Source organism: Plodia interpunctella, chromosome 6 (assembly GCF_027563975.2).
Source record: "Plodia interpunctella isolate USDA-ARS_2022_Savannah chromosome 6, ilPloInte3.2, whole genome shotgun sequence".
In the NCBI taxonomy this organism is placed as follows: domain Eukaryota; kingdom Metazoa; phylum Arthropoda; class Insecta; order Lepidoptera; family Pyralidae; genus Plodia; species Plodia interpunctella.
The window spans coordinates 1,022,032-1,157,843 of NC_071299.1; the positions used below are offsets into that span (position 1 = coordinate 1,022,032).

General features: G+C 33.8%; 1 protein-coding gene and 1 long non-coding RNA gene across 4 annotated transcripts; one reads left to right on the plus strand and one right to left on the minus strand.

Annotated features, from left to right (window-relative positions):
* Nucleotides 1–46,916: 46,916 nt before the first annotated feature.
* On the minus strand, nucleotides 46,917–48,653 carry LOC128671001 (uncharacterized). The gene is made up of 2 exons (XR_008404805.2): nucleotides 48,103–48,653; nucleotides 46,917–47,783 (listed from the first exon to the last, which is right to left on the minus strand). It is a non-coding gene; the product is annotated as an uncharacterized LOC128671001 (long non-coding RNA).
* Nucleotides 48,654–54,708: 6,055 nt separating this feature from the next.
* Nucleotides 54,709–113,164, plus strand: LOC128670661 (netrin receptor UNC5C-like). Of its 3 annotated transcripts, none has more exons than XM_053746500.2 (13): nucleotides 54,798–54,937; nucleotides 63,153–63,232; nucleotides 68,127–68,693; nucleotides 77,977–78,176; nucleotides 84,353–84,431; nucleotides 95,758–95,931; nucleotides 96,404–96,439; nucleotides 100,570–100,728; nucleotides 107,341–107,478; nucleotides 108,137–108,284; nucleotides 108,589–108,710; nucleotides 110,527–110,760; nucleotides 111,394–112,713. In XM_053746500.2, exons 2-13 carry the CDS (start codon nucleotides 63,172–63,174, stop codon nucleotides 112,569–112,571), a joined length of 3,096 nt encoding a protein of 1,031 aa, XP_053602475.1. In that variant the 5' UTR covers nucleotides 54,798–54,937; nucleotides 63,153–63,171; the 3' UTR covers nucleotides 112,572–112,713. The 3 variants fall into 3 exon arrangements, with proteins under 3 accessions (XP_053602477.1, XP_053602475.1, XP_053602476.1); XM_053746501.2 differs by having other exon boundaries at nucleotides 107,344–107,478; XM_053746502.2 differs by lacking the exon at nucleotides 96,404–96,439 and having other exon boundaries at nucleotides 54,709–54,937; nucleotides 111,394–113,164.
* Nucleotides 113,165–135,812: the final 22,648 nt, after the last annotated feature.

Genomic DNA, 135,812 nt, shown 5'->3' on the forward strand with positions numbered 1-135,812 from the left:
GATAGAAACGTAAGTATCTATAACGGTCTACTATTATACTTATTTTTATTTATATTTAAAAAATGGTAAGCCCTTCTGGCATAATAGGGACCAACACTGTTTGAATGAGTTTCTTTCGGCATTTTTCTTCTCAGCAGTGGTCGTTCCGATATGCTAGTAGTTTGTAGCTTTGGTAAACATCATTTAATTTAGAATATGACGTGAAAAAGTGCCTGTGAAGGCCAAATTTCTGAATAAATGATTTGATTTTGATTTTGGTTATTGTTGATCTGATTCCAAAAAATATTAATGGAGCTATCCATTACCAATCCAAATCTTGTCTTCATTCGGAAATATTTATCTTTAAAAATACAGTGCGTTTGACGCATTAACTATATGTTCAAAATCAGTATTAACATTTTAAGCTAATATACTTTCCATATATAGTTTCCCGTTCTTATTGCGCTAAAAGCCATGTCATATATAATTGAATGCAAAGTTTTAACAGATTTTAACTATATATTTTGTAATATTATTATCAAAAATATTTAAAACAAAACACGTGTTACTATCGTAGTCTGTAACTTCTTCTACGCATAGGCCCCCCGCAACTAAATTTATTCCATTCCGATAGAGAGGATCACAAATCGATAAAAAGATGTAACAAATCGGACCTTGTCGATCTTATCATGTATCGAGTAAATACGCCTTTCCACTACTACGCTAAGCTATGCGTAAATAATGATAAGGTACTTCGTTTTGTTAAGTCTATTTGTGTTGATATATGGAACTTTATCATTTCAGCTTATACGTTAACGACTAGAATGAGCCATTAACACGACTCTTTTAAAGATACGAGATTCCTTATTTTATACGAGTAAGTACATTTGTTTTAAGTGGACAAACCTTAGGATTTTTGGATTTTCGACGACCTCGGTGGCGCAGTGGTAAGGTTCTTGCCACTGAACCGAGAGGTCCCGGGTTCGATCCCCAGTAGGGTCATGAAAATGATCTTTTTCTGATTGGCCCGGGTCTTGGATATTTATCTATATATGTATTTGTTATAAAATATAGTATCGTTGAGTTAGTATCCCATAACACAAGTCTCGAACTTACTTTGGGGCTAGCTCAATCTGTGTGATTTATCCTTATATATTTATTTATTATATTTATTTATTTTGTAACAATGTTCTCAATGTACTCGCAAGATTGATACAACTTTCCTTCTTTTGTTTAAAAAAAAACATAGAAATACACAGTAAAGCGATTCAACAGTATAGCCAACGTAGTATAACTTATTCCGTACGCAGCGATGGAATACCTACGTAATATTTATTTAAATCACATCCTCCATACATCGTCTTCAAATATTGATTCTGGTCAAAGAACAGATTATTTGATTTACACTTGATATGTATACTTTCTGAGAAAGATTCTGATCAAACAAAATCTGTTATTTTTATTCGCTAAAGGAACATATTTGAATTTAAAAAGTACCTAGGTAGAAACGAGTTACTTTATTAATCGGCGGCGTGCACGTTAAAGTTAACATCAAATTTGACTGGTGCAACTGAAACTAAAAAACTTTGAAGATTTGGTTTTGTGACCGTCAATTGGGAATGCTGTTGTTTCCTCTCTGCTATTAATAGGTACATTTATTCCCTTAGTCAATATAAATAAATAAAGAGGAGCGTGCTATCCACTACAAATCCAAAACAAAAAAAGAATTATAATGTACTTATACTAGCCCTAAATTCTATCAGAGTCTAACATTAAAGAAATCATTTAAAGTATAATATTTATTAGTTAATAAAGACTTGACTTCATTTATCAGTTAATAAAGACTTGAGGTGCTTTTTAAATAGATTTAAATTTAAGCTTTTATATTGATTTGGAATTTTGTTGTAAATTTTCGGTGCCATACATACTATGCTATTACCGAAAAGATTCGCAAAGACGGATACCACGTATATTTGTACAGAGCTGGAAAAAAGTAAAAGATTACACTAGAGATACCACAGAAACACCGCCATCTGTCCTTTGATCGTGATTGGAAGTAAAACAACACGAATTTGTTTATAGTTCTGACGTGTGTTGTTGAAATAACGGGAATACTCTCAGTCGTAATTGTGCCGAAGGCATTTTAATTCATGACTTGTTGTTTATATTTTACTGTATTTTTTTTTTTTCTAAAATAAACCTTTGCCCATAATTTAAACGTTACAATGTTTTGATTTAGTTATATCGGTTTCCATTGTCAGTATTTCATGGAACTTTATTTTTTATATGTCATAAACCCATTTTTATAAATGGGTCTTAAAAACAATTCTATATAGTAGCTGATGGAATGGGAAAATCTTCGGAAACTTGAATTTGCATCATTAGTATTAATAAGATATTAGGTTGAAAAAAAAAAACTCAAAAAACGCATAATGTTGGTGAGATATTGAGTCGAAAACTCCTTTTTGTAGCCAAGTAAGACTCGAAAGTAATATTTTTTCAGAAAAAAATAAATAAAAACGTAATTTAGACTACTACCTACTATCGAAACTTGAAATTTTTTGAGAAAATAACTAACGTAAGTATGAAGAATTTGAGTATAGGTTACATTTCTACTCGATGACGGGTGACTCTTGAAACTTATACTTAAATCGGCTTAATATTTAGGCCAAGAAATTAATAAATAAGTCAATAAACCCAAGAACAAGACAAATGATAACTGACAAGCCGGAATTAACTTGACATGTTATTTAGTGAAGCAATTGTTAATTTCCTTCGAACTAATGGGCCAAATCCTCTTTGTAAGTTAGTAATTGGTTGATTGGTAGCACGAAAGTTAAACGGGTAATGTTGTGTGATGTGACCTGTATATAGACACGCAATGAGTTGCTTCAAATCCTTTGTGATTTAGAGGTTACACTCATCATAAAATCGGAACCTTTAGCCATTTTGATGTCCTCCTTCTGGGACACTGTCTCCTTCTTCCTTATGGATGGATAAAGATAACAGTAGCAGTGATCTATCACAAAGACTTACGGATCTAAAGTTTTCTGTTAGAAGTAGTAAAATAAAATCAAAGCCATGAATTTAACATAGGTTACGACGCCCGTCTGTGGATCGAAAGGTTTCAGGTTCGTATTCTACTACTCGTACTATATGAGTTTGTATACCAATGTGAATTATATATAAGTATAGTAGTTTTCATAGACCACTGCTTACTTCCGGTGAAGGAAAACATCGTGAAGAAACAGTGGTTGACAGTAGGCACACTATGTAGTCGAGAAAGTCATGTCAGATGCCTTTAGGCGACTAAATAAAAACTGACACTAGTGTTAGCAAAAACACACTCGATACGACGACGAGAATTTAACTATTTTTTCGTTAAAATTCATAGTAACTGGAAAGAGCAGGAAACAAACATTTTGATATCTAACAACGTAACTATAGACAATGTAACTCTGTGTACAAGAGGTGAATTTATAATGTATTATGTGATCATGCAGTAAATATTGCAGCAAATACTTGCAACTGGACTCAATAGCACCTTATCGTAAACAGAACAGGTGGATGTTAGGAATCTTACACATTATTTCGATTATTAAATTTATGGCGAACATGTGTTTTTATGGAACAAACGTGTTTGTTCATCACTATGACTACTATTACATATACCAGTGAAGCATACTTCTACCAGTAAATCTTAACAGATATAGTAAGATAAATCTGGAGCATAATCATATCATAATAAAAATATGCAAAGAACAGAGATTAATGTATACATTCGGGTTCTTGAATCAGACCAGACAATAGACCTATCATTTCATTACTTTGAATGCAAAATCCAAGCTCTGTCAAAATCAAAGCAGTGGATAACATTTTTTATGAATAAATATTTTACACTCAATTATATATACGTAAAATGTAAGTCAGGCCTGCAGGGACCCTAAGATACAGATCGTAAAATCATTGATAGTTTGTCTGTGGTGTCAGCTGCAATACTACCTTCGCTTTTATTGCAAACATATGCTGTGAATATTATATATGGTATTTTCTATAACAAGTTGAAAGTTTGGAAATAATTCTAGATGTTTATGATACGAAGTAGTGCAATGGATATATTCTAACATATTATTAAATCTTGTACCTACCTAATGCAGGCGGTAAATAGTTTAATGATCGGGATCAAAAGCATCTCTTTAAAAGATGTAACGTTCAAATACTGATTATAATGTAATGAATCAATAATAAATGGTAGTTAATAAAGTTCTGTTATACTAAACATAGAAAATATATAGTGATCTTGTGGCTCGTATGAGAAATATCTGAAGTTTTGGGCAAGGCTATTGATTTTATTGAACGTAAGGTGGAGACATATTAAGACAAAGCAGTGTAGAAGATTGACATTTTTGTAGAACACTACACAAAGACCATCTTTCACAATGATTCTCAACCATCATCAATCGACAAAAGTACCCTGCTTAATAAAGTAGAACAAAACAATAAGGAAAATACTTGAAAGCAAAGGAATACATTTGCTTTTCAGCATTTTCCTTATTGTTCTTAGTGAATAAAACTAAATTTCGAACCAACCCTTGATTTTCAATACACCAAGTACTTATTCCGTTGCTAGTCTCATTACACGCAAGATTAACAGTTCGGAAACCGTTCCGTTCGGTTCAAGAACTCTTTTATACGCCTCACTTGATGCCTTTTACGGTTCTTTTCTACAATGGGGCACTCATTAGTAGGATATGTCTATACCATCTACAACCTTATAGCAATTTTATCAGTTGCAAGGACAATCGATCAGCATTTTCACATCACATACTTCACAAAAGTGAGTCATCATCTTAAAAGTAAGTAACATTGAATATCATGTTGAATCTGAGTGTTTATTAACTGACGACCTCCGTGGCTTAATGGTCATCATGCCGGACTGCTACAGTGGAGGTCCCGGGTTCGAATCCCGGTCTGGTCAACATGAAAAATTATCATTTTCAGATTGACTTGGGTCTTGGATGTTTATCTATATATGTATATATTATAGAATATATAATCGTTGAGTTAGTATCCCATAACACAAGTTTCGAACTTACTTTGGGGCTAACTCAATCTGTGTCATTTGTCCCTATTTATTTATTATTTATTTATTAACTGTTTCTGTATGCGAAGTGGGCCCAAGGCTTAAACGCTTGTAAATCATAGTTCTATGACAAAAACATGTGAACATATTCCTTGTTCTTTTTATCGAGAGCTTCATCACTTACTGGTGATCTGATTGAGCTGCAATTTCGTCAAGTTTGGGCTTGTTTCAGTCTTCATAACAAGGTCTCCATTTTAGATAATGTTATGACAAAACAAAATTCCAACACTGTAATGTTTCTACAGCTTAGTTCTGAAGTTATCTCAATGAGTTCAAAAAGTTTCTAGAGTTTTTCAAAGCAGTTTCTCAGCGATCAAGATACGAAGACTTTAGGATCTCGTAAATCTCAGATCGGTCCTGAATCGAGCAACTATGTTGATTCATTGGCTACTCAAATTCTTACCTTTGTAGTTGCAAATAAAATCCCTAAGGATCACATAGACATATAAGAAAATGGACTAGTTTGCGATGATTTTGATTAAGACACCACAGACATAGCCAAGTTAATAGGTTATATTTACAAAACGACTCAAATAAAAATACATTACGTAAATATCTCTTTCTGTCTCTAATTATAGTGCTTCGGCGGTTGAATCCTCAAGCTGAGCCTATTATTATAGGTCAAATATAGAAATGTCACATTGTTCAACAGTAGCGACGCAGAACTAGACCAGGGAAGATGTAAGTGGTCCATAGCTAAGAAAAGATCAGCTGCTGTCTATATGTGTCTGAAAGTCTACGGGTACACATTGTAGTGAGCTATAAATATAAACTCCCATTGAACAGAGTTAGTGGAAACACCATCAGGAAACACTGTTGCAAATGTTTTTAAACATTGTATCCGATCGCGGAAATAAATATTAATACGGGAACGAAATTCCACTAATGTATTATTTAATGTTATAAACACGATACTCGATCGAAAAAGAAAATAACAGCCAATCCGACTCGATAAAATCAATATTATAAATGCGAAAGTTTAAGTGAGTGACACCGATTCTACTGAACAGATTTCCAGGAATAGAAAACTATATTATGACGACTTTATAACGTACTAGATGCGCCACGGAGCTTCTTACGGAACCTATGTGTTATTCTAGGTTACTTTCTACCCGTGTACCAAATTTCATAACAATCGGTCCAGTAGATAATGCGTGAAGAGGCAACAAACAAACTCACTTTCGAATTTGTAATATTAGTTGGGATACGTACGTCCTAGAACCAGCAGGTAACCTAGAAAAGCACTTTTAGGGAGCAAAGCCAGGAGGCGTAGCTAGTTGATTATAAAGTATACAACTGGATGTCAAATTTGTTATAAGATGTTAGTATTATGAGAACAAACCTGTTATTCACATAATGATACTGTTCTCAGTATTGGATGGTCAATTGAAGGTATTCTTATTGGTTTTCTCAAAACAATAATGTTTTGTAACAATAAAAGTATATCGTACTATTTCTAGTCATTATATAGATTTATATCGTCAAAGATTAAAATTATAGAAAGGTGTTTTTGTCATGATCTAGTTTCGATAAATATTTTGTAACAAGTTATTGGTTAGTAAGTCATGGAACAGAGTATACAATACTTACAGTAGACACGGTAACTGATATATTGCTAAAGTGTGGAATTATATTTGAAATTAAAACAATAACAAAACAATGTGTGGAATATTATCTTTTAGAAGAACACATACATCAAAAATTATCTCTATATAATTCTGTATTATGGTGCTATTTACATCAACCTACCAAAAATATTGTATTCGCTGTCATTAAAGCCTAAAATCCTTTGGAAATATATTATAAATAACTTTTTATTACATCACTTATAAAAGAAAGATAAATTATGATTGACGGGTGTTCATAATATGAACAAGAATTTATTAATTCAAAAGATAAACAAAAATTTCATACCTACTAATGAAACTCGATTTGACAGTGATTACCATAAAAACTTATTACAAAACGGAATAATAGACCTTGGCCTCGTGGAATAAATATTGAATATGAACCGGGAATTTTCATGTAAAGTGGAGTAATCCCGAGGAGTTATGTCAAAACTCGTCAGCCCGCTCGAATTCTCGATGCAATTGCCTTTTGGATCACAGAATAAAGGAAATATGTTTGTAAATTGAGTACTTACTTTAATATAGAATTTCTATTTTTATAATTTCTGATAAAAACAGTGGCACCGAATGGCACCGAACTTATTATTATTCATCCGGTGAAGGAAAACATCGTGAGGAAACCTGTACACTGGTTGATTAATAACTTGTGTGTGAAATGGAGAAGGCAATGGCAAACCACTCCATTACTAATGCCAAGAAAGTTGTTGTGTGTGTTTAATTCCACGTAATGACCACGACCCTCAGCCATGAGGAATACGACTATGAAGAAGATATTATGAAATCACGATAATGCAAATAACTAGAGCAAAACTTGTCACTATATTTCATCATTCATCAATTGTATATGTCCAAAATGTTTTATAAAGTTGTCAAAAGTTTTATGTTACTCTTTGTTTATTATATAACTAAATGTTGCCCGGGGCTTCGCTTCCGTAGAAATTATGAGATAAAATAAAACCTATAGCAATCTTGGATAATGTACCTTTCTAACGGTGAAAGATTTTTTTCAATCGGTTCGGTAGTTTCGGAGATTATCTGCATCAAACATAAAAACATATAAACTCACAAACCTCTTTATAAGAATAGTATAGATTATCTTACATTATTTATCTAGGCATTTTGCCGTTATGCGCTCTACTAAGTAATTGAATTCTAAATTGGAAAAGCTACTCTCGTTACTCACGAGAGTCATTTATTAACTTAACCATAAAAAAGTGCACTATCTCCTCCCTGCTTTTATCTAGGCTTCGCATCCAGGCTCCTAAGGTCACATGTATTATGCATTCTGGGGTCCAAATCAATCCGGGAACGTTGTATAATGCGACCAAAACAAAAAGTGCCTACATAATGAGACCAGGGTAAATCTTGTTTGGATCTTTGATGTCGTGTTTTGTGTCCTTCTCTGAATCTGTTTCGTCTGAAGTATTTACAATTAGATAAGTATATCTTTTGTTCTAGAGACGAAGTTGTTTTCCTGCAAAATATTTTACTCTATTCTCTTTTCACTAGTTTTTTTTAATGTACTGTAACCAAATATATAATTAACAATTATTTAATTTATATTTAAAAAATGGTAAGCCCTTCTGGCATAATAGGGACCAACACTGTTTGAATGAGTTTCTTTCGGCATTTCTTCTCAGCAGTGGTCGTTCCGAAATGCTAGTAGTTTGTAGCTTTGATAAACATAATTTAATTTAGATTATGACGTGAAAAAGTGCCTGTGAAGGCCTAATTTCTGAATAAATGATTTGATTTTGATTTTGATTTTGATTTTTGACAATTGATTATTGTGAGTAGTCCCAATAAGAACTTGTGTGTAGATTCGACTACGTCAATACAGATCTATGTGTGAAAACACATGGAAAACAACGGACAATAACGGAGCGGCACGACGGGGCCGGATTCTTGATTAATTTTCAAAATTAGAAAAAAGTTTCAATGTCTCATTAATACATCCTATTATATCCATATCAAAATAAAAAAATGTTAGAAATTACATTTATCATATTTTAAAATGGATTTAATAGGATATACTTTAGATCCCGTTATATCCATTTTAAAATATGATAAAACTTAAAATAACTTTAACCACTGACTGTTTCCTCGCTTATTATTCCTAAATCTCCATTCAGAGGCCACTGGTATTGTTAAATATAGGGTTAAAATGGTACGTGTGGGGCAGGACAATTAAATAAAATGGTTGAACGATCCCAACGGCACACGGTTCAAATCGATTAGATGTGTGATGATAATGTTCTTAGAGTATACCAATTTTTGTTAACAGATTTGGGAATTTCAAAAGACTTATATATTTGTTCTATTTTATATTTTAAGATCTCGATCTCTGCATTTTTCTAGTTATTAAACTTCGGAGTCCAGGATAGGTGAAATTTTAGTTTGGAAGATTTGATTACAGAGAAACAGGTGAAAACTAAATACAAGTTTTTAAAAAAGCTTGTAATAATATCATGAAAATATTTAATGGTCAGATCTATATACAACGCGATAGTTTATTTAACAATTCATTTTAAAATTCAAAACAACTAATTTCAATTCAGAAACACATTTTTTTTTTACCACCAATCTGAAACATAAAATAAATCAAAATACAACTATATTAACTGACCATAAAATTATGTTTGACAACACGCTCGATTTAAAAATTGTATGGAGTGTTAAAATAAATCATTCATAGCATTGAACTCTCCGAATCGATTCGAAAACTACGTTCATTGAATCGCTAACAATAAAAAATCGCTATAACAAAGCATTTGAATATAAGTTTCAAGCGATAAACTGAGAGAGGTTACTTGGAAAAATTATACGTGCTATATACCATTAGGTAAAAGCTATAAAACATATCTGAAGATCTATAAATGTAAATTAATGTTTTTAGTGTCGACATTATTTCTGTGCTGAAATAAATTATAATCCGAAATATTAAATTTGGTTTTGACTGATGTTTATTATTAAAGACCTTTATTATTATTATTATTCTTGAAACGTTTGAAAAATATATTTTTGGTTATTTACTAGTGGTTTACAATCGTATATGGCATCTATCTATTTATTAAAAAATAAAAGATTTTTAATATTGATATGATAATAACTTACGTAATAACTTAAGACAGAAGGTCCCTTCTTTAAGTAGGGACTAAATAAATTAAACGACTTGGTCTTGATCTCACAACTTTTTACGGTAGAAAAACTGAGCTGCGGGACTTGGTTTTTTTTACAGCATGTTTTTGGCATTATTTAGTCTCGCGGTTACTTCCAACGCCATTGAGCATCTCCTCCATTTGCGTGGTCTTTAGCATCGTTAGTTGTTGACATTATTTATTGCGAGTTAATATATTTGAATACCCATTTTATTGTTGTCCAAGTTTATTCTGTACAAAACAATGTTTACCCTCGTGTATAAAATTGGCGTACGTACAAACCAAACTTGTGTAACAATTTTAAGACCTCCAAGTGTATTGCTGCCAAAACAACACTTGGCATTAGTAATAAATTATCCAAAGACCAATTTATAAGTGTAATAATAATTATTATAATTATATATTTCAATTTAAAGGAAAATAACAGTATTTTGTCTTTATCAAAATCGCTTCATCTTTCAACTTGCACCACATAATAACAATGAAATCGTCATAACAAAGCGTGGCTTTGTGAGCTTAAAATAAAAACACTGCAACTCAATACACTATTGTTTTTTTTATGCAACGAGTGCAAGCGAATAATTTGACAGTTAATTATAACTGTAATGTTTGGTCTTTGGTATTTATCCGTATTTAATAATTAACTTTGTAATGAACCTTATTTGTATTCCAATAAGACATGACGACCTCGGTGGCGCAGTGATATATACTTGTCACTGAACCGAGAGGTCCTGGGTTCGATCCCTGGTCGGGTCATGATGGAAAATGATCTTTTTCTGATTGATCTGGGTCTTGGATGTTTATCTATATATGTATTTATTATAAATATTATATCGTTGAGTGTCCCATAACACAAGTCACGAACTTACTTTGGGGCTAGCTCAATCTGTGTGATTTGTCCTAATATATTTATTTGTTTATATATACACGTTTGTTTATATATATGGTAAGCCGATCTGGCATGATAGGGACCAACACTGTTCAAATGAGTTTCTTTCGGCATTTCTTCTCAGCAGTGGCCGTTCCGATATGCCAGTAGTTTGTAGCTTGTGAGAAATAACTATAAATATAAAAATTGACGAGAAAAAGTGCCTGTGAAGGTCTAATTTCTGAATAAATGATTTGATTTTGAATTTGAATTTACACACATGCATACAAAGAATCATATCTGGTAATCAAAGATCATTTACGAACATGGATTAAAAAAAGCAATTTATCTAAAGGTATAAGTATAACATTTAAGATATTAATTATACAACATTGTCATGTGTATCTTATATCATTCAGAACTTCATACATACTGAGAAAGGAAATTACTCGAATTTTACGATCATTGTGAAAATCCGTCACTTAAAAAAAAAATAAAGAAATGACACTGAAAAATACATAAAATAATATACTTAAAATGAGCAGAAGTTTACCGGTTCAGTTGTCCTTATATACTTAGTATAAAACAAAGTCCTCTGCTGCCTCTGTGTGTCTGTTTTTCTCAAAAACTCAAAAACTATTCTATGTATTTTCATGAGGTTTTTGCCAGTCTAAGTATAATATTATGTTTTTACTCGAGCGAAGCAGGGTCGGGCCGCTAGTTCTAGTTTCTCATCTAGAACCGAATGATATTTAAATTATTTAAAAAATACACAAAAAACACAGATTAATTCTTCCCCTACTATTTTCCATACAACATTCATTATATTATTTTTAATCGCTCCACTCTAAATCAACCAATCAAGGTCCCCTTACGTTGTATCTCTATAACTTATTTAAGCAGATCGGCAAATTGCCCCGAATCTCCCTAGATCCGGATACTGTAAAACCCTTATGTGATTATCGTATCGGTACATCTAGAGAGTAAAGCGGTGTGGCGATTAGCGAATGCTCGACGGTGCGTACAGTCGCGGAGATAAGCGCTTGATACTACATAATGCAGTTGGCGTTGCGTGCGTACTCACTGATATTCATAGAAATAGATGTATGCAATATGAAAATAAAGAGTAAAGTCTTTAAAGGGTCGTAAACAGTTTATTAATGATTTTTTGCCACTAACAATAACGAAAGATTGGTTGGTTAACATCATTGGTGGAAGGAAGGAAGGAAGGAAGGAAGGAAGGAAGGAGTACAAATAGTCAAAATGAATTAGACCTACACGTTTTACCGAATATAGGTATGCAAATATAAATAAATAAAGAGGAGCATGCTATCCACTACAAATCCAAAACAAAAAAAAGAATTATAATGTACTTATACTAGCCCTAAATTCTATCCGAGTCTATCATTAACACATTAATGACACAGGGCCTTCGTTTATGTACTACTTTTTCTAGATATGCTTTTTAGGTACGCGGGTCTACAGTCACATTTAGCCTAAAAAAAACGCAAAAATGTGACCACTTAAGCTGCATATATTTTTGTTGCGATTATAACAAAGACATGAATTGGTTTTTCCATCTGACTATAAAATAATTGATCTGAACAGTGGTCATGGTCATATAAATTTTATGGATGTTTGATTTTGGAAATGATTCCTTCCGCAAGAAAATTGACGGATCGTAATGACAGCGCGGCCGCAGCGGTCGAAACGCTCTGAGAACCACCCTTATACAGATAAAAAAACGAACACCATGAAATTAAACTCTCACTTAACCGGTTTTTTAATCTATATTTAATCAGTACTATTGATTTTTTACAAGAGTTTTATTTTCGTCTATTTCTATAACTTGTCATTACTAGCGCCGCTATTATTTCGTCTCGTGCAACAATCCTGAGTTGTGAATCGTTCATTGCTGCTTCGTCTCTGATAAGCGAGGCATGTAAACGACTGAGCACATTAATGTACTTCCGTGGTGAAGTACCATCGCGTGATTCAGTCTATGCAAATCGTATACGAATAATTATTTGCCCTTATTGCCTTATGTCATAAAATAAAAGTCATTACAGAAGTGTAACTTATGTAAATGGTCGATCTCACCCTGGGTTCTATCAGAGACATAAGTATTGCAGCACGGCCAGTTTATTTGCGACTTTTGTTGAGATTAGATTTTTTTTAATTTGTTGTACACGTAGGGTACAGTCCACAGCACATCAAGTTATACATTAAGTTTGCAATGAATTTGGGTAGATTGATATGCTGTTGACTGTATAAAACATATATTCGTAGAAGTTCAAGTAGTGGGCCTTCAGACCACACGCACATTTTATCGTCAACAATAATGTACAAGCACATCGTGAACCTATAAATGAATATAAAGTATGCGAAAAAAAGCTTTAGAATTTTAGAAGCTTTATGATATTAAAGCTTTATGATATAAAATAAAAATCGATCTCCTTTTAAATGTTTGTGCTGTGAAAATTCTATGTATTTTTCAATTTTAGTGTTGCTCATGTTGACCTGAAGACAAATACTTTTGCAACCATGTAAATGTTAGCTGAGGTTCTTCGCAATGGAATAAAACGACAAAAGGAATATTTAACATGTAAACACAGGTGTTTTCTCTGTAAACTTTTTAAATGTGGACAAAAAGGTATTAAAAGTCCCATAATAAGTTTTACCATATAAGCAATTTGAAATGAGTGATTCAACGAAACTTTTTTTTATTCTACATTTGATTTTTTATATTTTTTATTTCTTTTGGTAACCAGTGGCATGGGCGTTCAAATCTTCATCACGTGTTCCTAAATTCTTTCAGGGTTGCTTAATTAGGAGTTAAGAGAGTTTAAAATTTCACATCGCTCTTTTCCATAACTATTTTTTATGGAAAAGAGCGATGTGAATGTCATTATTATGATAAGCATGTCCTGATAGTGAACCCAGGATCGGCTCTACGAGAGAACACCTCCAGGATTTACTTCACGGATATAATTTTGTTGTGACGCATTTAATGCAATAGGATCTCTCTAACAATAATAAAAGCTTATGGTAAAAATGTCATGTTTGACAAAAACATTATTTATTTTTGAATTATCAATAGTTATGGATATCTTATTAAAAGACTCGGTTGCATCTGCCAACTATGTCGTTAACTTTAACCTGTGCGTCGTCACTATTTCGATAAAATGTCGAACTTTGTGTTGATCTGTGTAGGTTAAAAAGTTAACGTCAGAGTTGACAGGTGCCACCCATCCTAAGTCTTTTGAAATTTCTGTTTAAGTTGACGATATTCTTATTGAGTTTCGGTTTTGTCAATGCGTTTTTAAAATAACAAGTTAACAAGTAAATTTAACAAGTAAACACGAACAGGTGTTTTTTTCTGTAAAGAAATATGGAAAGTCAGTTTTTTGGTCAGTTTTCTCATTTGGCTAACCTTTGTGAAAGACAAAATACGGACGCTAATTTTCCGTGTGAAAGTACATGTGAATGTGTGACAATTTTCGTGTCTTTTTGTTTCATTACCTGTTTCATACAAACTTTTGAGTGAAATTTATAGTAGGGTATCTTTAGCCGGAACATTTACATACGATGCGATAGCTAAATTCCTTTAATTTCTAGATACTTCTTGCCGCGTACCACAAATCTATGAAATCAACTTTTTGCAGCGGTTTTTCAAAATAGATACGATATACCTTAAAAAAACAAGTCTTATATTTGTCTTCTTGATGTAAGTACTAACAGTAGGCAGTAACATTATAAAGTTAATCCATATACCCACCTATACCTACAAATTATAAATGAAACTATCCCTGTGACGTTGTCACGTCCATACCGCTGAATGGGTAAAACACACTAGACACGCTTTTTTCTACAGACAAAGTCGCGAGCATCGGCTAGTATAGAGTGAATAAAAATAATGTTGTGATCAATGCAACCCTCAAAACTACTTCAGGGGTCACATGACGTCATCTTTGTTAATTTTGAAAATGGAATGGCAATGACGTTTAAAAAATAGGGACCCGTTCCCACGACTAATTGTTTGCGTCAAATATTATCTGAGGATCAATTACCTATGACAATAATTCATCACAGTTAGTTTAGGGGAAGCGTGGTCGTATTAGTCATACCTCTGGATTAAACTAAACGTTTGAATTTAATGTTTTATTATGCTAAATGGGTTTATACGCTCCATTAGTATCATCATTTCGAAAATGCCATCCAAAATAGAGTTTTAGTTATTTTAATTATACTTACCAACTGGAAATACTTTTTGTTAGGAACGAAAGACATTGTCTTCTATTTTTCAATTAAAATAAGATTAGATATAATAGTAATACATCCAATAAATAAGTAAATAATACAATAATAAACAAGTATCTCAAAAAAATTTATAATACAAATTGCCATAACGCTGACAAAGTCAGATACAACTGCGGCTGAAAATCATTAAGAACAGACACCGTTTAAAATCAGCGCTCGCATAAGATCGCACGCAAACGGGACCAAGATAAATTAGCATCCACCCAGTCATTAAAAAAAAAGGGCATGTACCCAGCAGGAGGCATTTTAAACGTGGAACTATTATTTTTATTTTAATAAAACTGGCTCTCGCGTCATGGCCAGAAAAAATCCGCTGATAATAAAATTATCGGGGAACCGCCGAGCTATTAAATGCAGACCGCCCGTGAAATATACGGACAGGCCCCTAGCGTTAACGTTGGAGGATAAACTGCTAGTATTTTGGAAAGAGAAGCGATATTCAAACGCTTGGTTTCCAGTAACTTACCTGGTCGATTATTATTTACATCTACTGTAGACTGTACACCGATATAAGAAAGTAACAGAGTCTAACGAGCGTGTATGTTGAGGGCCTCAATTCATGTAAAAACATTTTGGCATTTAGATTTGACAATGCATAAGTTGGAGTGGTAATTTTGATATTATTAGATAAATTTGATGAATGAATATATATATATGATGAATTTTGATATTATTAGGTAAATTTGATGAAACACTCAATTATTTATTGATAAATATTATATTTTTCAAAATGTCCGCTAACTTCTTACACCATAGACAAGCCCCTATCGATAGAGCGCGTGATATTTATGCTTACTTTATGCAGAGAGGCTAGAATGTTCTGAGCTGCGGAATTTCGCGCGTAACTCATTTAGCCTCGGAAAAACTATACTATAAACTTGGGCATACTAAAATTTATGTGGATGTAGGCTGAAAAGCTTTATGGCGTGTGGTTCCGAATAGGACCACTGCCATTGTCATCTTCCCGCGATTGTCGTACGAGGCGTGTAAGGGACACAGCCTCGGCAACAATAGCATTCCCAAGGAGGGTTGAAGTCAGGCAGGCGGCAGGTTGTAAAATCATAGGCGAATCGTCGATATTTAAAGATTTTTAATTACGCAGATCCCGGGCTTCGCGGCTTAACAACCCTGAACGCAACCAAGATGGCATCCATGCAAGCTGACAAAGACGATGATAAGGTAAGGGGAAAAGCTACTCATAGTGTCGATCTGTATTCGAACACTAAGACAATCAGTTACATAGCATTCAATTAAATAAAAATTTGCCAGTTATAATAATATATCTCTTTCTTTAAGCATAATATGACTGTTATCCATCTTTTAAATCACGTACATACGTATTTAGGTTTTATAAAACTTTTCTCGCCATTAAAGCCATGAACAAAAGCTTTTATATAGCCATCTTAAAACTTATAATATTAAATTTTCATTAAGAAATTCTTGATATCTTTTCTCATGATCGAGCTGACTGCCTCTCCTCCTGCACCATAAAAGATATTTCGATAACAAGGTCATTAGTACGGTTACTTTACTTGTCTGCTGTTTAAATTTGAAAATAAACAACTATAAACTATAAAGAACTACATACTATTTCACTAAACCATTTGTCAGACTTAATTTTCATTTCAAGTTCATTCTTTTTTTAAATCTAGTGCGAATCCAAAATGGCTGCCGTGAATTTGCCGTGTCTGAAGCGCTTAGAAAGATTTATGTTGTTCGTGCTAGCACTAGATTTTGTATAGGATTTTAGATTTTTGTTTTTTTGTTAGGTTTATGTTTTATTGACCCGGAAAATGTTAGGTGTATACTCAGAAGGTTATATGTTAAAAGATTATTCGTCCTTTAGTTATTAAGCAATTAAAACTTTAAAACGGTAGTTGACCAAATCAAAAAATTGTAAAAAATATGTATGCTCTAGATAAATTCATACATTTAAGATTATAATGATAATTCATAGACTGTACAATGGCACTAAATTATTATTATACGAAGATTTAAAGTTGGTTCGAAAGTCCATTTAAAAAAAATAAAAAATAAACTTAACCATCGTATTAAACAAAAAAATTGAAAGTATATTTATTATACCATAAACGCAACATTTAGTGGTAGGTAGTTATCGAACAAACATAGCTTTTTTCGCTTATCATGACGTCATGTTAGAGTATCATTTAGCATGGAGCGTTTGGACGAGTCCAAAAATGTGTTATTTTATTTATGTCATATCTTTGAAAGCACTCTCTTTATCACTATAATTTTTCTTCCAAATACAAAATCTTCACAAAAGACAATCCTCTTATTTTCGTCTCCTTACATTTGCGGCTGTGATGCCCCGATGTTAAAGGTCAAGGGTTCCCTTTGTGTGTTCGAAGCTTCATACTGCGATTTATATATATCGAACACCTTATGTAGTTTATCCCATTTAGTAATATCTATTCTAAAACACCACAAATTCCCGTAAATTTGTACAAAATTAGTTTCGGATAAAGGTGTTAAAATAAAAGAAAAAAAACATTTTTAATCGCTCCACGAGCAGATGAAAGGAAAATAACACATCACACTGAATTGGCCGAATTTCTCCCTACTTCGACGATTCTCTTTGTGCCGGTTCTCACGGCCATCGCCGCAAGGGCTCCTACCATAGATTTATATAAAACTAGAAATCGCAAGTTAATGCAGTACTGACACTGCAAAGTGGAGACTATCGTCTCCACTTAACAGAGCGGACCTTGAGATACAAGGCTGCAACTGAGATAGCAACCGGAAAAAAGGCTTCAAAGAAATAGAGAGAGATCTTAAGATGAAAGAGAGAGATCACAGTTAAAGCAGTGATGGTCAATGTTTAATGGTTAAGACACATGCTTGACATTGAGGGGAGGTTCGAATTCCATTTGAGCCACATATTTATTCATATTTAATGCCATAGACAGAATTTCCTTCCTTTTCAAGAAAGTCGTTGTGTCAATTTCATTCCGCATTCGTATGTTTGTATTAAATCTTTGCACGTCCCAAGCGCTAACTTAGGCACACTGCGCAAGAATCTATGATGTGACACAACCCCAGGACTCCTGTAAAAAACCAACCTTTAGCGATTTTAAAATTACAACACGCTAATTTTGCAATCTAATCTATGAACAATCTAAAAAGAAAATTAATTGCAAAAAATCGATACATTGGAATTTTTTTTTTTTTAATGAAATATCTAGCCTGATATAAATCTATGGTTGCTGCTAATTGAAGCCGACTTTTCATTTGTCCCACTGTTTTATTACGAGCTGCTGGGGTGTCGTTAAAAATTGTATTCGAGGGTGGTAATACGATATCGTGGGTACAGGCACCGTGGTACGGGCCAGTGCTGTTTAGATTCAATAATTAGCGCTTTATTTATTTATTTTTATAACCTGTATTATGTGTCCCACAGCTGGGCAAAGGCCTCCCCTTTTGTCTTCCAAAGGTCTTTATCTTGAGCCGTTTATTAACGTTTATTAAAACTGAATAATTTGCGCGAGAGACACTTCCAAAGTGGTTAAATGTGTGTAACTTCTAAAATAAGAGGAAAATAAACCTAAAAAAAATATATTATGTACATTATTACCATGTAAACATCCACCGAAAATTGGCTTGAGCGAGATCTATTACGTAGTTTTTTTTTATACGTCATAAATCGTAAACCGCTATTCATGTTATGTTACTTATGAATAATGTTACTTAGCAAGTAACATGACATGAATAGCAGTTTACGATTTTATTTATTTTATTTTTTTAGTCCGACTCGCAGTTGGCCGCTTTTTTATATTAGAACAACACTTTGGAAAATGTATACTGATGTAATTAATTTCTAGATAAATTTTAATCATAAAGTACCAAACACTTCGCCAATAAATCGCTCCGTTCGGGACTAAGGCAGGCCATTCGTCCAGGCTTTGACAAAAGGTCAAATTTGAGCCTTATTTACATGCATAGGACTGTAACTAAAAGTCCAGAATTTCCCGGACCGTTGCCCATATTGCACGGAACCCTTGAAAACTTTTTAATGAACTCATTAAGAGTTCGCTCCTTCAAAGATAATAGTATTGATAAATTTTTGATTGGGCTTTGTCAAACTTTCCATGAGTTCGACGTGAAATTTTCAATTGGGCTATGTTTTACGATTTAAAATTAATTTTGTATCACCTACCGACTTTCCAAGCTGATGAAAAAGGATTTTTTTTTTATTAAAGCAGAAACAATACAGTCACTAGTTTCATAATTACAACCAATTATATTGAACCATATATTTAAGTTATTACATGTCAATTTAGGTTAAATAAGTATGTAAAAAATCACACACTCTACACTCAGAAATCCTGAAACTATTTACAAATAAACCTGATAAGCTTTTACCCGCGGCTTAACCTGCGTGATTTTCTCTCTGGGACAGTATTTCAAGTATTGATATCGCATTATAACTGTGCATTACTTATATAGGTACTTACGTATTTGATAAAAGTTAAATTCTATGTATTCGGAATAGACCATCGTAATTATTTTTCAAGACCTAAATGAATAATATCAATTCTAATGCCAATTGGTATCGGTTAAACGGTTCGATTTCATTCAGAACTAGTTAAAAAGACAGTTGATAGCCGACGTGACGTGGACGTGACAACTCACTAAATAGCATCTGTCCCCTTTTTGATTAGAATCTTTTCTTGGAACGAGTAATTTTGGTGACGCGGACGCCAGTTGGGGACTATATTTTTTATATGGCTATGCTATAAAGGAAATGCAAATATAATCAGCCCTCCAGTTTTTAAAGTATTTCATTACAATTTCACATTTATCACCGAATCTACATGTATGGTCAACTCAAAACAAAAGACTTAATTAGAAAATGTAATTGGAAAAAAATGCGCTATTTGATAGTCGTATTGTGAGTCATTTCAAATAAGTATGTACTGTTAAAGGATAATTATATATTACTGCTGTTATCATAAAAAATATTCAAGATTAACATATTACAAGGCATAGACTCAGTCATACACTAATGTTAATTTAATAAGTTTCATTCCCAAATTGTCTGTTAAATTTTATTACGCATGAAATTTCCACTACAGCAAGCGGATAAAAATAAATACCCATTTCACACGCATCAAGAACAGATAACAAATAGCGGAAGAAAGCTAAATGCAAATAATTGACACGAGCGCCGTTGGAGCTGTCAAAAAATGGAGTTTGCACAAATTCGTCACGTCTCGACTCGACGCGTGTCACCCGCACGTGTTTAACAAGCACGCTCTATTTAGAACGCCAGCGAACATTTCTTAATTTCAAGTGACTTTTTAGAACGTGTGTTTGAATTTAAATAATTGAAAATTATAAGGTTTATTCTTCTTTTGTCATACATTTTGCTGCCTGTTATAAATTGACATGGAATGGAAAACGGAAAGTTGAAGAACGGAAACTTCCGTGTATTTGTTTGTGTTATACATTTATCTAAACATTTAATATACGAAATTGAGCGAAAAAAAAAACGCTTGCATAAAATTCCCTATACCTATTTGGAAATTAAGCAATATTTTAAAGCTGCTAGTAAATTACATAGATCCAAAAGATTAGCTCTTTGTACTCACTATTACACGGTGGTGTATCGTAAAATCAGCGGTGTTCGGGCGTTATCATCAATCAACCTTATCGTGTAATCTTCACCTGCCCGAATTAATGTTTGATGTAATGGGCCGGTGTAAATGTGAATTGACGTTGACGTGAAGTGTTAATTTGTAATACATAGTTAGTTATATAGTAGTTAATTCAATGCCAAAAATTAGTAATAAACAATAATATAACTACAAAAAAACATACCAGCTGTGTAAAGCGTAATTGTTATGAAGGCTGCGTAAATATTTACAAAATATTAATAAAAATTGCTCAAAAAAGTAAACTTAAATGAAATACACGCACTGTTCTTGAAACATAGATAGATGGTCGGTAAGTGATAAATCAACTGGAATCTTATGACATTTTATATCTCAAACTAAGTAATATAACTTACTTTTACGTTTAAATTTAAATAAATAAATAAATATATTAGGACAAATCACACGGATTGAGCTAGTCCCAAAGTAAGTTTGAGACTTGTGTTATGTTATTATGCAACGATACCATATTTTATAACAAATACATATATAGATAAACATCCAAGATCCGGGTCAATCAGAAAAATATCATTTTCCATCATGACCCGACCGAGGATCGAACCCGGTACCTCTCGGTTCAGAGACAAGAACTTTACCATTGCGCCACCGAAATCCTCAAACTTTTAAAACAAAAAAGTGATGCATTTGTGTACATCACACATTGGTCTATTTAAAAAACATCAACATTTGTATGTCGACTATCAATTTTCATATCCATTGATGGTCAACAAAAATAACAGAATCCAGTCACATGTGCGCCATTTTTCCATATGCAAATCAGCTTGTCCCCTGTTTTAGAATGTTTGTTTTGTTGTCTGTATATTTGAGTTACGTGTGGATATATATGGTCGCCATTAAACATTGTTCGAAGCTCAATTGTTTATATTAATTTTATTTTTGTTTTGGGCTTCAAATGCATCATCTCCTATTTACTTGTGAAAAATGCCAGTTTATAAAGGAAAGTGTATTTATTGAAGTGTTTTCAAGTTATGTAGACTTTTTTGCATACTTCTAATAAGGCGTCTAATAGGTATTTACCGTCAAATTGGCTGATAGATTAATTTCGAGTTCGAGAAAGGTAACATAATTTTGGTCAATTATTAACTACTTGGCTAGCAAAATAGCTTAGCCACCTAGGGTGATTCAGAAGTCTCAGGTGTTCTACATTACCCCATCCTATTTAACACATAAGTACATATTGACTCATTGCCATAATTCAAACAAGGCATAAAATAATCCTCTCTTAATGGAACATAGAACACATCTGCATATTAGAAGAATGTTCGTAGTTTTTTTTTTTTTGCTTCACTTTATCGATTTTAAATGTTGATTCTATTAATTATTTTTGCTTAAATTATATTTAATAATTAGCAACTACTACGTCAAAAATGCTATTAATTATGGCAAAAATCAAAAAGTACTCAGATTTCAGTTACAATGTCTGTATATTTGTCACTAGATAGAGTCGTAAAAGTTGTGTCAGGCGACTTCAGGCGACTTTAATAAAAATCACCAGTGTTAGCAATAACACACTCGATTAGAAAGAAAGTTGTATATTATTACTATTTATGATAGCATTTATAGGAATTGAGATGCAGTTTGCAGCATGCCTGATTATTTGTGTAAATTTGTGTATTTGTGTGTATAAAAAATTTCATAATCTCCATCATGGCGACCATTCTTGGATTTTCGTCTACGTGCAAGAGTTAAAATAGAAACACCAATTAGGAAGGACAAAAAGCACCGTTGTGTCACGCTCGAAATAAGCCATCACGCTGTATCAAATCTAGTGTCGAGACGTGACAGAGCAATTTGGGCGCCTCGACGTGACATTTCCATTTTTTTTTATGTAAGAATTGTGTGGTTGGCAATTATCTGTTAGCTTTTGGTACACTAAAAAAGGTGACGTGTGAGAAGATTATTTCAATCGAGTTTAAAAATAATAACGTCCAAAATTAGTCCACACATCATTTCAAGCCACTGAATGTTCTGCTAAAAGTTGTGTTCTATCTAATATTTTATTTTAAATATAGTCTTGGACCAATCAAACTATATCAATTAGTTTGACAAGATCATTTAGTATAATATTGTAGACTGCGGCTCCACACGCGGTAAAAAGTATATTGTGTTTTTTTTACATATAAAGTTACTCCCATTTGCTTCACAGTCATTAAATAAATAAATAAATATATTAGGACAAATCACACAGATTGAGCTAGCCCCAAAGTAAGTTCGAGACTTGTGTTATGGGATACTAACTCAACGATAATATATTTTATAACAATATATAGATAAACATCCAAGACCCGAGCCAATCAGAAAAAGATCATTTTCTATCATGACCCGACCGGGGAGCGAATCCGGGACCTCTCGGTTCTGTGGCAAGAACCTTACCACCGAGGCCATTGTTATCTTGAAATGTTGGAGCGTGGACGGCTCTCTCTCTCACTAGGTAAGTGAACTCGGCCGCTGAATAATTAAAAATATATAATTATTTTAATTCAGCGTGGAAATGCAGCTAAGCGTGTTTGGCACCACTGCATCAGAAAATTTAATTTCTAGCGGTTTAAAACAGTTTTAATTTTATTTATTAGTTTGTTTTTTTTTTTGTTTTTACATACAATTCTGATAGAATAATGCAGAAATTGATATTTCAAAGTCAACAATATTTAATTAACAACGTTTCAATAACAGTGGCCATGTCAAAATCGCACGCACATTGCAGCGTGTCCTGTACCGCGTGACACGTGACAGTTTATTACCGACGTGACACCGCGCTAATTCGCTGCTGATATTTTGTTTCGATCCTTACATTCGCTTTTAAAAAGTAAAAAGAGTAAAATTTCCAAAATTCAAGTGCGTGATAATAAAATAAGATTTCTGTGAGCGAATCCCGTGTGGTCATTAAATTTATTATGACAAAAATATGTCTGTTTTCAAATAAAAATAAAAATATTTTTGTTTACTAAAATCTATGTTTTCATAGAAATTACTTTTTATAACATTTAAATTATAATGTGAAATAGTTGATTACAAATGTGACGCTCTGCAAATATGTATGTGTTATTGTTATCAACTATATTATGTACATGTATGTACTCCTTTCCTTTATTATATTAGCGATTCCAATATCTACACGCGACACAGGAACGTCCTACCCGATCCGTCTGCACCCTGTGACTCACTTTTCCCATTCTTCTGCAAAATACTCGAAATCGTTTACAGTACAGGCTATTCGACTTTGGAATGCCCTGCCCCTCGGTGTGCGCACCGCTCAAACTTTAGACACCTTCAAAAAACGTCTCAAGGAGACTTCGATCTTTCATGTTGATTCATTATTTATTTCATTATTAAGTATTATTGTCTTGTTCATTTGTTTAAATCTTCATATTTCTGTTTGTATAAGTGTTTATGTCTATGTATGTTTAGTTATATTGTATTTATTTGTTTATGTAAGTAAATGTATGTATATTTATCATTATGTTAAATATACATACATTACCCTGCTAATTTGTTCCTCTTCTCGACCCAAAGGTTGGCTGGAAGAGATTGCTGAGCAATAAGTCCGCCTTTGCTCCATATGTACCTAATCTCTATTCTTTGTATACCTAATGTGTGCAATAAAGTTCATTTATTATTATTATTATGTATCTCCTTTTATAAATTCACGGCACTAAGTCCGGTCCTTTGAGAGGCTTGCGTGGGGATATGGATCCAACACGGCCCTTTGGAGAGTTTTAATGTTATTATTATTTAGGTACATAGTTTCTGTGTAACTCAATTTTTTTTCATCCTTTTTTTGTATTATTTTGAATTTTTCCTTCTTTTCATTTTCAGATGGTAAGATCTATTTTTAAAACATCGGTAAGTTTTTCAGAACTACGCCATGTAACTTATAAAATCATACGGATTTGTCTATAAAATCATTCTAAGCGAAGTTGCACTGAAATACTCATAAACAAGCAAAGAATTTAATATCCACATTACAAATACCGATATCGAATAGTTTGGCATTTTCCGTAACTTAGGCACGTCTAGAATATATTTGGCGGGAATTAAGATAAGAACATACCCGGGACAAAATATACTAAGGTAATCTGTGTGTGAAATAAAGAAAGCATACGGGAAAACTATCAATACTATTTTGAAATCCAATGATTTTATATACAAGTTATACACAATAATATTATATAATAATAACAAACCAAAATACAACATTCATAAAACATGTTTTATTTATAAAAACAGGAAAAATTATTATATATAATAAGACCCGTATATAACTTGTATTATTTAAATAAATAAAATAAAAGCTACACACACCACTTACAGTCGCACAACACATGCTGTGAGCCAAGGAACATAACTACATATTAGACAAAACATAACACTTATACGACTATTTAACCTATACCTAACTATTTAACGTAGTCACACAAACACAGTGTTGCAAAAAATAAATCTTGCATTTGTTCAACGCACACGCGCGGTAAGTCATCACCTTTATATACAAGTCTCACTAGAATTCGCCTGTGTTTATGTTAGTGCTTTTAGGCATTTCATTCTGTAGTCCAGGCACACCCTGTTTCGGTAGCATTAAACCAATAGATTCGGAATCGATACATACGTGAGCCAAATACGGCGTTACAGGTTTTAGACGTGAATTAGAAATAGCATTTATTTTGCAACAAAATTTTGCATAGATTGTACCCGAGGACTGCCAGAAAATAGAAAAGTTAAAGACTAGATGGTTATATAACTTTAAGAAAATAAATGGCAATAGTTATGTAATGTATTTGTCGAATAGAAGTGGTCCAGGAAGAACGAGAGGAAGCAGGCTCCATGTGGCTATCGAGACCTTAAAAATTAAGCCGCGGAAGAAAAAGTATTCGACGATTGAACAAAGATTTGTTGTCTAAGGAAAGGCGGGACTCGAGATGTTGGTTGATAGTAAGCAGTCTGCCAATTTTGTTGACAATGTAGAGTATGTCTCCAGGAGAAGCTTCGACCGACCTCGTCATTTTACCAAATCACCACGCCGCGCCGGACTTCTTTGGGGTAGAAATATAATAAATTACACATTTGAATCTTACAAAAGTCATCCCACTATCCACTGGTGAATACTATTAAAAAATCCGTTTGATTTGATTTCGCGTTCATACTTCATTATGCAAAGATTGCACTGAATACATTTTCCATTGTCCGCATCAGTCGTGTATACAAAATTAACCCTTTGATTTTGCACAAAACCGATCAATAATACTCCAACATCCCGCCTACACTACATGTATAATTACTAAAAGTATAACAATTTAAACCCAATTCGTTATACCGAAGTCAAAATCATTGGGGTGTCGTACAAAAGCAACACTTCATATTTGTTAGAGGCTCGCGGGAGGGTGCCATTCATATTCAAATCAGACTCAAATCTACAACTATTATTATGCCCAGAGCATTGTGTTACTCCTTAGGGACCTATATCATTATTCCTGGGCGTCCTTCAAATCGCTCTGTCTGTTCTCGCTATGCCCCAAAGTTTGTCCCTACATGGAAAACGAGATTAGAGTCCGCAATTCTAGTTCTAATAAAACAATGCATGATTACTTTTATTATTTCTTACTATGAGCGTGAAGAAGACCTTGTGAAGTGCCATCAAAATATCAGACGCCCTCAATATCTTAATCATCAAATATCATTTAAGCTGCGTAGAGTTCACTATTAGACGCTGAGGCCTTGTAAATACTTAGAATAAATACATCCAATTAGTTACATGAATATGTGTATCTACAACGTAACCAGATAGAACAGATGTACCTCAAGGATATGACCGATTAGAAGCGACGTTTATCCAGCGACGTTTATCACCCATGATGGGCGAAGTGCGGGTTTGCATTTTACTTCTCACCATCGAATCTATTAAGTGAGATGCAGCGAACCAATCATATTGCGCCATTATGACGCATGGACAACCATAGTGCAATGTGATTGGTTCGCTGTGTCTCACTTCGAATCGATTCAATAGTGAGAAGTGAATTGCAAACCCCCACTAACCCCTCTGGATGTCATACGACGTGCTTCTCTATAGATACATTCTTTTAGAAGAAAAAAGTCATTACAACGAGTCTGAAACGGTTCTCCGACAATTGCTTCGTCTACGAACGTTTCGTCAGAATGTCTCCTCTATTCTGTCGGCGAATCGTTCGTAGATGAAGGGTTCTGTCGTTCAAACGCCCGATGTCGAAACATTCTGTCGACGAAACGTTCGTAGACCAAGCAATTGTCGGAGAACCGTTTCAGCTCCATTACAACTTATTTTTTTAAATATTTTTTTTTCTTCATTTTGGCATCAAACAGTCATTACAAACAGTATTACTAGAACTGATGACTTACATCTAAAGGCAACAACAAATGAGTGCCGAAAAGAAAACTGTCCATGGAAATTAGTTTCTAGAGAAGGTCCTCTAGAAGATGCAAAGCCGAAGGGACAACGGGATTCAACAAATCTGTCCCGATGTAAAAAGTATTGTTACGTTTAGGACTGCACGAAGCGTGGGCCAAAATGTTGTCGCGAGGGTTATTCCCAAACGCTTTATATCACTTTACTACATATTTAGTGTCCTATACATTCACCCTGTCGCTATTAATACACGTTTTACATTTTATTAGTATATTGTCGACGTGAATGGAAATTAAAGTCCGTTAAGAAAAGTTTAGAACCTCATAAGAGCTTCACGTCGTGATATACCGACGTTTGAGAATCCGAATTACAAATAGCATAGAGTTTGAAAGAGAAGGAATGGTCACGACAAAACGTTAAAGTGACTTTAAATGGTATGCTATGGTATATTTTGTTGTTTAACCGTACATTGTTGCTGGTACTTTTGTCGCTACACTTTCTCTGAGACTTTCTTCGTGGAATAATTAAAGGGATATGTTTCTTTGCATACACATGGGACAATCAATATAGCTTTTTTGCCCTCATCTCAGATTGGTTAAATACTGATGGTTTAATACCGTCTGTAACCGCGCTTCAAATTATCCTACATGTATCTATGTGCGGCGGTAATAGAGACGAATTTGCAAAGATTTTGAGTAGCTTGCTGTACAGAAATTTAATTACATATGAATTGTTTGATTCATATGTAATTAAATGTCTGTGTTATTTATGAGATGGTTTTGTCGATCTTGTTAATATGTATATCAAACTTTAGACCAAACATTATAATTCACAGATTTTTTTAACATATCAGAAACTATATCGTATATTTTACATAGTCAGAAGCGATCTATCCTTTGAGAAATCTGTGCCTCACCGCTAATAAATAAAACGGAATTATAAAGTCCATAAAAGCCATTAGTAATAAAACATTGGTGTTTTAGAAACGAGAATTCATCGGTTCCTTTAGAAATTAATTTATGTGACGGTAAACATTTTTATGTTCCATTAAAGTTCGATTCGATTCTGCTATCGGATTGTCTGACTTGCTGTCGTAGGTGAGCGATGGAACGCTGCATGATTCGATGCGACGCTGGGGGCTCGCATTTCTTATTTGTTATTAGTTCATACTACCAAGCGTTCCTACTAGCATTTCGAACGCCGCGGCTGCGCTGCCATTCGTCGTTACATTTTGTCATTCACCTAAAGCTTTACAATTACTACTATACACAAAAGATTTACGATATTTAACTTCACCGATTAGAAGTAGTGGTAACTGCAGAACGATGGGTAAAACTTGTTTTGAAATGTGCATACTTGGGTCAAATTGATAGGCAAAATCACATGAGTCTGTCTATGGATTCTTGTGATAGAAAGGTTTTTAATCACAATCACAATCGGATGTTTTGACCACTCGACCATTAACACAAAGCCGCGCCGCATCACTACATTTATCGCTCACCTGGGACGCTGAATAATGGTACTGGCGCCTAGATTCCGTCGTCAGCGGACATCCCTGATAATAAAGTTGTGTCCCGAACAAACATTCAACTTTTAGCACCCGCCGGCTTTGTTTTTTAAATAAGCAAGTTTTGTTTTCACAGGATTAAGTTCGGTAGTTCCGAAATATTGACTCGGGTTACAAATGTCGGGATTATTAACTTTATGTAAAACTTTTTGCCAAACCATGTCGTAAATCTACCTTCTTATTCATAAAAAAAGTTAATACATTCTTTATGTTAAATTACGTTTTGTTTTATTCTGTCAATGTCAAATATTATACAGTGCGATTAGCAACTATTTTTTGCAGTTTGTATAGGTCTAATTCTCTCTTTTCTATTTTTGAAAATCGTCGAAATAATAATATTTGAATCAAAAACTATATCTGATTTTTAGTCAACCCGGGACCTCTCGGTTCAGAGGCAAGCACTTTACCACTGCGCCACCGAGGTCGTCAATATTCTTATTAGATGAGATAGCAATGTGTCACGTCTTTGTTCCACCAATAAGCCCATTATAATAATAATAATAATAAGCCCGCAGGGCAGCTTGTGGCGAGCTGTTGGGGAGTAGCGACCCCACGGACCTGAGTGCTCCCAGGGGAGGCCCCTGTTCCTCACCTCCGCCTTCCTTCCCCAAGGTCGGAGTGGAAACCGAGAGGTAACAGGACCCCTACCTCTGGCTCGCCTTCATCGGCCGGCCAGAGTGGAGTCGCGAGAGCTATATGCTCGAAGGGTGGAAGTGTAAAATGTCATAACGCCGGGGGTGTCTGACTGGATCACCACGATTTCGCGCCCCGCAGACTCACCTCTCTACACCCTTAGCCGCCCACGTCAATGTTGCCCCTTTGTCGCCAATCACGGCGACTGATTTGAGGGGCCCATCCAGTGAGCGGCGAGTCACCACCTGCCACTGAATAGTCAGTTATCATGATTATGGCAGGTGACCGCACTCTTTGCAATAGCCCATTCTCAGTCCATCCAAATTTCATTCTATAGACCAGTACTTCTATCCATTATTCTGCAATAGTTCACACTCCCGCCGAGACCTGCTCATGGGCATATCATTTCATTGGTATATCCGGGAGTGGGTCTTGGCGGGAGACCTACACAACATCAAAATTCTCCAAAGGGCCTCTACGTGTTGGATCCATATCCCCACGCAAGCCTCTCAAAGGACCGGACTATGTGCCGTGAATCCCAAAAGGAGATACAAATAATAATAATAATAAATAAATATATTAGGACAAATCACACAGATTGAGCTAGCCCCAAAGTAAGTTCGAGGCTTGTGTTATGGGATACTAACTCAACGATACTAAATTTATATAACAAATACATATATAGATAAACATCCAAGACACGGGCCAATCAGAAGAAGACATTTTCCATCATGACCCGACCGGGATCGAACCCGGGACCTCTCGGTTCAGTGGCAAGCACTTTACCATCGCGCCATCGAAGTCGTCATCATTCAGTTGAAGATGGCTATGAAAGCTATGTTTAATGTTCCTCTCCCATAGAACAAGTTAATTTTCAAAGATGAAACGTGTATTTCGAAATTTATTGAAATACATTACAAATTATTTTAAACGCTTATACAGTTATCGCACTACTAAATAAAATAACAGACTACTTAACACTCAATTAAAATTAATTAATACCCAAAGCATCGACAGTTGAAGTGATAAAAATGTTTGTGAAGTCGAAGAGTGAAATTGAATTTTGGCTTTTATGGCGCAACCGGCCTAATTTTACGAATTCGCTGGGTGGCTTTTAGCTGATAACGTCAACACTGACGTCGACTTTGATAAGGCACGTTCTGAAAGGGTGTTACTGCGAATTCATCGTGCAAACTTGATTTAAAAAAGTCGCAACAAAAACATATTCGTCCGATGACTTTTCTTAGCAAAAATATTTCTCTGGTTTTATGTGATTTTTATGCCCCGACGCAAAAAGTGGGATGTGTCTGCGTACGGGTCACCGTAGCTCATCAACGGGTGAACCGATAACCGTTCTAAGATATGTTTGATCAAAATCGGTTTAGCCGTTCAAAAATTGTAGTGAAATATTGAAGTAAGTCGGGGGATTTTTTAATGTGTCTAACAAATTAACTTGTCATATACATTATCACGTCTTTCTTCAGGATTAGATTGTCGCTACATTTGACTCTATTTGGCGGTATCACGCGCATGTGGTTCCGCCCTGGATTAGAATCGCTCCCATCCTCCCGTGGAGGCGAATAAGACACATTATCTTTAGTAGAATAAAGGTAATACTAGCATTTCCAAGGAGGGTTGTTGTTAGGTTGTTGGTCGATTGTAAAATGCCCCAGACTTTACAGCATTACAGCCCTGAATTTCGAGAACATACGAAGTTGAGAGGAAGATTGAACATAGCCCAAACTTGAGTCTCAAAGCCACCTTCAATTGAATGATCGTCTTATTGGTGGAACAAGCATGACATATTGCTATAGACTAATATAAAAATTGACGACCTCGGTGGCGCAGTGGTAAAGTGTCTGCCTCGGAACTGAGAGTTCCCGGGTTCGATCCGCGGTCGGGTCATGATGGAAAATGATCTTTTTTTTGGCCCGGGTCTTGGATGTTTATCTATATATTTATTTATTATGAAATATAGTATCGTTTAGTTAGTATCCCATAACATAATTCTCGAATTTACTTTGGGGCTAGCTCAATCTGTGTTTTAACTCTTTATGTAAACAGTTGTCAAATTTGTCGCAGTACTAGTAAATAAACGTTTTATCTATCTGTGTGATTTGCCCTGATATATTTATATTTATTTATTTATAATCGCCAAATTAAACACCCCCATGATTGCACAGAATAGCAAATTTTTTCTTTGTTTAACTTAATTCCTATATTATTTTCACGCAATATCAGCTTCGTTTATAAATTTGGGATGTAGAAAAACATGTTTTGATGCAAAATTTAAACTGACGAGATTAAATTAAATTTTGTTTTGAGCCTGTACAATAATTTTGTAACCAAACACCTATCTCGAGGGTATTTCGACCAAATTCAACATTTCAATGGCCTCTCTGGCTGAGTTTTGAATTAAAATTGATGTTTTGACAAAGCATGTCGTTATTGACCGTGTTTCGCGTCAGTTTATTTGGGGTTTGTAGAACATTGTTTGTATTAAGTTGTAACTGTTTGTTGATTTGTTTGTAATAAACTTTACGAAATTATTTTACGAAAAATAACACAAATTAATACAATGCTGAAGAATTCTTACAGTCAGTTATGTATGTTGAGTTTGTGTTCAAAAATGGTTACTTTAAATCCTTCGACTTCTTGTGATTTTTGTTAAAATTGTAAATTTAGTTTTCAAATTATTAGCTACAGTTCGTTGATCATTGAAAATTGAAGATAACAGTATCTAAGTATATTAAAATAGAAAGGTTCATCCATTTGACGACCTCGATGGCGCAGTGGTAAAGTGCTTGCCTCTGAACCAAGAGGTCCCGGGTTCGATCCCCGGTCGGGTCATGATGGAAAATGATATTTTTCTGATTGGCCCGGGTCTTGGATGTTTATCTATATATGTATTTGTTATAAAATATAGTATCGTTGAGTTAGTATCCCATAACACAAGTCTCGAACTTACTTTGGGGCTAGCTCAATCTGTGTGATTTGTCCGTATATCTTTATTTATTCATTAAAAACAAGCTATGAAGTTGTTTAGACATTTGGACTTTTATTGTATATTTATATATGTTACAGCTAAACCTTGAAGTTCGGCTACCTTCACCTAAGTCTCATTTATCTAAATTTAAGTGTGGCTTGCTTACGTTCGTCTTGACCTAGGCTTCACTACGTCTGACCTTAGGTAGTGTTCATCATTTTGGTTAGATCTAAGTGCAACCGATATTCATTGGTAATATCTAAGTGTATCGTGCTAATCTTCGGCTAAATCTAAGCAACTAAGACACCTAGGTCTAGCCGGCTAAACCTAAATATAGCCGAACTTCGGAGTTTAGCCGTAACATATACATTTAAATAAGCTGAAATCCCGAGACTAGTTTTAAATGCGATTAAGATTTATTCATGTTTCATCATTTTTTGTCTCCTCTCATTGTCTTTGGAACAATAGACGAGGCACTGTCGTATCCGGAATTTATCATTCTATCACCATCAACGGAAACAGTATATATGAGCTTATAATGTGTCATCATTGCCTTTTTACTCTGTAACTGTTAGTATGGCCCTTAAGCACGATATAAGCGCCCTTTGGGTATGCACATTGCATACGAAATATAGTAATTATTCGTTCAAACGTGTGGTCTTTGTATTTTTATCTGGAATTGAAATTTAATCTGAAACATTTTATTTTTTTGTTTATTCACCAATTAAGTTAATGTATTGGTAAGAATGAAGTTAAACTGAAGTGTTTATAACATTATTTATTTTAAGCCGTATTACTGGATTAGATCGCCTGAAGAGAACTCATATTTATTTTGTTTTTCTTTTACTCTTTCACGCAATCGTTCTCCAAAACCCAAAACCCGAAGTCCACGTAAAAATAGAATTAAAAATGTCTGCTATGATATCACGACTGCCTGCCGTGTATAGAGTGGTCCTATTCTAGGGCTGAAACCACAAGCCTTAACTAAAGTAACTTAGTATGTCAGAAATTCTGAAATTTTGGATCATTTTCCAATGCTATATTAAAAATTTAAAATCTTCAAGTAAAAAAAATCACTTATCAATGAATGTATTTATTAAGCTTATTGAAATAAATTAATTTCCAAAAATTCACTTCACTTATTACTTTCACCTCCAACAGAAAACAATTTAACACTGCAAAATAATTTACTTTGATTGTAACTAACAATGAGAATGTATTAGCTACTAGTTTCACAACCATTATCTGGAAGCCGAACATTTAACCTATCAGAACAACTAGCGACGTGTCAACACAATCTTGACAATTGATAAATTGCTTTTCATCTCTCTCTATTTATCAACCTTTGTGTTGCCGCTTGGTCTGAATGCAGCATTAAGTTGACTCGTAAAACGTTTGAGTTTCAACTGTCACTCATTAAATTTTATTTTGATCCAATGTCGCGCAATTAGATTAAGGTCAGGAGATAATTTTCCAATTTATAACTGTCATTCTAATCTTGGTCATATTTTTGATATTATTAGAGTGATAAAAATGATCAATGTTTACAGTTCAGTCCAAAATCAGTATTTTCTCTACTCTCTAATCCATCTAAAATAATCCAGTAGATTATCTGGATATAACTAGTATTAACCATCATATAAATAACCAATCATCTGTACCCAATTAGATTTTTGTTTTTTGTTCGCTATATACCATAATGTCTCATCTTTTATCGTGAGATAAAACGTATCATGAGACATTTTTACGCGTTGAAAGGTATACATATCTAGGGTGAATTTCACGCGGCGTTTCATTAGTGTCGCACTTTTTTTATTAAATAAAACCTTTTTTTTTTTTTAATTAATCATTTATAAAATTAACATTGCACCAGTACTTTATTTATTTACAAAATAAGATAAATTAAATTACTGTGTATGGTACAATTTAATAAACACTAATTAAGCCCGTGGCGGAGTTTAAACGCTAGTGAAATTCACCCATTCTATTTCTGCTGTCAAACAGCAGTGTTATTGTCGCATATCCTGGATCACAAAGTAGGGATCACGCCTGTGGCACCCTGTTGCAGGTATTAATGAGTGACTACTTATCATCAGGTGGGACGGACGCCTGTTTGCCTACTTGGTAGTTTAAAAAAGACATACTTAACTATACCTTATACCTGTATATAAATATGGCAATACATACATAAAAAAAGAGAGATTAGCCTCCAGAAGGAAGAAATAGCTTTAGTATGTACTTTGCATATATAAGTTCCTAGCGGTGAGGGTTCAAGTATTATTTTAGCTTCATCGTCTGATCTAACCCGTCTGCGAGCACTTACAATTTCGTTATCGGCCCATCGCCGGGCGCCGACAACTTTTTACGCCCCTGCCGCCGCTATCTATTATTTTATTTTAGTCTTATTGTTATTTTATTATCGACAGGGGATTTGATGATTTTTACATTTGGTCCTTTGACGCCATTAGATACTTACTTAAAACACTTTTTTTGTCAATGTTTATTGATTTACAAAAATATTCAAATAATCTTGTAATTACGTATTAATTGAATATACGATAAATACAAGTTTTCTTTTTTGTCCAGTTTATTTGGCTAATATGTTATTCCTAAACATGTGTTCCTCAACTCTATGGTACCTAATGTCTCATACAAGATGCAAATTGTTTTAGTATAACCATTTAATCGCACATGTATAGCTGTTTCGTCCAATGGCGAAAACTCCAAATACATTCCTTCATACATTCATTCCATTCATCAGAAAATTTAAACACAAAATTTAATCCCGATATAACTAATAAAGAATTCCCAAACCCCACAGATAAAACTCTCACACACTATCATGATCAAACAAGTGTTGTTTATGGCGCACCTGACACTGTTATGGTACAGCTTCCTGTACTCGTTAGTCTAATTGTTGGCGTGAAATATGAAGGCATCAGTCAACGGAATATGAGCCCGGGTTAGTGTGTTGAACTCTGGTGGGGAGAGATAAAAGGTGATGGGTTATGGTGTAACTGAAGACGGTGTAACTCTCTGTGTGATCCTAAAGTTACTGTTGGATAATGCTTTTAGACAGACATAACTCATGTAATAGTAAAACTCAAGACCATAAGAAATGGCGTGTTTATGGGACCTATACTCAGTAGTGGACAATGGTTGAAGAAGAAGAATCCTTACATGTTAATCCTCTGCTGCGTCTCTTTGACTGTTCGCGATATACTCAAAAACTACTGCACGGATTTTCATGCGATTTTCAATCTTTCCTGAGGAAGGTTTAGGTTAGGTTAATTTATTATGTTTTTACCCGAGCGAAGCCGGGACGGGGCGCTAATTATGTATAAATTACTTATCGTGAGTTCAGTTGAGGGTATACGTTTTATTTTAGTTTCTTTAAGATGTATGTTAGTCAATTTGATTGTATCCAAAAATATTGTAATTATCTACTTAATCGTAATAAATGAATGTGGTAACTTTACTGATGTATGTGTTATTGTATGTATGTTTCCCAAGTTTCATGACTGATTACAAAATTTAACTTTACATGTCGTCATTGTCTATTCTTAATTGTTATAACAAATAATTCACCTATATTTTAGAACAAAGAACAATTTAGAAAATCCCACATCAAGAAGATTCCATTCTGTGAAAACACCGCAAATTTCCTCATAATACATGTTGGAGAATTTCATAAATTTCCAAGAAATATATCCAGAGGAATACCTCGCGTTATTTATCATTGAGTAATCTCATCCATTCAGCGTGCATTCATCAGACCCCGCATTTTACGCTACCAAATAAAAATTGTGATTTCTTTCCTCTTTGATAAACGCCATTTTTCTAGAGACACGTAGGAACGTATACGTACATTGCATCTTTTCAATGGGGGCTTTACATAGACACGAAACAAAACTGCGTAATGTAAACGTCGATTGAGTGTTACGTTGCTCGGTTAATGCACATAGAACTTCCCCACCCTTACTTTTGGAATGAATATTTATAACGGTCGAGCATTTTTATCGTTTCCGAACGCATACCTGTGCCATGGGTATTTGAGAGGAGACAAAAAAGTCATCCATATAGGAGTTTCATTAGATATATTTTACAATTCGTGTGAGGATGCCGTCGGAATAAAACCAGACAGGCTAAACGTATTTTTGTACATTATACTTTCAAATGGAGAAATTCTCCAAACTGCCAAAGGGGCCTTTTTAAATCGAGATCATTATACTGACGAGTTTTTATGTGCTCATGGCTATAATAGTCTGGTTGTGAGCCAAATTGTGTATTTACCAATGTAGTTCATAAGCTGGCGTGAGGCGGTTCTTATATATTTTTTTTAAATTATATTCGAATGATCACTATTATGATTACGATAAATATTAATAAAACGAACGCTTAATTGAAACCAAAAGCCAAAAAGCAAAATTATTTTTATGAATTTGAAAACAAGAAGTAGGAAATTTTCATGATATTTTACAGCATTGTAATATCAGTTTTTTGATTGATCTTAATATTGCAAAAGTATACAATTCAACTTACTATTATTGTAATAATAAAATCAATATCTAATAAAATTACTCACTATCTACTAAATAACTATGCCTACTAAAATTTACTGCTAATAAGTAGAAAGAATCCATGTTTTATTCCAAAATAATAATAGAAGCAATGCAACCGTGCTCTAAATAGTCCTCAAAACAATTCCCGTCTGGGGCCACAAAAAATATACAAGCCTAAGTTTTTTTCAATCTCCAGTTTACGTGGGTCGTGTGCACCTTTTTATTTTTAAGGACATTGATTGATTGAACTTTATGGCTCATCTATGGGAGACTTAGCGGGATCGGCCTTTTTTTGTTACTCAAAAAATTTGGTTTATTGTATCTTCATTTAGATAATTTTCGGGGGTTTCATCACTGTCTGTTAGTTGTGGCTTGAATTCTTGGCTTTTATCGTGATAATTATTTCACTTTCAGTTTTTATAGATTGGTTATCTTTTTGGAATCAAAACGATAGAAAAAGTAAGTAGTGTTTTTTGCTCTCATGAAATAGAATTAATTAGTTGTTGTAAGAGCAATATTTTAAACATTGATATTGATCATCGAATATACTTACCACATATAAGATTTTGTGAACTTTGAAATATTTATGTATATATGAATTAAGGTTTAGTTTAGAATTATGTGAATGAAGGTTTCTATTATCTTTGTTGTTTATCAATCTTACTCTAGCGTGAAAAGGACTAATTGTGAACCAAACAATAATGAAAAGAAATTTCTCTCAATTAAAATTCTAATCGTGGTTAATGACTATAAAATGCATGAGAATGGCGTTAATTAAGTCGTTTCTCAGGAACTTTTGGATATATTGCCTAGATTCATTATGGTAGATCAATTGTTAGATATACTTCAGAACATAAATCAACAATACTTAAATCAGATAATGCTACCAATTTGCATCCAAGATTTATCTAAGATTCCTAAGATAAGATTTTCCTTCTATTTGCGATAAGCTAATAACTGAAAAGGCTTTCAAATAGTACCGTATATAACATTTATGTGACACAAATATAGCATCTTACAAACAAAGAAAAGAACTGCTAAACCCGTCAAATCAGAAACCCTTGTGCCCACACAATCGCGATACTACTGCATAATATGTATGTTGCCGGGGGCTACGCGAAACAAATTGCCTGCCCTACAATACGTTACATATATGATAGCAGCCCTTGATGCCGATACCCATGTAGGAAGTGATATGAATCATACAAATCATTCTTATTTAATACAGTTTCTCCTAAGTTTAGTATTACTGATTATAATACTTTTTTTAAATCAAAGTGCCCTGATACCTATGATTTCTCCTCGCCCCTTTTCCACAATGATCCGTGATAAAAATTACACGCTAGTTTGCTTCTAAAAATTTATCAAGAAATATCCAAACTACTGTTTTCCAATTACTTTCAATATCATGGATAGGTATATTGATAAATCAAGAAGCAGCTCAAAGTTCTATTGAAATAATTAAAATATATATATTTTTTGCGATTTCACCTTACCAGATTTTAAAACTACTAGGGTAAAAAACAAGCTACAAAAAAAAAACAAGTAAGCATAAAAAGGAAACAAGCAACAAAAGTGGCAATAACTCAAGAGGAAGCAACAAAAATGTTTGAGCCAGTGAAAAATGTGAACATAACAGGACAGTACGTGACACAGGTTGCCCCAAGGGCTGCCCTTTTCGATCTGAAAAGGGCAAAATACAGGCGAAAATAGGACCTTTTCAAGTTATCGACCAATAAAAAGGCTGCAATGAACAATCAACTCCAAAGAACTAATAAACCTATGATACTTCTAATATGAGACAGAATAGAGGAGACATTCTGTCGGCGATTCGTTCGTAGATGAAGGGTTTTGTCGTTCAAACGCCCGATGTCGAAACATTCTGTCGACGAAACGTACGTAGACGAAACAATTGTGGGGGAACTGTTTCAGACTCTTCTAATATACAATGGGTTAGTTAGCTAATTCCCAACGTGTATCCTGCTGCAAATACAAAAAGAGTTTGCTAGTTAATGTCGAAGATATCGTGACAATGGTCAACTGGTCACAACTAAGGATGCCGAAGACCATGCTAAGTGACAGAGAAAAAATAGAAAATTGGATCTTAGTATTTAACGGCTACTAATATAATTGCAAACAACATAAATGAGAAAAAGAGATGCACATTGTTCACTCTTGTCCTCTTCTATCAAAGGGATACATTGTACGGTATTTTAAACTATATTATATTACTATAAGTACTATTTTTCTTCACCGAGAAATTTTTCAAACCTACAGGTTGCCTAGAATGCTAACAGCTATAAGGCTGTCTTTATATGTCTTGGAAAGATATTTAAGTTTGTCACACCAACTTTTATGCAATGAAGAATTCTGTATTGTATACTTTATTTACAGTCCATTTAAGTCCGTTTTTCTCAGAGTCTGGACGTATAAGGCTGTCTTTATATGTCTTGGAAAGATATTTAAGTTTGTCACACCAACTTTTATGCAATGAAGAATTCTGTATTGTATACTTTATTTACAGTCCATTTTAGTCCGTTTTTCTCAGAGTCTGGACGTTATCCAATCTCTTTTTGAGATGGGCCACTCTGTCAAGACAAGCATGGGTGCGTTCGTGTACAAGATTTTGTTTTGTTTTGGTGTCATGATACATTATTGTCACATGAAGTTGGTGACCATGTTCCTTGACGGACACGATTATATGAGAAATTAAGTAGATTAATTTTATAATTTTTCAAACGTGTCATGACATATTATGACGACGTCGGTGGCGCAGTGGTAAAGTTCTTGACAGGGTATCGAACCCGGGACCTCTCGCTTCTGAACCGAGAGGTCCCGGGTTCGATCCCCTGTCGGGTCATGATGGACATCATGATCTTTTTCTGATTGGCCCGGGTCTTGGACATTTATCTATATATGTATTTGTTATAAAATATAGTATCGTTGAGTTAGTATCCCATAACACAAGTCTCGAACTTACTTTGGGACTAGCTCAATCTGTGTGATTTGTCCTAATACATTTATTTATTTATTTATTTTTGGATGCGTTTTATAATCCAATGTTTAACGTTAGACTAAGTTTCGTACGTCTAACTTCGGTGAATACAATTTATTTTGAAATAAATTTGCATAAATATAAGAGAAGGTATTGCTCAAATTAGTGTGTAATTTTTACTATATATATATATATATATATATATATATATATATATATATATATATATATATATATATATATATGACCTTTTACGTCTAGTGGCAAATTGTAGTATACACAATAGTAAAATAATTGTCAACCAGTGTGCAAACGTACGTCAGTTTTAACTAGTTACGAATGGATGCGAAACTCATTTCCATCGTTCCCAATTCGAAAAACCTGTTATGCTATTATGTAAATAAATCATCTTAAGTTGCAACAAATTCTTGATTAGAAATATGACACAGGTAATTATTGAGCAATTAAATTTTTAAAAAGGAATATAAAAAATATATAACCAACAAAAAATCCTCCCTTTCCATAGACTATAGCTATAAATGTAGTATTTATAAATAAATAATCGGAAATTAGCCCTCCACGGGCAATTTTTATGTCAAATTTCCCCCAGGACGCAATGCAAAAGTGCACCCAGGATCGGCTCCCGACTAGTGCACTCCGCCACGGTTTACTGCAATGATACTATTTTGTTCTAACGCGTTGAATGCAACTATATATTTTTGACAATAACAATGCCTGCATCTCAATAAATTATATTTTTGTAAAAAAATAATTTTTCACTTTGACATAAGTAATTAAGTGAGATCTTGTAATATGAGATGAAATTAAACTTTTTATTTCAGTCAGTTAAAGATAATTAATATTTAAAGAACGTCTCCATTCACATTTGCGCAGACGCCGCAGTAGACGGAAAAATCAACAGAAAATGGTGTGTTTTTACTTAGAAAAGCGAAAATACCCGGCTCTTTGTGATACCCATTGATTTATAATAACGCTAGATACCGCATGTCTTCTTCTAACAATCGACGATACCATTATCTGTCTTGATTCGTGGTAACTGCAAGACACTTTTGTGACACGTTATATTTTTAGAGATGAATCTATTTTTCACTTGCAATAATTTGTAAGAAAAGTAGATAAAAATATTTTTTAACAAACGTTTTTAGTGCCAATTTTCTTTAAATAATTTCAAATATTACTATATAATATCCCTAAAATATAAATGATTTTGTTCATATACTTTGTGTAGTTATAGACAGGGTTTTTCAACCCTATCTGTATATAAATAGTTATTAAACTTTGGCAACAACAGCATTCCAAAGAGAATTGACGTCACGCAAATAGCCAGTCACTGCCAAACCTTTAAAAATTAAAGTTTATTTTGTTGCTGATCACGAGTATTATAGCACTAATAAAAACCAAAAAACAAATAATATTACACTGACACTAAATAAAATGGGAGAAGGAGTGGACGAAAAAGAAGACAGAACGTTACAGCCGCGAATGAAAACGCGAAGTGGAAAGAGTAATTTGGTGCTGATGTGATATCTAGTCTTTTATAAATCGTTGACGTCTCCTTACTAGCGGGAAGAGCTGCTTTAATAAATCATAATATTCGGGTTTTGGAGCATCCCACGGGATTAAGACTGATGTTTTATTTGACGGGAACACATTTTTCATGGAAACTGTATAGAAGGTCTAGCGATGGAGGCGACAGCGGCGATAAAAATACTTAATAGGTATTATTTCATATGCCATTTTAATTTTATTTGTAGCCATTTTAAATTGTCCCAGAAAAGCTTAGATTCTATATTTTGTAAATAGATTATTATATTTAAATGACCATTAAAATCTCAGCTATGAAGTCACGAATTCATGGCTGTATATAGATTTCCGAGAGATTACATTACTTAAAGTTCGATTGCATCGGTCAATTTTAACGTTAACTTCGGCCTGCGCAGAAAAACGCAAAGTACACTATCTTATTTAAACAACAACGATGCGCAGGTTAAAATTAACGTAAAAGTGGACTAATGCAATCCACTACAAGAGAATTTTCTATATCGATCTAACGATTGCGTAAAAGCAGAATCAAACAGTTCAGTGAATAGGTTTTCACCAATTTGAAAGTTCGTTGTCATCATTATAGTACATAGTCGCCCTCCGCATGTGTCTGTTTCTAAGTTTTATTCTTTTAAATCACGCTACGGATTTTTACATTTTTAAATGTTAATTAGACAATTTCCTAAAGGTTTATAGACCTATATTCAACCTAAAATTAAAAACCATTTTTTTCTTTCATTAAGTCAATTCAATTTTTTTATTTCAATGCAATCTGATAAAAATGTTCAGCGGTATAAATCGATGGTTTCGTGGGAATCAGCGGATTTGTCGGAGGGTCAAAGAGTATATTGAAGCTTGCAATTTGTATAAAAAAACAATTCAAACTTCATATTTGATTGCTATCGGCTCTGATAGCTTCTATGGTAAATCAAAATCAAATCAAAATCGCCCGTCATTGGTCCACACTAAGTTTATAATAACAAATAAATATATTAGGACAACATCACACAGATTGATTGAGCTAGCTCCAAAGTAAGTTCGAGACTTGTGTAATGGGATACTAACTCAACGATACTAACAGCTTTGAATTTGTAACAAGCTGAAATAGTCCTTGTAGAGTTTTGTTTTATAGCAAACAAAACTTATATATTGATAATACTAATAAAATAATATTGTTATATTTATGCTGTCATAAATTATCCCAAAGAAAATAACACGACGATTATTAAAGGCTGCGTAAGTGCATAAACAAAATTATCGATAAGATCTTCATTGATTACTAATAATATGGCTTAAAACAAACAAGGCTTGATATAAAAACCATTAAATTTTTCTTGCATAACAACTTTCATTAAAGTATTTGTGAAATCGTACATTTATCATTGTTGCATGCTCGTTTATGAAAAAAAGAGAGAGACAAAAAATCATCCTTTACGCAATAAACAATTGTTCATCTTACCCTTTGTAAAATGATATAATTTCTAAATTAAATCCATATATTGTGTGTTATTCCATTTCATTTATAGTGATCTTGGATTACCATTTATAAGCAAATTATGTGCCGCTAGAATGACATTAGACTCGGTTGTTCCATATATATTTCTTTTATCTATGATTGGTCTCATAACTTGCACAGCAAAGTACGACATTTTGACTAAAATATGTCATGTCAGCGGCTAACAGGTCAAAATTGACTGGCGAAATTCACCCTAAATTGCAAAATTGTTTCAGTTATAGAGTGAGGAAGAAAGCAAGACTTCTGAAATGTTTACCAAAGTTCTATTTTTAATACTACTATTAAAAATAATTACAGGGGTTAATAGAGGAATACTTTAGCTCCTAATAACCTTATAATTTACTTAAATATAGGTACTGTTTTTATATGTACTTAAATAAATAGATACATTAGTAAAATAAGTCACTTAATAAATGGTTTTAGTGTTTTAGTGGTTACTGGTATCTATGAGATGTATCTGTGAGATGCTTACCATCAGGCAACCTGCGTGTTCAACTGCCCACCATGTTGTTATAAAGAGAGACTTTTTAATCTCGAGGGATTTTTGGTCTTTTCGTATCGGAGCAATTCTGAAATCGGCTGTTCCACACAAAATCAAAATATGCTACATTAAGGAAAGTGTATGGATCACTCCCGTACGAAAAGTTGTCCAGATTCATGGACCGAGCGTAAGCATGTAGACAATAAGTCTTCAGTGATAAAAAAGTCACCACATAAAATTTATATGCAAAAAAAGATAATACGAAACATCAAACTAATAAATGGAAACAATTTGAAGTTTCCAACATGACTTGGTCAGTAAATGTGCCGTAACACTTTGATGGCCCTCGGGAGAAAAGTCAAGTGATTGTTTTACGACCGTATAGAGAAGCACTGGCTTGAAATATAATTAACCTTTGATTATGTCCAAGAACTGTGAAGAAAATGGAGTTGGAATTACGATTAATTCTCATGCCGATGCAAAAGAATAAGTTAAAAGGTTTAGTTTACTTGTGGAAACTTTATGCATACAAATTCACGAATATTTCAGAAGACAAGAACAAAATTTTTAAAATAATCTTTCGTGTATCCATTTTTAGGTTTTAGTTTTAGAAAAGTGTAGCATTTTAGGTACATACTTAGTGCATATTACCTTAAATTAAAAACAGATTGCATAGTTGCAAGTTCAACTTGATAAAAATCGTTTCTTTTTGTTCTCACATTAATTTATTTTATTTTGATTTATTAACATGGACAACAAAAATGTTTACAGTAGAAAAATCGTAAAGTAACATTGTATCTAGTAGAATTTTACTATGGAGTCAACGCTGATCGGACAACTACGGATGTTATTTACGATATTCAGACTTTGTCATTTGTGTGTTGCGGAATTTTAATGTGAATAATGAAGTGTCTCAAAGATTCCTTTTACTATATATTATCCAACTCCAATCATGTCGGATCTCAGCTCTCTGATAACACTTCGTAGTTCAATGCGATGTTTACGGTAATAGTCGATGTTACGCACCCAGTTGATATTAGCTATGTAACAAGTAATTGAATTTTACTGAATGAATAAATAGACACAGTGAGATCTGGTATTTGCAATGCTATAATCGTGTATCTTCGCCATCTTGTTATCAGGTTTCTACACATTACTGCGATAGTAGCCCAATGAGCTGGACAGTGTATAAACAGATATACTAGTAAAGGTAAGATTGAGAAACGATAAATTATCACTAAATCCATACTAATATTACAAATTTGAAAGTCTGTCCGTTCCGCTTTCACGGCTGAACCGCTGGACCTATTCTGATGAAATTTAGTACGCAAGTTAGACAAAGACCTGATCAAATATGGGCTATCTTTATTTTTCAAAAAAATCAAATGACTTTAATGGGGGGTGAAAGTTTGTATGAAAATCATGTCTATTCCACTTTTGCGGAGAAATTCACGCAGTTTTGCCTGCGTGAGAACCTAAGAACATTATAAACTCATGCAATAAAATGCTTTGTGCTAGTAGTCTTATTCGATCTAGAGGTATAATACCTATTAATCCGTATAGAATAGATACGTATGCATTGAAACACCCATGTCAGACTGTGACATAGCGAAGACTAGCTATGTAAATAAATTAAAATATACCTTTTCATTTTGCAGATTAAGCTGTGACATCCACCCTCTTTGGGAATGATGTTGACGCTTTGTTAAAACCTTGTATTCTCTAGTCACATTGTACGATATCCACGGAAGAATTTAGAGTAGTACTATTTTCGAACGGGAACTACTGACGTCGTAAGACTTTAGGAATTTAATAGATCTAAAACAGACTCGAGAAATTAGTTCAGGAAAAGTACAGAGTTTTCTCTGAAAGCAGTTTCGAAAATAAACCTCTTAGCTTATCCAGGTCGCATTCGAAGCATTACACAAAAGTAAGAAGAAGAACCTGCATAATATTTATGTTATTCATAGCTTCTATATTACAAACTTGAGTAACGAAGGACCAAGTCAAAACGACTGGCGTGGTGCAAGTAAATTTAACCGTTGAAATTTATCGTCCAATCTCAGCTATTTACGATGACACCCGGCAGAACATCATATTTCGTCCAATCATGAACGAACAGTTGTTGGTTGTGCCGGATTTACCAAAGATCAGGTAGAAAGACCTAAAGACCCTATGCCTTTGAAGGGACCGCAATCTCGTACTTATTCAATCTAAATATTTGAAAAAACGCAATTATGTACGATTATATCTAACAGTAAAAAAGTAAGAAAATGGATACTATGCTCTGACCCTCAACGGCTGATGATGAAATCTGGAAAATGATCAGAGATATCCAGTAGTGGACTGCTTCTAGATTTAGAAGATCCGTCGTCATTATGTTTGACTATAAACAAAAATAAAATCATATTCCTTGATGTGATGAATTCAACAAATCTCATTAATTGAAATTAAGAAACTAGGACCAGTCTTTCAGCAAACAATCAAAAAGAGTTATAAGAATAATTTTGTACAAAAAGAATTCATTTTGGAGATATATTTTAATAACTCGCGAGATCATGTCCCATACTCCTTAACATTAGAAAAGCTAGAGCTCTTGCAGACATGAAAATTATACAGATGATTTGAATAAATTCTACAAGAATAATCTCCTAAAGGATACCGGTCCTTAGTCCGGCACTGGTTGCTGTGTTTTTGCCTCAGGCCGGCCGGTCGTGGGCTACCGGTGAGGTCGCCTCACGAACCCATTTGTCTATCGCCTAGAGCTAACTTCGTGCTATTTGCATCCTCAAGCCCCGCCCCGCGGCTTCCACACAACATTATATCATGCTAGTGTTCTCGCGATAGCCTTTTTTGATCTTAGCTTCTGGTGCTTTCAATATTCAACTTGTTGATTTTCGTTTTCCGTTTAGTGTTTTGTGAATAGGTAGGAAAGAGATGAACAATAATACTGCCGTCATACGGAGAAATGACGTTTCTGCACTAACTTGAAAACGGAGAAAAAAAATAGTTTGTGATTTTCAATTTAAAAAGTTTGCTGCGCGAAAGAGGTTAAGATATTATATACTTTTACGGTTGTAAAATGTGTAAATAAGTGAGATCTATGGGTATACGTATTTATTATATTTATTTTTTATTTAATATCGTTAATAATTAAAATTTTATTTTTCTTCTTAGTAAAAAAAATATAGAAAAATCTTGAATACTGTATTGAAAAGACGTATATGGCTATATGTGTCTTTTCAACTCAGAAACTTTAAGAGCCGTCTTTACTACTTAGTAAGAATGTAAAAATTGGTTGTAATTTACTATTTAACAAACACATTTTTAGCCATTAGCTGCTGTTCAAGTTATTATTACTATTATTAAAGAAATGTATTATATTAAAATTTTTCGTTTTTCATCTTTGAATTGGAGTTTAAAACAAAATGAAAAAAAACACGTTACGAAATAATTTATTTTATATTGACATAATAATTAAACATCACAAAAGGTCTAATAAGAAATTATACTAATACTGAAAGTTTGCAAATTTTAAAAATTTGCAGTACTAAAACGACAATCACAGCTTTGGTAGCTCAATAAATTCAGAGTATTAGTATACATATGTTCCTGAGAACCCACTTCTTGAAATTCTATGAAATTATGCTTGGGATTTAGTGAACATTCCAAAAGAATTGTTTGAGATCACTCCAATTGAAATCAAATCAACTACATAAAAAACTTATTCTATTACTTCTTCTTTCTAATTAAATAAATGTTTTCATGGCTGCTTAATCCCTATTAATCTTGACTTAGTAATCATATTACATCCAGGTTTTAACTGATACTTATTTTCCATATTTGCAATTTTTTCCATTTGTTTCCTCTGTGCTGGTGTCTTGTCATACTTTTTACGTTTCCTAACTTGCCCTTTCTTCATTAGATTTTCCAAACTATCTTGATCAGACTCTTCGGGTGACTCCGGAATGATAATATTAATCGGCTGAGAGTTAGGAATGATGTCCATTGAGCAGTCTGAATCTTCGGAACTTTTTTGCAGTTCTAAACTTGAAGGTATAAAATCTTTATCAAAAATTGAATCGTCTGAATCAAAATCCAATTAAATCAATTTTTATTTTAAAATCTCGTCATTCAAAATCTCGTCATTCAAAATCTCGTTATTCAAAATCTCAAAAGTATCATTATTCAACATTTGGTTATCCATAGCATCGTTATTCAAAATTTCGTTATTCAAGTAATTAGTTTCACTGGAACTAGTTGGTTGTACTAACGAAATTATTTTTGAGCACCTCGATGATCTCGCTTGATTAGACTGTAACAATTATAACCAAAACCTAAATTTTTAACTGGGAACCAGGCCAAAGCCAGGATGCGTATACTTATGCATAATAATAAAATAAATATAAAGTAAAATATAACCTATAGTGGGATTACTTATGCGTAAATATTCATACATATCACCATCACCACCACCACATTCAGACATACCACCCATCTAAACCCGTGGCGTGCCGAGGCGATTTGTTTTATTAGCAATTATTACATTTTTAGTTGTTAATGTTGGATAGGCAGTAACGTTTGCAATGTCATAAATTGAATATTACACATGAAAATATCGTGCATATACTTACCATATTTCCGTAAAAAACACGGAGACGAGCGTCGCATAGACGTCGTCTTTCGCCTCGGCTGCCTAGGCGCAACTGATTGTGCGGACAACGTGCCACGAACTCCTCCTTTACCCCGCAGTCCCCGCACATCAAACGATATTACGAAAAAAGGACGCTACTGCCACTTGCGTCTAGGTAGTTTTACGCCTGGTATACATAAGTGAACAATGCTAACATAAAGAGGCACATCTTCGCCAATCCGACTTTTCTTTTTATTACAATATAGAAATGCCTTTTCATTATATGACACATTACAAAAACTGTGTTAAAAAAAGACATTTCTATTTAAATATGTCTTTTCAATTTATTATAGAACAGAAAGGTCCATCCAAATTAGTATCATTAGTGAAATATTGCAGATACGTCCTATTTTGCAGTCAGATTTTATAGGTTGCGTTTGTTTTAGCAAACTTTAAAAATACTAGCAGATGCGTCTTATTCTCCTGATTCCGAATCAGTATGAAACTCATTTTCGATAAAAACGTCAGATGCGTCCTTTTTCCGTATGACGGCAGAATATCTCTTTTCACTTTTACTTTCGGTTTTTATTTATAAAATTTCTAGATATTTTGTCTGAATGTTATAGATGTACAAATAACTCACAGCTATAAAATCCATGCCCCATTGAGCTCCATCGTCACCTGGAAATTGTATAGATTTGACTTCCGACACCGATCGTGAATGTCAATACATAGCGCATGTATATAAACATGACATAGATAGATAAAAGAAATATTAATTTTATCTATGGTCAGAACCTGTACAAAACAACGGAGCCGTAACGTAGCAACAGGGCCTGGATCTAAATCGTAGCTTCTATTTTCAGAAAGGAATGCTCAAGTAGGCAGGTACTCACTCTAACCCAGAATGAGTCAAGTGTACCGTAATGGCGTATTAATAAGATGTAAAGCATCTAATGTAACATGCAAATTACGTAAACCGCAAGACAAATTACAATGCTGGGGTGCCAGTAGCATCGCTGTACGATACTTTAGCGAGAGTATAGATACCATTAGCGTTGAAAATTAAAACGCTTCGAAGATTTTTGCATGAAATTGTTACTAGAATCCTCTAGGTATATTGAAAGACATTTTTATTACAATAGATTTACACCTGCAGTTAGAACATATTAAGGTATGACATTAAAAAAACAAAATACTAAATTACATTTGGTATTCACTATTTAGCTTTAAAAATGATTGAAATTATTTTCTATTTATAAGAAGTATAAGTAACTTATAAAGTAACGTCATGTCTTTGGAAGTCTGGAACGAAAATAAAGCAGTCTGAAAATACTTATTTTAGAATGAATTTTTGATACAATCAACTAACTTAATTATGGTTCTACTCCCACGTCATTTTGTAGTTTTACCTTGTACACCGCGTTTATAATTCAAGTCCACTGTATCGAAACCCTGGAGATTTTATTAGGTACAATAAAACCGCAGCAAAGTCTTTTTATTGCTTACAAGATCCCGAAGGAAAACTTCTTATTTAGTCGGAATTCAGTCTCTATTGGTTTGTAAGTAAAGAGATAATGTATCGGGACGCAAGTTATTCAAGACCTGTTTTATCGACTTCGAAGCGCTCCGATAAAACGAGAAAGCAAAATGAATCACCTATCACTGCCGGTCTTTAGTGATTGTAAGTAGGGTGAACCTTGTGTAAGTTAACGTGTATAACATGGAAAGTTTGTATTAAATATTATACGACTACAAAAACCTAATGTTTCTATGGATACAAAACTCAATATTACCTTCTCACGGGCTTAAGTATTAGCAGTGATACCTATTCTATTTTATGCCGAAGATATTTTCTATTGATAATTTAGAAAATAAGTTTACGCAAAGAAATGGACACACTTTCTAAACTTTATATTATCGACATTAACTACAAAGTACATACGCCAAAAAAGCAAATGACTTTTCTTTCAACAGACTGCAATAGCTATAAAACATTTTCAGTTATCAAAGATATATTTAATTTCGCAGTCAAGATAGAATCTTTTTATAAGCAACAATAAGAAAATGCGGAAAAGCATAACGGTTACAAACGATTTCTCCCTGACAATAGAAGGTGAGTACGCGGAGATAAAAAAAAATCGAAGCTTAATGGGATCTTTAGAACTGGCTCTATTATTACTGGGGAAGTCACGTAGAATATAAGACGCCCTACGCGTCGACACTTGATCCGAAATGCGATCTCTAAATTCAAGTGAACGAGCGACGATTGAAAAACAAAATGTTAGTTTAACGAAGTAAACTGGGATTAATTTTGTCAGTGTTTGACTTGAGCAACGAGCGATGGACTCGCCGCCAGCGAAGTCAACACCGAACGCGAAATAATTTTCAAACTTGAATGTTATTACAGTAGTCGGTTGCTTGTTTTCAAATATTTTAGCCTCAGCAGCTCGTTTTATGCAAACAATGTTGGAAATTTATTGACAATCACAACGGTATCTATAATTTGTATTCATGCCAATACATTTTGCTTACGTCTGACAACTTGATTCCTATCTGAAAGTAAAATACTGATGATGTAACGTTTAGTTTGGGTCCATTGCATGCTATCTAAGGTCGTGACCTTTTAGATACTTCAAAACATTTCTACAGAAGCGATAAAATAATAGTCACAAAACATACGCGCCTTGCGCAGAAATAGCTATTCCCTTCCATTTCTATCAAAGTCTGGCGTAAATTGGCCATAAAGGAACTAGTATACGCCAGTGCATATGGACGTGAAGAAATTCCCGATAAGAGTGAAGTGCATCGACTGCACGACGGATGGATGAACGAAGCTCGTACGGCTTTCGAATAACAATAGAATCTTTGACGCGGCGAGCGGTCGCAGGCAATCAGGGCCGTGGTTAGACCCCACCGACATTTGTATAGCTTAATTAGCAAAACAGGGAAAAGCGGCAAGAAACAAGGCAAGCAATCAAGACTTTTAATTATCTCCAAATAATTCTGGTTTCGTTGGTGAAGAATTTAAAAAAAATGAGCCAATTTGTAAGACGTATTTCGCTTATCAGCAATCGGGTAAAGATTTGGCTGGAGGTGATAAATTTTGGGTGTCGTAAGAGATTGCGATCGTCATATGGACACATATGGTATACAGTTACGCGCGTGGCGGTTATAAAATTCGTAAATACGGTAAGTTGTTGAAGTCTTATAAGACATTGGTTCTACCTACGAACGTGACGAAAGCGGTAAACTTTTAATAGTACTTATTTAGTTAACGCAGATTGTAAGTACATACTCATGCTTTACATAGAAAGCTGGAGTCTAGTCATTTAATTTAAGATCCCTTCTTTCTACGACACAACGCCCACTTTTTTATATTTACCTGAACTTTCTCTTGGTCTTTCTGGGCCCAATTTCCTTCACCTTTCCGTCTATAGTAATATATGTAAAGAAGGAATTGTATAGTATCAAAAGTCCTATTTTTTAAAATCTATATATGTATCTACGACGACTGCCGCGGCCTAATGATCAAAAGGACTGCTACACTGGAGGTCCCGGGTTCGAAACCCGGTCAGGTCAACATGAAAAATGATCTTTTCAGATTGACCTGGGTGTTGGTTATCTATATGTTATAGATTAGTATCGTTGTGTTAGTATCCCATAACACAAGTCTCGAACTTACTTTGGGGCTAGCTCAATCTGTGTCATTTGTCCCTATTTATTGATTTATCTTCTTCTTCTTATATATTGTATCATTAACAATAAAAATTACCATTACGTTAATGCCATAAACTATTCGTTGAGACTACTAGAATGTTGAATCATTTCTATGTTATGGCGGCCAACAATAGTAAGCTGCAAGTAATGAGTAATGGGCCGCTCATTACTCAACGACGCCCCTTCTGTTTGCCGTCGGCTTTCGTCGATGCTTCACTCGGCTACAAATCTACGACACTATGCCGTTCTGGGTTTAGTTTTCTATTCTATTCATTTACTGCTTATTTTACAGTTTATTATTCATTATGGAAATTAATAAAAAATGTAATAAAAATCATGTGGAGATCCGATTTTGTATATTGTTGGTTAAACAAAGTTTTGACGTGTATAAAATAAAACTAAAACGAAGTAATTTTTTTTTTAAACTATTTTTAATCTGTTCATAATTATAGATTTTCATTAATGATATTCAATTTTGGTATATCGAAACCAAAATTGAATAATCTATAATTATGAATTCATAAATGTGTTGTAGTGATCTGTGATTTAATATAATGAAGTTATAGTATCGAATAGAGGACCCTGGGCTCCGACGCCCAACGGCTGAGGATGTAAACGGAACAGGAAAATGCTCAGATAAGAGGCAGAAGTTATAATACAGTATATATAGTAACAAGTGTGCCTTGTTCGTCCTATATTAAAAATCAATAACTTGATCACTTCTTACAAAACTCTCGTATTAATCCCAAAACGATTTACGAAAAAACTCCAAACCAACCATTACACAAATTCCTATACTAGAAAATTAGGTAAATACACCGCACATCCGTTTTCGAAGCAGTAGAGTAATGTGAAGTGGCGATAGACGAGCGAACTCGTGGCGTCTCGTCGCGGACACTTGCTGAGAAATGGATGCTCTATTACTCATTCATTACAGACTCGTATCTTGTGAAGATGCTCAAGTTTTATCTTGCAACTGTCCTTTTTTTAAAGTCGTTCTTGAGGGCGATAGTGCTTGGTCGAAATGTTTGTAGTCCTTAGAGATCATAATCGGTGTAGGTATTTGGAGGCATTTTGCTAGCATTTATAGCTATATATTAGCTGGCTATATATTTTTATAATTTAGAACATTGAATGCTGTATAATGCTGAATTGACCACAGTCGCGGATGATACACGCGTGGCATGTCAATGCCGATACTAATTGGAGGCAAAAAAGTAAAAAGCGGCGCCTGGATTTCGACGCTAAACAAATGAGAAAGGCACTGAGAAAACGCTAAGATGGGAAAGAGAACATCTAGCACATTAATTATTTTGAGGAGCTTTATACTAAAAAACTAAGAAGGTAGAGTATTGTAAAAGCTAACATTACAGTTTTGACACTAATGTAAAAAGGTTTACGCAACAAACAAATCATACGTTCCAAAAAAGTCCATTTTTTTAAATAAATAATCATCAAGTTTCGGTAACAATAGACTATCGCTCATTACCTCTCCTCGTGTGAACGCGGTCTTATTTCAGTGTCGCACTGTTTAAGATGATTTATCGTGCTCTGTTTTTATTATACTACATCCTTCTTGTCTTGTTTTTGCCTCGAGTTGTTAATCATTGCCGCCCGATACACTTGTTGTTTGCACTGAGTGTAATAATAAATAGTTGTTCTGTTTTAAGTTTTATTTTTAAAGCTCTGTTTTTATTTGTGATGTGTGATATGATTCACGGCTTCAAAAGGATGTGAAAAATATCAGAAGAGAAGTGTGAATGTGGACTATAAATGCAGACTGCTATAAAATCAAATTACATTTTTGAATTATAAGGAAATTGATACTATAACATGTTTAATTTTTCTAAATAAGTACGGTAAAAAAGCAAGGAAAATTTCCCATGTCTTCGAATAAACTTCTGCTTGATTGATGACATTCTAAAATGATAATAATCGGAGATTATCGATTCCATTACCACGGAGAGATTTCAAATATGATTAGATCTAAATACATAGTAACAAGAGCAAGCTATTGAGATAGAATTTCCATTATTTCGCTTCCTACTCGAAAACTACAATATGATTATTTGTATGCTTAGTTAACGGTACGCCTCCCAAACATCTGTACCGAGGGTTTGCGTTTAAGAAATCCTCCATTGATAATAGCTCTCGTATTGGTTGAGAGTGAGAGAAATCACAGAGCCCCGATAAACGATAAGGTAATAACAGAAGCCGATCCTATCTTTTGTGCTCTTTTGTTAGACACAAAACACAATGCAGTTGTAAATTTTTGGGTTCTTAACTCCACAATGTTCCCGTCATTAATCTATGAGAAGTCCGTTGTAACTTGAAGCGGGGTTGGGATCTTTTGTACCTGCTTTGGTCCACGGCCCTTTGTGAACCCCCTGACATGTGCGGGGCTACGACAAAAACCGCCTTGCGCAATATTGTCTGTCCCAAGATTTCTCGGATGATGTGAAAATAATACGGAAGAATATAAAACGCAATATCCCGCTCGTGGAAAGCTTATATTTCATCCAATTCCAACTCGCGGGATTCTAATCTAAGAATCTTTTAAAATGCTTCCCTGGTCATATTGCGGCAAGTTTTATTACCAATCAGCCGAATGGTTTATCTTTTTCCAACTTTATCGTTCTATTTTTATAAATGTCACCCGCAACCTTTACTTAGCTTTTTCTAACACGTCGTTTCTAAGCTTGACATGCATTAACACTTAGATCTGTGACGCGCACTTTTTCTGTTCGATCTCCAGATGTGACTGCATCATTAAAATCTTCTACGGATCCAAAAAGATCAAAAGTTATCTCCTCGGTTGGTGAGGATCCCCCTGCGCCCGCACCTTCCCCTTTGTTCCCTGTTCCCCACTGTTTAGTTCAACTACGGCAGTCGAATCGCGCCGCTGGCGGACGTCGGACGCTAGCGGTCACTACTTCGCGAGTGTGAAAACAGTTTTCGTTCGTTTACATACATGAAGTGAAACTTTCAATTTGGTATCCGTGCGATGTGACTACACCTCTTTAATAGCTTGTTGTGATTAACATTTATGGATGTGACAGTTTGATTTGTTACAAAATTTCAGTGAGCTTTATGTTTGTGGATTGCGTTCTCTCGGTGTAAGTTGGATTATTGTGCTTATTGGAAGCTTTTGTAACTTTGTAATAAAGTATATAATTCTGGTAATATTTCCTGTGGCGGATTGTGCTGCTCCTAATTCAAACTTTTTTGTTTTATGATATCCCTCGGAATTGGTCAAATTCGTAAAATTATCGTGTTATTAAAAAAATGTTGCAGCTAATTCGAGATTTAAGAGGAATGATGATAAACAAGAGATTAATAACGATACACTTACATTACTTTTTTGCGATAAAAGAAGCCAAGTTATATTCTTCCAGGATAATCAAACCTAGATGTAGTTCTGAATGATACAATATACCGACATAATCGTTCTTCGACAAAAGAAGTAAAAAACATATGATGACTAAGCGGGACCAAACATTTAAGAGGTTTTAACGTTACCTGTTCTAAATCTCTAATAAAACTTAGCCACGAACCATTTGGAGGTTCGATGTCATAAAAATTTATTACCTAGTACTTAATTTGGTTATGAGTTCAACATTCCAAGATACGAACTAACAACTTCTTCGGCGTGAAATGTAGTTCGATGATTTGATTATAATAGGGTTGTATTTCGGTATTAAGAAGAATCTCAAATTAACTTTAAATTATGAAGTTGTTACTACTTAAACTTAATATTAAAAAATCTAATAAATTCTACAAGCAATAAGATTCATTTTTCAAAACTATTTTTCTGCATATGTATTTTGCCAATTGTGGCGTAAAATATTATTCCACATCAAAATGAAAAAGTAAATTGCTGATTTTATGAACGGTAGCCCATGTGAGCCAAATTAATAAATTAGTAGTCTGGGGAAAGATATGAATCATGAACTGAATCTGAAAAAAACTTTTGCTCCAATATACTTCTCATAGACAATATAAAACTTCCCTAACTTTTACCACAGCAAGCATGTGAACACAACAAAAACGCAAAAGAAAATAAACACACAATGGCTTCATGACAATTGACACACATCTTTGTCAGAATCTCTAGGAAGCGCGGTAGCAATGATGGGAGAAGATGCTATCTGATAAAAAGCAACCGCTCTGAAGAAAAATAGGCTAATGACATTCACCATTATAATGCTTCGTCACGTGTAGCAGATAGTTTTGGAGATTAGGTGAACCAAGATGACAGATTTGAAGTTCAAATAGCATTTTTTTCGTGACTCCGTAATAGAAATTTATGTAGACGATTTGTTATTTGATGGCATTTAAATTGTTGTTTCGGTTAATTTAAGTACGTATTTTATTTTGTTCCGTTTGACATTATAGCTCAGGTAATTTTTACACCTGAATCAAATTGAGTTAATGTTGACAAACTACAGAATTAGGTTCAACGCATTTGTTAGTTATCTGTTTATCACGCCATTCCTTCTACAACCCTTTTATTATTACAGGTGAACACATTTTGAACGTAAATGTAATTATGATATATAAATATATACATAAAAATGTACAGGACTTCAACATGTCAAATTAAATTTTGTTTTTCTTTCACAAAATCCGTAATAATAGTAGAACTAAAACTGTAAACACAAACAATAATTGTAGTTAAATTGTGAGCGATGTCTGAACTAGGAACAGGAGCTTATACTTATACTTAGGTAGGTATTTCATCATTTACAAAGCCAAACATGTTTACCATAAATAATTGTATAATTGATAAAAATTTTGGAAAACTCACAAAATCAATAAGAGTTTTAAAACTTTTTAGCCCAAAACGACCCGTTCCATTTTATGGCATCCTCAAGAAAGTGTCTGGTTTAAGAATACGCAATAACATCGTATTCTGAAGATTATTACGCTTTTATCATAAAAAATAACTACCCTTTAGTTGCAGAGTTAAGTGTTGGAAACCACATGTTTTAACATTCCAGCTGTTAACGTAAATGCGTATGGTACTTGATTTACATTTTTATTCAATTTATTTTATTCGATAACGTTATAGCTGTGTTTGGCTATTAGGACCGAAGACTCGTCGGAATTTTTATTTTTGTAGAAAATGTTTGGCGTTTCATATTAAAATTTTAGTCCTGAGGCTTTTAAATTTTATATTTAGTGCGCCTAAATACCTTCGTAATGTTGTCATTACATAATACAATAGATAGAATCAGCAAGAAATTTAACTGATTAAAAAAAAACTGAGGTAAAAAATAAAATGCATTAAGTACAGATTTTTAAATAATTAAATATATAATAGATAATATTAAATATCACTTCAATTTAATTCATCAGTTTTATTAATTACGCGATTTTGATTTTCATCAATAAAAATAAATGTTGATCTATGATAAACTTATAATCAGGTAAACTTATTAATTACAAATTTGCGACGTCATAATTACTGTCATACAAGCACCATATATATTTTGTTTCTGACTTAAAAGAAAAAAGTATGAAAACTATTTAGAAAATAGCCAATTAAAACAAATACAAAAAGTGATTTATTATTTTTATCCGAGATATAAGTGATATTTCCCATAGGGTTTCTGGTTTAGTGAAACGGTTATTACCGTGGTTCCAATTTAACTATCCTATTTAACAGATAGTTCCAATTAAAGTACTAGCTAAGTGGTTGTTAGCTGTTAAAATTTATTGTTTTGTGGTTATGGAAATCATTTTAACTTTATATAGTATCAAGTGACTTTACAGGTTTTAATGTGGTTTTAGTACAGTCACACACGAATATAACCAAATTCTTCGCAAATTCGCTTCTATTTTATAGCTGCATAGAGATTTGAACAGACAATCTTTAAATGCTGTGTACTGTACCAGGACAGTTACGTACGTAAATGTTATTTTCATTAAATGCAAATTACTTGCACATCTTTTTATGATATAGTTTTATAGTATCAAATAATTATTTTAATATTAGATATTTAATATCATTTGTAACTAATTATAATAAATTTTGATAAATAATCATATTCTGAATTACAATTTTGAATTATGTTTAAAAAACAGAAAATAGAAATGACAGATTTAAATATAAAACATTCTTTTTTTAAATCGCTCAACTTGCTAATAAAAAACAAACACTATCAATCAATAACATTGAGAGCTGACAAAACCAACAAACTATATAACAACCACAAAAAAACTTTTGTACCTTTCATCATAGCCATGTTCAAATAAAAAGTGATGACACAGCGGATTATCGTAATTAGTCGTATTATAAGAAATTCAAAAGGTATCGGATATTCATGACATGCCTGACCTTCCTTTTAATTTGTAACCTTCGATTGTGTATCATTTGGAATCGTAGTACAGTCCGCTGAGATAAAATCTCAAATGTTAGTAAGTAAATGTACAATTTGTTATACTCGTACAATTTCCATCTCTATGATATTAACAGAAGTAAAATGTTTGTGCAATAAAATTTTATCATATTAAAATGTAATTAAAGTATTTGTATCGTCCAGTTACGCACCATGTGCAACATTTACGAGATTTACGTATATTTTGTGATTAAACATAATATTCACTCTTTGAGTAACGTAATAATGAAAGTATACAGGTTGTAATATCTTAAAATTTAAGTAGCTCTAATATGACTACTGTAAATTAAATTGTAATAACTAATTTACTCTAATTTTTATCATTAGCTCTTCGACTATTTTGACAACAACGACATGAGCTTCGTAAAACTAATGTTAATAGGAAAAATTGTTGCAAAATGGAACCATTTTTTGTTCCATCCAGGAAAAAAGTACAGAAAAATAAAATTGTCGACGAAAAGTTGTTGAAAACTTTTGTTTAACAACTTTTGTTCGCGACTGTACTGGTATTGATTTCCCATGGAAATATCGAGCCCTTTGAGGTCAGCTGCAGTTAATTGAATTTTATTTCTCTACGTGGCTGGCCATACTTACGAGAGTGTGTAAATTGTGGAATTGATACAGAAAACGTGATGTTTGTCAAGCAACAACAAACTTATGAGTAAATGAGATAGCGAGATAACAACTGAATTTGAACTAACTTGAAGCGGTGGCGGTGTAATGATTAAGACGCACGCCTGTGGATCGGAAGGTCTCAGGTTCGTATCCTGCTCGTGCCATATGAGTTTTTATACCAATCTGACTCAGTAGTTTTCATAGACCACCTCTTGCTTCCTGTGAAGGAAAACATCGTGGGGAAACCTGCACACTGGTGGAAAATTTAGTTCGCTAGTGTGTATGCGACTACCTGCCATTAGGTGGCGGTAATTAAACATAAAAGTCATGTCACATGCCTTTAGGCGACTTGAGCGAAATCTGACACCAGTGTAGTGTGTTATTGCTAAATAACGCACTACACTGATATGCAAGTGATTGCCAACATAACTATAGTTAGTATTTTTTTTACAAGTAGGTGTACAATACATATATTTAAACCTGTTCTGGAAAAATTCTTGCGAGAACTCTTCGAATAAAAGAAAACTCACTTGAAAAAACAAGTCCAAATTTAATTAAGAAACCGAAACACCTTCACAGATATTTTCCTCAAACTCCTAAACAAACGGTATTAAAAGTTTCCCCGTTGCTCTAATTTCAGCAAACAGTCCAATGGAATAATTAAATGGTTAATCAGATTCTAATTTCCAAATCGAATCTTAAACCGGATTCGATTTGTTTAACTTTTCATTAGCTTGACGACTTAAATCGAATACACAACGTCGATAAACTCGACACTTTGTGGAAATAATTTTGGAAATTCTGAACACAATTGAACGTTAAGACTGTTTATGGAATGAATAAATTTCTTACATTTGTTGAACAAATGCAGTTTTAGGTATTACAATAAAATTTTGAAGTTTAGATGTAGATTATATAATAAATAATAAATATATTAGGACAAATCACACAGATTGAGCTAGCCCCAAAATAATTTCGAGACTTGTGTTATGGGATATTAACTCAACGATACTATATTTTATCACAAATACATATATAAAGAGAGACCAAGACCCAGGCCATCAAGAAAAAGATCATTTTCCCTTATGACCTGACCGGGGTTCGAACCTGAGACCCCTCGGTTCAGAAGCAAGCACTTTATCACTGCGCCACCGAGGTCGTCAGATAAACCGAAAGAGTTGCACAAAGACTGGCTAACGTGGCGTGTAGTAGGACCACCATATATTCTCCCATGGATGTCATACTAGGCGACTAAAAGACACATGGCCTTGGCGTCTGACAGACAACAATAGCATTTCCAAGGGGGGTTAACGTCGGTAGGAGACCGATAGTATTAATATGACTTCTAAAAACTAATTTACTGACTCGATAAATATAAAGAACTAGCTACGCCCCGGGGCTTCCCTTCTGTGGGAATTCGGGGATGAAAAGTATCCTATGTGCTATTCCAGATTATATTCTACCCGTGTACCAAATTTCATGATAATCCGTCCAGTAGATTTTGCGTGAAAGATTAACAAACACACATACATTCTCGCAAACTTTCGCATTTATAATACTAGTTGTAGGACTAGTAGAATATAAAATACTCTCACAGGATACGCAAAGAATGTAATGAATCATGTTAATGTGTTCCCATTAACACTAATCTTGTTAATCTCTGTTTGACGCGTGCTATCTCACTCGGTATCGCTGGTAGATTAATTGCTAAAGTAAAGTAAAGGATATTAAATTTTATATACAAATTTTATTTATTTGTAACATATTGCTTTCATGTAATCTGCGCTAATTATTTCATTTAATGAGTCGAATTATACGTGCCTTGCATGGGATGAGTCGACTAAATATTTAGTAATAAAAACAAATTTTAAGTTATATGTCGATTGTTATGAAATTTGATATACGAGTGGAATATAACCTGGAATAACACATAGGCTACTTTCTATCTCGAAATTCATACGGGAGCGAAGTCCCGGTTATATTTGCGTTTATGTAATTTACAAAAATGTTAACAAACCATAAGGGCGCATTCCCATTGCTTAGTTGTGCTCCGTTGTCTATAGGGTTTGACATGAGTCGGCGTACGTCGAAACTTCATAAAATTTCTCATTTCATCCTTGTTGATCCGTCGACGGTTGTCAACACGACGCAGCGTAACTGACGCGCTTTACTGCCTATTTGAATCAAAAGACAATCGCTATATTGGAATCACAGTGCGCTGTATAAATTACAAAAACAAAAACTATCTTATACCTACAGACGTGAGTTTCAAATAAAATTCGATACAGGACGTAACCTAAGATTTAACGGTATTATATTTTGAAAGCGGCTTGTAAGCCACAAGTTCTTATAATAATAAGCCCGTTTATTTTTTCCCAAATGCTTTGTAAGGGATCGATTAGATACGCTAGAGACACCAAATGTCGGGTAACCATAATGGTAGGTTTTTACTTGACTTGCTTTTTTACTTTAATATTATAATTGTCTATATGATTTTGTGCAGTCAACCATTATGTGTGGTTTGTATAAAATAGGTACATCGTATACATGCACGCATTATCTAATACTAGTTTTGCTCGCGGCTTCGCCTGTGTGTTTTATAATATTATTGTACAGTTGATTTACTCATTCAGAAACCTAAAATAACTTGAAATATTTTAGATTTTGATAATATCATTTTCCTGTCCCGGCTTTGCTTGGTTAAATACATAATAAATTATACTCCTAAACCTTCCTCACATATCACACTATCTATTACTGAAAATCGCATGACAATCCGAGTAGTAGTTTTTGAGTTTATTGCGAATAGCCAGACTCGACAAAGGACTTAATTTTATATGTACAAGTATATTATGTATTAGGATTTAACGCCAACATAGAAGTAACTTTGACTACATTATATTTTACTAACATAATTAAAATATTTTAAATTTTAATGTTGAACCACGCAACAACCGCAATACGACCAGACGGTCATCCCAAACTTTTTGTATCATTGCCAAGAAACTTTGCCGTTTTGTTCTCATTCCGGTCTAGACTTGAACAAAATATTATCTATTTCAATTTTCATTTCATTAATTCAATGTAAAGAGTTTGTATTTAATTAACATAATAATTGATGAACTTAGAGTGGGTTGCATCAGTGAACATCGACGTTTACTTTCACCTGGAAAAAACGTACAGTACGCCACGCCATTTAGTCTAAACGTCGGCGGCGGGTTAATGTCAAAACTGCCTGGTGCAACGAACATTTTCTGAAAATTATAGTTCCTTAATGCTATGTTTATTTATCATATAAATTTTGTCAATGACAATATTCTAACGTAATCACAAAAACTACATTTAGCTCTTTAGAAATTTATTCAAAAAAATTAGTTTCACATAGATATTTTAAACATATCTTGGTAACAGTTCTAAGATACAGATAAAGTAAAGTAAGAATACAACAAAGATAGAAGTATCTATAAAATAGTTCCAACATAAGGAAATCTTAAATAGTGAACTATTCAATATTTGACAAGACAAAGAAACTGGACATAGAAAAAGCTAATACAATCACACGAACATGCAAGTGCCAGAGTGCTCTAAATACGATGTGTGTACTCTAAAACAAAAAGCAATCACCCACTAGGAACCATTGTCCAGCTAAGCAATGCCCTCCATACAGTTCAAATATTGGCCAACTTTCATTGGATGTTTCTTTTGGCTCTACACTGTTAGCTCCTCTGTTCATCATGTAAAATCCTACTATTTTTATAAATCCGAAAAATTGTAAGGATGTTTGTGTGTTGTTGAAGAAGAGTAACAAACTCTTCTTTCACCCAAAATCTACAGGAGATTGTTATGAAATTTCGTACACGGGCAGAATGTAACCTGAAATAATAAACAAGGGCTGTTCTGTTCCCAATTCAAACTTTTATTGGCTGGAAGAATAACACTAATATTGAAACATACAGAAATCCTTTTCGATAATTAGTATTTTTCTTCTACAGTTTAAAGCCTATTTTAACCCCCGATGCAAAAAAGGGATGCAAAAAAGTTTAACGTGTCTGTGTATCTGTCTGTGGCATCGTAGCTCCCAAACGGATTAACTGATTTTAGTTTTTTTTTGTCATAGGTAATTTTATCCCGAGTGTTCTTAGCCAAGTTTCATGAAAATCGGTTCAGCCGATCAATAGCTGTAGCGAAATGAATATTGAAAGCCCCCGTCTTTCTTTTCTTTTTTTAATGTTTCTAACATATAAACACGTTTCACTAGAGCGTAATACAGACTCAGAAGAATCAAACCTTTGCTTAAACAACGTTATTGTTTTAGGTGATGCGTGCACAGTAAGATGGCGTGGGGGGGGATACTTCTCCTCTTCCTGGTGGTCGCGGCCGCGGACGGCAAGCACGGTGAGTTTATTAGCTCTTCGCCCTAATAGCTATTAAGACGGTATTAGCCTGTTAGAATTGTTGAGAGTTTTTCGGGTCATAACGATTTCTATTCGCCTTTGGAATGAAGTGGTTATGTTTGGACTGGTCTTTAAAAGTTTATAGAAATTCCATGGTTGGATCATAATTTTGGAATTCATGGAAAGTACAATAATATTTTTATGTTATTTCGTTGATTCAACAATTTGAAGACCTACTATTTACATGTAAAACGAAAAATTTAGGCAATGTATTTACTAGTATATACTTATTGTTATATTATTTACTATTAGTACATACACTTATTTCGTCATGTTACGATTAAATATATTTACGAGAATCAAGATATATTTGGTATAAAGAATTTTTAAATTAAGACTTACTCAAACAGCCAGAGTAGCGTAAAATTTCAAGTTAAACACCTTGTAAGAGATTCATCTTAAAATTCAAAATTCCCCGAAGCACGAGTGAGAAACATGTTCAAAGTATTTTTCTTGTAAGTGGCGCTCCTTCCTAGGTAATAAGAGGAGCATAAAATGAATTTCTCTCCAAAACTGCTATGGGTAATTACGTACGCTCCTAAGAACAAATTTATTGTAGAAGAAATTTTTGTACAAAGAAAAGTTCCAACATTATCCATGCTCGAAAAAATCTAAGAGGGTGATAAAAACGAGACACTAGAGTTTGCACCTAATCTTAAATCAGATAACTGAAGGTAGGCAGCAAAAAAGATAACTGTCACTGGCTGGAGAGACTCGTGAAGCCATCGTGGCGAAGGCACAAAATTAAAAAAAATAAGTGATAAAAAGGGCGATACAAGAACGCGAGTCGATGAAGCAAAAAATAGCGCCCGTCACGATCTGAGTGCTACTTCCGAACACGACAATCCCATTAAAATGCTCCTCAATATCTGGTCCTATTACGCAAGCGTATATAAGTACACAAATTCATTTTTATATGAAAGCCAGTTTCCTTTCAGTCTATTTTATCAACGAACATACAACAACTCGTGAGTTTATGTGATATCTTCTTAAGTAGTTACTAAACTAGAATAGATTAGTACTTGGTTCTTAAAGAGAATTCAAAGAAGCCGACGCCAATACATTTTTTCTTTAACACCCAACAGGTTTTATAGGCGTTTGAACTTTGTGCAAGTTTTAGTAAGTACCTAGTTATTATACTATGACAACAAAGATAGAACTAAAAGACGATAATATCATCAATGCAAAAATTGAAGTTCCATTAGCGATGAAATAGGAAACGACCACTCGAGCACACCTTCAGCTGCGTCAGTGAATGAAACAGAAAATAATAGCGAAGGACTCCCCGGAGACGCCATTATAACTCGACTAACAAAGGGATTATCTTGTTTGGGAACCTCTTGACTGACACTCGACGACTCTTTGTATGTATCGTGTTACGTTTCTAGTAAAAGGTGGCTATTCAAGCAGTTTTTGTGGGTGTGGTTTTGTGACAATCTCGCGACAGGGGTGAGAATTTGTCGGTTTGTCTCAAAGCCGTGTGTTAATTTTAGATCTGGGCTTTTTGCACCTTGCTAATGCATTATATAAATCCAACCGACCGGCCAGTTTTTCTATTACAATATTTTATGATGAGGTAAGAATACGATTCGAATATGCTACTTCTTGTGCACAACGCCGGACTCTGCTTTTGAAATGAAAAAGATGTTTCCTATTTTGAATTATTTTATATAAACGACATGAATTTAAATCACTCATGTTTTATGGTTACGTGTGATATAGCATGCGTATAGACATTTATCGTAACCTTCGTTTACTTTAATATCTTACTGCATTTATGAAACATGAACGTCGTTTTAGAAAACGACACTAAAATTGGTACTTAATGTCACATGTCTCTGCCATGGCTCACATATGGCCAACTTTTGATTTACTTTCGGTAACGTTTCAAGCGAAACCCTCCGCCTACGTCTCCATTAACTAGATCGAGTGCATCTTTTTATGTCTCCCTTAGCGTTAAGTGCATTTACGAGTAAACTGCATCAAGACTGAACGTCTTCGGCTGAACGGATGCGAATGCACTATGCTTGAAATGTTTTATTACATCTCCGAACACATTTATCTGAAATCACGTATTCTGCTCTTCAATGTTTTATTTATATAAACCCCTTAAAGTTTATCTCACACTCAAAAAACAGAACAGTTTAATGTACGATATCGCTGCATTAGTAGATTGGTAAGTTTTATTTGTGGCTCGAGAGCCACTCAGGCGTTATTGGGAGCATGTGTTATGTTTTAGAGATAAAATGTGTGAGCTGCTTTAATTTTTAATTGATGCTATTACTCAAGCATAGTCTCGTAACTATTACAAAATTGTCAAACTACTTTAAGAATAATTGAATGAAAACAGAGCAATGTCCTCGATTGAAGCATCTGACAATTCATTACGGACGTTGATTAAGCATAGCTCATCAATAAAGTCCTTCTCTATCTCAGACAGCATCGATCCAAGCCTTAATTATTTGGATGCCGGACAAAATGACAGGAGGCGGTCTGCTCCAAACTGTTAACGACGGGATGACGCCAATTCGATGAGCTCTCAGTTTGTTTTTAGATCTCGTTAGTAGTCGACTCAAGAATCCGAACATTCATCAGACTAAACATATTTCACTTCGTGTCGTGGCGATAAGGCATTTCTCCATTTACATTCATTTCGTGATTTCCTTGGCGCGTGTCTCTTTTGATGACGGTGGTATTTTAAAAGTAAGATAATATGGTTTGTTATTTCATAGAGTTTGGATTGTAAATATTTATGATGTGGTGAATGAATGTCGACATATTAGAATATTTCTTGACCCTAAGTTCATCATTATAGCAGTACAAAAAATCTGCGACACATATAATATAATATATAATTTAAAAGCATTTCGTGACGAGCCTTCACCTGTATTAGATATGCTTCTTGTAATAACAGTACATCTAAATAGAGTTTCGTCAAATGCCAAGATAACACTTAAGAAGCGTGAACTCGACTCGATATAAAGGACGACCTACATTACGAAAGTTGATTTGAGACACTCACAGACGCGAAAGCACATCTCAATTCGACAGTCGGAAATAACTCAATGGAATACGAGATTAATTAAAATTCGAATGAAACGATCGAAAAGAAAGATGATTACGAAAGTAGCAAACCAGTTATTAATCCAATTGGTGCTAAAGCAATTAATACTGTCAGAGAAAGGTTACACAATTCAACGGTGCTGGGAGGTATGACGGAGGTAGACACGGGATAAACAGACTATGTATAATGAAATGGCTGCTATGCCTCGGACGCATGACAGAATGTGTAATTGACTTCATCAGAATAAATGAGTATGTGACAAGAAGTTACATTTTGAATTATCGATCGGCTCGTAATTAAGTCATGCCTTGCTTCCTGTGAGTGTAAACATGTACCAACTCCCATGGTTCATTGGATGCCATTAAAAATACTTTCTAATCGAATTGATTTAAACCTGATGAGATATATCGATACAATCTACATATGGTTTATAACATCTATAAATTCGTGGTAACATTTGAAGGCATAACGAAATGTTCAAAGTCGATAAATAACCTTTTATAAAAATTACCTTTTATGAGAACTAATAACAGCGACATTCTAAATGTATAGAAAATTATTGAAGCAAATAATAAAATGACACACAAGTCTACAGCGGACTGATATTCCAATCCAAATTTATATTTTCATTTTCGAGAGTAAAACATGTTCTTGGATAAATTATTAAGAAAAAAAATACAAAGAACTAATTTCAGGATGGACCTTTAGTGTTTTAAAGTATTAAATAAAATAATTTTGTTATGAAATCTTAATGAATTGAAAATACCAACTCCAACTTAATATAATATTCAGCTTCCCTTGAAGTCATTATAGAACGTATCTCCGTTTGCGAGATATAGGTCAGTAACACCTGAGGACGCTCCAACTAAATTGGAATTTTAATGATTTTAATACCGCGGTTGCTAAGCACCGCGTCGGGAGAAAATCTTTCGAAACAAATCCTATTAAGGAAAAATAGATCCAGAAAGGAAATAACGGGCCCACGAAAACGGAAATAGAAATAAGCTGAACGGAAGTGAAACTAATTAAGTTATCCACGCTTCGGTGTTGCGGTTATTTTCGTACGTCTTAGAACAGTATAGTTATTACTGTCAACACTGTTGAAAGTGAAACGTGTACTGATAGCAATTTCTGAGCAAAATTCTGTAGGGAACTTTAAATTTAGAAGACAATCAAATCTAGGCAATGTTGTATTGAGTTAAGGTAATGTTTCGCTTGTAGATAAATTGGTTTGTAAGTAGGGTGAACGGCATGCCCAAATATCTATCTTTCGCGTGTAAATAGGAGTGAAGCGTTAAACCAGGTGCTTGAGAGAAATCGATGTCGTGAAGAGGGTGTGTGTTATTATGACAGTTGCTATTTATTTGTAATGACGTGACGTATTCTACGCTTCGAAACTTGATGTTCAGATTAGAACTATTAGCCCCATTAAATTTTATATCGTTTTAAATGAATGACTAAGCTGCTGAGTTGATGTGCAGTGATTTACTGATCTATAAATATTTTATTGCTTGCAATGTCCATCAAATAAGGTTAAAACGTGCTGTTTAGTACATTTGCGGTTGTCGTAATGAGTCAGACGAGAAAAGGGCGTTTTAATAAATCGTATAATAGAATCATTAAATTTGATGACTATTTAGGATTTAAATCTACAATACTAGTGAACTCCATTTATCTTAATGTTGTTCATTGTTCATTTATTTATAAAAATTCCGGTGTATGTTGTTAATAGACAATTAAATTTATTAAAATACATTTATATTTGTTACAGATGCATCTAATGCCACGGAAGAACATAGTACTGCTGTTCCAACACCACCTATACCTCTGCGTCCAGAATACGCACATCCAGCAGGTGTAGAAGCTCTAGATCCTTACAATTCAGAGAAGAATCGCCCACCGCCACACCACAGAGATTATTTAGAAGAAGATTATGATCACGAACCACACAAAGAGGATGATCACGAAAATAGAGATGAGACAGACGAACTGCCGTCTTTGTCTGGAGATCATCTTCTGCAAAGTTCTACAGATGATCTCCCAATGTTCTTGCTGGAGCCTCAAAACGGATTTGTTGTTCGAAATAAACCTACCACGTTGAGATGTCGTGCTGCAAATGCTTTGCAAGTGTATTTTAAGTGCAATGATATGAAGTCGGAAGCCAGTACGCAGTTCGAGTTTGTTGACCCACAAAGTGGAGTTAGGATTGTTGAAGCAGAATATAATGTTACTAGGGATCAATTGGAGGACTATTTCGGTGATAGATTTACGTGTACGTGTTTCGCTTGGAGTAGCAGAGGGAACATTAAGAGTCAGCCAGCCGTGCTTGAATTGGCATGTAAGTATTCTAATTTCATGTCATTTAAATTCTTTCATATGGCATGGGTTCTTTGATATCATTTGTGTAACAAGTTTAGGCTATAGCCAAAATTATTAGGATTTTTCTTTCATTTGTGTGTAATAAGACAAATTCGGATTGTAACATCAGTCATCAATCATCAACAATCCCAAGTTCTCAATTCATTGTCACTGCTTCCTGAATTAATAAAAATAAAGATACTTAAATATAAATATCAAAATGAAGAGCAGCTATCACTGCTAATAAACCTATCAGTGCGTTCGTGTTATGGGCAATATTAAAATTGACGAGAAAACGCCATATCCGGTGCGTGGCAGCTACGTTTCATCGCAAGTTATAATTCGAGGGTTTCCGCAGACGAATATAGACTAACCCAGATTACGCGTGTTTCCTCGCGTGTCAGTTATGTTTCATAGCGATTAGGTGTAAAAATTTCTAAATGGTTTGGAGAATGTTTTATGTGATTGTCGCTGCGGCATTTTTTTCCATAGTTATACTTACAAATTTCTAATTCGTAATTTATTTTTAAATAAGTGTAAGAAACGTTTTTTTTTCTACCATACTCGTTACAGTTTTATCGTTTAGCTGTCAATGTTACGTAAAGAGCTCCCTTGCTTTATATATACCTCGAAACTTCATCACACAAAAAAATATCATTTAAATATTCTAACACATTTCTACGTTTCGGAATTACAACCTCATCCGAAACGTTACACAACCCGCCATAAATCTGAAGAACGGCCGACGTTTATTTAATATGCAGAAGATTTACCTCCAGCGACCATTGAATTTAATCGCCTTGGTAATGGAATGAACAATATTAATGGCTGCGTATGTCTTGGAGGTGGTAATTGCTTCTATTCTGATTGTACCAATTTATTTTACATATGAGAACAATATAGAATTTATTACTACTACAATAGACTTATGTCTATTGTACATTAAGAGAAGAGTTATCACTACTCTTGCAATCGATGGACACGGTTTTTCAATAAAATTATACGTGTAAGTGCAAATAGTCAAATATAAATTAATTCAATTAAAATTTGATAGATTTTCCAATCCACTACAATAGGAGAGCTTCTAATTTAGTTCTGCTTATAGTTGTATCTTCGTAAACAAGTAACAAAGAGAGAACATATATGCAATATCATGTTGATAAAGCTTCTGCTTTATCGTCCCGTGGGTTGACATGCGTCAACCCACGGGACAAGGTCAAGACGAACGATAACTATTCTAATGATACTCTTACTCTAGTATTTTTGTCTGTATAATATTACATGTAATTTCTAAAAGCTTGCTCGTGCCAATTAATAATCTATTGTTTATGATTTTATCATATTTACTTACTTCCAAAAAAGTTTATAATGCTTACACTTTTTAATTTTCTCGCTCTCTTCTTTTACATGTTTTGTAATTTACTCTTCTAGTTTCTGAGACATAATAGTTTGATTTTATAGTACCTAAATAGTACCATCAATATTTAAATTATGATCAATTAAATGTTGCGCGCTGGAAAGTGGCGCGGTACTGTTGTGCAGTGTAAGTCACGATTGTTTGCCTCCAGCTAATAATTTTCTGTTTTGAAATACAGACAGTAAATGTACCTAGTCTATATTTTATGTGTCACAAGAGTTATGATTATGCTTTGACTAAATATTAGCCCTTTTCTTAATTTGTATTAAATCATATTTACAAAATCAGTCATTGCACAAATTTAGTTGTTACAAATACATTGCTTCATTCTTCATGAGACTATAGTAGCGCTGGAATTTTTGATTTCTCTGTAACTGTCTGTAACTGTAACTCTCACTGTGACTAAAATTATTAAGGTTTTCGATTTCCTTAAACTCACGCTTCGCACCTCTCATGATTTTCAGAATAACGGTAAATATTCTATTTTTGACAGGACTATTGGAACTATCTAACATTATGGATACTAGCAAAATACATGGTAAAAGTTCGATCACTTATTATTGTTTTTTCTATCCTTTTGTGAGTGGGTACAAGCGTTATTTATTTTACGTTCATAACAAACAATGAAATCTTCAATAGCACCACATTTCCATCCACCTCATTGTCAGGACGGAGCTCATAAACGTCTAAATATATACGAAGATTCTAATTGCGAGAGAACATGGAAACTCTCGCTCTAAATTTTATGCCTGACAGTTTTAATTGTGTACGCGCTAAATATACGCTTAAGTGGTGCCTATGTCGCTATTAACGATACGGAATAAGATTCTGTAAGTCTTTTGAGATTTAGAGGCATAACATGTAGGGTGGTTGAAACTCCGATTTGTTATATTTGTTTGGATTTACTCAATAGAGGTAAGAGCATTTGTCTATTAAAAAAGTAGGAGATTCGTTTTACGATACAGCGCAAGTTCACTATCTATTTTTGTTTTGGTTAAATTTTGCTTAAATTACTTGACAAAAATATTTCTCATGAATCATGATAGTCCAAAAATTAGTTTGTAATAAATTATCTACTTAAAAGATCGTGATGAGAAAACGTTTATGATCATTGTCAGGGGGTTAATAGTGGCCATATTATTTGGTAACTACTATGTAGGTAATAGAGACCAGCTGGTTTGCAGTACTGTTGACACCATGGCTATTAGTTATCCAATTGGATGTGTCAAGTCGTTGAATGACCCAATTAATTAATTACTCCTCTAGATTGTTGTGTGGTCTCTGGTTGCTGTGGTATTTAGTGCTGCTAAGGTTTATTGTATCGATTTTATCATCGTGACCACGACCACTTCAAACTCACTATATCCTCTCTCGAGATCAGAAGAAGCCTACACCTTTCATCGTGATTCTAGAACTATTTATTTCCGAACTTTGTAATAACTTTAAATTCATGAATATGAAGTCTGGAAGCCGCTTAAAAAGAAACTTTATGTATCGAAGATTCAGCTGTAGTTTTTCAACCGGCCACCTGCAGCACTGCTGTTACTGCCATCCAACATCTTATTCTAAGGCATGAACTACCAAGTTATTTATTATGTAGTGTGTATAATCTTGATATTATATGCTTTTTTTAAACCCAAAACGTGAAAAGAGAGGTAAGTGTACTTGGCACCGTAGCTCATCGACGGGTGAACCGATTTGGATGCGATTTTCTTATTTGGCAGTCTTTTTTTTATGCGGTGCTTCTTAGATATGTTCAAAAGTAGCCAGTTAGTCCAGTAGGTTGTAGCGTCCTTTTTTCAACTACCTCCGAAGATTTAGAGTGATGTTTAATTTTGCGTTAATTGGTTGGTTGATTTGCGTTCAAAGGTATATAAATGAATATTACATAGGTAGGTATGGTGATTTAGAACAAGTAGGTGAAGGAATGTATCGTGAAGAGGAAATCTGCACACTAATGGACTATTCAATTCACTAATATCTAATGTAGCTGCTGCCAGATGGAAGTAGATTAAGTCACGATAGTAACCATTAAGTGACTTAAAAAATCCTTACACCTATCTTACGTTTGAAAAGAAAGAAAGGCTAAAAACTTACAGTTCTAGTTGGTATGGGTAGAGCAGGACGCACATATACTGGTGGGCATGCTAGCAAAACACCTAAAGGTACGTACATTCTTAGAATCAAGAATGGCACTTTTGAACTTTTGAAAGATTATTGAACGTCGGGGTTTTTGTAATTTGTCTAACAAATATAAAATATAATAAAACTTGTCCATTACTGCAGGCAGACTGCTTCTAATTTCACATTCAAACATCAAATGAAAATATTGCAAAATCTTTGCGATATCGCTACAAATAATGAAACAATGTGAAAAAATATACACCGAAAACAACACACAACGGTACAAACCCTATTCGCCGTCCGCACGATAGACATGCAAATGTTGAACATAAAAGCGAGCGAAATAATTCAATGGTACTGCAAATCTGTGTCATATCCGGCACCACATATAGAGCAGTGGGATTTATGCCGCACATACTTTACGTGGTGCACATAATACAGGTGTATATTTCATGTTAAGTTTGATACTACAATATTTTCAGAAGATATATATTTTGGCATACTAACTAGGTATATTTTGTAACAATTTTGTCAGTTTTGGATGCAATAATATAGTATTGTTTAACTATTGTTTGGTCTACGTTCAGTGCTCATTTTCGTTTAGCTTACTCCTCAAATGCATACCGTTTGAAAATAATGATTCAATCATTCGGTAGTATTAGTAGGACGCTCAATGCGTGTAAACAGCAGATGAACAATATAATTCGGCTGATTCAGGTCAGGAAAATTTAAAAATAAAATTACGAAATTCATAAAATAACAAGGGAATTTAATGCCAAAAAATTTTTTTGAAAAAGAAATAAAATGAAAAATGTACCTTAAAAATATAGTATTAAGGGGGAATTTAAACGCGATGGGCGTAAATGATAAGTGCCGGCTAGATCCGGAGTTCCAGTCGTAAATTACTTGTACGTATCATTTCCTTTGCAAATTTATCTTCAGGACCCCTTCTTCTGAATATGTTCACAGCTAAGATTATTTTAGTATCTATTTCTTTGCAAAATTCAGTTTAAAAAGGTAGCAGTTTTAATGCTTTATTTGGAAGATTGTTCCAACAATGCACACAGAGTACTTAAATAGAAATAATCTTATTGAAATGAATTTTAGATCAATCTGTGACTCATGAACAGTTCAGCCACTGAAAAAGGTAAAAAAATGTGAACAATAATTGAATATCATATCCGAAATGCAGTCTCAATTCCTCCATATTCCAGACAATATCTACCTAAAACGACCAGTGTTTTCATCGATAAAATAAAAGTTATACACTAGGTTGGATCAACGTTAAACTTTCAAGATTTCAAATATAAAATGTTTTCAAAACTCAAAAGAACATAAATAAAACGGACAAGATACCCAGACTCGCTGAAGTAATGGACTATGAGCTCGAAGATTTATGAGGCCACTCAGCTTAGGTCTTTTACTAGCACTGTGTACTTCGTAGTGAACGAAGCGAATGACTGAGATATAGATTTTTGTTTTTACATTATACTTATTATAAGGATTTTCTGAGATCGGATTTTCATTTCCATTGAATTAACTATTCATCAATAAGTATTCTTTAATTTAATATTGCATGACGTCAAAAATTTATCGCAAACTTCCAAAACGCAGGTGAATAAGAAACGGGGCAACAAACTTCACCGAGGCTTTCTTAAAGAAGTACTAACCCTAGATTCCCTCAGAGTTCCGTATGCAGAATACGCTTCTATGTGCTTGTAAATGCTTACAGTTAGGAAATCTTTTGATGTTAAAATAAGAGCATTTAGTTCATCACAATCAGTTTATTTCAGTGGAAGTAACAGCTGTGTCATCTCATTATGTAAACTGAGAGTTAGAATCGCCACTCGTGTATTCTCTACTGGAGCTTCTTCAGTATATTAAATTCCTTTATTTTCAGCGATGGGCTCTAATTTTGTTTCTTTAGAAAATATTTTTTGGGGAACTTTTTCGCTGTTATGCTCACATGTTTTGTTATTATTTTATTTTTTATTATCACAAGGTACAATCACAGATAAAACAGAACACACTAATTAACATAAATCTGTATATCTTTTTAATTCTGATATCTAATGGAGACTATACAATACACAACACTTATGGTAAATTTAAAAACAAAACCTGCAAACAGCTAGATTAAAACTTGTCATAAAAAATAAAGTAAATACAATATAACAGAGACACCTATTAATAAATTATAAAAGAAAATGTAATTACAAAGTACCTCTACAATACACGATGTGAAACTGAATTTTTAATTGGCTGGGTTCAATTAACTGGACCTAACTTTTATTATGATTTAAGTTTTTAGCGTTGATGTTGAAAGATTAATTTATAGATTGACTTATATACTGTTATTATACTGATTGACTATACTAATTGACTTATGTACCGTTATTGTATATGATGACTATTTAATTATTAACTTACTAGTTGTTACCCATTACTCCGTCTAAGGTCGCTTGTGTTTGACTTCAGGTTCATTAACTATATATATACCAAACTTCATTAAAATCGGTCCAGATTTGGTAACGGTCGTATTTCCAGAGTAATTTTCAAACCCACTGCAGCTCTTTGGGGTTACTTCCATTTTATAGTAGCTTATGTTTGAGATCTGGTATTTAACAATATTAATAACAATTTTCACTACAAATAGTCTAGCGCTTTTACCATGCAAGCGTGACAGAAAGACTTTCTCATTTATTTGAATGGATATCTGTGTAAAAATTGCTTACTCACTTGGATTTATAGAGATTTGTCGTAAAGTAATTTTATTTTTACCAACAAATATAATATGTATTTACATATAAAACAAATTTTAACAATAGTAGATACCTATTATATTTATATAAGACTTAAAAAGCTCCCATGCAATTCAGACTACAATCAGATCGTCTCTCACATCAATCTCAATGAAACACGCAACAAGATCGTCAATTAAATAATTGTTTGCAAGCACGTCCTATAACTAATTGATTTTCATTAAACTGTTTGATAGTTTGTGAATTGTGGATTACAAGATAGACCATGAATTTCAAATCGTGACATAAAAATTACATTATACTTGACATATAAAACAAGAGTTGATCTGTTTGAACGCTATAAACTAATATTAGCTACTACTACTGGAAGTATAATATAATATGTGCGACTATTAAGAGGATTGCTGAGCATAGATATGAGTACACAAGTTTATTTGTTAGATAAATTAAAAAAAAAAACCGAATTTAAATATCACATATTTCACTACAACTTTTGATTTTCATGAAAAATGGCTAAGAACACTGGGGATAAAATTATCTATGACACAAAAGAAACTAAACGAAAATCAGTTTATCCGTTTGGGAGCTACGATGGCACAGACAGACACATTAAACTGATAACACTCCTCTTTTTGCGTCGGGGTTTAAAAATAGACTTCACATACAAACGTAACACCAAATTTAGACAGTAACAACGTAGAGTTTTATGAAAGACATTTCATTAGAAATCCAGGTTAATTAACCAAGTTTTCTATTGAAAATGTTTTTTAGTAACTCAGGTTACTTCTGTCTTAATCAAAATATTTATTTTTGTTTTTATTTTTATTACGTTTGTATGTGAATACATTCTCCACAGGCTCTAATAAGTAATTTGTGCCATCTTTAACAATATTATGTCTGCTAAACTATAATGTGCAAACGGAACATCTGGAAATGAGACGAAAGACTCACGTGCAGAGCGCAAGTGCCTAGGTGTGCACCAGTCTTAATGCTCAATTTTTTAAATCAACTAAGTCATTTTACGTGACCAAAACAAAAAAAAACTCTAAAGTCGGCAGTACTTAGTATATTTTTCATTTAATTATATTAATAATTCACTAGCTTTCTCCCCGCGGCTTCACTCGCGTTAATTTCAACATTGAATTGAATGTTTGAATGGTACTATTTGTCCTTCTTCATACTTCATATATGAAAAATTTGAAGATGATTATAGAAGATTAGTAACTAACAAACAAACTTACTTTTGTATTTATAATATTAGTTAAGATTAAATGTTTCATTTGCCTACCGTATTAAACGATTGAGAATAGTATAACATTGTTAATTCAATTTACCCGATTGGTACATATTAAATTTCTAAATAATTCCATCCGTAACTAGTTGCACAATATCACAAATTGTCACATTATATTCCTCGATTTTGTAATTAATTGATATTGACATTTCAATCGAGTTGGGCCAAATTTAATGCGGGTGTATGCACCACGTTTAATTAAATCCCCGTTGCACATTTTACTGACTATTAACAAAACTACATTAGGCATCTAAATTCCGAAATTATACAAAATTTTAGGTAAAGTAATATGAACTGGCTAATAAAAAAATTATGCAGTTCAAATTTAAATAAAACGCGACATGAAGATTCTTATTGCTTATTATCAAATTGCGGTAGGTATTCGTAAAAAGTCATGTCAGATGCCTTTAGGCGACTGGGATAAAATCGAACACCAATATTAGCAATAACACACTTGCTATGAAAGAATCAAATCGGTTTAATAAATAAATAAATATATTAGTACAAATCACACAGATTGAGCTAGCCCCAAAGTAAGTTTGAGAATTGTGTTATGGGATACCAACTCAACGATACTATATTTTAAAACTAATACATATGTAGATAAACATCCAAGACCCGGGCCAATCAGAAAAAGATCATTTCCCATCATGACCCGACCGGGGATCGAACCCGGGACCTCTCGGTTCGGAAGCAAGCACTTTACCACTGCGCCACCGAGGTCGTCAATTTAAAGATTTATATTTTTCATTTTTGTTTTTTCATTTAATTAATGTTTACAGTATAGTTAGATACATGCCAAAATATTCTTAATGGACTTGCTATAATGCGGTAATCGTGGCGAATATGAAATGAATTATTTTTGGATACATACATTAATCTACTTTTGATTGTACTGAACTGTACTGTGAAATTTGGCAATTTTCAAATGGCGATAGTTTATAGAAGTCTTAAAGTAAACAGAACGTTACCAAATATGAACATAAATCGAATTCGTCACTAGTTACAACAGCAGTTCGGATACAAAGGGGTTCATTATTGAATTGGCTTTTAGGTTCACCCTCAGGGACGCCCGTTCTTGAGACTTCACGAACATTTATTGCTTGTCCCTGTATTTTCAGAAGTTTCGATTAGAAATTTATATTTATCAGTTCATGTTCATAAAATTAATATTGGACTAAAATAAACAAAAATATATCGAAAACTATTTTACCTTAAAATAAAAAATCAGAATTATCACTTTTAAATTTGCTAACATTATGACAAATCTAACTCTCTCTTTTTATATATAAACTAGCAACCCCGTCCCGGCTTCGCTCGAGCGAAACCATAATAAAACTTCCTCAGAAATCACACTACATAGATAATTAGATTTAATTACTAATGTACTAATGCTAAGTAATAGGGTCCATTGTTATTATATAAAAATAAAGAGGTTGTATGTTTGTTTCAATGCGCTTATCTCTAGAACTGGCAATTAACATAAGGAAAATGATCTTTCTTACGCGAGCGTAGTTTCGAAATATTTAATTTCTACTGAATACTTTCTGGCTATTATTTCTTCCTTTGGTGCATCATGTGAATCCACAGAATAGTGTTGAGTGGTGCTATGATCAGAAACCACACGTCACAAAACATTTAAAAAATTTTGATTATCTTTCCACAGACCTAAAGAAGCAGTTCCTCGCATCACCATCACCGAACTCAGTTGAAGTCGGTTCTGCTGCGTCCCTCCGCTGTTCCCCTCCTGCGGCTGCCCCACCCCCGCGGATATCCTGGCTCAAGCACGGTACTCCGCTGCAGCAAGACCACAACGTCTTGATATCTGCTGAAGGGAACTTGCTTATATCGCGAGCTACTTTACAAGTAAGTATCTAGATTTTTTTTTCTCTTCTCGCTTTATTATTATCTAAATTTTCTTTTTGCTTCTCTTATTCTGCTTCATGGCTAAGAGTATCTTCTGAAGGATGCCTGCTCCTGTATAGGGATTCTTTACAATTGTCTTCATTGTTTCTTGTATAATCGTTTTACAGATTGAGTTAGCCCGAAAGTGAGTTCGAGAACTTGAATTATGGGATACTAGCTCAACGATACTATATTTCATAACATGTCCAAATATAAATAAACAATCAAGACCCAGATCAATCTGAAAAAGATCGTTTTCCATCTTGATCTGACTAGGGATCGAACCCGGGAACTCCAGCAGTTCGGTGGAACGGAGGTCGTGAACTTATAATATTACTGATCAAACTTTTGTTGTCCATATACATTCTTGCCATTTTGTCTGCAAATGAAGAGATAAAAGAAAAATGAGATATTATATTATAATGCCGTTCACATTTCTTATTGAGTTTAGTGTCACTTTGATATGAATCGGTTCATTTATTTAATATCAGAATTCTTTGTATGTTTATCTGTCATAGGTATGTTTTTATGATTAAAGTTACATAGCATGTACTGCCGACTATATTTATTTAAATATAAAATTACAAGCAGGCTTTGAAACTTGGCTAAAAAATATTTTACCAACTAACTTTTGTTTTAAGTGACATTTAAAAGAATTATCACTACATTATGTAATTGTAAATATTTTTTTTGTAAAGTAACTGTTTTAAGGTTCGAAAGTCAAATTTCTCTCTACGAGTGCATTCGCCCAAATAATGATTTTTTAAACTACATGAAATGATATATAAGTTTCTTTTTTTGGCAAATAAACTTTACTAAATAAAAACACAAACTTGCACTACACCTAAATATAACATTTGATATAAGGCGGCACTTCGCGTCAAAGTATCAGATATGTGATTTTAAGAAGCGTGGTATAAAATTTTAATGATCCATAAAGTATTTCAGTGATCCTGAATCATTCTGATCATAAATGTTTATGCCACCGCAAATCCAAACAAAGGAGTCTTATAACATGTGAACTTAATGTTCTAAAAATGTTAAATTAAAAATTATAGTTCCTAATATATCTGAACTTGCAAAAAAGGTTAACGTTGTAACCAATTTTGATCTTTATATCGCTGGTAATAAAGTTGAAGATCCCTTGGATGATGAAAAGCTAAATGATAATGGACGTAAGTTCTTAGAATGACTCATAATACATGTGGCGACGCGAACTGTTTGAAATACGACACATGCGAGGTTTCTGTGTGTTCCTGAAGGAGGATATAATGTTTCCTTTTCTATTTATTATAATCAGTGAAGGATGGATGATGTAATGTAACTTGCTAATGATGTACGAAGCGAAAATTTGAAATTATAATGTTTTAGAGGCACAAAACATTGAATGATTATTATGATATTGAAACGACTTGCACTCGGAATTATTGTTAATATGTGCGAACAATATCTAGAAATTATTATTTTTAATTCATTAATTTATTTTAGGAATTTAATTACGTCCGACGAATGAATTTCTCTGTGTCCTTAAAATACTACATCATTAAAGAAAATAATGATTACAAAATATCTAACATAAAATTCAGACTTATTTAATACTTTTTTGGTATAATCTAAATTATGTTTGCTATTCTTGAGCTAACACTACTAGGGTCATTCATTATAGTCATTTTTGCTAACACCCACAACACTACATACGTAAGAGAAATGGCTTCTTCATTACTCAGCAATGAAAGCTGAAAGCTAATAAATCATAATTTCAAAACAGAGTCCGTTACTACGAACGCTGTTTGTTCTTTATCGGTACCAAATCTAATTGATGTCTTAGAAAATACGCCATCTATCTTTTGTATACCACAACAAAATGAACTGAACAATAATGTGTTAGGGCCTAAATCCACTAGAATAGAGAGAATAGGAGATGTGTTAGGAAATTCGTCATTTAGCACCAGAGATGACGAAGCAGCAGAATATGAAGGAGATGAGAGTAGTTTAAAGAGTTTTCTCAAAAAGTAAGAAAGTAGACTCTGTGCTCCAACGGTTAGCGGCGGGGGAAGCAACTGGGATGGAAAATGTTCTAAATGACAAAGATAGTAAGAACGGATTCTCCAAAGCAACGGAGTTAATAAATAAATATATTAGGACAAATCACACAGATTGAGCTAGCCTCAAAGTAAGTTCGAAACTTGTGTTATGGGATACTACCTCAACGATACTATATTTTATAACAAATACATATATAGATAAACATCCAAAACCCCGGCCAATCAGGAAAATATCATTCTCCATCATGACCCGCCTGAGGATCGAACCAGAGACCTCTCGGTTCAGAGAAAAACACTTTACCACTGCACCACGCAGGTCGTCTATGTGCTTGATGACTTGATGTCTAGGAGGAGTTGATGACTTGAAAAAACTCCATCCAAAGCTTCCCTTACTATCTCATCATCGGTCTAGCTACACATTTGAATCACTTTGTTGTAGAAATTTTCCGTTTCGCATATCACCCGATTTAGTGGAGATCAGGCCTTACTGTCAAAACACTTACATATAATTGGACAAGGCTTCGTTAAAACCGAGCGTTAGCGCGCACAATCGCGATCTCAAATTATTTATTTTATCTCGATGCGACTGCATCTAATTAGTCGCGCGCGACAGACGTATATTAATTGCGACATGAGTTGGCTGTCGCGCGGCCGTCTTTTTGTCACGTTCCGACGCTAAGCTGGATTTATTTGCGTGTTCCTGTTGTCCCCCTGGTCCGTGGTCTAATGAGAATTTCTGAGAGATTAAATTGTAGTGAGAAATATTGTAAATCAAAATTTCATTTGATAGGTTACGGAAAATTATAGATTAAGGTTCTGTTGCACCCTTGACGTGCGCAGAAAACTACTGGATGGAATTTGACGCGTTTTACTTAGTTTTACAGCAAGCGGATGGTCTAACTTAAAATCTTGTATAGGATTCATCACGATATATTGCTTGGAACCCGAGATGCGAGGGCGAAGCCGCGGGCAAATCTAGTTAACAATAAACTCATCTGTCAACTTCAATTCCTAAGAAAAATAACTAGAATTATCCAGTAAATTCCTGATGAAACCGGTTAGAAGTTGATTCTAATTGAATATTTCACGGGAAGTGTTTTGTTTGTCTGTGCCAATTAGCGTTGTTTTCGAGACGGTAGCCCTTTGATAATGGCTGGAGTTTTCTCAAAGGATTTTCTGCATCAAGTTGGACGTTAGCGACGGATTTTAATTTGCTAACCATAAAATTAATATCTGTCTACAATTTTGTTTGTTGTTTGTTTGTTTGTAATAACTTTATTGCACAAAAATAAGTACATTAATCAAAATTAATACAATAAAGATACATTACAAAGTATCAACGACGGATTTATCCCAAGTAGGATCTCTTACAGTCAACTGGCGATAGGTTGATGTGAATTTTTATTTTACATTATGAGACTTTGGGCTCCGTCCATGTCTTGAAAGGTCATTTACACTCGTATTATAAAAATATATATAAGTATTTACATGACTGCAGACAACACACAAAAAATTTACCGAAATTGGTTGCATTATGTCTTTTGGACAATATTCTTGACTAGATTTCACCCGCAGCTCCGCCCGTGTGAATTTCCCACGGGAACAGTTATTTTTCTATTATAGAATGTACCCTATGTCCTTCTCCGTACATCGAACTACATGTATACACAATATCGAGAAGATTGATTCAGTATATAAAGCTTGAATAGGTAACTAACAAACTTACGTTCGCTTATATAATATTAGGATATTTCTATGACAAATATCTAGGTTTGAGATATTTATTCTCATTAAGAATTATAAATTCACTTCACATGACAACAACACAAATAAGTCTAAATAACACCATCACTGTCCGGTACGCGCGTACAGATTTGCGTATCTTAGATAAATGTTCGGTGCAATTACCCTCACTTAAAAATACAACATTGATCGAGCGGTCTAAACTTCGAGCGTCGAGTGGTATGATATCAATGATGTAAATCTCAAGTCAATAACATTACAACTAATGATTTTCTGTTCTAATAATTTAATTTATTAGTATGGAGAAACAATTATTTGTGTTTTCCAAATTTTATCGAGTCATCTAAATATATTTCAAGTAAGTTTGTTGCGGATGTTGATTATTAATTGCTAATATCTGCTTGCAGTTATGAAGTTTTAACTCGAACTTTTTCAAAAACTATTATTATATAATTTTAAATATATATTTCTAATAATATTGGTATATATTATCAAAGTAACATTCACTTTTTCATTTATTCAAATTAATGGCCGCCTCTATTGTCATGTTAAAAATGTCTCAGATTTCGTAACAAAGAACTGTTCGTTTTAACTCTCTCTCTCTCAAGAAAAAGTCTTATAAGGAAGCGAGAAAACGATGTTGTTACGTAAAAAGGTTTTTAAAGTAACGAGTTTTGTATAGAAATAATGAATTAACATAAAATACGTGGAATTTATTGGACATTTTGAATTATTAAAGGGGATTGATAAGAGGAAAACATACTTTTGTAAAGATTACACACTATTTTATTTATTAGCCCATGGTGACCCACTGCTGGGCAAAGGCCTCGTCTCTCTGCTTCTACAACTCTCGACCCATCGCGGCATCCCGCTATAGTGCCAAGAAGCGCAAACTTCAATATTAATAAATTCTAAAAAATATCTTAATACTCTATGAATTCCAAACGAAGCACCACTAGTTTGCAAATAATGACACTATAAGTAAAATTGTACTCCCACGTCCCGATGCCTCATCGAAACTTCCTGAAACAACGGCACAAATTACCAATATCTGTCATCCCATAAAGCGCCGCCCACACAGTACAGTACACGCAAATAGCCCTCCTGCTGTTTCCGGTGGGTACTAATTAGACAGACATGGATTAATAGCTATGTTCCATCTAAGGGCAAGTTTAGGTTTTTTCCTCTTCGTTTAGGTTTTTGCCTGTGGACGGATCAAAACACAACGCAGATGTGATTAAATAAATGTCCAGCGGTTGCAAAATGTCCAATTCGCAAAATGTCCCATACGCAAAATGTCAAATTCGCAAAATGTCCAATTCGCAAAATGTCCAATTCGCAAAATGTCCAATTCGCAAAATGTCCTATTCGCAAAATGTCCTATTCGCAAAATGTCCAATTCGAAAAATGTCCAGTTCGCAAAATGTCCAATTCGCAAAATGTCAAAATGTCCAATTCGCAAAATGTCCAATTCGCAAAATGTCCAATTCGCAAAATATCCAATTCGCAAAATGTCCAATTCGCAAAATGTCCAATTGGGTTTTCGGGACCTTTCGAATAAAAACCCAACACAGTGCCGCAAGCAGAGCATTTGCAAATTTCCTCCCTCCTGTATCCGGTGGGTACTAACTAGGCTGACACGATTAATTGTCCTCTCTGATTGTGTATACGTAACCTCGTCTATGCGAGATCTGTCTAGATCTCGTTGGTTGATAGATGACTATCTCTATCACATTCGGAGCTGTAACGCTCCAAAGACTAGGGTTAGCATAAAAAAAAATGCCATTAAATTTTGAAGATTTAGCTGTGATTTTACAACCGGCCGCCGCCCGCCTGACGTCAACCATCTTTGGGAATGCTATCGTTGCCTATCAGCTGTTAAGGCTTCCTGTCCCTTAGTCGCCTCGTACGACATCCATGAAAGGATATATGGAGGATCCTATTTTAGGGCGAAGACACGCCGCACGGTTGATAGATGATTAGGAGAAAAAATCTATTATTTGATTGGGAAAGTCATAAACTTGTAAAAGAAAGGATCACATTTTTGATCTGACCGAGGCTCGAACCCGGGCAACCTGTGTAGCAGTCCGGCATTATGACTAGGCCACGGAGGTTGTCTCAAAAGTCCTTTTCCTTGGACAAAGCCATACAACTATTTGCATATTGTTTCGCGTATCACGGTTGAGGCGCGTACGCGCTTGATGCAAATAGCAAGCAAAGTCTGCCTCAAACTGAGGATGTCTCTAGTCGGTACACGGCTTTGTACTTGCTACTTTCAAAATAAACACACATTTTTATGCAGTTTTCGAGCGGAAAATTCCGAAGAGATAACTTTATCTTTGTTTTCAGGACATGGCAAACTATAGTTGCGTAGCAGAAAACATCGCGGGCAAGAGAGTCTCAGAACCGGCGCTCCTCACTGTTTATGGTAAGTTTTGTTTACACTGGCAACACTCTTGACAACAGTTTATTTTGTCTATGTTTTAGAAAATAGAAATTGCAATTTGAGAAATCTTGTTGTGTTCTTTCGGAAACATACAATTTTGTGTTACATATTTTTCTATACTAATTTACTTTCTAGTCGATTTATTTATATAACCATTATTTTGAACTTTATATTTAATTTATATTATTATATAAGTATTGGCCCTATTTAATAACACATCCCAACTAATATTATAAATGCGAAAATAAGTTTATTTGTTACCTCTTCACGCTTTATCTACTTACCCATTCTTCGTGAAATTTTGCATACATATAGTTTAAATTACGGAGAAGAACATGGGGTATCTTTCATCTCGAACATATAAATGTTTCCGTGAGAAATTCACGCGGATGAAGCCGAAATGGCAAAAGCTAGTTACACATAAAGCACAATAATACAAAATACGCATCGCCGGTTAGATCAATTGTCTGTATCGTCAAATTAATAATTACTGTGTTGCTATTAAATACTATTAGCCATTTAAAATCTATTGTATCTAAAACGAATAAGACTATTAACACGGATCACGTCTTTCTCATCCCTTTATATAAATTACAGATAAATGTTCATTGGAGGTATTGGAGCTAATCCCTCCAATCATTGCACCCATTACGAACCGTGTCTAAACGATTACGGTATAAATAGCGTTAGACAATTTAATAACAGAAGAACTAACCAGGGAGGCGTTATTCTTATGTTTAGGTACGATAGCCATTTTACCCCACAAGGGGTAGATACCTGATCGTTCCTCTGCGAAGTGGAGAAAAAAATTAAGACAGTGAACCTGGGCTTTAATGCTTAACGGCAAAGGAAATGCAAGAAAACGCTCAGATTAGTGAGAGGCGACCCCACAAGAGATTCTTTCTACTCAAATCTGGCGCGTCAAATCATTTTCTCTCATCTGAGCGTTGTCCTGGTTTCTTCCCTTCCCAGGATCCGCTTTCCTACTTTTTCGTCTCTACTTCATATCGGTCGTCCCTAATTCAGACCATTGACATGTGTACCATCCATGAGGACATTTAGCCTGCCCCTTTCTGCCAGTGCTGCCACATTCTCATCACGTCGGGGTTAAAATTTGTCGTTTAATAAAAAAGCTGTCTTCTACGGGTGCTTTAAAGTTCATATTTCTATAAGCGTCATTTAGCTAGATTGAGACTGTATCATGTAGATCAACTATGAATTGAATTTAATTATTTCAGCCTATGAACTGGTTAGGTATGGTATGTACATTTTATGTTTCCCACAATGTGGCACCATGACAGCTAAACCTTCTGAATCTTAATAATTATTTATTCTATGACCTAACAAGGCTAGCTCTCTCACGCGTTTCATTATTTCACGTTCAATTTATCAGACAAGACCGAGCGCTGTTTAACGCTCATTTCACCCTCACTTGTGTGTAATAACTATCTTTACTGAAGTAAGATCAAAGGGCACGCCGATGGCTTGCAATTATTACAATGCGCCTGCGCAACATAGATGTATGATTTAAATAGACAACGCAAAACGACTATTCATAGATAAAAAATTACTGTATAAACTGTGGGCAGACCATATAGACAATTAATATGGGTAATTCTTTTTTTTAGATAAATTCAACATTATTGTTTATGGCAATCCAGAATTTTCTTACGTAAAAATATATATGTTGGATAGCAAGAACCATTTACAGTTTACAAAATAACCACAATTGCTCTACTATAACATGTCACTGATATTTGAACAATTACGTATAATTCTACATCTGTCAATCGATTGATTTTGTAAATTCTCTCTATATTTCTCAACAAGTCTATGGACCAGTATATAGGCATACGTCATTACAGTGTGTATCACCCACGCAGGCCGTGGCGCCTGACAAACTGATGGCAATCGCCACCTCTGACTTTACACGTTTGAGAATGCCTTGTTGTATATCATTAACATCATCTGCTGCTTTAATTATAATAGCTGGTGCATTAAAGATTCTTGTAAGTTTAGCTTTATTTTTGTCTAAATTAATATTTTCTTCAAAGATTTTATTGGAAGTTCTGATATGTTTGCCTAGATTAACCTTATCAATATCGTGATTTTAATGTACACGCTGGCTTAGATTTATCCTTGTCTAAACTAGTATTTTCTTCAAAGATTTTATTGGAATGAATAAATAAATATATATGGACAAATCACACAAATTGAGTTAGCCCCAAAGTAAGTTCGAGACTTGTGTTTTGGGATACTAACTCAAGGATACTATATTTAATAACATACATATCCATCAATATATACAGATAAACATCCAAGACTCAGGTCAATCTGAAAAATATAATTTTCCATCATGACCTAACCGGGGTTCGAACCCAGGACCTCCAGTGTAGCAGTCCGGCATGATGACCATTAGGCCACAGAGGTCGTCATAGTTCCGATACGTTTGAATTTTTTGCTAAGATTAACGTCATCAATATCGTGCTTTTTATTGAACCAGTATACACAAAAAATAGCTTTTGTTCGATTTAATTTTTCTTTGATTATCATAAAATATATACACATTGTAAGGTCACCATTGTTATCGTAATTTAATGCTCTTTATAGCGCTTGCATTATTGATTTCTATAAACATTACGTAATTATTAATTTAGTTTTCTTCTTATCACAGTTTTTTAATATTGTGTCCTCAACAACGATTTATTTGAATTGTTGATCAAGAAAGTCATGTATCGCCAATTCGCCATAAGTATTAATTTGTTAGGCTAATATGCTTTTTTCTAAAGTTCCTATATTCCAAAATTAGCATTAGGTATTCCATTAATATCTTAGTTTATTTGTCTAGATGTCGGCTGACAATAATAAGACTCATATAGTGACCATCGCTGCTAAAAAATATCAAAGCGCTAGAAATCGCCCTTGAGGAATACCAAACATACCAAATACTTCGTGCACTGTGTGTAGTAACCCTTAATTACGATCATGTCGAGATATACGTACGTACAGCATCAAAGAAATTTCGAGGTGCAAATTGATGAGTAGAACCATCTCAGTAACGTTCATAACTTCAGATTAATAGTGTACCATTTGTTACTTTAATGATGCATGGTGTCGTAATAACAAGATTGTAAGGAATTATTAAGAAAAGATCATTAGCAATAGGAAATATGTCTGGCCTTTCTGTATATTTTAATGAGCATAAAGGTTCAACAGTTTAATAAGAAACGACTATTTACAAAGAGGATCAATTTGCATTTGTTTCAACACTGATGCATCACTAAGTTGGTTAGGATCATAGATATGTTGGAGTTTCTCTTTTCAACATTGGTAATGCAGTGTATTAATAAGCCTTATGATATTGAACAAGACAATACCAGTGAAAAGGTAAATGTTCCTTTAGGATAAAGCCATATACATGAGAAATCTCGAAATGTCCGCGGAAGCGAAGTTGCTGGGATCAGCTATAGAAAAATGAATAAAACAAGGCAATGAACTACTTATAATAAACAACCATTAACAAAATGTAATAAAACTAAGTAATCGCATAAACCAAGTCATCAAACGCAAGTTTCAATAGTTCACGACTGACCAATCACATTTATAACCAAGTTAGGGCCCTTTGTGTTTATGCCATAGAAATTGTAACACTTGGTTGCAAATTGGGCCATATATCGTCGTTATCACGTCGTGAATGACCCCAGTGGGCGTATGTCGTCTTCGTGGTGCTTTTTAGGGTTCCGTTTTTGAAATATAAACACGTGTCAACATTTTTGAATGTATTTTTTTTGTAAACTAAAGCACTCTGAAGGATTTACTTTATTTTTGTATTCTAAAGTAACCAAACCCTAAGCACTGATGCTTGTTGTCTGAAGAAGCATGCAGAAAGGTGAGAGAGTATTTTTTTCTGTATTATTTTGTCATCAAAACGCCAACATATTTGAAAAACTATTCAATTTTGTAAGAACTTTATTGTTTCATTTACTTAATGTACAACGTTTGATTTTTTTAAAATTGTAAATAATTAGGATATGTTTTGATACAATCTATCTGATAAAATGAAATGTCTTATTATTAACTTACAGAGTCTAAAAGCCTGTTATATTACATATTTAATCACATAAATGAGCATAAATATACGCATTCACTTCGTATAAAATACACAAATTGCTTTCACATAAGGACTTCACATTAACATAAACTACTTACGTACTTTAATGTGCTATGAGGATGTTATATTATAACTTATGTGTTTTACAGCTTTTAAACGGTAAATTAATTATTTCGTCGTAAAAGTGGCCAAGCCTAGCTTTACTCTAATACGTGGTAATAGTAATATTTCTCGGTTTGTGCCTGTGAGACATACGGAACCGTCACTGTTAAACAAGCTTCGCCCTTGACTAGTATACTACTCTCACAATTATATTGTGATCTGATGTTTATTATCCATCTAAGCATCCCTCATTGTTATTTAAGATTTAACTTTTATTGATCCGAGAAATTCTTTAGAGAAATCTTTTCACCAAAACCTATTCTCACAATGAATAAATTTTTATTACAAAGAAAACTTGTTTTCTAAAATTTCACACAATTTCAACACACTTGGATGTTTTCTTGGATTTAAAAAATGTTGAGAATTTTCGAATTCGAATTAACTGCCGGATTGGACCACATACGTATTTTTGTATATCACAGATATTGTAAAACTAAGTTCAAAAGTTCTCTCTCTGAGATTAATTATTATGGTCTATAACGCTAAGAATATTGTTCTAGACTTATCAAACGTTTCACCAATCTATATAAAATCAGGTACCGTTAATAAAACGAGAGTCTAGTTCGTGCTTGCCTCATTTTGAGCGAGTCAATTATAACCACTCCTAGCTACTCTGAGACACACTGTTCGATTTATGTACTTTTTCCTGCGGCTTTGCTCGTGTTTTAATCTACATATGCGGGGAACTTTAGCAGAAGTTTTATACGTAATTTTCTTTGATCAACTGACATTCCTGAAGTTTCGGCGATATAAAAAGAACTTTATTATTTTGACAAAAGTAATCAAATTAATATTTGTATTTCATTGCTGAGAAAGAAATTCTAATAAATAATAGTGATAAATTGATTATTTTTATTTAAACTGCAAAAAATAGATCCTATCTAAATAGTAAATGGATTTCAATATGACTTACACCACGACTTTCTATTGATATAGTTATATATTCAACACATCTTTAATTGACACAGTTATTTGCATTTTTGTAATCTTGTAACATTCTTCATTCATCTACGAACAGTATGAGGCTTCTGTAGCCATTTGAAAGAAGTTAAATACCAATATACAGGGTGTATTGTAAACCCCGTGCACATACGTAATGGGGATAGCACCTTGGGTCAAAATCAAAGTCAATCAAAATCATATCATTTATTGAGAAATTAGGCCTTTTCACGTCAATATTCTAAATTAAATCATGTTTACCAAAGCTACAAACTACTGGTATAGTAGTAGATCCTCTATGCGAAGTTTCAAGTTTATATCAACATTTCGAAATTTTTAATAACAAGATGATAATTATTAAATCTGCTGTGAATGGTGGATACTCTAGGCGTCCAAAGTAGCGTCAAAAAGGTAGGACAATATCAGTTTTGTCTGTGTGTGTGTGTGTGTGTGTGTGTGTAGTGCAAAGGAAACATTGACCTCATATTAGTGTTGTGTAGTATTTTTTCACATGTCAAGATTACATTTCCATAGTTTATTTTTTTATTCCTCTTTTTGGAAACGTTGATTGGAAACTTCGCAGGATCTACGTAACGTCACCCCGTTTCGTATGTGCACGGGGTTTATGAGGTTTACTACGCCAGTTCTAAATACGTTATATCTTGTTACACTTAAACTGTGACTACTGGTCGACCACTTATTTGAGCGAGTAGTTAATTTCAACTAAAGTCATTATATCCAAGAATTATTTTGTGTAAATCTATTTGGTCTAACTTTTACCTTTATTAACTTTATGCATTTATACCCTGCATAATTCCAACTATCTTGAAACAAGAGGAGTAACTCTAATAAAAATACTGTACGTCGGCGTAAGACGTAAAGAGATGAATTAATTCAGCCGAATTGGCATGGTCTCGATAGAGCAGTGGAAGACCACTGTCCCAGACAGACAGGGGCGCGTTCACTTCCCGCACGATTCCAGATTTTTTTTTAAATCTCATTATTATTTTCAAAGACGAGTCTGCCCGCAAATTAGGAACACAAGATGAACACCCAACATCGACCAATTACGAACACAAGATGAACACCCAATATCAACTGCTATAATAGTGGTTACAGTGAAAGCAATTTCATCGTCTAATGCTAAGTTCTAGGCACCAGATGGCTCCACTTTATTAAAATTAACTGTAGCTTAATACGTTAATAACATACACGGTACTAATAGGGCCATCAATTTTTATTGAGAAACGAATCAAAATGGACACGGGTGGTCCGCAATTTTGCATTGATTAAAATTTATTATTATTATCTTTAAGTAATTCGGTGTTTATGTTAAATGGAGTTGTTAATTTGAGATATATGGACGACATGCTGAGAACACGATGTATTTTTTGACAAAAACATTTAATTTCTTTAAAGAATTTAATTGGTGAATTCCGTTGACAACGATGAATTTATAAAACTAGTTTTCTTTTTGTAATTAAATTTTAATATAGATAATTAATTTGATGATTTGAAAAACGTTCCGTTAACACAATGTCAGTTGATACCGGTTATAATATAGAATGTAGGTAAGTACTTATATTATTTTCGAACCGTTATTTAATTGGATTGCAACTTAATTGTTACAAGGTAAAGTTTATTTGTATTTGAATGATTAGCAGATAGCTAGAGCAGATAGCTTTGAAAAATGGTTCATTATTTGTCTTTACATATCTTTACATAGTATAAAACAAAGTCGCTTCCCGTTGTCTGTCCCTATGTTTATTTAGATCTTTAAAACTACACAACGGATTTCGGATGATGCGGTTTTTTTTAGTAGTTAGTGTGATTCCTAAGGAAGGTTTTAGGTGTATAATTTATTATAGGGACGGATAGATTTTTTTAAATTTGACTTAAGTTGTAATTGTCATCTTGATTACATAATTAGTTGCTACATGCTTCGTCAAAACGTATACAGAAAAGTATCCGCCACAAGCTTCGTCAAAATGTTCACATGAAGAAAATCTGCAACGTGATTCGTCAAAAAGTTAATTAATCTATGAGACCACTCCGTGCCGATCCCTGCCGAAGGATACTGCGTCGAATTGCTAAGGAGAACCTTTGTGCCAGGAACTACATACAGCGTCTATTATTGGATCGCTCGGATATCCGAATTCATTTTGATTATGTACTACATTTAAAAACTTTTCAAACAACCGTGTAACTTGCCATCAACAAAATATTTTCCACGCGACAATATTCAAAAGACTATACGAACATTCCATCTTGTGACCATATCTAATCTTCCACTATGGGGGCTCTTAAAAAAGCTGTTAACTTCGAACTATGAGATAAATAGTTCAACCATACGTGACTCGAACCCGATGAGTCCTTAGTGAGCGACAAAATAGGTTAAACAGCAATGCGACGGGATAATATCAAAATGTATACAAGTGTAGTAATCACTCAAACATGTGCAGCGTAGCATCGCGTCGTGAAACGTTTTGTCTCTCAGTTAGGACGCCGGGTAAGGCCTTTGAAATGTCTCCCGCATTGGTTATGCTTGAGGCGTAAAAAATCCTCTAATTAAGTGTTACAGTATTTTTTTCTTCGGGGCAAAAATGTTTGCTATTAATATTTTGCTGCCAATGTTTTTGGGTGTGTTCTATTTGCATCTATTTCTCTTCCTACCATTCCATACCACTGGAGGATACTGTTGGGGGCGCAACGGGAATAACTTCTAGTACTTCTCTTTTGAATTTCTTCAGCAAATATTGAATTTTCTATATTTTTTTTAGATAGTTCACATTTTGTACACGAGGCAATAACCAATATGAATGTCCGCGCCGTGTATCAGAATATATTAAGTTTTTTTTCATCAAAATAGGTACATTATATAAATTATTACTTCTTTCTTCGTTTTTCAACCAGCCATTGTACTATTTAACATGTTATATTAGACATATTACGAGTAGACTTCACGACGATGGTAAAATTCATTTTTAATTAAATGAATAAATTCATTAACAATTTTACAATAATATATATCCAGGGACTATTCTTGGGGGCCAAGCGGAAAACTACAGTTTAAGGATAGACAATTTGGGCAACATGTGGGCCAACTGTGCATTCCTGATGCTCTCAGTGGCATAATGACCTATCATTAGGGGTTATTTATAAACGAAACCATGGGAATTGACTAAAAGCGTGTCATTTTTAAAGTAGCCATAACTAGTTGTTTGCCGCGAATTTGCCGTTGTTTTTTTATGAGATTTTTACAAAATTGTGAATATTTCAAAAACGACTTCACTGATTTTCTTTCCCCGCGAATTAAAAAAAATATTGACAGATCCTGTATCCCTCATAAATTTAATCAAAATCAGACCAACGCTTCGAAAACTATCGAGCGAGCGTTTACAAATCAACTTGGGGCAAAAATACATTTTTTTTTGTATGTATGTTTGTAACGCGGTAAGTTTCGAACCGTTAAAATGTATGAAAGATCTGTCAATAGAATTTTTAAGTCGCTTTTGAAGTAAAAACTCATAAAAAAATATATTTATTGTATTCGCGAGATTTAAGTTCGCGGCGAACAACTAGTATAGAATAATTTTGAAAATGAAAATGTGATGGCGGCCCTAGTGCGCGAATTTACGCCTTTTAATGTGTTGTTTAGAACACTGCAATCAATCTAACACATTTTATAAAGTCACTAAAATCCCACGTTTAACACAGGAAATAGTGTACTTAAACTATATCAATAAAACTCTCAAAACCGTTAAATTAAATTGAAAACTTTAAAGTGAAACCAAATATGTAATTACAAATAATTGATTGGATACTTCCCTATAGGCCGTGCGTAAAAAAACAATTACCTTTAAACCGATTGAACTTCAACTAGTTAATTGCAGAGACCCTAGTTTTATGGCCTCTAAAATTGCCTACCATACGAGGGGGTGCTAATAAGAATTTAATTATAGAAAAGTAAATTCTAGGTAGGCGATTAGGTACACCGCATAGACTAGGTTATGCACGCGACTTTGCGTGTCTTCCTAACAAGGAGATCTAGAAAATGATACCGTGTAATGCACGCAGGCGCAGATTTCGGCAGCTTTGATCCTTTGATTCGATTCTGTGCGAATGCGTAACGTTATAATACTGTTAGACACAGGACTGCTACTGTGGCAGTTATAACAAAAAAATATTTTACGCCTCCGCAGTGTGTGTGTATCGAGCATAGCGTTAAATCCCCGATCAGAAGTCTGAGCATCCTATCTTATAAAACGGATGCACAGATTACGATATACCGATATACGATTAGTTTATATTACATGATATGGAAATACTACTAAAATGACAAGTGAATGTTAAATATTGTACTGCATTTACGTTTTAAAAGTAGCTAGCTCTTGTTGAGGTTATCACCAATGGATAGTCTGATTCCTGAGGAAGGTTTACATATATAATTTACTATATTTTTAACCAAGCGAAGCCGGGAAGGACCGTTAGTTTATGTACAAAAACAATGGACATTGATTTAGATATTTCCGAATTTAACGATTCGTTGAAAACAGGAAATGTTCTATGTCAATTTTTTGCTGCGTCTTTCAAAATCTGTTGATTTAAATATATTTCGGGTCAAATCAGTAGGTCCCTAGGGAGCATACTTGTCTACCTGTTTCATACTAAGATGGTCCCAATTTTTCCTTAGGCGTAATGTGCGACACACATGCTTGGCTTGTAGATTATTATTCGTTGTACCTATTTTTTGTTGTTACTAATTGGAACTAAAAATACTTTTGCTAAGCATTGTAACATGTTTATTTAGAACTTTTAATTATCGGCAGTGCGATTGTGTGTTTTATTAATTGTGATATTTTTACATGTTAATACAAATTTATTTTTTATTTCTTTTCGAGCGTGTTGTTTGCTAAGACTGGCGTCAGATTCAATTCAATTCACCTATAGGCATCTGACATGAGTTTTACAGGCTTGTTAAACTACATTTCTTACAGAACTCTCTCTAATCTGAGCATTTTCCCGGTTTCTTCCTCAGCCGATGGACGTCGGAGCCCAGGTCTCGCTAGATTTCTTACTTAACATACTTGCATGAAAAATGTTAAGTAGCTACAATACTATACAAAATATGCGTTGTGTATATTCCACAATAAAATGTATTTTTTCGGGATGTTGTCATATGTCCTTCCTCGTATTTCAAACTATATGTATGCAAAATTTCAAGAAGATCGGTTAAGTAAATAAAGCGTTAAGAGACAAACAAACTTACTTTCGTGTTTCGACCGAGCGAGCGAGGTCTAACATTATATAGTTGGGGCAAAAATACATTTTTAGTATGTATGTATGTTTGTAACGCGATAACTTTCGAACCGTTGGTCTGATTTTGATGAGATTTAAAAGGTATATAGGATACATATCCTATAATATAATATAATTTTGATGCCCCACGAACTTAAAAATTCACATGAATTTTTAAGTTCGTGGGGCATCAAAATTGGTTAAGTCCTTTTTTAAATATTCACAATTTTATCTAAATTTATTGTGTTCGCAAACGTGGCCAACAACTAGGCTAAGAATTATTAGGGTTAAGATTAATATATTGCAGATTACATCGTTAACAAATGAATAAAAAAGTGCAAAGCTTTCCTGTATTGATATTTTTTAAATGACGGGTTAAAATATTACGTAATTGTTTCGTCACGTCAACTGCATTGCTTTGCTGTCGTGTCAAATTAAACACATTTGTTTGAAAGCACGATTCATAGAAAAAGCTGTCATGTAACTTCCGATAAAGCTACTTGTTTACGATAAGCTTTTTCTGCGTATTGAGCTTACGTGGAATTTTAATTTGCTATTAATTATTTTTGATTTGTGTTAGGTCAATTATTGAAATTACTATACTAGAATATTGTATTACATCCTGCTAATATTCTAATCGCATATTTGGATATAAATATGTTTGATTCTATGTTTAATTTCGGGTCATATCAATTCCGAATTTCATCAAAATCGGGTCATCAAGAACGACTTTCTTGTTGATCGTCTATTTTCCATTCAAATTCAGAAAAAAAATATTTTATTTTTATTTTCTTCTAGTAAATGGCGGTTGGAGCTCATGGAGTGCGTGGACGCAGTGCCGCTGCAACGGGCGCGCGACTGAAGGCCAGAGGCGGACTAGGACATGCACAGAGCCGTATCCACTGAACGGTGGCGCCCAGTGTCAGGGCCCGTCCGTGCAGAGGACGGCTAACTGCTTGCCCTGTCAGAACGGTAAGATTTTTTCGACTAAAAAATCATTGCTTTTATTGAAGACGCTATCCAATAAATTAATATTCATAAACGAAAAATAATTGTTTTAGTTTATTTATATTTTTATATAGACAAGACTATACGAGTTTTTAGATTGAATAGCAATTTATTTTACCTTAAAGTGCGTCCAATAAATACAGACAAAATGAGAAACTTACATATGGTAGTAATTAAAGTGGTAAGCGTTTGTGAGTTTTTATGTTTCAGGCGGGTAATTGTCCTCACGTTTATTGATCGTAATCTCCGAAATTACTGAACCGATTTCAAAAATCTTTCACTATTAGAAAGGTACATTATCCAAGATTGCTATAGGCTATATTTTATCGCAATATTCCCATGGGAGCGAATCCCCGGGCAACATCTAGTATATAATAATTTTGAACAATGCGACTAAAATTGAAATATATTTATTTCCTCTGCATTCCACCTGAAGAAGGATACATGGATAATTCGCAACAGCTCCTAGTTGGTAAGTAAAATTCATGGTTCTCAAAATAAAAAATATCTAACGACAAGCCGAAAGGCCCATAACTCCACATTGAACATAATTTTGAACAGATGATAATCATAAAAACAAAGGACCACAGAAGTTATTTCTCAATTGAAATATTCAAAGCCGTCCACATAACAAAGCGTAAAACGATGGAGCAAAGAACCCATATTAGTTCTATTGTGGCTGTATAAAAGTCGTATAAAAGAAATTAAAATACTCAAAGCCACGTGCTTAAAAAGAAGTGCCATTCACAATTGTACTTACCTACATTTAAAAAAGTTATAAATGACGTAGAAAAATCTGTAAAATCGGTTTACATGATTTTTTTTTTGTCACACATTGAATGCAATAAGATTTCTTTGACAACAATAAAATAGTGTCAAAAATAATGTTTTTATATAAAACTTATTTTTCTTATGTACTTTAACATGATACGTGAATGAAATTTACATAGTTCCACAAAACCGTGACATAGTTTGGCTGTGGAATCAATAAGTGTAAACATTTGTGTAGGAGTGTTAATATTATTAATTTTAAAAATACAATCTTTAAAAAATAAAAATAAAATTGGTTTGAAGATCTTGATTTTATTATGATTGATAGATAAATGCGTTTGAGCTATGTTTTATTCTGAATTTTATTCTACTCGTGAACAAAACTTCACCAAACCCAGCCATTAGATAGTTTTTATGTTCTACGTGGCCTTCCACGTAAGTAATTCCATTTTCGCAAACATTTGTAACCATATCTGTGGTCGTCCAAATTAAAAGGGACCTTATGGCACCCGGTACTTACGCCATTATTGCCGTTGTTTTGTATTCGAACAACGGCAATAAAGACCTAAGTGCTAGCCGCCATAAGGTCCCTTTTGATTTAAACGACCACATCTGTCAAAGTTAAGAGTGACTTGTTGATAGAGCTTAAAAACCATAGGAATATTGTTCGTATGTAGCTTTAACAATTATAGGTTCATCTGATTCCTGACATACATTTTCCATCACGAAAAACATTCGCTATATTGTATACATAACTTCTCTGTAACTTTGTAAATTTAATCCGACTTTATAGAAATACAGGATGGCAGACTCATTTCCACATAACAAGAAACTGTCTCTGCTATCGGGACTATTAAAACCACGTGGTTTAATTTCGTTCCAACATAAAGTACGGTGTACACATCAAAGAGTTACAGTAGTTCCATAGTGAGAGAAAGCTGCTGTTCCATTGCTACTTATAGCTGTATATTTGTATGTTAAGATTACAAATACTGCGCAGATGTGAATTATGGGATATAAATACGAGTAATACTTTCATTCATTCGTTTATTATATTCGATTATTATTATAAATATTAGTATTATTTCGAGTAAAAATTTCCTCGTTTATAGACTCAACGTAACAGAGAAAAGTAGCTTGTGTTTTTTTAATATTCATACTTGATGATAATATTGCCATCTATATCTATATGTATTTATCTATAGCAGGAATGAGTCAAGTAATTTAGGTATGGAATAAATATATAATAAGACTACGAGTATTAAATATTCTACTAGCTGGACTCTGGGGGTTCTCTTTCGAGCCATTACGGAATAGAAAGTATCCCAAGCACAATTTATAATTACATTTACCCGGCACAATCGTAATTGAGTAACAAATATCCTGAAACATTGCACACTTTTGTATATTAGTGGGATGTGGGATGGCATAGCAAAACTACCTATAAATGAACGGTTCTTGAATGAATCTAATGTTTTTAGACGGTTGCTGATTAATGCTTTTATTTCAATACAAAGTTGAGGGAGTAGTGGAATTCCACCTTAGAGCTCAGTACACACTTCAAAGGGTAACTATTTCATAGAGACTGTAAAATTACGCCAGCAAGTGATGTTCGTGAGTTGCACGAACAGATATTGAAACTCTCATAGAGTACTATACAACACTTTTAGAACTATTTGCTTTTTATATGTGGCCAGGAGAAATAATAAGTCATATAACCTAATAATAAAAGACTACGCACTTCTGACACGGGTTTTTTGGACTTACAAGAAATATATATTATTAAACAAACAAATTTAATTCTAGCAACAAAAGCCATTTCTTTATTAGTACGACCTATTATCTAGATATGTTTATGATGCAAATTAAAAAAAAATATTGTCATAAAAATAGTTTTACATCATATCATCTGTATGATAAACATTTCAAGGGTTGCCTAGCTAACCAAAACAAAAATTTAAAAAACAAAAAAAAAATACTGTTAAAAAAAAAATTACTGTTAAAAATTTACTCCATCCATCTTGATTCCTCTTTATGGGACAAAAATATATAAAAAAACCGTCACTCCTACACAGAAAAGTGTTACAACATGCAATTATTACAGAAAAACAATATACACGGTCCCGTCATCCAAATTCAGTCACACTGTAAAAGGCGACACCGGCAATTACAATTTACGACAAAAAAAAAATGGTGGTCCTTTATGTACCGTACAGTAACGAAGCAAGACTGATTTATGTGTGCGCATTAATTAATAAGAAATGTTACACACTTTTAAAGTTAATATGCGTGTGCTACACCCACACGAGGAAGCGAGTAATTATACGGTGCATGTTACAAGTGAGAACGACTGTATTGTATTTTTAACTAGCGACCCGCTCCGGTTACGCGCAGGTACAATATTATACGTACAGATTAAACGGAATTGAATCACTGTCTTTTAATAAATCAGTTTCAAAATCCATTGCGTAGTATAAAGATATAAGCAGAGATCGGAGAGCGACTTTGTGTGTACTGTGTAGTGATTCAAATGTTAAATAATATAAACTTAATTACTTTTTAAATATTTCCATTTTTTAATATATATGTATAAAAAATACTTTCAACAAACAACTTAAGACACGTCAAGATATACTGCATTTAACTGTATGAACCTCTGAGCGACGGTAATAGCAGAAATTAGCAATTAAATTGAGTAGACTAATGTGCGACTATACACAGATGAAATGTAAGAAAAGTAGAATATATTCTCGAAATGTAATTATTTCCTTGACAGGTGATAAAAAGATTTCTATATTGAATGTAAAACAACGCTCCTCACTTTTCACATAGACCACGAACCAACATGAGCCGCCTCTATTATTTCTTTTGTCAAAAAAGGCGTGTGATTTATTCCCGTGTCGCATGTAAGGGCAGTTACGGCCAGATGTATTTAAATTTCAATTTATAGCGCGATACCTTGTAACTAGTTAGCTGTTAGAGATTTGTGTTTTGATTCGATAAAACTTGTTTTCAATTCAACGCGATCCGCTTATTCTTATCAATTGTGCCGTATCTTATCTTAATATATTTCTACTGGTACCTTTGTTGTGTTTTGTTGATGTTTGATTGTCGCTAGATACAATACCTATGAGATAAATTTGTATAATTTAAATCTAACATTACATATGCAGTACTTGATTAAAAAGTTGTGAAATTATACGCCTCGGGCGTCGATATGACGCACCAGTGCATTGTGCATTGCATTTTCAAATTAAGCTTGGGCATGTAATGCGCGGGTAGCTTCGTCCAACCTATACAGCACACACTATATAGGATATAGATCCTATATCGAAAAATTCTTAATTGTTTGATGATAAAATAAATATCAAAATTCAAAGCTAACTTTTATAATGTCATTTTTAGAATTCGTATCATATATATTAGAAAATTGTTTATTTAAAATGTTATTAGGACGTTACTTTAACCATATTATGTAGCCTGGCGTTTCCATGTATTTTTATTAGTATGGAGTTTACACCTGATGTACGGTCAACATACACAAATTCATTGCAAACTCGCTGCTATTGCCACGACATAGAAGTTCATGCACTGTACATTGTACATGGAAAATTTATATAATATAACTTTAATTGATTGAATACCATACTACGATTACGTAGCTATGAAGGCATATTTTGTTACATTAAAACGCCACAGTTTACGACAAATATTTTCTCAAATTTTTATCTAAAATGTCCGGCGCAAGCCCAACTCTTTAAGGCAAAAAACTTATAAAATATTAAACTTAAACTCATCTATGCTCCTTACTAAGCCATCTCTCTCCCACAGCGTTGCCTGGTCGATGGGGCGCGTGGTCGGAATGGTCGGTCTGCGGGGCCGACTGCCGCCAAAGTAGGAGACGTACCTGCATCGGAGACACTCACTGTCCCAATGGCCTGCCCGTGCAGTACACTGACTGTATAGGAGACTACTGTGGTGTACATGGAGGTGGGTATTTTCTTCTTTTTCGAGTGTGTTGCTAATATTGGTGTCAGATTTTATTCAAGTCGCCGAAGGGCATGACAAGACATGACTTTTATGATCACGTATCGCCATCTAGTGGTAATAATTCGCTTAGACACTAGTAACGAACATTAGTGGAATTTTTGATTTCATTATGATCCTAAAAGCTACGTACTACTAACATCTCGAAACGACGTTTTTAAGAAATAAATTTTGATAGAATTCATGACGTCAGAGGAAAAACCGATACGTCATGTTGATTTTTCTATAACCTAGAGCAAAACGTTTGAAGACTAGTTAGCATTGATTGATTGCTTACGATTTGATCGTTTATGTACAGCTAATATTAAAGATTTTCCTCAAACTACTACTCAAAATCAACACCTCTTTTTCAAAGAAATTACAAAAAAAGAAAAAAAAAAACTTCGGAACTCTTCACTTTTTGCGCCACATTTCCGTCTGCAACGCATCAAAATTAATTGACACCACATTTCATGTTTACGATAGACTCGAACCCCAAATAGAAGACGACGCATTCACGATATCACATGGGAATTACAAATCACGGAGCGGACCTGTTAATTGATACAATTCCACAGAAAACATAGCCAGATGCCACGCCCAAAAATATACTTCCTTTTCCTAGCTCATAACTATGAAATGCTGCATATAACAAGCTATCGGTTGTTACTACAACTCACCAAATAATATAGAACTCCCAGCCCTCCCACACCTCAAAGGTAATTCATACACTTGAAAGTAATATTAAGGTAAAGCACAGCTCAAATTATTCTGGACACGTTAAAAAGATTCGAGAGATACTAAAATCGGCCTCCGTGACCATCTGGCTTGTATCATATTGTCTAAATTTAGAAGAGGGCCTAAAATTTTATAGTGGACTTGCATGTTGACTTTAATATCCATATCTTGAGGTTAACAGTGACAGAGCCGTTACTTTCCATTTGATCTTCCGTTGTTAAGTACGATATGCTGTTTTACGATGTCTAGTCTTACATTTGTTTCTCTTTGTTTAAGTGTTACACTTATTCTAATGACTTCATTCATATGCCTATACCTTTCTTATTCATTTTCTTCTTTTATGCCTTTGAATGTATCAATTTGCGAAGTTGCGTAATTATTATCTAGATGATTTGTATTTCTATGTAAAGGAATTTATCATTAAAATATTTCAATTAAAATTAAAATAATTCCTTTCAAATTCAACTTAAATACGAATTGTGCCACAAAAATATTTAATATTATTCATACTAAAATCGTCTATCAAGGCATTAAGAGCGCGTCTACAGAAAAAATAACATTTCAGTTCGAAAATTCAAAATACAAATAATTTGAAAGCAATAAAATGTCTTCTATAACCCAAGAATTCGGTCGTTCAAGTCAGACGATTAAAATTAATTCAATATCATTCGGAAACATTCCTGTAATACCTTCCCCCAGGAGCGATTCAATTTTCAAATGGAAAATGATCAGTCTATATTTTGTTTATAATGGTAATAAATCATTTTGTGGTCCCCGTTGACTCGTATTCAATTTCCCTTTCTGTTTATCGAACGTTTGATAAATAGCCTCTGGAGGTTCCTTTGCTTTGCTAACAATTCTTTGTGAAACTCCTTTTACGCCTTATAAATCCGCAATCTCAGACATATTGCCTGTTAGTTTTTCGAGGTTGTCGGTATGTTGTTGATCAATGCTTACACCTTATTTCTCATGTTGAGCGCTGTTCTCAATAACCAGTTTCGTAGCAAATTGAATATTTCAGTTCGTTTATCGGCACTTCGACTAAATTCAGTATTAATTTGATTTGAGTACTCGTACAAGCAATGACTTACTATTTTTTATTGATTTATGGTCCTATTGATCGGTAAAAATTAGTCTACCGAAAGAGAGTAAGTATTTTCCTGCATATAAGCAATGTAATGCTCAAAATTCCAATTCGAAGGAACAAATAATCAAGTTTAATATATTGCTGTCGTATATTTTCAAATAAGATTCTCCCGCGCGGAAAGAATAAAACAGTCTCACTAAATTATGAAAGCAATAAATCGAAATTCTCAACAAATTGTGCTGCAGAATAAAATTCAACATCCATTCAAATTCTATCCCGAGGTACTATTAACACACTTCCTACGCGTATTCTTCACAGCTCCACCGCTTCACTTAATAAATGACATGTTCACATTCTATTTGGATGTTTAGGTAACAAAAGATGAAAAGCTGCCGTAAAATTTTCTCCATTTCCCTATTGTGAACAGGCTATTAGCCTAATGAAGTACCAAGTACCACCTCCTGGATGAATAGCCCTAACAAACGTTCTTTGCATTCATTCCCTCACCTTTCATATGAGTAATTTGCTGATGGCTGGAAACCTTACTCGAATTAACTGAAAGCACCGGTGTATAATGGCCTTTGGCAGATAGCAGTCAATTCCATTTTAATTTGCTGATGAAAAATTTGTGTCAAATTGGACACGAAATATTTCGTCGGGTTTATTTATAAATGTTGTGTTTGTTCTGGTTTAGAGTTTGGGAAGTGAGAATAGATATGTGTATAGTAACTTTTTGGCTCACGTTTCATAAAAATATCCAGTGAGTACTCGAGACACATCTGAACTTAACCGCCCATAAAAATTTACAGCCTCTGATCTCAAGAGCCATTTATAGCCTCCACGAGTTTTTCCCTGACCTTAACAACTTTATAGTTCTTTTGATTGGCATCCAATAAATTTCACACATCGACGACTACATAACATATAAAATCAATACAAAACGTTGATTACGAAAGGTGGATCCCGTGAATGATTTGTTGTGATTTCGTCGAGTGAGCGCAGCAGGAGTTCGCAAACTGCATTCACATATCCCTCGACGTCGTCCATGCAATTGCGTTCCCTATTAGAGCTTAAACAAAGTCTTGATTTCCCTGCGGCGTTTCAATAGAGGGTTCGCGAAATTGCAGGCCTCCTACCACGTTATGGGCAGAACTACAAGGGTTTGTAAATTTGCGATTGCTTTTCGTATCGGCCATCTCTGCAGCGGACATGGAATTTACGATTGGCACTGACAAATGTTTACAGTGCGTACAAATTTTGAAATTAATCCGATAAGGCAACGTTAATAAATTTATTAATGCTTATATTACGCGGTTGGTCGGAATCAAGTAGCGGATGTTCACCTGATTTATGGGATTTCAAACATCGGTTAGCAATAAATGGAACTTGTTTATATCGGATTTACATGTTGGTTGCAACATTGACCAGTCCACGTGTTTAGTTCGAATCACAGTTGTAACAGATCTCGTATTGCTTTCTGAAGCCTGCTGGATAGCATAAATTTACAATGCAAGTTATTGTACAATGACTACTAACGCCATTCATCATGAAAATTTATTGGATAATAATAATAAAAATCACTTCTGACCAACTAATAAGTTATTCGTAACTTCTGACCAAAGCTCCGAAAGTCAAAAACTTATGATTCGAAATAATTAAAAGTAATATAAAAACGTAATATTAATCTTGAATAAAAAAGACATAAAGACTGACAACACGATCACTAGAAATAAAAAAAAATGCAGAAATTGTAGATCAAGTAACAATACATTTTATAAAACTGACCATGACAGTAAGACTTGCTTTATTATTACATAGCCATTACATGCTAGTATAAGTTTGTAAGTAACTCTTTCACGCAAAATGTACTGGACGGATTATTACGAAATTTGGTACACGCGTAGAATATAACCTGGAACAATGCAAATATTTATCCCGAAATTCCCACGGGAGCGAAGCCCCGGGACGCGGTCAGTATATGAATAAAAATACAAATAAAATAGAAGATAAAAAAGATAAATAACTTATAGAAGTGACCATGAGAAAGACAGAACATTGTTACATATTCATAACACATACAACATTAATCATACCATATGCTACATCGACTTGCATTGAATACATTGAATGCGAGCAATTAGACGTGCCCTAAATACAGGGCATGTGTCACCGCTATCACGATTGAATCCAAATTAGCAAAAACGCTTACAACACCGCTTGCCATCGGATTGAGGGTAGTCAATTTGTGTTTGAAACCTTTTCAGGGTATGAATATAGAGAAGATTTTTGCATAAGTTGATTACTTATTGGATACACTGCAGTTGGAGTCGTTTATGTACTATTTTTATACACCATTTCTTAATCTCGACTTAGTAACTGTAATGATTATTAAGTGTTTTCGAAATGATAGTAATTCAACATTATTGTAAATGGGATTAGTAATACTTATATACAGGCCATGTGGTTGATACTAAACAATATTATAATTGTAAAAAAAAGTTCTCTTTCAAATAATGGGATATTTTTGTTCATTACATTTATATAAAATTTACTGTCCACTGATAGTTTATCACTTTTACCACTTACCACATTTGGTTACGTTAACAATTTCGTTAAACGAACAACGCTTGCACTTTATTTTTAATTATTCGCGTTACGTTCCAAATTTTTATCAACATATCGAATGACTTCATTGTGAATTTTGGGAACAGCCACGTCTACAAACTCATTCATATTGCACCTTAATTCTTGGTGTTAAAGATTATCAATAAACGTTGGATTTTTTGGACGTGCCATTTTAAGTAACTTTTTATCTGATTGCGGATGAAATTTTTATCAGCTATTAAGATTGTGATGTCACTGGGAAACTGTGCCGTGTCAGTTTGATTAATGTATGGTTCATTAGTTTATGTTTTATTCATTGGACATTGACGGGGAATATAAATGGAGTTGTTTAGGAATAATGCATGCTAAGAGAAGAGAATAAATACTTACATTGATAGTTAAATATTTATTTACACCAAGCTAAATACTAATTTAGTCCAAACAACATGAAAACATACGTAACTGTATAAGTTGCTGATAATTTCGTTTTATAGTTAACAAAATAATTACGTCTAATCAATATCATATATAAAGACATATGAAAGTATGGTGTCAATTTTTATGTTGAGACCAAATTTATCAGAGCTAATTTTATGTTAAAAATTTGTCATATATGTTTGTTATAATAGACAGTGTAAATAGTTAGTGTTAGTGTACAGTCATTGTTAATGAAAGTAGTGATTACAGTGTTATAACATGGCATACGTAAACATTTGTTTCACTCTGTCCTATTGCATCTAGTCACCTTTTCAGTTTCATAATTAATCGAGCATTTGGTAAAACGTCAATTCTTTCCAGAATTGTTGTTTTAAAGTAAACTTCAGTACAATCTGCCTTAATTTAGTATCGATCCAAAATTTCCACAACAAAGAGACCCAGGTCATCATACAATTTACGTGTACATCAGTGTCTAAACGAGATGCTGCACCCGACAAACTGCTAAACTTTGAGCATGTGCATCCAATATCTCGCAGGACACAAGTTTAGGTAACGACTTACACGTGCTGGCAGCTTTTAAGTTTAGTTTAAGTTTTGATAATACTTACTGTTTTAAATATCGAAGCGAAGTTTTTGCTACCTGTAGTCTAGAAGTGAAATGTGAACATATAACGTGTCAGAATCTCCTCCTCTAGTGGATATCGTAAATGTCAATCAAGGTAAAGGGCTATAAACTAGAGATTTTTTCTATAGACGATGGGCGAGCTTGGCGATATATTTGTCTATTTAATCTCAAGGCCTACGATTTTCACAATTACACGCAGTTTGCTATTTATTTCTCTTCTGTCTCTAGCTTTGATGTTTTAAAGTTTAAGTTATAAATTGTGTTGTAGGCCAAAAATAATCTGCAAAACACACACACAAACACGCTCATGGAAAAATACTTTATTTTATTTTAGTCAGTAGTAAACAAAAGCATTTGAGCAGTAGATCGACCATGCACAGCCTTTCATGTTTTCCAAGAATATTCTTTGATAACTTTCTTTTGATAGGCTTACTAAGAATTCGTTTTGTTTTCAAGAAATATTTTTTGAAGCAAAATATGAATGTCTTTTGATCGAATTAATCTGAAGAATAAAAAAAAAAGAATATTTTTAATTTAAAAATACCAAATATATCAGTATTTCAAATTACCTTGCGCTATAATGCTATAATAATAAAAATAATAATATTATATATAATGCTGAAAATATTTTAGTCTTTCAGGTATTGTAAAGACAACCACTGCTCTCCTAATATCTTCAAAATAATCTTTTCAATCCTGGGTTAAATGAAATCCTAGCTTCAATTTTAAATCTCTACCCGTTTTTGGATCTTGTCCAAAAAAATCTGAGTGATCAATATATCAAAACGCATTTGGTATCATTAGGATTCGTCCAGGTTATACTAGACATATCAAAAGATTTCGAACTCTTTAAAAACTAAATACCGATATAGTCTATCAATCTATCTTATATATTTTTGCGGTTCTGAGTCTTTTCCCGGTTTCTTCCTTAGCCGTTGCTAAGGAAGAAACGGAAAACAAAGCTTAAGTTTCCGTTTCCGTCTTCCTAATCGTGTTTGCTCTGTCCATCAGGATTTTCACTAAGAGTGGTATCTTAAGACCATACATTGCCTATTGAAAATTAAACCAAGATTTTCTCTAACAGTAGCAGCATATAGCGACGTTCCTCTGTACATCGGAATCGCTGTGGCCGTCGTGGTGTTCCTCGCGGGAGCTGCAGTCGTCTACAAGCTGCTACAGAGGAAGACCAGGGACCATTCTTTGTACACCATGACTAGGACTGGTAAGTTTTCAATTTTCTTTGTTGTTAATGGCTTATTTATTTACTTTGTTGACTCAGCAACCCAGGATTTGGGCTCCGATACAACTTTTTTTGAATATTCTGCGCGCTTCTTCTTACCAGTAATTATTTGTGGTGTTTTTTTTTTTTCATTTTTTTATTTGTTATATTTGTTTTACTTATAATATGTTTACCACACTTGGGGCTAATAATGCCAATCTGATAAAGCTTTTCTTTTAAAGTGTCATTTTTACACTTACATTACATAATACAATGCATATTTACATTATGCCCTCAGGCTGAGAACGACTTCCCATAATGTCAACTTCGGATAACGACAACTTCCGAAAACGACAACTTTTTAAAATGGCAACTTCCGAAAACGACAACTTCTGAAAACATCAACTATATGTACTTAGTAGACAATGTTATTTTAAGACCGAACTTTAGACTCTTAATAATAATCATATTTCTATTCTTATAAAATATTACACTCTATAATAAATTTTGTTATGCTATTCTCAGTGATCTCTAAATTTGGAAATTATTTTATGGATATTTAGATCACCATCAGCAGTCAATACCAGATCCATTGGATCTTGTACTCTCGTATTTTATTCTGCTTAAACGGAATAATAAATTTTAGCAACCGCTCCACCAGATTTCCAACCGGAGATGTACCCAACAGTGGAGAAACAGTCTCTCTCGCTCGCTCCTGATCTAATGCAACATCGACCTCCGAGATATGAGCATCCTCAGTCTGATACGAGAGCTGAACATCATTATGACGTTCCACATCTCACCAATAGGTAAACGTAAAAAATGTAACTATTATTTTTTTTTAATAGCTCTCTAACGGTTGAAATTTTCGTTATGAAATATGATCCTCATCAGTGATACCTCTGGATTGCATGTCGAGAGATTTTGGAGTAATATTTGATGGCAACCATATTATCAATAAATTTTTGATTGTAATTAAATTCAACCTTATTGCATAAGCAAAATACATTGATACATAACAAAGAACAGTTATAGCAACGTCGGACATATTTTATGTATTGTCTTCACTTTCTGGTAGTAAAAATATGATCTAATAGATTATTTCTCCTACAGTTACGCATCACCAGTAGACCACCAGATCACGCCATGTGCCTCCAGCAAGGGACAAAGCGACGACTACGACAGCAAACCTTACAGCGAATCCGAGCATTCTGTGTCCAGCTGCTTCACCAGTTGTAAGTCTTCATTCATCATTATCAATGATGTATCCTGTCGACTAAGCAAATAGACATTTCTGAAGGCTAATAATACACCAACGATACAGAATCATGTGGCACAAGCCTGGCCTTAAGTATTATTTCATTTTCTATATTTTCATTTTCAAGAGCACGAGCGTCAAACAGAAGGCTTGCAGTCGAAGAGACTATGACATCAAAGTTGAATATAATGATGGTTAAAATGTTTATTCTCGTGATTCAACTGACGGAACAAATAAAGCTAGTGTCATAACTTAACTGTAAACAAGAAATGACCCATGACCCCCTAATTTATTAAACATGTGCCACTAAACAAAAAGAGATTTCTATCTGCCAGCCAGTTCCATATTAAAATTACTGCCATTCAATGAACATGGCCAATACTCTCTATCACAGACATAATAATGCCCATATTTCGAAAGTGTCACAGCGAAGGTCTCCGCAGACCAATAATTGCGATTATATCAACATTCTCATTAATGTCTATGTCCTATTGTTTACACATTGCATAATGACTGATTGGAAAACGTGATTTAACTTATTATAATGATGAAACATGCGCGTGGCATAGCCCTTAATGGATAGGTTTTAGAAGGGCATAGATTGTGTGCACGATTTTGTGAATGTGATATTTTGTAATTAGTTTGATTGATTTGCTGTAATTTGGATTTTTTAAGTTAAACATCAGATAAAGTTAGGTAGGGTATGTATTTATAACAATGCTTGTTGTTTTTTTCTCCATACTAATATTATAGAGATACAGAAAAAATATTTGCTTATATGTAATAGATAAACTCAAGAAATACTGGACGGATTTTGAATGAAATTTATTACAAAGACAGAAGAAATCTTCAGGAGTAAAAGAGGCTACTTTTTAATTATAGTTTTACCCGAACGAATTCGGGTCGGGCCATATTAGTATTCAAACAAAAAGCATCGTTTGAATCTAGAATGAATTAAACCAATTTTGATGAAATTTGACGCAGAAGGGATTATTACTTTAGTATTCTATATAAAACTACCTTTATTCCTCTACTTAAAATAAGTGCCAATTAAAATTCTGGATAGTCAAAGATGTCAAGAGTTGCCTAACTATGAAATTATTCATAACAAAGTATGTTTTCGAGAATTTGTTATTACTGATAAATACACCCTTAGCCTAATTTGAAATTCATCAAATTTCAGCGAAATATTTGTAATATACATGTGACATTTCCAATTCGCCTTTGAAGCGGAAAATTTAATTTGAGCATGGTTTACGTCAAATACCCAAATTATTGCTTCGGAGAATGAATAACCCATTTTAGTAATATACCTACAATACACAAGTATTTATCGATTAGGTTTTGTTCTATTTCAATTTTGTGAATATAATATAATACAAAATTGTTAAAAATTACGTTTTGCCCGCGGCTTCGCCCGCGTGAATTTTGCCGACATGGAAGGTACCCTATGGCCATCTCTAAACTACATCTATTTATAGTTGTCAGCCCATTTGCTAGCATATCCTCCTCATCACCAGTACTTTTTTTTGCCTGAAGAAAATTTAAATATAATCAAAGTTTATTACTTATTTCAGATATATATTTAAGTGTTTGTGAGTTTGTATGTTTGAGGCGGGTAATCTCCGATACCACTGGACCGATTTCAAAAATTCTTTCACCATTAGAATGGTACATTATCCAATATTGCTATTTCTATGGGAGCTAAGCCCCGGGTAATATCTTCGTTATTGATTTTGTAATAGGCGGGAGCTTCATAATAACACTATTCCTAACAACAGTTTCCTTTCCAGCCGGCTCCATGTACGACGCAGCGAACGAATCCGTGACCCTACAATTAGCAGAGCTTGTCTCCAACTCTCCAACGTCTCAGTCGTTATCTGTAGCGTCAGGAGGAGCTAGACTGACCTTGCCTGCTGCTGGGGTAGCTCTGTCAGTCCCTGAAGCAGCCTTGAGCAGAGGACGAAGGGAGCAAATGTATCTGGCGGTGGTGAAAGACGACAGATATAGACCAAGGCTGGGAAAAGGTGAGTTTTAGTATTCAGAGTCAAAGCATTTGGAAATTAGACCTTCGCTTTTCATATTCTTACTTCTTATTCTTCATTCTTCACGTCATATTTCTTGAAAAAGCTACAATGCTAATGAAATTTTGGAACGATCACTGCTGAGGGGAAATACCTAAAGAAACTCATTAGAGTGTAGTGTATTCATTTTAAGTCTTTTGTAATATTATCAGGCTCTATTTGTTCATTTGGAAGTAAATATATATTTGTAATTTTTTATGTGCATCGTCAGTAAATATCATAATAAATCTTGAATACTTTATTAGAAAACACAAAAAGATTCTTTCATGATTACAAACTTAAGTTGTAATTAATTATTAGCTTGTAAAATCTATTTGCTCAGTTAAAACTCGACGAAGATATTTACATTAGCATTCAGGCGTGCTCAAGTAAAAACTTTGCAACGCTAAGGTAGTTATTACAGATCGCGATAAAACCCATCTATTTTAAACTTCATTTAAATAATACATAATTACGCTATGAAATCAAAGAGCTATAATTATGTTGAGAAAAAACACGTTCCGCTTTAGGCGAAACCGTTGCATATTTTATTCTGTGCTCTAAGATGCTTTATTAAGAACGAATTTTGCCCCGCAGGTATCACGCAACTGAGCCCAGTAGTTAAATGCGGCCCTCCGCGTCTCCAATTAAATAAATCCGTCATACTACAGATACCACATTGCGCCAGCCTCAAGCACGGCTTCTGGAACCTCTCCCTCTACGCCATCGATCACAACAATGCTAAATCTGATAACACCCAACCGCAGTGGAGAAAGGTCGTCGGGCTCGGCCAAGAAACAATCAATACCCCCGTGTTCACACAACTTGACAACGATAAAATATATTTAGTTACTGACATGTTATCAACCTTCGTATTGGTAGGTGAGAGCTTCAACGGGAAAGCGGTCAAAGGCCTCCAATTAGCCATATACGCGCCGGCGTCAATAAACGAAACAGCCACAGAATACAATATCAGGCTTTATGTCTTTGAAGACACGCCCTGCGCACCTTATTACTGCCAGGAACAAGAGAAAAAACTGGGCGGAGTCCTCCTTGAGCGCACCAAAACTTTATTATTCCAAGATGGCGGCTCCAATTTATGTTTGAACTTGGAACACGTCAGTCCCGGCTGGAAAGCCAAACCGGGCATAGGTTACCAGGAGATCCCATTCAATCATGTATGGAGCTCGAATTACAACGCGCTCCATTGCAGCTTCGTACTCGAGAGGACCCACGACTGCGACAATATTGACTTTAGCATCTCAGCGTGTCAGAGGACCAATCCATCCTACAAACAGACATTCCGAATATCCCTCGAGGATATGCGAAGTCGGTCGCCTCGCGGCCGTTCACCCCGCGCGGATTCCCAGCGTAGTTTCAATATAACCGAGAATCTTTTGGAGGCTCGCATGTGCAGGAGCGAGGAGGGAAGCGACAGCGGCAAGCGGAACGTGACGGTAAGCGAGGCGGGAGTCAATGAGTGTGCAGGCGAAGGCCCATTTAAATTAAGTGCACGAATAAAACGACAGCTATGCGCTATATTGGACCCGCCGAACGCCCGCGGGAATGACTGGCGCGCGCTGGCGGCTCGACTCGGCGTGGATCGGTACACGACATGGTTCGCGACCAAAAGTTCGCCAACAGAGGCTATATTGGAGCTGTGGGAATGCAGGGACCGAGGCCCGGGCGCCACGGCGGGACTGGCCGCCGCGCTGCGCCAGATGGACCGCCACGACGCCGCTGACTTACTCCAAGGGCGGCCATCTTGGTTATGAATCATAGACAAGTCAGATCTTGATTTTAATTAACGATTCTCTCGTCGAATGTACTCGCTCTATTGAGAATCGGGACATGTGAAAGCATAGACCTTTATATGGACAGTTTGTTGGTATTCTAATAAGTAGTTTAAATGTTATGTTAGAGAAAGTATAAATGTAGGCCTAATGGTCTAAGTTTGTAAAATTGTCGTAGTATATTTTGTATAGAATATATATGCTGTAGATAAGCGATGGGAAATAAATTATATTATAGTAGCAATAATAGTGCCTATGACGTCTTGAAAAGAATCACTGCCAACCGTTAGTTGGCTACGGTTGAATATTTTGTTAATTTTTATATGTGTTTGTGTGTTCACAATATTATGGAAAATTTATCGCTTGGTTTCTTATCTTAATATTTGCCTGTTTATTTCGATGCTTTTTATGTATTAACTGTGTGCCAAATCTTTCATGCCACTTCGATTTTTGGCAATAATCTTTGGGAATGTTATACTTTATAGTTTATATAGTATTACTCAACGAAGTATGATATTTAAATCTAAAATAAATCTAAAGAAATTGCAGTGCCTAAATCAATTTAAAAAAAAAAACTTGAATTTCAAACAAAAATCGACATAGATATTAAACCTCTTCAAAAAGACCTAAATCAAACATTTTAAATTTAAATGTCATACATATTCACTTTATCCGAGCTTAATAGTTACAACTAAATTAGGCACGCCTTTTAGAACTTTATATTTAAGGGGACATTTCAATTGAAAATGCCCCATGGCGGCATCTTAATCAAAAACAATCAAGTAGAGAAAATCCTTAATAGAATTCAATTAAAAACTTATTTAATCATCATCAATCGTGAATGTAACGATTGACCCTTAACTGTGGGAAGGAATTTTGCGTTTTTAATAAATATCATTTTTGATATAATTAACTACGCTATTTTTGGCGTAATGGGTTAAAAGTATGAGAATCAATTACTACTGCCAAGTTTAGTAATTGATTCTCATACTTTTAACCCACTACGCCAAAAATAGCGTAGTTAATTATATCAAAAATGATTTTAGATAAACAACTGAAGCGGCAATGGAGTATCGTAAATATCAAATGTATAAGTACATATTACATGTGGCTATGTTGTGGTCATAATATGCACAGCTTCATGAGTTTCGTCGCTTACCTAGAACGCCTAGGATAACATTGAAAAGCCGTATAAAAACGCAAAATGACTTTCCAAATATAAATAAAAGACTTAGATATTGCATTTATAATTACTGCACTTCATAATTCTTACAAGACCCGTAAAAGTTACTTTAGATTTTGCTGGCGGTCGAGCTTTCAAAGTTAATTTATTGGATACAATTTTAGTTCGTTCTTCTTCCTTTCGCATGTGTTATGGCAGGTCGCAATTATATACGTTATTACTACTAATTAACCGTGAGACCACACGATATAGCTGTGACCACGTATTGTCAAATTATGAAACAAAAAAAAACGATAATTTGTGCATTCACTATAATACCACAATCTAATAATGTGTGTAATAAAACTGCGGAAAACCATTGCTTAATTTTTATAGTTCCGTACCTCGAACGGAATAAACGGAACCCTTATAAAATCACCCGTGTATCAGTCTATCCGATAAAAAATACCATACCACTAAATCATTTAAAAAACCTACATTCTGCGTTAATCTACAACGCTAATTCACAGATATTTACCGCTTCGAAGTCAAAAGTAAATTTTCCGGGGTGATTTTTCACTTCGCCTGTATATACGTATAGGATGTAAATAATCGTACATTTCAGTTACTACTAATGGGCATAACCCTATGTAAATTATATACCTATATACATGCTGCCGTAGACATATATATTTTTGTTAACGTGATGACTATTGAAATAAATGAATCTGTGATACTAAAAATAATTTGAAATAAATTATGTTTAAATGTGCATCTGTTTGTTTTATTTATAACCAGCGGCTCGCCCCGGGTTTGCTCGGATAAAACCATAGCCTATGTCACTCCTAAAGGTTTCGCCTATCTCTGTGCCAAATTTCATCAAAATCGTCCAGTAGTTTTTGAGTTTATTCATTACAAACAAAGACACAAATATACAAATCTTCCTTCTTTATAGGATGAGTATGGATTATACATAGATAGGTGACAATGACAACGCCTGAAAAGTTACTTTTTATTCATTTATTAAACATTTAAGAATAATTTCCTTATCGCTGGAGTTTTTTAAAGCTCGCTCTATCTTCAGCCATCGTTTTAAAGAAAAAGTTTAGGTGGGTACATTTTAAAGTTTTTGAAGTTCAAAAAACATCACACAAAACAAAGAAAAATAACATTCTTTTGTCACACCAATATTAACAAAAATACAAGTCAAGAATGTCTGCACAATAGACGACTACCAACATGACAGGCGAGGAAAATTTCAAATTTGGAACAATGGACTTGTAAAATAGCCACTGGGCAGGTGTGCGCTTGCTCAGTGATGTTCACACATCAAAGGGTAATGGGGCGGGGCCACACTGTAAGCGACCGGGTGGAAGATTTTTTTTTTTCATAATAATTCATAATAATAATTCACAGAATGTTACAAATATGAATGTGTAGTGCAATGACAAAAATAAATTTAAAGGAAATGTAAATATGGATTTCTTTTTTATGAAGGCCATGTGATAGTAAGTATAAAACATATTTCTTAAACTGATCCAATTTTACAGCGTATACCATATCCCGATCTCGTAACAATTAATGTCGATTATAGGTAATCATATAATTTTATATGAAGTAAGTTATATACATTAGTCGATATTGTTGACAAGTAATTTTTTTTTACTATTTGTTACTTCGTAATGGTCATTGAATCACTTATGTATGATCATGACAATTAGTGTTAAAGATAATAACATTTCCCATAAACAACTCGTTAATCCAAGCGGTTCTTTTAACGGATATAAAATTATTTTGTTACTTTCTTTACTCATTGTGAACGCAAAGTAAGAAACCTATATCTAATTTGAATATGAACATGAAGACAAACAAAGTGTTATGCCTGTCAAGCAGGTGCCAATTGTGCTCAGCTTAGCTGTTAGTAAGTCAGCACGTAGGTACGTCAAGAGAAATCGAGTATGCTCGTAGTTGCGTGCTTTATGCGAAAGCATTTGTCTGTAAAGAATACATCAAAAGGGTACATGTTTGTTTGTAATAACTTTATTGTATGATAGGTAAGATTTAAAAATAAGTACATAAACTAAAATTGTACAAAGATACATGTACAACGTTACTCGCAACGGTTAAAGTTAACCGGCGATTAACTATATACTGTACCAGGCACCAATTAGAAAAATGGAAGTTGAAAACGAAGAGAGACATCTAATATAATAATAATAATTTATTTTTCTTATAAATGTATTTTTCATAGCAAATTCAGAAATTAGACCTTCACAGGCACTTTTCTCGTCAATTTTTATATTTATAGTTATTTCTCACAAGCTACAAACTACTGGCTATAAAAGTACATAATGTACATAGTGAAAAGGTATATCAAAATAGGTTATGATTGTGATCCGTTAACTTAAGTACATGAAAATATATGAGAAACGAGATGACCAGTTCCCTCTGGCAGCACCCGTTCACGAGTTGACGCATGGGACAGCCACCGCGTAGCTCAACCATAATAGGGGGAACCTCACGACCCGGCCCACGACGCCTAAAAATAAAAGCTAAGAATTATGGCTACACACAACAACTTTCTGGGCAATATCAATAGAATAGTTTGCCATTGCCATCTCAATTTTATACGCTAGCTGATAGATCATCAACTGGAATTCATGCACGTCTTTATCTCTTACTTCGTCTTAATTCGAAAGCCATACCACAAAATATGAAAAAAAAAACGAGATGCACTCCGGGAGTGCCGGCAGAAGTGAAAACTTGTGCATTTTTGACGTCTTACGAATTTTCGATCAGGTCACCATGTCCTGACGCGAGTTCAACATTTTTATCCATCACAAAAAGTGCACAACGCCGCTAAAGAAGTTTTCACTTCAAAAATATATTGCTGAATTATTAAAATTGCTTGTACGTACATAAAATATCTCGTCAAAAGGTGCAGTTCCGTCTAAATACTACAGCAAGCCTGGCTAAAATAAATTCCCTTTGTGGCAGTTCATTATTACACCTTCGCTACCCTCTACAAAGCAGTAAAAAAAGAAAAAAGAAACATTGGAACCGCTGTTATCGACACCCTGCACCCTCCGGCATTTTTGAGCATTTAAATATATTATAATGCGATTTCGACTACTGGGCTCTAATAGACAGGTGCTGGCCATAAAATAAAATAAAAAATAAAAAATACCGGCTGTTACTAGCAGCTCGGATGCCATATGAACCGCATACAAAAAGTTTTTTTTTATTTTTTTTTACGATATAAACCTGCTGGTCTAATGGCACTGTGAATTTGTCTATGAATTGCCTACTTAGATGTTTTTGGTTATAAAATTCCGGAATGCAGGTCTATTGTTAAAAGATAAGCATCTGTTACCTACTTTGCATCCTCATATTAATATACAACTATTTAGAATAAGTATTTCTAACATAACTTTTTAATCGCATAGAGCGCTTTTTATGTATAGAGTACAGTGAATAGCACATCAACCTACCCAAATTCATTGTAAACTCGCCGCTATTACCGCGCCATAGAGGTTCATGCGTGGTAACTTGAAGTGCTATAGACTGTACAATCGTCAAACTGGATTAAAATTTCTCTATTAGCACCCGAGTTAGATTTTAAACGTTATGAGAAACCTAATCACAATTGAAAATCAGTAAAAAAGGTACGTTCAAGGTTTTGAAACAATATTTCATGAAATATAGGTATTTAAAATAAATTAATATCCTGTAAAATGTTCAATAAATCACTTTATATTTTTGTATGTCTTATCTGAAACACTATTTGCAGGTCCCAGTGGGAGCTAGAGTTTGCACTTGGCCAAAATTTACATTGCAAAAATAAAATTTTAATAACTTCTTCACCGCATCTAAATAGAATGTCCAAAAATATTTCTCGGCTCGTTAATTCCTTAATGTATCGTGATTTCGTAGTCATTCCCGTGACCAGCTCGTTACGGTACAATATTGTGGGTAAATTCTGGGTAAATGACCACAATATGGTGTGAGGGGTGCTAAATAATTGCAAGTTTTTTACTGTTTTTCAACAAAATAATGAACTCTTAAGTAAAAAATAAATTTTATTTTTCACGGTTTCATTGAATGATTCTTCTTTTAAACACTCGTAAAGTCATTTTTAGAGGTTATTCTCAACATCATCCTGGTCACAGAAAGTCCATTGCTTAAGTGTACAAAGGCGCCTCTAAAAGAATATACATATTTATGTTCATTAATAATTCATGTCCTATGTGACTAATTTCGTATGAATTTGTTTTGTAACAAATATTCTACCATACAATGTTCAATGTATCATATATTATTAAAAAAAAAACCTAATATCTTATCATCCCGAGTCATATTGCTTGATCTTAATAATTTTCATATCTATTCTATTATTATAAAGAGGTAAGCGTTTGTGAGTTTGTATGTTTGAGGTGGGTAATCTCCGAAACTAATGAACCGATTTCAAAAATTTTTTCATGATTAGCAACATTCCCATGGGAGCGAAGCCCCGGGCAACATCTAGTAATTTATATTGGAACGAATATTTTTCAACACGAGATTCGCTCGTGCACCAAAAATATCATCAAAATTTTTGCAACATTATATTCGCCGCGGTCATGTTCTAAATATTGAAACTTTCAACCCTTTACTCATAAACCTTATTACATACATATCCTGAGTGTTACGCCAAATGGATACCAATTCATCAATCTCTATACCTCAAAGAAAACCCATAACTTCAAACTAATCATCACTTTGAGCCCTTCCCTATCTTCCCACCTCAAGATACCGTACAAGTGAAAAGACCCTAATGTCAGCTAATCAATCCAAAAGGGCACAAGATATAAAGCTACAAAGGGCCGAAGAGCGACATTCATCAACTATAAGGTCACGTAGCCAAGACCCTAGTAGTTCCTTTCAATGGGCGCTTTTTGTACCGCGATAAATTAATTTTGCCAACCCTTAACCCTTCAACGGAATTGCATTGTCATTTTGTAGGACTTCGGCGGTTAAATGAAATTTTGCTATCAATATTTTAATATCACCAATAATGTTGCAATATAAACTTTCCATAAGTTTTTATGGCATGATCAAGCAGAAAGGGGGTGTCAATAATTATGATCTATAAATCAATTCTGGCAACTAATCAGTTTCGGACCAAACGACCATCTGATCCACAAGTCATCTACACTTTGGATCTGAAAAAAAAAATCAGCATATTGTTAAATACCTCGCAAGGTAAGTTAACTACAATATTTACACCAATATGTAAGTATTAAAGTTACTGTCTAATTAGACGATTAATATTATGTAGGGGACCCACAGGCAAATACAGCCAAAAAGCAGAGCGAGTCACCATCAACCACGTAAGGTTTAAGTGAGTAATTTTAAGGTAGATGTCCGCACTCACTCCATAAAGCAGAAATCTAGCCCACTAATATCACCATACACTATAGCCCAAATCACGTAGATCCCTTCTCGGCATAGTCTAGCAGCTGTGGAGAACTGTCCGTTGATGTTCCCTGATCCGATGGTACACCAAGGGATAGATCTCTATAGATGCAGCCATCTCATTTTAGAATAAAAAGGTACAAAAAGGCCTCTTCAATGTTGGCCTCGGCCCCATGAATGCCTCAAAGGACCCGTGGCCGAAAATGCGTACCAACATAATAAAAATAATAACAAAAATCCATACAAAGTATTAGTACAAAAGTTACCTATGTTAGTATTTACATCTACGGGACAAATTGGAACCTGGCCTGTTGAGGCCAAGATGAACTGAAAGATTACACGAACAGATTCATAAATGAATATAAACTAGCAGATATTAAGTGGATGAGTGCTAATAATGTAAGCGAAATCGCTAACATCTACTTGTACATACGAACGTTCACGTGTTAAATGATTTAAAATGTTTGACCAAGTTTCTTTGATAAATGTTCAAGAAAGGATAAACTAAGTTGTAGGAAATCTCCACTTTCACCACGAAATGGTAAGACAGTGGTCTTACCATTTCATTCATTAATCCAAGTCACAACTGAAGACGTAATAAATCCATCATCCGCAGAGATGTTTCTCAAGTAGAAACTGTAAGTTAGTGGCAATCCAATGTAAAGACAACTTGGACCAACAGCGTTCAAAGGTCCCTAGGGTCAAACGGATAAAAGGAACGATATTATCAAATGTCGCTTTTGGCTCGGTGGCCAGTCGTGACTTACCTTACACGTCGATATTGGTGGACAAGTCATGAGTGAGAGCGATTTATAAATTATTTTTATTCGATATTGATATTACACTTAGGTATTTAAATTAGAAACTTTAATATTTATTAGAAAGTTTACATTTATATAAGTTAACGTTGCACAAAATACAATAATGAAAAAGCAGAAGAGGCGTTCCTAATACCAAGAGATTATTTAACTTTGGGTCATACAGAGAAGATTTAATAAGAACTTTACTGACTTTATACTGTATATATATTTAATAACGATATTAATAATTTTCCAGTGCAGTGTAACAAGCGCCATTGATTAAAGTACAGACTTTTCTTGACTGCTGTACCCTTATGGCTGAGAATAGTGATTGAAACCACCCGAAGCTGTTTTTATTAAACCTTCTATACAACACAGTCCTGTTCCTAAGTTATACATCATCTACAAAATAATAAACATACCTATATTGAATCGTAGTACTTAAATACCTATTTAAACATTCACATTTTTGAGAAACTTAAAAGAAAATTATGACTTACTTTTTTTGGTTAGCCAATTAGCTTTGTCAAATCTTAATTTCGTAAAAAATAATTAAACTCGCCTTCTTCTAAAACTTGGGCCGCGATCAGAAATAGCTCAGAGCAAGGAGTGGGCGAAGCGGGACCGTGTGCGCTTACAATTGTTTAATTTAAGAATGGTTCGAGTCTAATGAGACCACGAAGCTTGATTGGAATGTCACTTTATGTCCAAAAACATCGAAATGATAATGGCAGTCATTCAATTGTTCTCTCAAGATAAAGATCTTTGTTATCAGAGCTATGCTCTCGTCGGTGTCATTGCGTGGCTACAACTTTCTTGGGTGTGTTAATAGACTGGTTTTGTCTTTTGCCCAAAATTTTATCACTTATACCACCCAGAATGTTTTTAATATCGTGGAAGATTGAAAAAAAATCGAGCTTTGCTCAAAATCTTAGTTCTTCTAAAAAAATGTTTGGTTATTTTCTTAATGCAAATACGTATACTTAATAAATACGTGTAAGTCAAAATTGAGAAGGTACAAAATATTTCAACATTACAATGGTGCATTAAGTGCTTCTAGATTATTTTCTTTTTTGATGATCTATTTGTTGGTGTCTTGGGGATTACATTCTGGCTCATTCTAATTGATTCTCACAAAAACACATTTACCAATATTGTTTTTAGGCCCGCGTATGAATCTTGGTGCAATGTGTTTTATGATAAAAGGTTATACTCCACTATGTTTGATAGAAAAGGGGTGGCGTGTACATACATCGTCTTAATGTTCTAACATTATCACCGATATAGTCGTTTGGCCATAATGAGAGGACATAACGGACTTGCGGAACCCTGGGTTTGCGTGGGTTATGTTACTGAGGCACGCGATGACATTGCTTGTCTTGGTAATGGAATATTGCAATATTTGTACTTAAAATTCGATGAAACGTCAGCAGAGGTTTACCCTTATTCATAAAAAAGATAAGGGACACTATAAGCTTAAGTATGTTTTCTCTCGTTCTGTAAATGTCAAATATTGCATTAGAGACAAAACATGCGTTAGTTACAGAGCGTACATACTTCAACTGTTTTATTAAGTTAAGGATCTACGGACGGATACCTTCTGTTCTGTAGTTCTGCCTGATTTCTCTAAGTATTGTCTATCATTATATGTTACCTTATCAGTCAATATGAAAACTTTGCTCTAAAACACCAGGAGACCCAACCGATACACGTACTAATATATTTTTTTACCTTAAAGCTATACATAGATAAAACAATTTTTGTTCTTCTGTAACACATGTTACAGAAAAACAATGTAGACTTAAAGCCAAATTAAATCTATATAGTTTCAAGTTACCCAAAAACAGCCACTGATTTAAGCAAGAAAGCTGAGAATAAAATGAGAATTATATGCAAAAGTTGCATAATTTAAAATCAACACACACGTTTACTTTCTATCAACATGTAAAATAAAAATAAAAAAAAAATTATTCATTCGCTAAGTAGGTACATTTTACATGGTTAGTTGTTGGAGTCTACTTTTAAGTATAGCAATACTTGTGCCAGTAGACTCCGCTCTTCCATATCACAAGAACGTGATGTACGTTTTTACAAAATATACTTAAATCTAAATTACAAATTAAAGAAAAACATTTTTTTTTGTATAGGATTTAAATATATATAAATATAGTATATATTATATAATATATGTATATAAATAATTCAATGTATAAGAATGTTTATAATTTATGTAACTATTACCATTTTTATGAATGAATGAATGAACGAATGAACGAACGAACGAACGAACAAACAAACAAACGAACGAACGAACGAACGAACGAACGAACGAACGAACGAATGAACGAACGAACGAACGAACGAATTAACGAATGAACGAATTAACGAATGAACGAACGAACGAACGAACGAACTAACGAACTAACGAACGAATGAACGAATGAACGAATGAACGAATGAACGAATGAACGAATGAACGAATGAACGAATGAACGAATGAACGAATGAACGAATGAACGAATGAACGAATGAACGAATGAACGAATGAACGAATGAACGAATGAACGAATGAACGAATGAACGAATGAACGAATGAACGAATGAACGAATGAACGAATGAACGAATGAACGAATGAACGAATGAACGAATGAACGAATGAACGAATGAACGAATGAACGAATGAACGAATGAACGAATGAACGAATGAACGAATGAACGAATGAACGAATGAACGAATGAACGAATGAACGAATGAACGAATGAACGAATGAACGAATGAACGAATGAACGAATGAACGAATGAACGAATGAACGAATGAACGAATGAACGAATGAACGAATGAACGAATGAACGAATGAACGAATGAATGAATGAAAATATTTATTTCAGACTATGCACAATATACAATACAATTCCATATTATATTAGTAAGAGACTTAAACAACTATGTTTATATTCATTCCCCATGTCCAATACAATCGAGATTGTTATCAACAACGTCCATACGTGATACGTTACAAAAAGTCGTCTCCAGACCTTCTTATCTGTCCAATCTGAGATAAAACAAAGATTTTTAACCGCACACGATGTAATAAGACAGGTGATGCTGTAATTAATCAAATAACATCGATCTAATCTGATAAGGTGACCACCAACGGTGTGGGATGTTTGAGATAGATAACTGTGAGAGAGCGAACGAAGACTTTGTTTTATCAAGAAATACATTTTTTAAATCAAAAATTGTCAGGGATGTGATTAGTTAGGGTCATGTTTAGTTGTTGAAGTGGTTCATCACATTTATTGAAATGTATAAATAAAATATTAATGGACAAATCACACAGATTGAGCTAGCCACACAGAAGAACAAATATATATTAAAAAGTTGACATAACATAAAAAATGTAATTGAAAAAAAAATATTTTTCTAAATTCTGTGGCAAAATAGGAGTAAGCATTACTTTTACATTTGAAAACAATAATGAGTAAATATATATACATATAATATAGTGAATTTATTATATACCTAGGTATGTTAAGCACATAGCATTAGCTATATCAATGTAAAGCCTAAAGCCTGGTCAATTTGATCAATCATTCTCCATCTTGACCTGACCAAGGATCGAACCTGGGACCTCGCAGTGTATCTGTCCAAGTAACAAGTTTATTTGTTAGACTAATTTTAAAAAAAAAAACGATATTCACTTCGCTACAACTTTTAAACGGCTAAACCGATTTCGATCAGACATAAGAACCACCGCAATACCTATGCCAACCTATTCCAATCGGTTCACCAATTGATGAGCTACGGTGCCACGTACACAGACAGACAGATAGACAGACACACCTAGCGGTCAAACTTATAACACTCCTCTTTTTGGGTCGGGGGTTAAAAAAACAACTACATATTACTTAAACAATAATATAACCGATATATTCATTGAATAGTATTAAAATAAACTTTTGTTTTTTATTTGTAGGAAGAGCATAAAACCAAATGGAAGTATCAAATAAACCACGTTGATTTGTTATAATATTCATTGGCCTTATCACTGGTGACCTGGCCTTAAAGCATTTTAACTTCGTTGCTTTATTGTCACGGCGAAGATTTGACTGTGATTTGTGACAGGACGCGGGTTCGATTCTCGGCTTAATGATAATGATTGATTTAATACATTTGATAGCCACAAGCGGCATACAGCTAATGGAAATGTCAGAATGATCGTAAAATGTCGAATTTATTGTGGATTAAAATTACGTCTTCATTTGAAGACAATTTTTAATGCTGGCCGGTGAAAATTTGATTGTGTTGTAAAAAAAGAATGAATATTTTTCCTTCCTTTTTTAATTAATATATTTATGTGACTGAAAGTAGAAAGAAGTATAGCACAAATATTTCTGAATATTTGCATTATATTATGATATAAATCACAAACTGAAATTTTATAAGAATTATATATACGATAACAAACTGAAAGTACATCTCATTATTTACTTCTCCGTATACTTAATAAATTACGCATAATATTATACTGTCAATAAATTATATTTTATCCGATACGTTATTAAAATAACCTATCATTTTGCATCTGACATATGAACTGGTCTAAAACCCACGCGGGTGAAGCCGGGGTCAAACAAATGTGTAAAATCATAGATTTATAATGAAATAGATATCGTATCGTCTGAAACTGAGTGTGTTATTTCATGATATCAAAATAAAAATCTAGTACAATACAAACACACATTATAACCTATAAAATTGAAGACTGAAATTTTTTATTATATAATAATAATTACATTTATTGACCAAATAGTCGAATTCTTAAATTTTAGTCTGATTATTGACAAAATAATCTACTGATCTTTTGTATGTAATAATATGATATGTTTCGCGTCTGTTTGACCGATTGTTAAATATAATAAATATTATATATATCGAATTGTTGTTAATCTTATGGACCAATCCCGACCTAGCATGTTAACCCGGCTACACAATATCGACAAATACATATCGATATCAGACAAATGCTAACGCGAATGAAAGAACATTACATAGTCACATAAGAGCTTTTATCTACCGCAATAGATAACCAGTAAAATTTGCCAGATCCGCCAAACTTTGACGAACTATTTGCTGATAGCGTAATCATTACGATCTCGATGGCGCAGTGGGAAAGTGTTTGCCTCTGAACCGAGAGGTCCCGGGTTCGATCCCCGGCCGGGTCATGATGGAAAATAATCTTTTTCTGATTGTCCCCGGTCTTGGATGTTTATCTATATACGTATTTGTTATAAAATATAGTATCGTTGAGCTAGTATCACATAACACAAGTCTCGAACTTACTTTGGGGCTAGCTCGATCTGTGTGATTTATCCTAATATATTTATTTATTAGATTTTTCGGAATGCGGTATCTATTCCCATATAAATCTATGATTAAAACGAACAATAAACGTATCCGTTGTACAATTAAAACCGATTTATGGAAATAAACATATTATTGCCATCATAAACAAAACCGTGGAAGCTAAAACGTTGAGTTTACGATGAAGTATTGCATTTTATTGTTTAAAAAATTTGAAAGGTGCCCAATTGAGCTGTGTTTTGTACTAATTAAGCCGTTATGCCCACAGCTTTAAAATGTTAATTGTACGCTCACTGGACATTCTAAAAATATGCTTTACGAATTTTCAAGGTTTAATGGAACCAGGGTATTTTATATTCGCTGCAATTGTTTAACCGACTTCAAAAATGGAGATTCTCAATTCGGCGCGATCTTTGAACTAGTTTTTGCGCGCGGCTTCGCCCACGTGAGTTATTCTACGAATGCGGATCACAAACTTGGTTTTTGAAAAGAAAGTACCCTATAATTAAACGGGTGTCTTTAACTATATACATATCAAATTTCGTCAACATCGGTCCGGCGGTTTAGCCATTAGAGCGGAACAGACAGACAGACTTTCGCATTTATGATAATAATATGCTCAGTATATGAAATACAACAACTTCTAAAAGAAATTTACTTTACTTCTAAAAGAAATTAAAATAATTTGAATAAAGTAAATTAAAAATTAAAATATTTATATTTATATTTTGATTTTTAATTTAATAATATAATATTTATATTTATATTTTAATTTTTAATTTAATAATATAATACTTATATTTATATTTTAATTTTTAATATAATAATATAATATTTATATTTATATTTTAATTTTTAATTTACTTTATTTTTATTTATAAATTTATTATATATATTAAAGAAAAACAAAAAAATTCGTCTTCAAAATTTTTTTATAGATAGCTACTAGTTTTTATAGATGAGATGATCAGTCAATTTGTATGGGAATACAAAACAAGTATTCTTCATTGACAAAGGTATATATTAAATTTAATTCAATTTCTTCATCTCAATCTGCTCATAAAATACAGCTAATTAATTAATTAACTGATTTGATACACAGTGTGTTTAAACACACTGTGTATCAAAAATTGAAAAGGTAAATATATAAATTATCAAAACAATATATACATACTTATGAAAAACCAATAAAAAATATTTAAATCCTGACAACATAAAAATAAAAAAATCTCAACACGATATAAACGAAACACGGCGGTCCAAACATGTGCGAATCAAATTGGTTGTCAACGGCTTTATAGGTTTAAACAGCAAATACATTTTGGTAGGAACAAAATCTTAAAATTGCGATGCATTTGGCCGAAGATTATGTAATAAAGATAACGTGTGGACAAGTACCCCGGGTTTAAGGTATGAATGTTATTTTTTTATTTATGTTAATGAAGTGTCGTTTAAAAAGCTGTTATTTTCGTGATAAGGGTAAGCTCAGATTTGTAATATTTACTTATTTTGCAGATAATATCTGTTTCTGGGTTACATTTTAAACAAATTATGAAACATTCATTATGTTTACAAAAAACATTTTATAGGCAGATGGAAATTATGTGGCGTGTGGTTTCCTAAGATAGGATCACTTCATATCCTCCTGTGGACGTCGTACGAGGCGACTAAGGGACACAGCCTAGACAGCTGATGGGGACAATAACATTCTCAAGGAGGGTTGCCGCCAGGCAGGCGGCCGGTTGTAAAATCTCAGCCGAATCTTCAAAGTTACATTACACAACCCCGGACACAATCGGGAACTTGCAGAGATGAGAAAGAGGGAATGTACGTGGAAATATATAATAATATAAAATGTATTTTAAATTTACCGTCTTGTACCTATATTATTTATCTTGTGTTTATTTGCAATTAAATACAAGTTCTTATAATAGTCTTATAGGTAAATATTTTGTTAAAAAAAATATATTTGTTTACTGAACAGTGTCAAAAACCCCTAACGTAAAATCAAACACGATCCCATTCTCAGCGCTGCCCGACGGCGCCCGCGCAATGTTGAATCACTATAGTATTTTAAATAAAGTATTTAAGTCCTTGATTGCACGTAGGTGGGTGACATTTACCCATCTATGTCCGAATAGTCCAAGAGGCAGTCGACAAAAAAATATATAACTACTTTATATTTTCAATCAAATCAACAGAAAATCTAACATAACCATGAATTTGTCATAATTATACGAAACTTTTATAGATTATTTTTCTCAAATTACTCAAATAAATAAAATAGATACATGACAGCTACATAAATTACGCAAAGTACATAATATTGTTCTGAATTAACATTCACACATAAGCACACAGAAATATATAGATTATTCCCGTGTAAAAACAATGGCTGACAATATTTTTATCTATATACCTATCAAATACAAAAAAAAGGTATGACGGAAAAAAAATTTTTTCTAATGTCAAAAATTTGATATGGAACTCGTATGACAGTAATGTATTGTGACTTCACGGATTTTAGAGTAAAAAAACTAACTTTCTAATATACTTTAAAGACACCGAAAAAATATTTAATCTCGTAATTAATAAGACTGATCCCTTAAAGTGCCAATTGATAATTCTAACTAATATTATAAATGTGTAAGTATGTTTGTTTGTTACCTCTTCGCGTTCTATCTACTCAACAGATCTTCTTGAAATTTTGCATACATATAGTTTGAAGTACGAAGAAGGACATAGGTAGGGTACCCGGATTTATCCCGGTGAAATAATTACTCCCGTGGGAAATCACGCGGCCGAAGTGGCCGGCTAGTGGGATATAAAGACAACAAAATTTTATCCCTGAATTTTAATTGTCATAATAATAATAATAATATTTTGTATGAATAAACATTTTGTTCTAGTTTTAATTGTTATGTGCTGTTATTTATCTTCTAATCCTTTATAATATTTTAGCTAAAAATGGTTTTACTCTCTTAGACTATAATAATAGGTATTTATTGGCCTTTTACGGCTTGTAATGAAAATGTCCACAGTTTTATTATGAACAAATGTGGATTAAATATTACGTTATTGGTTTAAATATTTGGTCATAATTAACTGTGGATATGATCAAATGTGATTTCGGCTTTTTTGTCATCGGTTTCATGAAAATACTTTGTCATTTAACGACCTCTGTCCCTTCTCTCATAGTTGTCCTTCTTTTACATATTTCACGTCAAAACGGAGTACTGGATTTTTTAAATAGACATCATAAGAGATGTTAAGTGGTTACCGCTGCCCGGGAAAAATTGCAACACCAGGCGGCCTTTCAGGAAGTTATAATTATACTTGTTTTGTGGATTGAGATTTTTTATCCGTTCGTCATGTCAGTCTTCAAAAAAAATCACATAAAAATGTAGGTTTTGGATTCTCCCAATTATCTTATCGTGACGACCTCGGTGACCTCTGAACCGAGAGGTCCCGGGTTCGATCCCCTGTCGGGTCATGATGGATTGCACGTAGGTGGGTGACATTTACCCATCTATGTCCGAATAGTCCAAGAGGCAGTGGACAAAAAAATATATAACTACTTTATATTTTCAATCAAATCAACAGAAAATCTAACATAACCATGAATTTGTCATAATTATACGAAATTACTCAAATAAATAAAATAGATACATGACAGCTACATAAATTACACAAACTACATAATATTGTTCTGAATTAACATTCACACATAAGCACACAGAAATATATAGATTATTCCCGTGTAAAAACAATGGCTGACAATATTTTTATCTATATACCTATCAAATACAAAAAAAAGGTATGACGGAAAAAAAATTCACTGATTTGACTAGTCAAATCAGTGACTTTTTTCTAATGTCAAAAATTTGATATGGAACTCGTATGACAGTAATGTATTGTGACTTCACGGATTTTAGAGTAAAAAAACTAACTTTCTAATATACTTTAAAGACACCGAAAAAATATTTAATCTCGTAATTAATAAGACTGATCCCTTAAAGTGCCAATTGATAATTCTAACTAATATTATAAATGTGTAAGTATGTTTGTTTGTTACCTCTTCGCGTTCTATCTACTCAACAGATCTTCTTGAAATTTTGCATACATATAGTTTGAAGTACGAAGAAGGACATAGGTAGGGTACCCGGATTTATCCCGGTGAAATAATTACTCCCGTGGGAAATCACGCGGCCGAAGTGGCCGGCTAGTGGGATATAAAGACAACAAAATTTTATCCCTGAATTTTAATTGTCATAATAATAATAATAATATTTTGTATGAATAAACATTTTGTTCTAGTTTTAATTGTTATGTGCTGTTATTTATCTTCTAATCCTTTATAATATTTTAGCTAAAAATGGTTTTACTCTCTTAGACTATAATAATAGGTATTTATTGGCCTTTTACGGCTTGTAATGAAAATGTCCACAGTTTTATTATGAACAAATGTGGATTAAATATTACGTTATTGGTTTAAATATTTGGTCATAATTAACTGTGGATATGATCAAATGTGATTTCGGCTTTTTTGTCATCGGTTTCATGAAAATACTTTGTCATTTAACGACCTCTGTCCCTTCTCTCATATTTGTCCTTCTTTTACATATTTCACGTCAAAACGGAGTACTGGATTTTTTAAATAGACATCATAAGAGATGTTAAGTGGTTACCGCTGCCCGGGAAAAATTGCAACACCAGGCGGCCTTTCAGGAAGTTATACTTGTTTTGTGGATTGAGATTTTTTATGCGTACGTCATGTCAGTCTTCAAAAAAAAATCGTATAAAAAATGTAGGTTTTGAATTCTCCCAATTATCTTATCGTGACGACCTCGGTGGCGCAGTGGTAAAGTGCTTGCCTCTGAACCGAGAGGTCCCGGGTTCGATCCCCAGTCGGGTCATGATGGAAAATGATCTTTTTCTGATTGGCCCGGGTCTTGCATGTTTATCTATATATGTATTTGTTATAAAATATAGTTTCGTTGAGTTAGTATCCCATAACACAAGTCTATAACTTACTTTGGGCCTAGCCCAATCTGTGTAATTTGTCCTAATATATTTATTTATATCTTATTAAATTGCCTGTACTAGTGGATATCGCTCTTCGATTAGTAACTGAAAGATCTTAAATATTTAATACATGTGCGATTACATAATATTAGATACATCAATAGAACATAAACATAGTGATATTGTGTAATAATAACCATATGTATTTATTTTTAAACTATATTTTGCCTGCGGCTTCGCCCCCGCATCTCGGGTTCTAAGCAATATATCGCGATGAAACCTATGCAAGATTTTAAGTTAGACTATCCACAATACAACTGAACTGCATCAATTTCTATTCAGTAGTTTTTACATTTTGCGCGAGCAAACATAGCACACTTACAGTTTTATTATAGGTATATGTATAAATTATGATTATGATTATGAATGAAAATAAATACATAAATATATTCGGACAAATCACACAGATTGAGCTAGGCCCAAAGTAAGTTCGAGACTTGAGTTATGGGATACTAACTCAACGATAATATATTTAATAACAAATACATAGATAAACATCCAAGACACGGGCCAATCAGAAAAAGATCATTTTCCATCATGACCCGACCGGGGATCGAACCCGGGACCTCTCAGTTCAGTGGCAAGAACTTTACCACTGCGCCACCGAGGTCGTCATACAATATATATTTCTCCTTTTTAAAAGTATAAAATTAACGTATAAGTAATTCTTATTCAATGAACTTGAAAAACGATATTCCGGTTGCACCACCGAAGATTACAAGTTAATTTGAATAATACTAAAATATCACCTTCAATGTTGCATCCCAGCTAAGCTCCTTTAAAAACGATTCCTTTTTATGATTTTAAGCCACATTTTTTTATTAGTAATTGGTGTAATTCACTTTGTTGTTGAGTATTATTATATACTTAGGTTTTTTATGTGATGGATAGTTAGTGTCATTGATTGGACCCCTTTAATAGAGGCAAGGATGATTGGAACAAGATGTCTAAACTTATTTGTCATTGTGATAAATCTTAACATTTTATATTTTGTTTCAATTATGTTACAAATCTAAATAGAAATAATTATTTGTTACAATTTTTTGTTGTTTAATAAACCAGCTTTACACTAAAGCAATGTTATAAGTATCTTCTTCATAGTCGTATTCCTCATGGCTGAGGGTCGTGGTTATTACGTGGAATGAAACACACACACAATAAACTTTCTTGGCATTATTAATAGAGTGGTTTGCCATTGCCTTCTATATTTTACACACAAGTTAATAATCAACCAGTGTGCAGGTTGCCTCACGATGTTTTCCTTCACCGGAAGCAAGTGGTGGTCGATGAAAACTACTATACATGAGTCAGATTGGTATACAATGTCATGTGGCACGAGTAGGATTCGAACCTGGGACCTTTCGATCCACAGGCGGGCGTCTTAACCATTACACCACCACCGCTTTTATAAGTATACGTATGTAATAAATGTGTATTATACATATATCGTACGAACTGACTAAGGGACACACAGCGCAGGCAGCTGATAGGTAACAATAGCATTCCCTAGGAGGGCTGACGTCAGGCAGGCAAGTTATTTTTATCATAGAATTGGTCAGGTACTAAAAAAATGCAATTGCTATGAGTATGTGTATACCTTATAGCCTTCACTATGGTAATCTATACTATTATTATAAAGAGGTAAGCGTTTGTAAGTTTGTATGTTTGAGGCGGGTAATCTCCGAAACTACCGAACCGATTTCAAAAATTATTTCACCATTTGAAAGGTACATTATCCAAGATTGCTAGATGCTATATTTTATCTCAAAATTTCCACGGGAGCGAAGCCCTGGGCAACGTCTAGTGTATAAATATAATTACCGTGCCTTCACTCTGCAAACATGGCGAATGCAAAAATCGAATTATCAATAATCCGATATTTGAAATTTAAAAAAAAGTTTAAAATATTCAAGCAGCATTACAGCTATAAGCCCTTGTAATTCATTACAACCGCCACTAGTGCTATCTGTCTCATAGAAGAGCCATCCAAATGCATATTAAATTAATTGGTTTTTAACAAATTTTACGGCACAGCATAATAAATTTAATATATGACTTTCAGGTTAATTTAATTTGTATTTCCGAAAGTGATGCCTGTGATGGGTAAGGTAGACAAATTAATTTTTGCGACGTGATTTTTCGATTCGATATACGGTAGGTAATATTTTGAATATTACACTTTCAAAATATTTTAAAAGTCATTTGCACACAGGTATTTAATAATAATCAAACACGCATTAAAGGTTCACTTACATATGTCAACTTTGAACTTAACTTTAACCTGTACGCCACGTTCCTCGTTTAAATAATGTGGCGTATTTGGTGATTTTCTGCGCAGTTCAAAGTTAACGTCAGTGTTCGCTGGCGCAGGCTTTATTTGTCAATTTTACTTGACGTAATTTACGTAGGTAGTCATGGGTTTTGACTCTAAACTAGCACTGTCATACAAGCAGCATTTTTTTTTTAATTAAAAAAAATAATCTGATTGGACTAGTTGGGAATTAGCCTACCCAACAATCGTAACTCGAAGCAAAATGGCCGAAACACTCTTGTACAGTCAACCCCATATCAAGGACCCCTGCAGGACCTATTGAGCTGAATTTGGACAGGTCGATGTGCTGTCAACTGTACTCACATTAATTTATGTATATGAACAACAAAACCATAAACTTTCGATCCGACATCTCAATCTAAAGTGCCACACACACTCGCTGATGGTTTCCGAGAATAATCACGCGGACTGTCAAACACAAAACACGAACACGTTTTTATCGACAGTTGATGAAATTATTCCAGACCAAAGCGGTTAAAAAAGTAAAAAGACTCTCTTACTTAAAAGTTTCGATCTTATCAAAATTATCCATTAAAAACCTGATGTACCAAACTTATTACTATTTTCTAGGCTTAGTATCCTCTATTTCGTAAAGAGTGTAATTCATCTAAAACCATTTTTATACCTATATAATTAATATGAATGTATTTTTATTTGTATTTCTTTATTTCACACTAGATGTTGCCCGGGGCTTCGCTTCCGTGGGAATTTTGAGATAAAATATAGCCTTTAGCAATCTTGGTTAATGTACCTTTTTAATGATGTAGAGAATTTTTGAAATCGGTTCGGTAGTTTCGGAGATAACCCGACTCAAACATACAAACTCACAAACGCTTACCTCTTTATAATAATAGTATAGACAAAAAGGAACAAAGATGTAATGTGATGTATTTTGACGGTTTTTTGCAGAAATTTTGAAGGATGAAGAGCCAATATAGGCTCTTGTTTCTGCGAGTGAAGCCGCTAGCAGAATTGTGGAAATGATTAAGTATTGAATTCGGCCATTGGCCCTTGATTTACAATTTGATTTGTAAATTTTCTTTGTATCGACAAATTATTTCTGCGGACAAATCATTTCTACACCCATTGTCTTCTCTAAAAGTATAAACATGCCCTTACTCTGATAAATCCATACCCCATAATTATACGTCGGTGTTCATTAATAATGCATAACTTTCGAACTGGTCGCCGGCTTAGGCAGTGTTTACACTGTGCACTTGATCGACCAAAACTTCGCGTAAGGAGAGTAGACTGGAGTTTCGCCTTATGTCAATAGATGTTATGGAGTTGTTGGTAAATTATTGTATTATGCACATGTGACGCGACCGTACGTGCTAGGGGTTAGTCGCGAATTGGGCTTTTTGCTAGTTTAATTAGGACTCGATTCCGCTTAATGTTCACAGCAGACGTAGCAGCCAACCAATCACAATGTGACACTGTGATGTAATTTTGTTTTAATTTGAGAACTTTGTTATTTTTGAGACACCATTATACTTACATATTATACAAAATCCTTCTTGGATTTTCTCTTCCTCTTCTATTTTTTCTATTTTCATTCCAATCAAGTTGGAATTGAAATTCGCGTCAAATATAAAGATAAAGATTTATATATTAACTACTCTAAAATCTAAAACAATTTACAAAATAACCACAAATTAGAAATCAAAAAAATCCGAAACAAATGTATTATATTTTTCTTCAGGCAAATAACACAATATGTATAGGTACGTCTTCAATACCAACCTACAAAAATATACTTGATATTAATATACTACAAAAATATATTGATTGCTTGATATATCTTGTTGAGTACAACAAGATATATCAAGCAATCAAATTGTTGTATACATACGCACATAGAACGTATGTTGATGTTATTCTGTAAATTAAAATTCACCTTTGTACGCATAATGAAGTGAATAAAAAAATCTGTCTTACTACTATCGTTTCTCGAATACAACTCGATTGGTTAAATTGTAATAAATATTTTAAGTTTTAGGTTATGATTAATTTTTTGTGAGAGATTAACATGAGACGGCCAAGGATATAGTAGGCGTAGGCGGAAAGAAGCCTCAGTAGCATCAGTTGATCAGAGAAGGCTGATGTTGATGATCATGAGAAAATAAAGGCCCGCTTGATAAATAGTGTTGTCATTGTAAAAACAATATGCGGCGTTTGGAGGAAATCAAATCATTTATGTATATTTTTTATCAGTAATATAACAATGTAAGTACATAATAAAGTACATGGTCAAATGGTATCAAGTGCTGATGAAAGGAATATATATATATATATATATATATATATATATATATATATATATATATATATATATATATATATATATATATATATGTATTTTATTGCGGTAAAAAAACACACTAATACAAACTATGCAATAATCATATCGAATGTGTTATTACTAACACTGGTATCATCTAAAAGCATCTGACATGACTTACCGCCATCTTGTGGCAGGTAGTCGCATACACACTAGTGAACTAAACTATCTACTGTTTCCTCACGATGTTTTCCTTTGACGGAAGCAAGTGGTGGTTTATGAAAACTACTATATGTATATGAGTCAGATTGATATGGCACGAGTAGGATGCGAACCTGAGACCTTTCAATCCACAGGCGGGCGTATTAACCACCATTACACCACAACCGCTTATTAAAAAACTATATATGCGTATGAATCTGTCCGAGCTCGGCGATAGTGTGGAGTCTAGGTACAACACATTCTGCCTGCACTCGTAAAAACAGTACACATAAATTGGTTGGCAAATTTAGTAGTTAAAAATCCTACCGAATCTAAGAAAATAACGGTTCGATCATACGATTCACTCATTAAAAATTTATCGAAATCTATAACTAGTGATGGACACAAAAAAGACACTCGTGCGCATTAATAGTGAAAAGGGTTATTTTTTGTCATATTTAATTTTTCGATTTATAATTAAGGTTTAAAGTCTGGTGCTACTTTTATAATCTGTCCACCTGTCATCATCCTGTCATCGTCT

Excerpts from the sequence above, each read along its gene's own strand:
- LOC128670661 (XM_053746500.2), top strand. The coding sequence starts at position 63,172 with ATGGCGTGGGGGGGGATACTTCTCCTCTTCCTGGTGGTCGCGGCCGCG. Across the intron at positions 84,432-95,757 it reads GGCGCTCCTCACTGTTTATG|TAAATGGCGGTTGGAGCTCA; the intron begins GTAAGTTTTGTT and ends ATTTTCTTCTAG. Across the intron at positions 100,729-107,340 it reads CTACTGTGGTGTACATGGAG|TAGCAGCATATAGCGACGTT; the intron begins GTGGGTATTTTC and ends TTTCTCTAACAG.